This window comes from Aulonocara sp. 'chitande type north' Nkhata Bay, linkage group LG13 (assembly GCF_057382095.1).
Source record: "Aulonocara sp. 'chitande type north' Nkhata Bay isolate Kocher_YH1m ecotype deep benthic linkage group LG13, A_spYH_male_GT1.1, whole genome shotgun sequence".
Taxonomy (NCBI): domain Eukaryota; kingdom Metazoa; phylum Chordata; class Actinopteri; order Cichliformes; family Cichlidae; genus Aulonocara; species Aulonocara sp. 'chitande type north' Nkhata Bay.
In genome coordinates, this window is record NC_141356.1 from 12658305 (window position 1) to 12780200 (window position 121896).

The 121896-nt window shown below is 40.3% G+C and overlaps 7 protein-coding genes and 1 pseudogene across 9 annotated transcripts in view; 6 read left to right on the plus strand and 2 right to left on the minus strand.

The window, feature by feature from the left end:
• LOC147315800 (uncharacterized) overlaps positions 1-1095 on the minus strand; it is a 1519-nt gene extending 424 nt beyond the window's left edge. The window contains exons 1-2 of the mRNA XM_086258758.1: positions 802-1095; positions 1-678 (exon numbers count right to left, since the gene is read on the minus strand). The exon at positions 1-678 is cut by the window's left edge and continues 424 nt beyond it. Of these exons, the coding sequence (XP_086114884.1) occupies positions 168-678; positions 802-992 (702 nt within the window). The 5' untranslated portion in view covers positions 993-1095 and the 3' untranslated portion in view covers positions 1-167. The remainder of the gene's footprint in view (positions 679-801) is intronic.
• A 21228-nt stretch (positions 1096-22323) lies between these two features.
• LOC147315801 (inverted formin-2-like) lies at positions 22324-31037 on the plus strand. Its single transcript, XM_086260172.1, has 16 exons — positions 22324-22329; positions 23518-23658; positions 24733-24892; positions 25255-25288; positions 25376-25517; positions 27106-27238; positions 27479-27832; positions 27952-28022; positions 28815-28934; positions 29017-29087; positions 29204-29324; positions 29459-29623; positions 29860-29950; positions 30325-30447; positions 30519-30863; positions 30964-31037. The coding sequence occupies exons 1-16, from the start codon at positions 22324-22326 to the stop codon at positions 31035-31037; spliced, it is 2151 nt and encodes a 716-aa protein (XP_086116298.1).
• An 11551-nt stretch (positions 31038-42588) lies between these two features.
• On the minus strand, positions 42589-44254 carry LOC147315802 (uncharacterized; annotated as a pseudogene).
• A 28702-nt stretch (positions 44255-72956) lies between these two features.
• Positions 72957-75395, plus strand: LOC147315803 (uncharacterized). Its single transcript, XM_086258050.1, has 3 exons — positions 72957-73025; positions 74586-74761; positions 74885-75395. Exons 1-3 carry the CDS (start codon positions 72957-72959, stop codon positions 75393-75395), a joined length of 756 nt encoding a protein of 251 aa, XP_086114176.1.
• A 7953-nt stretch (positions 75396-83348) lies between these two features.
• Positions 83349-86433, plus strand: LOC147315804 (uncharacterized). Its single transcript, XM_086258051.1, has 3 exons — positions 83349-83576; positions 85522-85697; positions 85836-86433. Exons 1-3 carry the CDS (start codon positions 83496-83498, stop codon positions 86431-86433), a joined length of 855 nt encoding a protein of 284 aa, XP_086114177.1. The 5' UTR covers positions 83349-83495.
• A 6127-nt stretch (positions 86434-92560) lies between these two features.
• Positions 92561-98727, plus strand: LOC147315805 (uncharacterized). Of its 2 annotated transcripts, XM_086258054.1 has the most exons (4): positions 92561-92679; positions 94365-94495; positions 97392-97570; positions 97686-98727. In XM_086258054.1, the coding sequence occupies exons 2-4, from the start codon at positions 94409-94411 to the stop codon at positions 98302-98304; spliced, it is 885 nt and encodes a 294-aa protein (XP_086114180.1). In that variant the 5' UTR covers positions 92561-92679; positions 94365-94408; the 3' UTR covers positions 98305-98727. The 2 variants fall into 2 exon arrangements, with proteins under 2 accessions (XP_086114180.1, XP_086114179.1); XM_086258053.1 differs by lacking the exon at positions 92561-92679 and having other exon boundaries at positions 94278-94495.
• Positions 98728-105600: 6873 nt separating this feature from the next.
• LOC147315806 (uncharacterized) lies at positions 105601-109734 on the plus strand. Of its 2 annotated transcripts, XM_086258055.1 has the most exons (4): positions 105601-105639; positions 106684-106823; positions 108651-108826; positions 108960-109734. In XM_086258055.1, coding segments are annotated over exons 1-4 (750 nt in total). In that variant the 5' UTR covers positions 105601-105638; the 3' UTR covers positions 109393-109734. The 2 variants fall into 2 exon arrangements, with proteins under 2 accessions (XP_086114181.1, XP_086114182.1); XM_086258056.1 differs by lacking the exon at positions 105601-105639 and having other exon boundaries at positions 106437-106823.
• A 2994-nt stretch (positions 109735-112728) lies between these two features.
• On the plus strand, positions 112729-120266 carry LOC147315807 (uncharacterized). Its single transcript, XM_086258057.1, has 3 exons — positions 112729-112809; positions 119251-119429; positions 119570-120266. Exons 1-3 carry the CDS (start codon positions 112729-112731, stop codon positions 120162-120164), a joined length of 855 nt encoding a protein of 284 aa, XP_086114183.1. The 3' UTR covers positions 120165-120266.
• The last annotated feature ends 1630 nt before the right edge of the window (positions 120267-121896 follow it).

Here is a 121896-nt window from a genome sequence, read left to right on the forward strand (position 1 = left end):
CCAGAGCCACTTCAGCTGAGAGCAGTACTGCTCAGATTCTTGGTATTTATCTGTTGGTTGATGGCAACACTAAATAATATTTGTAAAGGATGCTGTTTGATTATTTTCTCTGTTCTATCTACATTTGACTCACTTTGACTGCATCAGCTGTCCTTTCCGTGTTACCATCAGTTACAGTGATAATCAGCTGCTACATCTGATACAGTGATGTTCATAATACAGCAGCACAGACAGACTAGCAGCTTGTCTATGCATCCTTTTTGCATGAAAAGGAACAAAATCAAGTCCACAAAAGGACAAAGCAGAAACAAGATTGAAACTGGAATGAAAAGACAGAATAAATTTATATCTGCTAAAAAATCTAAAATTGGAAAAATCAGTGTGGGAAGAATCATGACAAAGTAGTTAAAGAACAACAGAACCAAAGTTCCCAGACTTCTTCGTTTGTCTTCAGTGGGCACTGAGGTGGCAGCAGGCAGGGCTGTGAAAGTCCAGGCTAAGCAGAAGATGGACATAGGGGCAGGAAGGAGGGCATAAATAATTAAACGTACAAATTCTTTTAAGATTATGGCAAGAGGAACACTGACAATACAAAAAGCCCAGACCAGGACACAGACCAGCACAGAACTCCTAGTTTGTCTGAGGCAGTCCAACAGTGGGTAGGCAAAGAAGAAACATCTGTAACACAGGATGCGAACATATTATGATTATCACAGTACAGAATGGTATGTTTCTGACAATAATGATGCTTTCCAGTAGAAAACAACATTCATAGACATCCAAGTACACAGATGGAAGTACCTTTCCAAAGCGATGCACATCTTGAAGTAAAGACTGGCCATAGCACATGAGACGTGAATCATAACACAGATGCTTCGTTCCACTCTCGCCACCCAAGCAATCATTATACACATCTGGATTAGATGTGAGATGAGGAGGTTTGTGTAAGAGATGATGGGGACCTTAACTCTTTGCACCTGTAGGAAATACATGTTAAAATTAAATTTCCACTTTATTTCCTCTCCTTCACATACATATGTTATATCTTTCTTTTTACTTTCTTTTTTTAACTTTCTTTTTATTGTTTTTCTTTAAACATTGTACAGTGGGGGTAGAGGATAACAACAAACAGAAGATAAAAAGAAAGAATAAAATGATAAAATAAAAAGTAGGTAAATAAATAAATAAACCAGGTGAAAAAAAGAACGTGTTGGGTTACCATTTTTCTAGAATTTGATTATTTCTCATTATCAGTGTGATGGTCTTTTTCCTGTCGAGTTTGTACTCAGTCCATTTCTCCCACTTTCAATGGTATTGAAAGTGGGAGTAAGTCAATTGTTCCATGATTTGTATTTCATCTATAATTTTGATCTATTCATCCTGCGATGGTGGGTCTATCTTGTACATTTTCTTGTGATTGCCAATTTACAGGCTGCAAGCATAATTTTCAATATGTCTCTATCTTTGTTCAACACATTTCCCGTAATGACACCAAGACATAATAATGTACAAGACTGAGATACAGCATAACCCAGAATTTTAACCTATAACTAAATGAACATCTTCCTCAAATTTCCGGATCTTGGGAGAGAACCAAAATACATGGGAATGATTCACAATTACATCTCCACAGCTTTTCCAACACGGTTGTGGTAATGAAGTGTGTTTGTTCCTAATTCTGGGTGTCATAAAAAATCTAATTACATTTTTCCAGCAATGTAATCTTCAGGCACGTAATGATGATGTTGTTGACTGCTGTGTTTTCCAGATTTGTGACCATTCCTCATCAAATATGTTCAGTCCCAAGTCTCTCTGCCACTTCAGTTTTACATATGTTGTTGTTTAATCTCCTGGAAGTTCATAGAATTCCTATCTTTAATTAGTGTACATATCGCTGTTAATCCATTAGGAATCCACTGTTTAAATCTTTGGTCCATAGAACAAGGGAAAAAACCCTTATCATAAGCGATCCATTGAAGCAGTCCGAGCTCTTTTTCCAGTTTGTATTTTTGTACCAGATTAAACCATATTTTTAGCGTAAACCGAGTGACTAAATTCAGCTGTTTAATTACTCTCATTGCTTCTTCTCTGTGAATTTCTCTTCCTTGTACTGATTTTTCTAAATTCTTTCATTTGGGTGTAGCTAATTTTTTGGAAAAATGGTTTGCAGATTTTCTGGAGGAGGACAGACATTTGTTTAGAACTCTTAAAGATGTTGAAGAAGCAAGCTCCTTTAAGCAAATACTTTGGTGTCCCTCCACTTTCAAAGAAATGTCAGGAGTCCGAATCGCAAAACAAGCGCGTATTCTCGGAAAAGTGGTTGCAGGAGGTGAGCTGGCTTCAAACAAATGATGTGGTGCAGAATATGCCGTGAAAATCCCACTCTAGCGGACGAAAACAGTGCTTTTTATATGTACGCAAACGCGCGCACATGTACATATATATATACAAATGTGTATGTGTGTGTGTGTGTGTGTGTATACATATATATATATATATATATATATATATATATATATATATATATATATATATATATATATATATATATATATATATAAATTGGCCATTCTTGCTAGTATACATACTCATTCTCCTAATACTTAATACTTTTGAAGTAAGAAGAACCCATATGGTGTAACTCAAACACCTTTTAAATCATTCGGTAAGCTTGATTATGTGTGAGGATGGAGCTAATGATTTCATTTTCATGATGATGAATTCAAATAATTACAAATGCTACCAGTGTTTTTCTTTCTTTCTTCTAAATCTTAAAATCATTCAAATACTCACAGACTCATAAAAAAATGTATAAATATTAATTATTATTTACTTACTGCATAAAACACACAGTAGATGATCAGTATGGTCAAAGGAAGGCAGAGACACATGTTGATCCACATCATCACTTCAAGGACATAACGCTCTTCTTGATCATTTTCTATGATGGGGTTGTTGTATATGAATCTAAGAGGACCTCTTCCTCTGTAAAACACTTTATGGCATAGCAAGTAAAGGAAAACACAGCAGAGTATTAGTGTAATTATTTAGACATTAAATTATTGATGACATTAGTTAAGAAGAAGCAACTTCTGCTGAGCTGAAAGTAAAAACATGAAAGAGCCTCAACTTGTGCCGACAGGGACACGTCTGTAAAATAAAGCTGAGATGAAGAAAAACCGGCTTAAAACCAGTTTGATAGCACTTGATTGAAACTTAACTGATTTTGGTCAGATTTTGTTAGATGTACAGAACTGTCTATAAAAATTTTATTTGCACAAATTTAAACATGTTGTTATGTTATTAAATCTATGATTGTGAATAAAATTGATTCAGAAATTCCTCAAAAAATGTTCCAACACACCAAAATCAGTAAAAAAAAAATATAACAACAACTCTCTGCAGGTTTTTTTTAATTTTTGTAAACTCCTTAAAGGCTTAACTTTGAACATTCATTGGAGTCTAATATGTATGTGTACTGAATGAACTGGATGCATTCTATGGGTAACTATTTTGTTATTTTGTGTTCACCAGGATCACCTGTTGTATTTACTGCTATTTTATATAAAGATGTGAACACAAATGACTGATCTGTCATCAGGTCTCCATCAAATAATTTAATATAAACTTAATACATTACCAGCACACACATTTACATTAGCTACACTGAAACAGAAGTGCACGACAAGAACAAAGGAAAAGAAGTTAGTACCACAACTTCAGTAGTTATTCAGCTGTTCTAGTTATGAGTCAGTTTCTTCATAACTATCCTCGTTTTCATGTAGAGAAAATATGAATAAGTGTAAACTTTGGCCTTACTTGTCTCAGGGCTGCTTCCAGCTGAACCAGTGGGTAAAATCTGTAATGTGATGAGTTTGTCTTAAACAAGGAAGCTGTGGTGACCTACTTTACAAACCTCGTACTCACAGCAGCCCACGAACATGAAGCCAGCAGCAGTCAGCCAAACTAATAAACACAAATCATGATTTTGTTGTGAACATTCTCCAGTACTGCTGTTGCTAAAAGTAACACAGCCATTAGGAACCGAAAATAACATAAAGGAAAAATAACCTTTGTTACATAAAAGGTTTTTATCTCTGATGTTGATTATTTGGCATGTTTTCACAGGATTTTGAGTCATCCTTCATTTCTTGATATTTTTATTGGCAAATAGAAAAAGCTGGAGTGATTTCTTACAAACATGTAGAAAACATACATTAGCTACATACAAAAACAGCAAGCACAGGAAAGCAGTGAGTTTATTTACAGTGGACGTAGCTGTTTAACTAGTTACAAAAACTGTCTTCAGGTAGTGGGTCTGTTGGTGAATGCAAGTCTCTGGGGTTTAATCCACACAGACACAAAAATTTGCTCACTAATCTCTCTCACACATGAACACCACTGCAGGGAAGCATCCAGGCTTTTGCACAGTGAGATTAACAATTTTCTGAGATATAACAGACTGACCAGACAGAGAGGTGCACTAACACTGGCAGTGCACCACTCAGGCAAAGAATGAAGGTTTGCTTCCAGCTTAAGTAGGCTGCCAGCAGACTGGGTGATGACCACCAGGTGAGCTTGATTATCCCAGGTGTGCCAGGAGGTGGGCGGATATCCAGGAAGACCCCACCACTGAAAGGTGGTTATCCAGAGACACACACCATGAGCGACAGAAAGGAAGAGAAAGAGCCCAAGGATGGAGCGAGACAGAGAGTACTGGCAGAAACGCAGAGGAGTACTGGAGATCCATGAGAGTACATAAGGCAAAAACAGAGTCTGCACAATTCTAATAATTTTGAAAGGCTCTATTTAATGTCACCACCTTTATTCAGAATATTTCTGTACCAAAAATTTTCAATTTGGACTCATCACTCCATCTGACCACTGATTTTCAGTCTAGTTCTTGTGTAATTTGGAATAGCCCAGCCGTTTATCCCTGTTTGCCTTCTTTAAGAAAGGCTTCTTCACAGTCATTCTCCCACTGAGACTTCTCACGCAAAACTCGAAACTGTTACACAAACCTATCGTGGGAAAGATAGAAACAACTCCTTACAGGCGTTTGCTCTCTCAGGCTCAGCAGGAACAAATGAACAAAGAGTAGAAAAAACAACAGTTTAGCTTTAAGGCTGTTTTTAGTGGAAAAGAACTACGGCAAGTCTGCTGGTACAAAAAACACAGCCAAATTATCATACCTGCCTTAAAGGGGCAGCACAGTGCTATGTACAAATGCAGTTCATAGGGCAAACAGAGTTTCTAATGAGCTGGAAAGGCAACATTTGGTGTCACCACCTTTATTCTTAGGACTGTTGGAACTCTTTTGGGCAAAATCTTTTGCTGTTTCTTTAAGTAATCTTCAGAAGTTTTACTCCAGAGATCTTGGATTACATATCAAAGCCCTTTCTTGGTTGCTGTGTTTTTTTCCTATTTCTTTGTCACACTGCTTCAATAATATTGAGGTCTGGAGTCTGCAGAGGTCCGTCCATGACTGATACTGTTCCCCTGTGTGATTTTCTGTTCACGAATACTTTCATCTCATTGGCAGTGTGTTTGGGATCATTGTCATGCAAAAAAACAAACAAACAAACCCACTGATGACAGTTCAATCCCCAAAATTTTAATTCAGATTCAGAGCTGTTGCCACTGATATTCATAACAGTTCTTGTTTAACTGCAGAAGCCTAGCCTGTATCCCTAATAAAGAAAGGCTTCTTCACATCCATCCTCCCACTGAGACCATTTGTGATGAGGGATCAGTGAACAGGAGATGGATCGAGACAGATGCATGTGTAAAAGTTGTGTGTCAGGTCTTTGGTGTATTTTTCCTGTTTCTTAAGGACATGACAGATCTTTTTCATGACAAGGAGCTACTCCATCCTTCTTATACAGTTAATTATCATAATCTTCAGTGGTGTGAAGGTCCAGCTGATGGCTTATTCAAGAAGTCACAACCACAGACTTGTGTAGAAAATCAAAACAAGCATATAAGCAGGTATTCTAGTATCATTAGATAAATCTTCTACACAATAAGAATTAGGTTACTCATTAATTCTGCTGCAATACCCACACATGGAGTCTATTTATTTTGATTTTTAGTGAACACAAACTAAAACTATTTGGTTATATGAAAGCAAATGTGATTTCGTGAAATATTCAATGATTGTTATTTATTTTTTATATTTATTGCAGAAACTATCCATCTTTGTACAGTATAGGTGATAATTAGTGACAGCACATTTTCTTACCTTTCACTTGTGCTTACAGCACCAGACCAGACGGCTGATTCAGACAAGTACAGAATCTGCTAACAAAACTTGAAATACTGGTAGTTTCATAGATGTAATTATTAGCACTAAAACATTTTTATCTTCCACATCTCATATTTCCTTGTATACTGAACAGAGTTTGCTGCCAGGGTTGGAGGAAGAAAACATGGGACAGAGTGTCCTTTTTTCTCTCCGTTACATAGAAATACTCACTAGAGCAGCAGTTGTGAATTGATCCACAAATGGAAATAATCTGAAAAAAATGGAGCATATACAGATTTTGCCTAACTTTTTGAAGTCATGTTTGTAACTTCATGAGCTCCTTACAAACCTATTCTTCCTGTTTACACCACATTAAAACCCACAGACACAGCAGTAGCTGAAGTGGCAGCAAATGTCTGATTGATGACATAGTTTTTTTTTAAAGATTGTTATCTTCAGTAGGAAAGTGTGGCCTCTGAAATGTGAAACAGAGATAGGATATGAAAGCCTAAAAATTACACCAGTTTTCTCACGTCTAAGCAGACGACTGCTTCTCACCAGCAGTAGAAAAAAGTGATACAAAGCAGAAATCAAATCATGCAAAACATTAAAAAAAACAGGTTGTCTAGTTCCTAGGTCCCTTTGTTAAAATATATGAGACGTTTCATACACATTTCATACACAATCATTTTGTATTTTGGTTCAGAAAATTATGAAGAACTGTGATATTTCCTTGAAGTGATGCTGTGACTTTTTGTCAATAGTTAAAGAATTACACATTTTACAAAGAGCAGTATTAATGATTTATAGAACGTAATTTCCTAACACATTACTGACCTTAGTTTTTAGACCTAAATATTTCTTCACACGGGCACTTAACCTCCTAGGACCTGCCGTCCACATATGTGGACATCTCATTTTGGGATGTCTAGACCAAAATACAAAATTTTACTCTACAAGGGCCCGATAACCACTTATAAGGACAATATACTGCAAATGTTCTATTGAAATTTAAAACAAATGTCCTCATATATTGATCTTATTTTTGTCAGAGATAAAATCCGGTAAAAAAAAAAAATATATATATATGTAAATTCTTTGTTTTTATATTCATCAGGTCCCAAACAGCCCAAATAGCAAAGAGAATTTAAAAATGCTGCCATGAAAGAGTTTGGGTCTTAGGAGGTTAAACTGAAGGAAAAAACCCGATGATGCGAGGTGAGCGCTTCAGTTTGTCACAAAGTGGAATGAATGTGATTGGTTGAACAGGTGTTCTTGCTCTGTGTTCTGTTTGTTGCGTTTCCATCAGCGTCAGAGACTCAGCAGCAGATTAGAATCAAGTATCATAACATTTATACATTTAATAAATACACGCATGTTCTCGCGACAATGCGACGCACTGTTTGCTCTTCATTCAGTGATTTTAGTACAGCAGGCTTCACACGGTGCACATATAAAACATATTTCTCCTGAACAGAGCCGCTTGCTGTGAAAACGTGGATTTTAAACCTGAACGATCAAACCTGCTCCGACAGTTTGAGTTTTTCTTCTCTCAGCTGTCCTGCTGGAAAACTATCAGCACAGTTGATGAACGACCGTTTTTTAGTTTCAGAGATATGAGGGATATTTCCCAAAATCTGACCTGCATCGATCCTCCACTCAGTGTCCGTTGTTACCATGGTTACTGCACACGCTGTGTGAATTAAACAGCTGACACTGCGGTAACTCCCGGCGAGTGTTTACGTTTTCATTACAAAAGAATTATCTGACTTGACTTAAGTTAACTTGGATAACTTAAGTTAACTTGGATAACTTAAGTTAGGGAGTATCAGAACTAACGTCAACGTGAGCTGTTTCCTCGGAAATCTCGACTCGTGTTGACGTTCGAACGACAAACTGGTAAGAACTGCACATCACTACACTGAAATATACAGGCTATTACTGAAATACACGCGCTATGTTATAAACTCTAGTGGTACTATTAACATGTTTAGTTATAAAGGACACCTTCTTGCCTTTAGTCTTATTCATGAGCATTATTAATTGTCTTCTAACACCCAGAAGTCGGGCACGATGTGTTTCATAGTTTCTAACAAGCATTTTACTTCTCAACGTAACATGATCGAAACACCGACATCTGCTTATTGAACAAAAACAAAAGAACACAAATCAGATGTGAATTTGATTTTTTTTTCTAATTTTAATTAACTCCAAAAATTCTAATAGACAGCTGAGCTCAGAATAGAATAATCATCTCTGGACAGGCTGGAGGCTTTCAATATCCACCTACTGTACAACTATGCGCTGAAACTTTAATCTGAGCCAAACTGATTTTCTTAGGAGCAAATAAAATAGTGCTATTTAACGAAGCCACTGATGTCTCAGTGGACGCAGTATTTTAACCCAGCCACGCGTGACGGACACTCGCGCTCATACCAGGTCAGAGCACCGACGGAGCTGCGTTGCATAAGCTGCTGATCATATGAGTCTGATTACTGCTTTGGCAGGTCTCCTTTTAAAGTGGACATGAAAATCATTTATACCTTGCTGTCAAAATCTGACATATTACTGTGTTGTTTAATAAATAAGTGTTTACAACTTTTAGAACTTTTCTGCCATCGTGTGCCAGTCCAGAGTGTGACGTCACAGGGTGTTCCCTGGCTGTACTGCCTTCCTGCTGTAATATTCAGGGTTGTAAAGCACACGAGAAATGAGGACTGTGTGGAAGAGAGAGAGTGTTAAATCCATGTGAGAGCAGTGCTCCATAGCAAGGGTGTAGATTTGGTTTTGGTGTTGGTGGGGACCGAAGCCTGCCCTGTTTCTTTTTTTTTCCTTTTTGTTTTTGCTTCTTGATAAAAAGAGGAGAAACATACTTGCCTACATATGCTATTCTACGTGCTTTTAAACCATTTAAAATCACAATTCATAGTTTTATATGTGAATTATATAATGTTAAATTACTATTAAACAAATGACTGACTAAGTATTTTAGGCTTTAGTTTACTTCAGCCATATTCCATATAAATCAGGTATCATACAAAAATAAAAATAGCTTCAAATACAGTCATGACAATAAAAGAATATGACTTTAAGTACTTAACAACATTACTTCAGTTATAGCACACCAACATCTCTGACACATTAGCACTAAGGGAACACTGAATGACCTGCTGGTTTTTGTCCATAAAACTACTGATGTAAGATGACCACAAAGTAAAAGATCTCTCAGCAAAATTATGCAACATTTTAGGCACTATTGCCCCGATCAACTCAGTGAGCTGGGATTTTTTATTCTAAACATGGACTACTGTTACAGCAACAGACATGGACTACATGCCCCACACAACAAATCTACACCCTTGCTCCATAGCGTAAATTAGCCTTTAAACATGTAGTATTTCATGTCCAATTTAAGCTCTTGGTCCAACACCTCCTCTGAAATGTGTTCATTCACAATCATTTTAAACTTAACACTTGTAACTGTAGGATGTTGTGGTGTGAGGGGTTTTTGGTTTTTTTACAAAATCTTTTCTTTCACTGATATAACAGTAAAGGTTGTGAGAAAACTGAATTCACAGACACTTCAGTTTTTTTCCTGCAAACTTTATTAACCAAAACACACACACAAAAGAATTCAAAACTTGGCTGGGATCCACGAGGGCAGAAGATCTACTCTTGTGTTTGACTCACGTGTGCTCACTCAGTTATTTGACAATAATGGCTGATTGTAAGCAGTGTTGGTCAAGTTACTTGAAAAAAAGTAATCAGTAACTAATTACTGATTACTTCCCCCAAAAAGTAATCCCATTACTTTACTGATTACTTATTTTCAAAAGTAATTAATTACTTAGTTACTTTTTAAAAACACAATTTACAACCTGAAGAGGTGATAAAGCGATAGATCTCTCAGCCCAATTCTACTTTTTCTACATAATCCATCATACAAAATGTAATCAAATGGAAAAGTCCCTTTTTAAAACTTGTTTTATTAGTTTTAATCTTTTAACTTTATGCATCAAGCAAAAATTTAATTATATGCAACATTCTCTGACTGGAAGAAATTTGTTTAATATTAATATAGACTAGCGGTCCTTTTGCTCTATTTTCACCTGTAAAAGCAGGAGCAGGGTAGGCGGAGGTTTACCCTGGTGCAGGTGTGCCGCAGCGGTCAGTGGAAGGATATGGCAGTTTCTCTGTGAATTTCCCATTACGTGGTAGCGCACTCGGAGCTTGCTTGGAAGTTTAGGGGTTTTTTTCACTGTAAAAATAAGTTTTCTTCCCACGCACAACGGACACTAATGTTTTTGTCACTTTTTATGGAATCAAACTTAAAGTAAGGTCAGTACTTCCACGCTTTAAACGCTGCACGCTCATACTCTCTCCAGTACTCGTTATATTATCCATTGTTGATCTGCACACAGCTGTTGTCACAAACGTTCATGATGAGGCGAACTGAAGAGGTGAGAGATACTGTAGGTGCTGCTAGGATGAGACAAACATCATTCGCAGAGTCCTTTGGTGTTGCAGGCAGACACTATCCGGGTACAGAGAGACATGTAGCACTGCAGCTGAATTTTATAAAGGCTTAGGTTTTTGTGTTTATGTTTAAAAAGCGGGATTTCCCCGCATCATTAAAAGCCATTCGTTCAAATTAATGAATATAAAGAATGAAATACATGCTACAATAAAAAGCTTTATGAGTTTAGCTTGAAGTAATACGTGTGCTCCCTGAGATCACCTCACATCAGTTCAGTTGGCCTAGATTTGGTCAGCTAAGGTTGTAGAGTAGAGCTGTTATAGTGGATCATATAGGCTTCGTATCATTAAAATAAACAGTGTACTTGCAGTAAAACAGCCATTGTAGGCTTCAAAAAATAAAAATACAGCTCAAACATATTTCATACATGAAACAAATAATTCAATTCAATTTTATTTATATAGTGCCAAATCACAACAAAAGTCGCCTCAAGGCGCTTCATAGATACAGAGAAAAACCCAACAATCGTATGACCCCCTATGAGCAAGCACTTTGGCGACAGTGGGAAGGAAAAACTCCCTTTTAACAGGAAGAAACTGTCATGATCCGGAGTCTGCGACTCCGTGTTTATGTTATTATTATTCTGTGGTTTTGGTTATTTTGGGGTTCTTGTACATTCCCTGTTAACGTTTCATGTTCCTATGTTCTGTGTTCCCCAGTCTGTGTGAAGTCTGTGTGTTGTAGCATTGCGTGTATGTGTTTCCTGTTTTATTGTGAAGGTCTGCGTCTTATGTGAGTGTTTCAGTTTGCCTCCCTAGTATTGTCACGTTACTCACTCCCAGCTGTGTCCCCCACCTGTGTGTAATCTCCCTGTGTTCTCTGAGTGTATTTTAGTCGTGTCTTCTGTCTTAGTAGTTGCTGGTTCGTCTGTGTTATTCCCCTCCATTTTCCTGTGTATTCTGGCCGCATTACTCTCCCTGCATCTCCGTTTCATGTCTCAAGGTTTCAGGCTTGGTTTTGCCTAGCTTTTCCCAGTTTAGTTTACTCTTAGGTTTAGGTTTTTGTCCACCTCATCTCCGTTTGTGTCACCCTTTGGTTAATAAAGCTCACTCACCACTTAAGCAGTCTGCATCTTGGGTCCATTTATATTCACACATAGCCTGCCTCGGCACCCCCGTGACAGAAACCTCCGGCAGAACCAGGCTCAGGGAGGGGCGGGGCCATCTCCTGCGACCGGTTGGGGTGAGAGAAGGAAGACAGGATAAAGACATGCTGTGGAAGAGAGAAAGAGATTAATAACAGATATGATTCAATGCAGAGAGGTCTATTAATACATAGTGAGTGAGAAAGGAAAAACTCAATGCATCATGGGAATCCCCCGGCAGCCTACATCTATTGCAGCATAACTAAGGGAGGATAACATGTATAAATCTTACATCTATAAACCTTTATGCAGCTATAAAATGTGTCTCAACTGTATTATTTTTTTCAGTCACATTTGTTTTGAGCGATTGTTAATCGAATGTTTCAAATGCAGGTTTTTTATTTCTTGTATAATAATTCTTCATAATGAAACATGAAAGGTATCATTTGAAATACACTACTGCTTAGTTTAAATTTCCAAAACACATCCAGTTTTTGTACAAACAATCTGTGTCGGGTCAGCATCGTCCATATCAGCTTGAGTTTTATTTGGTATCAGATCAGAGAGGAAATTAGTATTAAGATAAGATAAGATAACCTTTATTAGTCCCACACGTGGGAAATTTGTTTTGCGCCAACAATAAAGCTTTAATTCCCAAACTTTTGAGATAAAGTATTTCTTATTCTTTATTGTATTTTCCTATTTAATACATTCTACAAATATCACAAAGCTTGTGAATGGTTTCTTATTCCTTGTCCTTAACGTGTTATTAACATGCAGAACGTTATAAATACTTTTATCCTGTAGAGAGAGACAAATATCTCTGTTACAGTGTGTTCATCTCCCTTCTTGACAGAGTAGCTGTCACAAAGTAAAGTTCCTTAGAAGGAAACGGGAGACTGAAAAGTTTTAAGTAGGCAGAGTATGGCTAACTGGCATTTTATGATGATATATTAATAAAGAAATTCAAACATGCAGCAAATCTGCCAAGAAGAAGAAGTGTCCACACACTTTAATAATAGCAGTCCATTTCTTTAAACCACTTTCTTATTCTGAGAGTATTGCAAACAAATACTCACTTAGTGCTCTGCATTAGGATGTCTCTCCTTACTTTGTACCTGTGACTGTTTTGGAATTATTCCTCTTATTGTTTCAGGTCAGTCATCCTGTGTTTTGCCTTGAGCTTTTAAATACCACAAATAGCAATAGGTAAATATTTGAAAAGTCGTCAATCTGACCTGGGTCCTGGAGAAAATTGCGACCCAGATAAGGGCTCTAGCATGAGTAGTGGTCAAAAGAAAGCAAAAAAGGTATACTGGGGACAAACTGAGCCAATTCTGCTAAGCCTGGTGCATAGAGCAAAACTATCAATATGCTATTTGTAACATTTTTGTGTGGTGGTGTGCCGTGTGATCTTTTGAATGTGAAATATGTGCCCTGGCTCCAAAAGCCAGGAAACATTGGTTTATGTCATGTGATCATGAGTGTGATGTCACAGTGTATTTTCTCGTTTAAAACAACTTTGAATATTTTAGTGATTTGTTCAAAAAAAGAAAAAGAAGAATGGCTACCGAAACCCCTCCTTGAATCGCTACCTTATCGTGGTGGAGGGGTTTGTGTGTCACAGGGATCCCAGGGGCTATGTTGTCTGGGGGCTTTTGCCCCCTGGTAGGGTCTCCCATGGCAAATTGGCCCTGCGTGAGGGACCAGACAAAGAGCGATTCATAAGACCCTTATGAAAAGGACACCGAGGGAACAGTTTACCCTGCCCGGGATAGGGTTACCGGGGCCCCGCCCTGGAGCCAGGCCTGGGGAGGGTGCCCGAGGGCGAGCGTCTGGTGGCCGGGCCTTAGTCCATGGGGCCCGGCCGGGCACAGCCCGAAGAGGCCCACCACCCACAGGAGGCGCCATAGGGGTCGGGTGCATTGTGTGTCGGGTGGCGGCCAGGAGCGGAGGCCCTGGCGGACTGATCCCCGGCTGCCAAGACTGGCAATAGGGACATGGAATGTCACCTCTCTGGTGGGGAAGGAGCCTGAGTTAGTGCGTGAGGTTGAGAGGTACCGGCTAGATATAGTCGGGCTCACCTCTACACATGGCTTGGGCTCTGGAACCAGTCTCCTGGAGAGGGGCTGGACTCTGTCTCAGTCTGGAGTTGCCCCTGGTGAGAGGCGGCGGGCTGGGGTGGGTATCCTAATATCCCCTCGGCTTGCTGCCGGTACGTTGGGGTTTTTCCCGGTGGACGAGAGGGTTTGTTCCCTGCGCCTTAGGGTCGGGGAACGGGTCCTGACTGTCATCTGCGCTTATGCGCCGAGTGGCAGTTCAGAGTACCCAGCCTTCTTAGAGTCCCTGGGGGGGGGGGGGGGTGCTGGAGGGTGCTCCACCTGGAGACTCTGTTGTCCTGCTGGGAGACTTCAATGCTCACGTGGGTAACGACAGCGAGACCTGGAGGGGCGTGATTGGGAGGAACGGCCTCCCTGATCTGAACCCGAGCGGTGCTCTGTTATTGGACTTCTGTGCTAATCACAGTTTGGCCATAACGAACACCCTGTTCGAACATAAGAGTGTCCATAAGTGCACGTGGCACCAGGACACTCTAGGCCGTAGGTCGATGATCGATTTTGTAATCGTATCAGCAGACCTGCGACCATATGTTCTGGACACTCGGGTAAAGAGAGGGGCTGAGCTGTCAACTGATCACCACCTGGTGGTGAGTTGGATCAGGTGGCGGGGGAGGACGCTGGACAGACCTGGTGCACCTAAACGCGTAGTGAGGGTGTGCTGGGAACGTCTAGCAGAGGCCCCAGTCCGCGAGATCTTCAACGCACACCTCCGGCAGAGCTTCAACAGCATTCCGAGGGAGACTGGGGACATTGAGTCCGAATGGACCATGTTCAGCGTCTCCATTGCCGAAGCTGCTGCATTGAGCTGCGGCCGCAAGGTGGTTGGTGCCTGCCGTGGTGGTAATCCCCGAACCAAATGGTGGACACCAGAGGTGAAGGGAGCCACTAGGCTGAAGAAGGAGTCCTATCGGGCTTGGTTAGCCTGTGGGACTCCGGAGGCAGCCGACAGGTATCGACAGGCCAAGCGGAATGCGGCTCGGGCAGTGGCTGAAGCAAAAACTCGGGTGTGGGAGGAGTTCGGAGAGGCCATGGAAAAAAACTTTCGGACTGCCTCGAAGAGATTCTGGCAAACCGTCAGACGTCTCAGGAGGGGAAAGCGGTGCTCTACCTGCACTGTGTATAGTGCTGGCGGAGCGCTGCTGACGTCGACTGAGAAAATTGTCAGGCGGTGGAAGGAATACTTCGAGGACCTCCTTAATCCCACTGACACGTCTTCCGAGGAGGAAGCAGAGTCTGGGGATGAGGGGAATGACCCGCCAATTTCCGGGGGCGAGGTCACTGAGGCAGTTAAACAACTCCTTGGTGGCAGAGCCCCTGGTGTTGATGAGATTCGCCCCGAGTTCCTGAAGGCTCTGGACGTTGTAGGGCTGTCCTGGTTGACACGCCTCTGCAATGTTGCGTGGAGATCAGGGGCAGTACCTGTGGACTGGCAGACCGGGGTGGTGGTCCCCATCTTTAAGAAAGGGGACCGGAGGGTGTGTTCCAACTACAGGGGGATCACACTCCTCAGCCTCCCTGGGAAAGTCTATGCCAGGGTGCTGGAAAGGAGAGTTCGTCCGTTAGTCGAACCTCGGATACAGGAGGAACAATGCGGTTTTCGTCCTGGTCGCGGAACACTGGACCAGCTCTTTATCCTCTCCAGGATACTTGAGGGTGCATGGGAGTTTGCCCAACCAGTCTACATGTGTTTTGTGGACTTGGAGAAGGCATTCGACCGTGTCCCTCGGGGTGTCCTGTGGGAGGTGTTGCGGGAATATGGGGTGTCTGGCCCATTGCTACGGGCCATTCGATCCCTATACAACCGTTGCAAGAGCTTGGTTCGCATTGCCGGCAATAAGTCGGACTCGTTCCCGGTGGGTGATGGGCTCCGCCAGGGCTGCCCTTTGTCTCCGGTTCTGTTCATAATTTTTATGGACAGGATTTCTAGGCGCAGCCAAGTGGCGGAGGGCTTTCGCTTTGGTGGCCTCAGAATCTCATCTCTGATTTTTGCAGATGATGTGGTTCTGTTGGCTTCATCGGGTGAGGGCCTCCAGCTCGCACTGGAACGGTTCGCAGCCGAGTGTGAAGCAGCGGGAATGAGGATCAGCACCTCCAAATCTGAGGCCATGGTTCTCAGCTGGAAAAGGGTGGAGTGCCCACTCCGGGTCGGGGAGGAGTTCCTGCCCCAAGTGGAGGAGTTCAAGTATCTCGGGGTCTTGTTCGCGAGTGATGGGAGAAGGGAGCCGGAGATCGACAGACGGATTGGGGCTGCAGCTGCAGTAATGCAGACGCTGCACCGGTCCGTCGTGGTGAAGAGGGAGCTGAGTGTAAAAGCGAAGCTCTCAATTTACCGGTCGATCTACGTCCCTACCCTCACCTATGGCCACGAGCTGTGGGTAGTGACCGAAAGAACGAGATCGCGGATACAAGCGGCAGAAATGAGCTTCCTCCGAAGGGTGGCTGGCCTCTCCCTTAGAGATAGGGTGAGAAGTTCGTCCATCCGGGAGGGGCTCAGAGTAGAGCAGCTGCTGCTCCACATCGAAAGGAGCCAGCTGAGGTGGTTCGGGCATCTGACAAGGATGCCCCCTGGGCGCCTCCTGGGTGAGGTGTTCCAGGCATGTCCCACCGGGAGGAGGCCCCGGGGCAGACCCAGGACACGCTGGAGAGATTATATCTCTCGGCTGGCCTGGGAACGCCTTGGTATTCCCCCGGATAAGCTGGAGGAGGTGGCTGGGGAGAGGGAGGTCTGGGCCTCTTTGCTTAGGCTGCTGCCCCCGCGACCCGGCCCCGGACAAAGCGGATGAGGATGGATGGATGGATGGCTACCGAAAAACAAACCCAATACAAGAACATGTATCACAGGATCGAAGCCATTAAAGAACAGTTATATGCTGCGCAACTCCAAATTTACGAGGTCAGCACTGAGCTCCACAGCCCTGATTATATGGAGGACAAATATTTCGTAATGAGGGCGGAGGAAGTGAATGCAAGAGCAAAATGTGTTTCTCTTCGAAAGGAATTAAACAAACTCTTGGACGTAGCCCAAAATCATAAATCTAACGCTGAAATAAGAAGGAAGAAAAGAAAAGCTGTTGAAGTGTCTCAGAAAACGGTCAAAGACAACAGCGGGCCAGAAGTTAATGTGACCATTAAAGAAGAGAATGAAAGTGTCACACAAGAGCATGTGGCCCTCAAGAAGGAACTTCAAGATTTGCAGGCATCGGTTATAAATAAAGCAGCCTTAGAGAAGAACTGTGAGGCGCTAAAAAAATGTACAGAAGAGATGAAGGCGCAAAACAGTGCACTGCAACAGCAAATCCGGAGATTGAAAAAGGAACGCGAGCACATAAGCAATTTGGTTCAGGTCTACGAGTCTGAAAAACAACAACATGTCGCTGTTAAAAGGGAAAATCAGAAGTTGATGAAAGACATCGAGAAGATACTTACAGACGTTCTACAGGCCAGATCATCCCTCAAAGAAACTTACAAAAATAACCATGATCTCAGGAAACTGTTCTCTGAAAATGGAGAAAAACTGGCACAAATGAGCAAACTGAAAAAAGAAAACAAGGAATTAAAAGCTCAAATAAGTGGGCTAAATGATCGTGTAGAAATGAGAAAAGCTTTAAAAAAAAACTAGAAAAGGAAGAAAAAGCTCTCCAGGGGCACAAAAAAGTCTTTTTAAAAGGCGTGCTGATGTCTCCAAACAGGTGTTTACTGAAGAAGACTGGAGTAAAAAATATAGCATACTAAAGGAACAGGTAGAAGTCTTGAAGAAAGAAAATAACGAAATAACTACAGAAATTGAAAGACTGAATGGAGAAATAGACAGTCGAAAGGCTATTAAGGCAAATTATAAGGCTCTGGAAGCAGAGAAAAAAATCTCTTACCAGCCAAGGTACCACTCTGCAGAAAGAGCTTGAGGGGCTGCGGCCAAAGCTGGTTAAGGAACAGGCTTTGCGTCAGCAGAATAGTGAACTTAGAGCAGAAAATGAGAAAGGAAAAGGCTCTGCAAGAGAAAGTCGCAGCAATGAGAGCGAAAAAAGAGAATGTATGCAGACAACAAGACGCTCTAAAAACAGAACTCAGCGATTTCACAGATTCAACAAGGTCAGACTTTGAAAGCTCAGTCACAGAAAGCACCAGATTGTCAGTTAGGAGAAGATGGTTTAAATTTTAAACTTCATACAAGAAGGTTAGAATGTGAGTCCACCACTGTGTGAAGTCTGACTTTATGGTGTTGAACTGGCTTTACTCCAGGGGCCTTATTTCAGCTCTAATCTCAAAAATAATATTAAACTGGCACTTTATCCAAATTACAGTTAAACAAAACCCAACCAGTCCTGGCGGATGGCTGCCCCAAGAGGAGCCTGGTTCTGCCGGAGGTTTCTTCCTGCTAAAAGGGAGTTTTTCCTCCCCACTGTTGCCAAGTGCTTGCTCACAGGGGATCATTTGATTGTTGGGTTTTGTTTTTTTCTTTTTTGTTTTGTCTTTGTTTCTCTTTTTTGTTTCAATTTTTTTCTGTTTTTTGTTTTATTTGTCTTTGTTTCAGTTTTTTTGTTTTGTTTGTCTTTGTTTCAGTTTTTTTGTTTTGTTTGTCTTTGTTTCAGTTTTTTTTCTTTTATGTTTTGTTTTTTGCCTTTTATTAATATTGCCGGTTTGATCCAATTAATCCAAATACATAGGTTTAACTAATAAAAACCAAAATCAATAATCAATGAACAAACTGTCTCTTGTAAATGTGTTTTTAGTTTTCCATTTCAAAATGCTTCCTGTTAGACGTGCTGTCTTTGGTACCTATTGTATTAGGGGGAAAAGTAGGCATATTTCCATAAATTAGGTATTGAAAAAATAACAATGTTAATGCAGTGGGCCCCAGTCCCAATAACTCTTAAAGTTTCTTTGTTGACTCTGTTATGTGGTTAAAATCAAGAGAGAGTTGAGGATTAGAATTCCCAAAGACACAAGTAACATTAGAAATAAAGATCAGACGTCCCCTGTAGTTAGATTGTGTTTCATACAAAATTAAGTGGGTTTTTTTTCTTGCACAGACACCATCACAGATATCATTGCTGTGAGCTTGCGGGATAAGGTCCATGTGGTATTTTACAAAGGCTTATGCCCACATGTGCTTAGTAAAGCCAGGTGCTGAAAGACATCCATTGTTTTCTTACTGCTTTATAATACTAAACATTTTATATATGTAATCGTGAGAACTGAAGCTTCTATTGAATTTGAAGTTGAACATTGTGGCTTTTTGTCATGGTCCCGTATCTTCAAAACAGTTTTTGAGTTTGTTATGGACGTGTTATTTGTTCTTTTTCTTTGGAAATTTGAGATAACTTGTGTTCTAGTTGTGTATTTTCCACATGAGTTAATCTTGAACTCAGTTTTTGTTAGTGTCTCTCTGTGTTTCGTCCCTTTTTCTACCCTTTCTGTCATGTCTCAATGTCTGTTTATCCCAAGTTGCAGTTGGAAATTTACATGTCTTAGCCTCTGGGCTACCTGGAGCCATTTTTCATCCACAGCGTTTTTTAATTTCAAGCCATTTTCACTGTGTTGAATAGAATATAGCCAAACTTTCCAAACATTTTTTTTTAACTTTAGAATTCCAGTCTGAGTTCATTAGATTAGCTTAAAGTGGCTAAGCTACAAGCTTCCATCCACCTGAGATCCTAGAGCCAAAAAACGCCCCATTGAAACCCATTATAAACGCTATTTTTCACTGCCCAATCATTACCATCAAATTAAATGTCATCTTTCCACTTTCAAATGTCTTTGAAGTAGGGGCCTTAGAATTGTAATTTTTTTATTTGTCCACCAGGTGGCGCCCTTGTTTCATATTTCACCATTGAACGAACTCCAGCCAAAAAAAGTTAGATTTTGAGCGTCTCTTTCTGCTTTAGAAAGTGAAAAAAGAATTGTGTTCTGTGTCACTATCAATGACCTTTATATTTAAAAAAAAAAAAAAAAAGGTCCTTTTGCCTAAAAGAAGAGAAAAAGATGTGTCTGTGTCTGCTTCTAACTTTAGATAAAAGTATGTTTATGTCTAAAATCAGAAGCCTTCCCTCTTTGAAGTCCACCCCGCAATGCAAACAAATCTAACATGAAAACGAGAACAAAAAACAAATTATACTTTATTTTGTCTTCAAGCTTAGCTTGTTTATGCAGGTGCACTGCAGCAGAGGTTATAAGAATAAGCCGTAGCGCGGGAGTAGGCATTTTCACGATGGCACGGTATTACAGGACCGAGGAAGTAGTGGACATCCTGATGTGCTCCGACAGCGAGGATCTTTCCTCTTCACCTGCCCAGAGTGACTCTGATTCCGGGGATGACACGGAGGAGTCATCTCTCCACACCGATCAGCAGGAGTCGTCTTCTGATTTTTCTATTGGAGATGAGAACGAGGGGGAGACGCACGAGGAAGCAGCGGCATGGACTGCCAAAAATGGAAAGAAATGGTCCCTGACAAACACCGAGACGCTGCGCTACGTCGCAGCACCCACGGGGCTTATTCCGGGACCGACCCACTACGCCGTCGCCCGAATTTCAGACCCACTCTCCAGCTTCAGGTTGTTCCTAACCGATGAGATTATACAGCATATCGTTTCAATGACAAACCTTCATGGCAGACGGGCAATCTCAGAATGGAGAGATTTGGACAGCCACGAAATGCTGTCTTATGTGGGGCTGCTCATTTTGGCCGGTGTATACCGGTCAAAACACGAGTAAATCAAAAGCCTTTGGAGTGACAAAACGGGAAGGAGGATGTTCCGGGCCGCGATGTCCCAGAAAAGATTTTCGCACATTTGCAGGGCCCTCAGATTTGACGACAAGCTCTCCCGACCTGGACGCCGTACCGACAAATTGGCTCCCTTTCGGCAGGTATGGGACATGTGGGCACACCGCCTGCTGTTTATGAGATACAATAAATAACATAAGTAAGTATCGCCGATGTTGTTTAGTCCAGACCGGGACCTTACGGTGGATGAGCAGCTGGTACCGTTCAAAGGAAGGTGTGGTTTCCGCCAGTACATCCCCAAAAAGCCTGCTAAACACGGCATAAAGATCTGGGCAGCCTGCGACGTCAAGACATCTTACGCCTGGCGGCTGCAGGTTTACGCCGGGAGAGCAGCGGGCGAACCAGCCGAAGTAAATCAGGGGATGAGGGTCGTCCTGCAGATGACCGACGGGCTCCAGGGACACGTCGTGACATGCGACAACTTTTTTACCTCATTTGAACTGGCAGAGGAACTCCTCAAGAATAAAATGGCTCTGGTCGGCACAATTCGCCGGAACAAAACAGAAATTCCACCCATTTTGCGCCAGACGAGAGGGAGAGCCGTCTATGCCTCCACCTTTGCCTTTTCATTGAAACACACCCTAGTGTCCTACATTCCCTGATGGGGCAGGAATGTGCTTTTGTTGAGCACCAAACATCGCAGGCCGGAGGTCAGCGATGGACAAAGAAAAAAGCCGGTGATCATTGACGACTACAATCGATGCAAAGGAGGTGTCGAAAACCTTGATAAGGTGGGTGTCATTACGCATCAGTTACGCACACCTTTATTCATTTTTGCTCATATATTCTTGTGTAAAATATACAGAGGTTTTATGTTGGTTTTTTTGTTGTTGTTGTTTTGTTAGGTTGTCTGCACCTACTCCTGCAGGAGATGGACCAATCGATGGCCAATGGCCCTCTTTCATAACGTCATAGACTCCCTCTACAACGCCTTCGTGCTGTGGACCTCTGTAGATCAGGCCTGGCATCAGCAGAAGTCACACAGGAGGAGGCTGTTCATAGAAGAGGTGGGAGAAAGCCTGATCAAGCCTCATTTGTCAAAAAGAGAGCGCCTTCCCCGCTCATCAGCCGCTGCTGAATTAGTCAGAGATGCGCAGGATGGTGCTGCTGCAGGCCCCTCTGGAGTGACAGATCCCAAGGGCAGGAAGTCCTGTGAGCTCTGTTTTGAGAAAAGGAGGCGAGTCGGAAACACCTGCAGCAAATGTGGAAAGTTCACCTGCTGAGCCCACAGCAAATTTGTCTGCAGCAACTGCTCTACCTGAGCAAGACATTTACCCCCCGGCCACACACAGCCCCTCCACCCTCTCACTAGCTCTCTCTTTCTCACACTTTCACTAGCTCTCTCTTTCTCTCTCATACATTTCCCCATTCCCAACAACAATATACATGTTCTTGTTCATCGTTGAAAAATAAATGTTTATTTGGTTCAAACTGATCTTGTATTTTTATTTACATAATGCTTTTTATTTTATTTTAGAAGGCAACAAGGTAATATGCATTTAACAGGGCAAGAGTGAAAAACCGTTCTCCTGCAGAAAAACTAACGGCCGATCAAAATGAATGTCAGTGGTAATTTTTAGACCATCCAAAGGCCTAATTATAATTACAATAAAATATAACTTTCAAATGTATTTTATGGAAAATATTTAATTTTTTCGTTTTTTTCGCCAAAAAAAGCCGTGCGCTCATGTGACAAAACCGGGATAAAAAGGGTTAAAATCCGCGAAATGTAATTAAAACTTTACATGAATATTTCAAGGAGAAGTAGGTCTAAAAGATTGGCTAATTTAAAGTGGAAAAAAATATTAATATATAATATTTTTATAGCACTTTTTATGGCGTGGTCGATTTTTGGCTCTAGGGCGTCGAAAGGGAGTCTTTTTCTAAGGCGCTCCAAGTTAAGTCATACAGAATAGATATCAGAGCCTTAAACAGGCTGACTTCTGCTATATGGGTCAAATTGGGCAGAAAGTATACAAACACATAACCAGTGTTGGGTAAGTTACTTTAAAAAAGTAATTAATTACTAATTACTTAGTCAATACTAGTGATGGGTCGTTCGCGAACGAAATGGCTCTTAGAGCCGGCTCTTTGACGTGAACGACGCAGCCGGCTCCTTATCGTGAGCCGTCACGTGGGTTTTTTTTTTTTCTCTCACCCTCTCTCTCTCTCTCTCTCGCACTTCACTTCGCACCTGAGCCTTGTGCTTTATGCTGGGCAGAGGGGGGAGGGGCGGTAGTTACACTCAGTAGCACAGGAACCGACAGATGGAGAGAGAGAGAAAGAGAGCCAGGGACAACAACATCACATTAGAAAGGTATAGTAATCATCCACAACTATTTTCGGTTGCAGATGATAAAGGATTCAGATAGTTTATTCATGCAGGCCCATATGACAGAGAATATGCATCTTCTTTTTGTTTTCATATTATAATTTATATTTAATTGTGTTGTGGTTTGCAGTGTTTTGTGTTGTTTTCACTTTAAATTTGTAAAAGGAAAAAGCTGAAAATTTAAATAGTTAAAAGTTGAAATGTGAATAGTTGATTTTTGTATTATATGATTTATTTATTACATTTTATGTGGAGTGAAAAAAATAAAAGTATATTTACAGTGGCCCCTACAGACAAAGCACATACAAACTTCAAATCACGTACAAACTCCAAAACGCGTAAAAACTCCAAAACACGTACAAAAGACAACAGAAGTGCTCTAGGATGCAGGGCGCAGTGTTGAGCTTCTGTTGCCTAGTGGCTACACAAGCCAGCAAGTACCAACGACCGGATTTGGTGTGTGGTAGTAACAGGTAAGCTGTTCCAGCTGCTGGCTGCTCTTGCCGTCTTCGACCCTCGGGGACACCACCTCGTCTTCGATGCACTCGACAACTACAAGGTATGCTCATGTCCTCGTCCACTTCCTCCTCTCTCCTTATTTCCTTCCTGTCCTTCCTTTTTTCCTTTTTTCCCTTCCTTCTCGGTCTCCTCTGAGGTGATTTGTGATTTCATGAGATCAGTTTAAGTAATCTGAACTCTGCCTCACGATGGCAGTCAGGACAGTTGGCGCTCAGTCATATAAACAGTTAAATGTTGCTGTAGGTCCAGGTCACTTTCAGAGGCTCTCTTGGCTGATTTCATTTGTTTAGAGGGGCATGTTTACCTGCTTGATGGACGAACCAACAGATGTCGCATGAGCTGGATGGGGAGACATGAGCAGGCCATTTGGGTCGGTTTGAAAAGCTTTATCGGCAGGACGTTAGCAAAAGGAAGTGCGAGTCAGTTTCACTTAGTTTCAAGGCTAACATGACAAGCAGAACAGCTCAAACTGAAAGCCACTGGCTGATTACCTAAGTCAGCAGAGAGCTCACAAAGCTCCACCACAGCTCCTCGCTGCCAGGTGAGAGCAACGACGACGTGGTCTGTGTACCATCAGGGCGTAACTGCAGATACACCATAACAAACAGCTGAACCTCAGACGCTGCAGATCTTATCGTCCCCGCCCAGCCTGTTCTCACAGGCTCTGAACTTACAGCATGGAATCATGGGATACCACACGTGTGTGCACACACACACTCGTTTTATTATCTTAGTGAGGACATCTCATTGACATAACCCTTTCCCTAGCTGCTTACCCTAACCATCAAAAATGAATGCCTAACCCTAACCATAACCTAACTGTAACCCTGACACTAAAACCACATTTTGAGCCTCAGACACGTCTTCAAACTTGTGGGGATGGGCACTTTGTCCCCATAAGGGCTGTTGGTCCCCACAAGTATAGTGGCATGCCAATTTTCTGTCCTCACAAAGATGTCTAAACATAACATGTACACACACACGCACAGACACAGTTATTAGGAGTGTTTAATCATCACACTTCAGTCAGACTGAAGCAGGAAGTTGTGTTTAATGAAGGTGTAAACGAACCGTGTCCGTCCTCTGACCTGTCACTTCCTGCGTCTGTATTCAGAGCCTGAAGAAGCAGCAGTATCGCTTCAGCGTGATCATGAATGAGCTTCACGCCACCGACAACATCCTCTACATGGTGACGCTGCTAAGTATGGTCAACGTCCTCGTGCTGCAGGAGGAGGAGCTGAGGAGAAGGCACCGGGTGCGGCAGGAGTTCATCGGTAAAACGAACTGTTTATCACCAATCTGACATCACCCCTGACATCATCATCATGATGTCATTGCTGACATCACTGCTTTCATCATGTTGTAGGGTCTTTACCTCACAACAGAAAGACCTTGATGTGACTGTTGTTGTGATTTGGCGATGTATAAATAAAGTTGAATTAAACTGTTATCAGAGTTATGTGTAGGAGGAGCTTGATATCTGTCACAGTGTGACATCACATCCCTGTACGGAGGCTTTCCTGGAGTCAGGTCTCGCTGAGGGCTCGAGTGTCAGACCCTCAGAGGTCGTCATGGTGTGAGTGTGTCCTGCTGCTTGACCAAAATAAGAAGTGATATATATGTCTGTGATTTTTAGGTCTGCAGCTGCTGAACCTGCTCCCCAGGCTCAGGTACTGGCTTCATTCTCACTTTGCTTACATCAGTTATTAATCAATAATCAGTCGTGTTTCCAATCAGTTTCCTGCCTGTGTGTGCAGGGAGACGCAGGACAAGGACCTGAACATCCAGTGTGACGTGTTTGAAGACTCTCTGTCGGAGGACATGGAGGAGATGGAGAGGCTGTACGGAGGGATTGATATGAGCAGCCACCAGCAGGTCTTCACAATGCTCTACACCATGGTAACCACAGTTTAAAGAGTGATGCGACTCAAGCTGGAACGTTTAAACCAATGTTTCCCAACCACTGTGCCGCGGCACAAAGGTGTGCCGTGGAAGATTATCTTATTCCACCCAATTGGTACTCTAAGCCCAGCGGTCCCCAACCCCCAGGCCTCGGACCGGTACCGGTCCGTGAGTCGTTTGGTACCGGGCCGCGAGAGTAGAGGCTCAGGCGTGAAATGTTTAGTTTTCAGGGTTTTTATCGGTTGTCAGAGTTATTTTGTTATCGTTTTTATCGTTAACTCGGTTTTCCTGGGTCTTTTCACGTGTGTTATGAATAAATCTTCTTTTTTTCGGTACCGGTACTAGTTTTATTTTGTTGTATTTATCCGCGACACCTTAAAGGCCGGTCCGTGAAAATATTGTCGGGCATAAACCGGTCCGTGGCGCAAAAAAGGTTGGAGACCGCTGGTCTAAGCAATCGGCTTGAGTAATGGGCAGAACAATTACATTATCTTCCACTAGAGGGGAGTACAACTACCTGCTCTAATTAAATTGGTTGCCGACAGATACATCTAAACAAACTGAACCAATTCTGCTATACATGGTGCGCGGGGAAAAATTATCAATATGCTTTTTGTGACATTTTTGTTTGGTAGTATGTTGTGTTATTTTTCTAACGTGAAATATGTACCGTGGCTCCAAAAGATTGGGAAACACTGGTTTAAACTACAGAACCCAACACTGCCACCTTCAGAGCGATTGGCGCAGCATCTGTGAAAGTGACACTGCTGGTAGTTCTCTTTTCAATGATAGAAATGTAAGGAGACAGACGCTATGTTCACACTGCAGTCGAAAGCGCATCAAATCCGATTTTTTTTTTTTTTTTTTTTGACCCTATGCGACCCATCTATCCGACCATGGTGTGACAGTGTGAACGGAACAAATCCGATATTTTCAAATCTGATCTGGGTCACTTTCGTATGTGGTGCTGAATCCAATACATATCCGATGTTTTAGAATGCGACTGCTGTTTGATGGTCACGTCGCATTAAATCCGTCTTGTACGTCACTGACACAAGACGGACGCCAATTATCAGCGCCGCAGAAGCGCCAGAGAAGACATCGCGAACGCTTCCGGCCATCCAGTGTAGATGTTAGTGAAACTGTTGGGAAGACAACGTGAACATTTTATTTGTACTGTATAATCTGCAGATTTTGACAGAAATCTGCAACTATCCTTTGAAGCAGTGCTCCTCTAAAACAGCAATAAGGATCATTATTAGGTTATCTACATTATTATGTAAATAACAAAATAACTTAAAGCAAAATTGGGAAACGTAAAGTCCGAAGTCTTTATATTAAGGGCCATCAGTCAAACAATATTATTTGCTCTGGGTCTAAACAGAGCGCGTTGTGGGTGACGTCTTCTTTTGCGCATGCGGCCGCTTCGAGGGTTCACACTAGAGCGCGTTTGCTGTCCCATTTTATTTGTAGTGTGAACGAGCAGACAAAAAAATCGGATTTGATCAAAAAATTGGAATTGAGCATTAAGACCTGCAGTGTGAACGTAGCCAAAATAACCTGTCCTGACCCTCTCTGCGTTCAGGTGTCCAGCCATCCATCCTCCGTGCAGCTGCTGTCCATCCTTCAGGCCTTGTTGCTGGTGGGTCCGGACAGAGCTGAGGTCTGGTGTGCTCTGGAGCTGCTGATGGATCGAGCCACCCTGCTGGCTCAGGATGGTAAGTATGAGGGTGCATCCAACAGCAGATCACTGGGTCCAGCTCTGATTCCGCCTCTTTGTAGAAGTGTCCTCTCTATATAAACGATGACCCCTGTAAAGAGTCCCTTAAGGTTCAGATGCAGGCCCTGTTTTATGTCAGTTTGTATAAATGACAGCAGGCAGAGTATGATCAAAGCTGAGGGCATTTCACAGGATCAGGCGAAGGTGAATTCATCGGCTCTGTTTTTCTTGATCGCAGCTGAGGTAGACTCTGCAGATCACCTGCTGGAGAAGCTCCTCCCCCGAAAGACTTACTCAGCCAATCTTACCATCGACAGGGCGGTCCAGACTAGACTACCAGACAGTCCTCCCAGCCAATCAGAGGCACTCACCAAAGATGCTCCGACAGCCCCCACTGCAGCAGCACTGCCTCCGGCTCTTCCCACTTCCTATGCCCCCCCTCTTCCTCCTCCCTTACCCGGTGCTATGACTCTTCCCCGTCCACCCCCTCCACTGCCGCCCACACCCTTGCCTGGTGCTATGGCAGGCAAGGGCAGCTGTGTGTTGGAGACTATGAGGCTCAGAGCTGAGCTGCTGGACCGCGCCTGCCAGAGTGTGTATATACATGACAAACACACAGCAGCTACACAACAAACACACTGGCTGCACACGCACGTTTGGCTGCTGTGGTGGTGATCTTGTTTCTGTTTGTGTGTGTTGTTTTGTGTGCAGGTGTGAAGGAGAGCGCTTGGCTGCCAGTCTTCTGTAAACTAATCCTGAGTGTCGGAAACTTTCTCAACTATGTGAGAATCTTTTTTTTACTCCTTGTAATCTGATTACTTTGTGTGGCATGCTCAGTGACGGTCCTAAAGCAGTTCTCTTCCCGAAGACTCAAACCACACAAACAAACTCTTCCATCTATATGACTGAGCGATATTTTTGTTTTATTAAAAATTTGAACATAATTCAACACAAACTCTTGTGAAGGACACAAAGTCAAAGACTTCCAAGCAGAGCGCATCGGCCAGCACAACACAGAGTTTGGGTCCTTTACGCTAAGCGAGACAGGTGGAGAACAAGCTAGCGGTCAGTGTGCCGCATCCTATGCGAAAGGGCCTTAAGTTCTTGGCTAGTTTAGCATCAACATGCTGTCTGTGCAGATGTTAGCAGTATAATGCAGCTGTTTATGTCCTGGATGCTGGTTCCACTGCACCATGATGCTTGTCCTTTCGTGCAAGAAAAATAAGTCATGTCCGTGTCTCTGCTGTGGAGTGGGCCTCTAGCAACTGCTGGACTTCACCTCAGCTAACTGGAGCCTCTGATGAAGTTTTTATGAAGTTATCTAAGCAGTAATATCACAGCTGTGAGGTTGATTGCACTAACAGTTCGTCCGAGGAGTGTTTTGTTTGTTTTTTTTGTTTTTATTTGTTTGCACATTCAGGCAGGTGTGACTCAGCACCAACTATTAGCTCAGCACAAATCTACCAACAGACTGTCTACCAAGACAGTTCATTTAGTTGCCAAATCATAAATCAGTCTGTTATTTAGCTGAAATAAAATGTAAAGGCTGGTAGTCTGATTTAGTCATGTGATGTATGGTCCATCAGGGAACTCACACGGGGAATGCTGAAGGCTTTAAGATCAGCACTCTGCTCAAACTGACCGAAACCAAAGCCAACAAGTCGAGAGTCACGCTGCTGCACCACATCCTGCAGGTAATGCTGGGAATACTACGAATACTGGGGAATACTGCAGTATTCTCATAATAATTCAGTTGCTGCTGTTTGTGACCCTTAGGAGGCTGAAGAGAATCACCCCGACCTGCTCAACCTGCCCGATGACCTGGAGATCTGTGCAAAGGCTGCTGGGTAAACACATATAGGAGTTCAGTCACGTACAGACTGCTGGGTGGAGTCTGTGACGTGGTAGCTCAGGTGTTTCGCCTGCAGCGGTGTTAAATGTTGCCCTCTGACTCCACCTGCAGGCTCAGCTTGGACTCTATTCAGTCTGAAACAAAGACTCTAAACAAACGGCTGAAAAACTCAGAGAGGAGCGTTTCCTCCTCATCTGACGACATGAAGGAGCAGTACCTGTCCACCATACAGGTGAGTCACTCAGGATGAGGCTGTCACCTTTACGGGCAGATAAATCCAGTCTGTACACTCACTGACACCGTTTTAGTGGGACAGACCTGCTGTTCCAGGTGAACTTACCTGTTGTTCTTATGTGGTGTTACCAGGAGAGCCTGCAGGCTGTTGAGCAGCTGCAACTCCTGCTGTCATCTGTGGAGGAGCAGAGGAAGCACCTGTCCGCCTACCTCTGTGAGGACAGCAGCAGCTTCTCCCTCGAAGAGCTCTTCAGCACCATCAAGGCATTCAGAGACCTCTTCCTTCGAACCCTCAAGGTCAGCGCCAATCGCAGTGCGGCTCAGTCTGCAGGACTCATACCCTGCCGCACGTTTGCATGTGTCATTTAAACTATGTCTCAGCCAGCCAATCGGCTCTGACTTGAACCGTGACAAAGTGTGGTAGCTGCCACACATTAGTCCTGTTTCCCTGTAAATGTTAAGCTCTGCCCTCTCTGGGGGGCCGGTTAGCCTGCTGAAGTTTGAACTGTGTGTTCCTTTTATTCTTCGATCAGGAGAACGAAGGTCACAGGGAGCAGGAGAAGAGGAGGAAGAGGTTGGAGGAAGGGAGGAAACTGAGAGAAGAAGCCCCCACCAGAAAGATCAGTAAGTCAGACACCATTATTTCACCTTAAATCCTCCCTCCTTAAATGGAGAGACAGGTGTCCCTCACCTGTCTCTCCAGGTGTGGCAGGTGAAGGACAGGTCAAGTGCAAGTGGAGAACAGGTGAGACATGTGAAGGGCCGGTGACGGACAGGTCGAGAATCAATAGCTGACATCAGCAACATTTTTCTGCAACAGTTTATCAGCAGCTGAATATTTAAAGGAAATGATGTGACAGCATCAGGACGAGAAGAAAGTTTGTAAAGATTAAATGCTGCTGTACCTGTGAGGCTGTCAGGTGATGCAGTGACAGCTTTCACCTGTTGTTTGTGACACGTGCGCTAAGCTCACAGGGGAACGTGTGTCTGTGCTGCAGTTAGGACAGACATGGCCAATTGGGACGAAGGATGCACCGTCGACAACCTGCTGGCCGAGATCAGGAAGGGCTGCAGGCTGAGGAAGACAAGCCCACGGGCAGAGCCGGACGGTGGGGTCGAAGGTGAGAGCCCGGCAGGACTTCTGCAGACTTTCTTGTCACTACTGCTCGTTTGATCAAGTTCTCCTTTTCAGGTCACCCCGGGGTCACGCAGATGTCACCGGCCCAAGATAAGCCAGATTTTCCCGAGAAGCCTCGGGAAGAGGTCCGGACTCCCACACATCCACCTGCTGGAACCAGACCAGAACCGGAGCCAGCAGAGCCAGACAGAGCTGCCTCAGAGCTCCAGGCCCTCTGTGAACGCCCCGCAGCTGAGGTCCAGGGTCCGGAGTCTGAAGTGGACACCAGACCGGCGCAGCAGGAAGTCCAGCACACAGCTAGTCAGCAGGATGTGACCCAGGTCAACAGGAGCAAAGATCCTAACCCGGAAGATTCTGCTCCCCGGAACGCATCAAACACCTTAGACACCAGCCCAGCAGGTAGAGTGAGGCGCTGTGCTCTCTGCTTCAGGCTTTGAGCACGCTCAGTGCTGCTGTTTGTTTCTGAAACATGGAAATTTTAATGCTTCCTGTCCCACAGCCCACCCACACAGATCAAGTTGTGTTCAGTGTTTGCAGCAGAGTGACGGAGACTCGGCCGCAGATTACAGTTGAGTGGAGTCGAGATTGCCATACCATGGTGATGTAGCCGGGTCAGTCTGGCTGTTGTGATGTAGCTCTGAGTCTATGAGGTCACTTCCTGTTCCTGAACATTAGTGTTTCCTGTGACATGGTGAGCTGAGGCTCAGGCTGTAAGGTCTCATCAAGACGATGATAGAACATCCTTTAGTGTTGATGATGAAATAAGCTTTATATCTAGAAACCGACCAATCGTATCCTCTCTTTGATCTCCAGAAGGCCACACAGGAAGAAAGCGTTTGAAGAAAAAGAAAAAATGCATCCTTCAGTGAGGTGAGCTCACCTGCAGCTGTGCATAAATCCACGTCAGCGGCGATTCACTGCTGTCCTTCACTCTAAAGCATTTCATTGGTCGAAATGTTTTTATGTTGTGGGATTTAAGGTCTTTTTTTAAATATCATTTATTATTTTATTCTTCTTCTATGGTTCCAGGTACATGGGTCAGGACTTGTTTCTGTGGCGACAGGACTGGACCTGCAGGAGAACAAAGTGTTTAACCCTCTGTAGAACCTGGGACCATTTCGTGGCCTTTGCGTTTTTTAATTCCACACCATTTCCACTGTGTTTTACGGAAGAGGATTAGGGCCACTGGAAAAAAAAAAGGAAAGAATTCTGACTTTAATCTCAGAATTCTGAAAAAAAGAAGTCAGAATTCTGAGATTAAAGTCAGAATTCTGACTTTTTTCAGAATTCTGAGAAAAAAGTCAGAATTCTGAGATTAAAGTCAGAATTCTGAGAAAAAAGTCAGAATTCTGAGATTAAAGTCAGAATTCTGACTTTAATCTCAGAATTCTGAAAAAAAGAAGTCAGAATTCTGACTTTTTTCAGAATTCTGAGAAAAAAGTCAGAATTCTGAGATTAAAGTCAGAATTCTGACTTTAATCTCACAAAAAAAAAAAGTCAGAATTCTGAGATTAAAGTCAGAATTGTTTTTTTTTTTTCCAGTGGCCCTAAACCTCTTCCGTAGTGTTTAATGGAGTATAGCCAAATTTTCAAACATGTATTTTTTTTCCCATTTTATTTTAAAATTTCAGTCTGAGTTTTTTAAATGAGCTTAAATGGCTGAATAAAAGGCATACATCCACTATCGAACCTCGTGGCCGATTTCTGCCCCTTGAAACCCATTATAAACGCTATTTTTCACTGCAAATTAATTACGGTCAAAGGGATCGTCGATGTTTAAGTTTCATTTTCATTTTGGAGGAGGCCTTAGAGTTGTAATTTTTTTATTTGTCCACCGGGTGGCGCCCTTGCTTCACATTTGACCCCTGCTGGAAAACAGCGGGCTGCTTAAACAGACCTGCGGGAAAGGAAGCCTGATTCCCGGCGTGCAGCAGCGGCTTCGCCCGCTGATCGGGCGGGACCATTTTCGGTCCCTAGGACCGTGAGAGGGTGCATTTTTTTTTTTTTTTTTTTTTTTTTTTTAGTCAACAGGAAATGACGTATTTGTTGTCACGTGTGTGCTGGAAAAAGGAGTCCCCGGTGATCGTACCCCGGGAAGATGCACTTTTTTCGGCCTAGAGGAGCAGCATTTGCCGCCTGGAGAGCAGGAGCATGTGCAGAAGACCAACCGGAGAGTTGGTGAACAGGTTGGCAAACCATGAAAGCCATATGTGTGGTGCTTCAACAAACACTCGTCCAGAGTGATCAACATAACAGTGTGTCGGGTTGACTTTTATACAAACAAACCAAAAAAAACAAAAACATGTCATTGTGAAGCTTTGGCAAATACTAGATTGGTCAACTGATGTGCCGTAAGCATCTGTCAGGCTCTCTGACAGTTAGTTAGTGTTGCCTACAGTTAAAATATATAATTGTGGTGAAGAGTTAGTATGATTTTACATAAATGGAATCCACATTTAGGAGCCCTTCAGTAAATCCAGGCCAAGCTAAGAAGATGAGCAATGGGAGAAAGACCAAGGACAGAACACATGGAGATGACTGACCAGCGAGCTTTTAATGCTTAAATCTCGTCAAAGTAACTTTTTGTTGTGACTAAATTGTAAAGAGGGATGTGTGTGTATAGAAAGATGGCTGTTAGAGTAGCAGATGTTTAATTTTGTCTAAATTCACTATTAATTTACCTAATCAATTCAAATCAGAGGGAGAGGACAAAGAGATTGTACAAGATCAGGAAGAACAAGGTGAGCCAAAGAGTGAAGGGAGATGGAAAAAACAATAATTATTTTTCACAAAATAATTTTACATACAATTCATGAATATTTTGTGTGCTTTCCAGTAGCTTGCTTAAAAAAGGCAGTGGACATTGTAAACATAACATACTAACATGAACTAGAAAATTATTTGCGAGCAAAAATGCAATGTGAATGAGACTAAAAGTGAAGAAGTCACTTGGATGAATGACGTAGCGTTTCTCCCACTGAAAACACAACGTCCAGATGAACACAATCAACCTTATTGCATACTCTGAAGTAGTTAAGTTTCAGAGTAGGGTAGGTTTGAAGAGATTTGAAGATTTTGCCATTCATTTGAATGGGAAGAGAAATTTTAAAAAGTTTAAAAGTTACAACAAAGAAAAGCAATAGCAGCGTAGTCCTGAATGTAAACTGTCAATGTAAAATCAGCCCTCTTACCAGTTTGCTTCTTGTCCAGGTGTATCGAGTTGCAGTGTGATTTTCCTTCTGTCTTTAATGAGTAATGGTACTTTAAGTGCTTGATGATTTGGTGGACTGACTGTGCTGCATGTAGCTATGAGACTGAAGCAATGTTGTGCATGTTTCTCTGCTTGTCTGCATTGCCACAAATTGTTCTATTTGGTGATGTATCATAGAACTGTACTATATAGTGTATGTAAGTTTGTATGTTTGCTAGTAACTACCATCAACCTAAGGTCTCAGCTAATTTATCTTTGCAGAGATGTTCATTTGATTGTAACAGCAGTAGGAAAGAGCAGTAACAAGAGTAGGACAGCTAAGCTAATTATGGCTAAACATTTGGAATTTAGTGAAAGCAAAAATGGACCTTGCAAAGATGGATAGGTTTATTTAGAAAGTCAGCTATTTACATTTAGTGTTCGTCCCAAGTAGGAGATTTTGAATTGAGTCTAAATTGACCGCAAATTTACTTAACTTGTTAAAATCAACCAGGCTGTTACTGAAGCAGTCGAGGAATTACCTTTGAGGTCTCAGTCATAGGTATTAATGCAAAATCTAACATTACACTAACCTTATATTTTTGTAAAAGGCAAAATGGACTTTTTTCCAGGGTGGGGGAGTGTTTCATGTCTGTAAGTTAAAATTGTTATTTTTGTTGTTTCCTGATTTCTAAGAATTGGGAGAACAATTACATGCTAACAAAATGATGCATTTTGGTTGCCCATGTTTGGTGTTGCTTTGGGCTTAGGGTAATCACTGACGATGACTTACACCTAAAAGAGCTCAAAATCAGAAAACGTTGCTCTAAAACATGTTGACATGGTAAATGAAAATGAACAATAATCAAAATTGATCATGCAAACTGAAAGACTACTTACTATGTTTCTCTTGTTACTTCATTAGCCTCAGTGTTCTCAGATCATTCTTTACATAAAAGCACCCAGTTGTCTTGCAAAGAATGTGTAGGATTAGTGAAATCACACACATTCGAAGATACTGGTAGTTATTGTTTCAAATGCCTATTTCATGACAACCAGGCTAAATTCATCTAAGGGAGTATGAAAGAGATTATCTGGATGCTGAAATGATTGGTAAAATACATTAGGCCAATAATAGTAGACCTGTGCTACATTTGTCCAGCTAGGCAACACATATTTCTGCATAAGAGATACATGAGACACCCTTTAAATAAGCAAATTTCATGTTTAAAACATGGAAATGCAGCCAAAATGGACCATACAATGGCCTCAGTGAACACATCGGCACATAAGTAGAGATGAGGAAACTCAGTCACATTAGATATTAATATTACTATGAGTAAATTATATATATTATATATTCTGTTACATGGTTTAAAGAATACAATGTGATAATCACACATGAGAACGCTGTTTCCAGTTATACAAATATATTTTATTTCACTATTAAAGAAACCAATTATGTGAATAAAAGCTCACCACAAGAACATCTCCCAACCCAGTCTTACAAAGTTGCAGTCACAATAAAAACTGGGTATGGAACATGAACTGTTGGTGAGCTAAAAAAACAATCCTGGTGCTGATGCTTGTCACTGAACGTTTTGGACAGAGCTCTTGATTGAAATGCCTACCGTTGTGTGTAGGCATTTCGGTCCAGATGTTATGGAGTTCAGTTCAGCTAAGATGTATTTCTAAAGCACCGGATCGCAAAAATAGCCGCTTCTCGGCTGTTTATATTGTAAGGTAAAGACCATACAATATAAGAGAGAAAACCCCCCAACAATCAGATGATCCCCTGTGAGCAAACCCTTGATGACAGTGTCTGTGAAGGTTATCAGTCATCAAGGCCATTGGTGACGGTGGGAAAGAAAAACTCCCTTTTAACAGGAAGAAACTTTCGGCAGAACCAGGCTCAGTGAGGGGCAGCCATCTGCCTCGACCGGTTGGGGGGGGGGCACAGCTGTTATAACCCCTGACGCAGCATAGCTTCTAATTCTGAAAGATACGTAGATACCTTAAACCTGCACTCTATGCAGGACACCAAGCGATGACACAACTTGCAGTACTATAGGAGTCTATGCAGAAACAGTTTTCTCTCTTGAATCTCTGTAATTCTTTTGCTACTGAGTGTCTGGGTGCAGTCACTCATTTTGGGCCAATTAAATCAAATGAACTTCCATTGTCTGAGTTATAGCCCTATTGAACCTGCGTTAACCAGGTTTAATAGGGAGGGCCAAAGTCCTAGTTGTGCTAAATTTCCTCGAATTCTCCTCGGAGATTTTCGAGTAGCTTCCTTTGTTCTTGAAAGTTCTTTTCCATTTGTCTCATCGCTTCCCGTCCATTCCACATCTTTTTGGTAAGGTCGCTAACCGTATTTTCTAAGGCCTTATTTTGTTGTTTGAGTATGTCAACTTGGACATCGTAGTTGTTTATCAGATTGTTATGTGCTTCCTGTGAAACTTTGCAAACCCAAGCTCAGACTCCCAACGCCATGTCTTGTTTTCAAGGCTTCCTGTACATTACACAGATTTTTCTTGACAAGCTCTCTTTTCAGTGCCTCACATTCATGGCACAACAACTCCTTTTCTCTGTTGGTCTTGTTAAAATCATGTTGGTTGTCCTTTTCCATGTCTCCCACTTTTATAACCGAGCCTGTCTTGCTGCTTTGCATCTCTCCGATTTCTGCCTCCATTTCCTGCATCACCTCTTTCTGTTGCAGGTCTCTTTTCCTCTTGTTTTTAGAGAACCCACGTCGTTTGAAGAGAACTTCAGCGTTTCTTTGGAGAATTTTGTTCTCAATTAGGAGCTCTCTTTTCACTGCCTCAAATTGATGGTACAAAAACTCCTTTTCTCTGTTGGTCACGTTAAAATCATGTTGGGAGTCTTTCTCAGTGGCTTTGGAGATCCGTGATTCTCCTTTCACACCCTCATCGTGTGGTTTCAGTTCTTTTTGAGAATCACCACTCCTTTTGGAAAGCTCCTGGAGGTCCTGTTCAAGAAGTTCGTTATGCCTCAATATGTCAATTTCATGTGCAAAGCATTGGAGTTCCAGGGTCTGTCTGAGCTGTTCACTGTCCGTTGTTTTGTTTTCCTCATTCATGATCCTTTTTCTTTTTTCACTCTCTTGTAACTCTTTAAAGGCTGTGTTTGCCTGATGGAGCTCAGTTTTAACAGCCTGTATTTCCTGTTGCATGTCATCTTTTTCCTTTTCAAAGTCCCTTTTCAGCTCACACATGCGTTTTACCGTCACATCATTTTCCTCTCTTAAAGACGGGTTGTCTCCCACTTTTATAACCAAGCCTGTCTTGCTGCTTTGCAACTCTCTGATTTCTGCCTCCATTTCCTGCATCACCTCTTTCTGTTGCTGGATCTCTTTGGTTTTGGAGCTGTTTAAATCCTTTAGAATTTGGTTACAATATTCCAGCTCTTGAATTTTGAAGTGAATTGTTTCATTCTCTAGTTGCAGGTCTCTTTTCCTCTTGTTTTTAGAGAACCCACTTCGTTTGAAGAGAACTTCAATGTTTTTTTGGAGAATCTTGTTCTCATTTATGAGCTCTCTTTTTTGCTCCTTAAGGTCGGCGTTCTCGACTTTAAGGTCACGTATGGTAGAGTTTTGTTGTTTGAGAGTTTTATTCTCATTTTTCAGCTCTTTGATTTGCTGTTGAAGTTTTTCGTTCTCGGCTCTCATGTTGCATACAACAGGATTTGACAGACTCATATTTCAAATTGAAGTTGATGCTAAATCTCTGTACTAACTAAAAGATTTTTTAAAAAGACGGTCAACTGTGTCAGAAACGGAAGTTTCGAGTAGTTTAAGTGTTTTCCTGCCTAGTGAATTCTTCCACTCTCTTTGAAAGACTGACAAGAGTGAGAACCTCTCCCCTATTTATAGGTTTTCGGGTGCTGATGTCATAAAGAAGATCAGAGATCAAAGGGATTCTGGTGAAACGTCACTGTGTCTGGTCTGGGCAGTTCTGAATTGAATAATAACAAAATGACGGGGGGCGTGTCTGGTAGCCATGTGAAGACGTGTTGTACAGGGCTCCTCAATGGACTAACTTTTTTCATAATTCCATTGCTCCAAAACTAACGAACTTTTAACAACAGTACGATAACACGCCCGTGTGCTGCTCTGAGGCACTTTTTACATCTTCAAGGCTACGGTGTACGAAATATGAGCAAAACTAGATCGGGGAAAGAGCAGGCCGCAAAAGCCTCGGACCATGCTGAGGACAGACCGGAGGCACCGCCCCATGACATGAGTGAGATTATGAGAGCTATTGCTAGCTCTGAAAAGAGGATATTGGACCGTATCGATTCAAGCACGAAAGATTTAAATGATAAAATAGACACAATCAAAGAAGATCTGGAGAAGCAAGAGACCCGTTTGGAAAGTGTTGAGTTTGCTTTGAATGTTGTATATTGTATAGCTTTTTTTTTTGTTATACGTAAAATTGTATTGTATTTATTTAAATTTTTACTTTTTAATTATTTTATTTGCATTTTTTAATCACTAGGGTTTGAGAGTAACGAAATTTCTATTCTCTGTATGTCCTGTACATGTGGCAGAATTGACAAATAAAGTTGACTTGACTTGACTTGAATACTTCTTCAGACCGGACAGTGGAGTTGGATTTTGGAGTTGGATAAGCATTTTTCCTGATTTTACAGCAATGGTGGCAAAGAAACGAGCTGCTTTTATGGAGGCTAAACGTTTGCTCCGAGGCTGGCGTTAAGTTTGGACTTTTGTTTCCAGCTGTTCTCCGCATCACTTCACCGACGGGACAGGACAATCGTTTCACCGACCCAGCGGCTGCAATAGACTTTATCAAAAAAGACTTACGACGGCCGTGAGAGGTACAGCCGTGTGAGAAAAGATAAGTTGGACTCCACATGTGTGATTGCTTGAACTCAAGGGACATAGTTATACGTCGGTGCTGGGGAGATGTCAAGTAAATAATTGGGCCATAGTCATAAAAGGCCGGAAGGTAGAATGATTTTTGATTTAATTGATTATGAATACTGTGCCTTCCTTCTTCGTTCCGATTTTTGATATGTTCGAGATATTGCTGTTATTCTGGGGCATTTGATTAGAATAAACACGGGGAAAGTGGAAAATATAAGTTTTGGAGTTTTGTTTAGTTATTAAATGTTATATATTTGCCCAGTTGAGGGGCTGTTTGAGGGTTAACAGTACGTTTAGTCACTGTGCTATCCTAGCCTGGAGGGTTGCGATCTCAGAGATAATAGTAGATCAGCATGGGGTTTTGAGGCTCGTTTTATTTATTTATTTTTTTCCCTTTTTTTTTTTCCTTCTCCCCCTCTTTCTTTTGGGGGGGTTCCAGAGGTTGGGACATATTTTTTCTGCACCTGCATTTTGGTACCTGAATGGCAAGCTCGCAAAGTCATCTGCCTCTTCGTTTTATAACATGGAATGTTAAAGGTATAAATAATCCGGTTAAACGCACAGGGGTTTTTACTCATTTAAAATCATTGAGATCCGATGTTGTATATCTGCAGGAAACACACCTCCGATCAAGTGAACAAATTAAACTAAAAAAAACATGGGTAAGCCAAATATTTAGCTCAAAATTTGAGGATAGATCACGGGGTGTGGCTATTCTAATTAGGAAGGGGATTCCATTTATTCCACTATCAACTGTGGCGGATACCAGAGGGAGATATATTATTATACAGGGCAGGTTGTATGGGAAACAAGTCATTCTTGCTAATGTATATGGACCAAACTGGGACGACCCAAATTTTTATTGTACCTTTTTAAAACACCTGCCAGATTTAACAGAGTCCCATTTGATACTGGGTGGTGACTTTAACTGCGTACTTAATCCTCAACTTGACAGATCAAACCCAAAACCTGATAGCAAAATTTCAAAAGCGGGTAATGTTCTTAAATCCTTTATGCAATCTTATGCTTTTTTTGACCCCTGGAGGGACAAAAATCCTACATCTAAACAATTCTCATTTTTCTCACCAGTGCACCGGTCATACTCACGGATCGATTTTTTTTGTTGTAGATAGTAGAATTCTTCCCAAGGTTTTAGATTGCCAATACAACTCTATTGTTATCTCAGACCACAGTCCAGTACAATTAGATGTAAATTTTTATGAACGCTTAAGTCAAAAACCGGCCTGGCGACTTGATCCTTTACTCCTAACTAAAGACTCATTAAAAAAAAAAAGGTCTCTGAGCAAATACAGTTTTTCTTAGAGACAAATCAAACCCAAGGGATGAAAATGACTGTTGTATGGGAGGCATTAAAGGCCTATCTTAGAGGCCAGATAATTTCATATGTATCATTTCAAAAAAAGAAATACTTACAACAAATGAACAACCTAGCCAACAGTATAAAAGAGATTGACTGCTTATATGCAGAAAATCCAACACCAGACCTATATAAGAGAAAATTATTACTAAATTCAAAATACAAAATTCGGTCCATTCAGCAAACAGAACGTTTATTTTTCAAATCAAGGCAAAAGTTCTATGAACATGGGGAAAGAGCCGGAAAACTTTTGGCACATCAAATTAAGCAATCCATATCAGCTAACACGATTTCTGAAATCTGTAAAACCTCTGGAGAAAAGACGTCTGATCCGAAAACCATTAATGACCAGTTTAAAATGTTCTATTCCAATCTTTATACCTCAGATCCGGTTGATGAAAAAAAGATTGCTGAAACGCTTGATAGATTACCGATTCCACAAATATCGGTAAATGACAGAACAGAAATTGATAGAGAGATAACTATTAGTGAAATTGTCGAAGTAATTAAATCAATGCAAAGTAATAAGGCACCATTTTCTGGTCCTGAAAAAAAATAAAAGGCGATCGAAATGACTGTTGGTGCCAATCTTTAGTCCATCTAAAGGCCTAATTATAATAACAATTGAATATTACCTCAAATGTTTTTTTTGGAAAATATTCAAGTTTTATGTTTTTTGGGGCAAAAAAAGCAGTGCGCTCATGTGACGAAACCGGGATATAAAGGGTTAAAATCCGCGAAATGTAATTAAAACTTGACATGAATATTTCAAGGAGAAGTAGGTCTAAAAGATTGGCTAATTTAAAGTGGAATAAAATATTAATATATAAATTTTTTATAGCACTTTTTTGGGCGTGGTCGATTAGGACCGATAGTGTGTGCATTTTATGAAATGCGCTCCTGCAAAAAAAATAAAAGTGGATCGAAATGAATGTTGGTGCCAATCTTTGGTCCATCTAAAGGCCTAATTATAATAACAAACAAATATTACTTCAAATGGTTTTTTTTGGAAAATATTTAGTTCTTTTGTTTTTTGGGGCTAAAAAAACAGGGCGCTCATGTAATAAAACTGGGATTTAAAGGGTTAAAACAACGAAAATATAATAAAAACTTGACATGGATATTTTAAGCAGAAGTAGTTTTAAAAGATTGACTAATTTAAAGTAGAAAAAAATATTGATATATAACATTTTTAGAGCACTTTTGGGGCGGGACAATTTTTGGTCCCGAGGTTCACGAAAGGATGGGATTTTGAGGTTCTACCAAGGGTTAACTCTGAAGCATGTACAAACCCTGAAGCACGTAAAAACTCCAAAACACGTAAAAACTCCATAGGACGTACAAACTCCGAAGCACGTACAAACTCCAAAACACGTACAAAACACAACAGAAGTGCTCCAGAATGCTAGGCGCAGTGTTCAGCTTTTGTTACCTAGTGGCTACACAAGCCAGCAAGTACCAACGACCGGATTTGGTGTCTGGTAGTAACAAGTAAATGAACTTTTTTTTTTTAATTATTTGAATATATATGAGCGCTTGTGTATAAATACACAAACAATACACATATGCTTTCAATTGTGTAATTTAAGTGATCTAGGTAGCTCTGTTTTGGAAGTTCAGTTCATGCTAGAAATGTGTTTTGGAGTTTGTACGCATTTTGTCTCTAGGGGCCACCGCATATATTTATATATAAACATATATAAATAAAACCCCTTTTTTTTACATTAGTAATTCCTTTTGTGCATAATTTTATATTGTTGTTAATAATAAATTAATTAAAGCAACAAAACAACCGTAAAAGCCGAAAGAGCCGGCTCTTTTTAGTGATCCGAGCCGAAAGAGCCAGTTCTCTAAAAAAGAGCCGGAAATCCCATCACTTCTCCATACTTTGCTCGGACATAAGCGCTCTTTCAGACTCATTGAGTCTACCTGCGAGAACAAAAATCACTCAAGAAATCTCATCCTCGTCACCAAGATTGTTGTGGAAAAATACACTGAGCATCGACCCAAACTGACTTTCTCAGGTTTATCGAAAGAAGCTTCAAACCTTTGCAAAGGGATCAACACAGCACCAACGGGGTTTATACCAGCACTGACAAACAGGCAAAATAATAACAGCTCCTCTATAGCCATACAGATACAGTGAAAATGAAAGTGTTTTTGAATTTTATTTTCTGTAAATCATTTGATTTATTTAATACATTAAATATTATATTTTAGAGGCTGTTCTAATCTGATATTCCATTCTAGGCAAATTGACAGCAAATAAAACTAAGAACCCTTTTAAAACTTTTTTTTAAATTAATTTTTATTTGAATTCAATTCAGTTTTATTTATATAGTGCCTAATCACAACAACAGTTGCCTCAAGGCGCTTTCTATTGTAAGGTAGACCCTACAATAATACATAACCCAACAATCATATGACCCCCTATGAGCAAGCACTTTGGTGACAGTGGGAAGGAAAAACTCCCTTTTAACAGGAAGAAACCTCCGGCAGAACCAGGCTCAGGGAGGGGCGGCCATCTGCTGCGACCGGTTGGGGTGGGAGAAGGAAGACGGGATAAAGGACAGAAAAACGTTATAATGTAATGTGGTGAAATTATTATCAACCAGGTGGTTCATGAGACAGTTATTTTAAAGTAGTCTGGTTTTAACATTTACAATGAAGAATTGTAATAAAAAATGTAATGCATTTAAGCTATGTCCACATGTACCCAGGTATTTTTGAAAACGCCGCTTTTTTGATGTAGGTGTCAGGTAAACTTTAACGTGCTCATAAGAAAACCCTAGAGAAGAAATTAGGTCTCTTCAATGGGGCATTTCTTTTGAAACTTTTGACAATCACGTTGTCAATATTGTCTTGGCCATTAAACATTAACTCCAGCACAGTGTTTGGATTTTTCCACTTTTCTCGGAGTTCATTGTATACTTTCACACTGACTTCTTCAGTGTTCTCTAAGGACATTTTAAGGTTTTGGGACAAAATTTTAGCCCAAATCCTGTTGGTAAACCTGTTCATAATGGCTTTATCTGCCCCTGGAGCCAATTCCCTTTGCCTCTTGCATTGCTTATAGCGTGCAGAACCAAATCTTTAGTGAAGCTTTCAACAACTTTTATGTACTCTTCTCGGTTTTCAGATACAGTGAGTACTCTTTTTGGTAAAGCCAACAGGGGTTCTGTAAACGTTGGGACAGTAATATCATCAAGCCGTTCGCTCAGATATAAAATCAAATATTTCTCCTTGCAGTTATGTGCTTTACAAAGATTGGTGAAAATGTCCCTGTTGATATTGGTCAGCCTTTTTGGAGATAGATCCAAATTTTTCTCGTCAATTTGAGGCCAGAGTTTTTCAAGCAGGCGATCGCTGATAGAGTCGGGATTGTGCCGCTGTGTGAAGTCCTTGTATTTAGACGAGGCTTTGCTTGTGGCCTCTGAAACTACCAACTGAATAACTTTGTAAACACACATCTTTTCTTCAGACAGATAATCAGATGCCAGAGTGATGTCATAAGAACCAAAATCTGAATCAGACTTACGGACTGACCTATGTAGTTTTTTCTTCACAGGCTTTTCCAGGGGGCAAGCTTCTATGTTGTCCAAGTCTTTTGTATCAGCTGAGTAGTTTTTCTTCGGTTCTACTGTGGCTGTGGTTTGGGTTTGAGGAGGAAACATCTGGGATGACACAGACGCTTCGTCCTCAGATGAATCACTTAAACCAATAAAAACATTTAGATATATGTTGGGTGGTGTAGGTGCACGATGCAGTGTTACAATTTCGCTATTTTCACTGTCACCTGTGGATGTTTTATCAAGACTGCTCTCCTCTGCAGTCAAATGCAGCTTGAGGTTTTTTGAGTCGGAAGAGTCCTCCAGTCCTGGAGTTTCTGTTTCTTCTTTATCACCGTGGTCATCTACAGAACTTTCTTTCAGGATGCTGTCCTTTGCTCGGGTTTCTTCTGTTTTCTCAGGGGACTCTGTGTCCACTGAGTGAAGACAGGCCTCATCAGTCTGCGTGGACACTGGATCTCCCTTCTCCACAGTTGTGTCCATTGCGTCCACTAACATGGAACAAAGTTTCAACATGTCTTTCAGCAAAGTGGAAGGCAGCTTAGTGTTGCAGTACTCTGGGTTGAACTGCAGAGATTGCCACTGTGGTACAATTGTACCAAAAAAGTGGTCACTTAAGGACTTCCATGTTTCCACTGAGGTGTAACTGTGTGCAGTTGTCATGTTTAAGTTTGTATTAATATTTCTCTGACTCTGAAATGTAGAAGTGGAAATAAATTGTTGGGTGGTTGGAGTTGTGGTTGGCATGTGTGCTCTTTGTAAACTAAATGCTTGGGATTCTGGACGGCCCCTGTGGGTTAAAGCCCCGCCCACGTTTGGCTGCAGCCACTATGATGTCACCCACTTTTCTTTGAAGTTGAACCTTCAATGGCTTGGGGGTGGGGTTTAAGATAATCTCTGACAAAGCTGCATGACATTTAAATGGCATAAACTATTAATTTAAATTACGAACTGTAAATTTTGTTCTTAAACCAGACTAGTTAATAATAATTTCACCACATAATATTGTCAAATTATTTTTTGTTTTCTTAAATAAATACATAATTCAAAGACAAGTTAGGTGATTTTTCATTGTATATCTGTTAGGATGCCTGGGTCGTTGACCCGGGTTTTGAGTTTATATATTATTTATCATTTCTATTCTTTGGTTTCTTTGTTAGAGTTCTGTTTTATGTCTCTGTGCATCCTTAGTTGCTGTCTCCCCTGTCTGCGATATCCCCGTGTCCAGTCAGTGTCTGTGTCTGTCCTGGTCCCACGTCTCTGTTCTCTCTGTTGCAGTGCCTGCGTGTGAGTCTGTGTCTTTAGTTCAGTATGTGTTATGTTTCCTGTTTTATTTTGAAGGTCCATGTCTGATGTTAATGTATCTGGTTTCGCTTCCCCTTGTCTCGTTAGGCCTGATTTGCCCCAGCTGTGTTTCCCTCCTGTTACCCATTCCCTGATTGCTCCCTCTGTGTATTTAAGGCCTGTGTTTCTCTGTGTCTGTGTTGTGATCTCATTTATGCTGTGTGGTCTGTCTACCTGCTTATCGTTAGCTTGATAGCATAATTGCCTAAGTCATTTTTTTGTGTTTTCGGAAAACAAGAAAAAACTAATTTTCTAAATATCACATGCATATTTTTAATTGATATTTTCACAGAACATTTAAGTATATGTGAGGAAAAGTATGGAAAAAGAACAAAACCCAACATCATTTCTTTTGTCTAATAAAAGTGACTTAGGCAGATTATGCCTATGACTTAGGCAGTTTTTCTTCAAACTATAAAATGAACATGACATACTATAATGTAACCATAACACACTGTAACTTTTCAATTTTAATCACAAAATGGCAGCTAGAGTAAGGAGACTTACTCACTTCACCTCACCCACCCATTAATTTGCAGAGGAGGCCTGTAGGCTCATAAAAGAGGTGTGCGTGTGTCTATGTGTGTTTGTATCTGTCTGTGTGTGTTTGTCTCTCTCTTCTCTCTCTTTCTCTTCGTGTGCGGGTGTGTGCGTGTGTGTGTGTGTGTGTGTGTGTGTGTGTGTGTGTGTGTGTGTGTGTGCGTGCGTGTGTGTGTGTGTGTGTGTGTACTATTTGGTAGGCTATGTATACTACTGATGAGGAAGATCATCATAGTACTTGTGGGCCACTCTTGGTAGTACATTTTTCATTGACTGTAAGTCACTGTATTTCCTCAGGGTGATGGGCAACTGAGCAGGAAAGAGTGGGATCCACTTGAATGGCTTGTTGTCGGGTATGCTGATGCGCCGAGGCAGGTCTTCCCAGTCAGATTCAAAATCCAGCTTGTACCTGATCCGTCCATCAGTCAAGTACTGCAAAGCCCGGAGGTCATGGACTGTGGGGTCCCCAACTTTTTTGCCGGGTCGAATATTAGTGACATAGGTGCCAGATAACTTCATGAAGTCATTGTGGTATAGTTGAGTCACCCTGTATGGGGATGGATTAATGCGTGCAGCCTCAAAGATGACAACGTAATCTCATGGAGTGTAAACGTCTTGCACAATGCGCCGTTCAATTAGACTGTGCATGGAGTCACACTCCATCTGTGTGTGGCCTGCAACTAGAAATTTCTGCTCAATGCTGACACCATGCTTCATGGCCAGGTAAAGGTAGGCGTTGCTGATGGTAGCACACCGGTTCTGATACCCGCAGCCATCACTCCAGACAATGACTTTCTCAATGTTTCTGTTGGCCTGTAGGACAGACTCAAAGTGGTTGGACTGCAGATGTGCAAAAACCTCACTGCTGAGGGAGCCTTCATGTTCTTCCCAAGCATAACAGTACCCATCTCTGTTGTTCATGTTGAAGCAGGTAAAGTTGTGCATCTGTAATTTAGTTTTGTAGTACATTGTACTTGCTTTTGTCTGGGGGCAAAGAAGAACGCGTTGAAGGTCCATTGTCCACACTGAAAGTGTGTCACTGGATTCATTTTTGTCTGCAGCCTTTTCAGCTTGAGCCTGACTCTTCAATCTCAAGTGTGTAGCAAGAGCATCCTCATCTGTATTTCCTACCTTGGCGCTTACACAGATGTCACATTGGTCTTTTTTTGGAATGAACACAGAGTAATCCTGCTCTCCAAAAACCTTCCGAAAGTATGTCTCACTCACAGTACGCTTTCCATTCTCATTGGCAGCATTCTGGTATTCCTTGTGAAGCTCTCTCAAAACTGTTCCTGGCTCCAGGAACTTCTTGTTCTGATAAGAGGGAACCTGGCGGCAGTAATGGGATGGGACTGTAGGTATTCCAGAGAGCCACTCTTTCAGGAAGGCCTGGTCTCCATCTGATATTGGCATATGAGGACCAGTCTTGTTGATCTTGGGGTTGGGCTGGGTATGAGTGTTGGGTTTCATGCCTGCAGTTAACCATGATCCAATGGTTCTCAGGGCAATACCAAGTGTGGAACAGAAAAGATTTTTGCACACAGGTATTTTGCATCTATCTGAGAGTTGCAGGTGGTATAGCAGAGATGTTGTTCTCCTTGAATCAACACCACCTTTCTTCTGTTTTATGGGCACATTTTCAACAACAGTCTGGATATACACCTTGCGTGTCTCCCAGGAAGGCATGGACCAGAAATTGTTGAAGATTCCTCTTCTCTCAACTTCAGTCAGTAGCTCACAACTTCTTTTCGTTGACTTGAAGCAGTGCTGTGATGTGCATGGTGGGCCCATGGCCTTTGGTGGTCTCTCCTGTCCCATTGTATTCTTGTAATTCTCTCCCTTCAGACGCTTTTCTTTGATGACATTTTTCTTCCACGTATGGGGCAGTGGACGCTTGTGACGAACAGCAGAAGTGCTGGGGGTTGGACTGGCTTCCTCTTCCTCTGCTTCCACCTCCCCTCCTTCCTCTTCCTCCCCTTCATCTTCGTCTCCTTCCCCTTTCTTTTCCTCTCCTTCTCCTTCCTTTTCCTCTCCTTCCCCTTCCTTTTCTTCTCCTTCATCTTCGTCTCCTTCCCCTTTCTTTTCCTCTCCTTCATCTTCCTCTCCTTCTCCTTCATCTTCCTCTCCTTCCCCTTTCTTTTCCTCTCCTTCATCTTCCTCTCCTTCCTCTGGCTGCTTATCAGTCTGTTGCCCCATATCAACATAATTTCCTCCTTCTCCCTCATCTATATCCACCAACTCCTCTAAGTTCACATCAACTTCCTTTCCTGATGATACAACAGAAAATAAAATGCTGTTGGAGTATCTTAAAATGGTAAATCAAGATGACATCTAAATCTACTTGTGTAGTCAAAATGTCTGCTATGTAAAAAAAAAAAAAAAATCAATTTGTACTATTAATATCAAATCAAATCAATTTATTTTTGTATAGCCCAAAATCACAACAACAGTCGCCTCAAAGGGCTACATGAATATTACTGGCAATAGAGTTCAACCAGTATCAGTCATTTGAACACAGTCAATATAAAGTCCAATTTAACAATTAACAATGAACCCAGGGCGTCCCCCGTCCTTAGACTCTCCTCCTAATAAAAAGCAAATGTTTGAAACATAATATAATTTGCAAACTTGCTGAAAATGCTCAAATTGCCTTTGAAATTGCCAAAGATTTACTCTGGTAGCATGCTGCTGTTAGCTAGCTGCTAGCTTGTACTACATTACTATGCTAATGCTACACTACTAACGCTAATGTTAGCTAGCCATCATACTTTGTTTGCAACAAAAAAGTAATCTTTTAACATGGTCATAACCTCTTTGATTGAATGAAAATACATTTAGTGACCAAAAAACTAAAAAAATATTAACTTTTACCAGATGTAAATGAATCAAAAAGAAGAGCAAGGGCTTCACTTGCGGTCAACCTCTTCTTCTTATCAGCCATTTTGCATACATCAAAACTGCCTAAGTCAAATTTATTGTAGCAAAACTGCCTAAGTCCAATGGTAAAACTGCCTAAGTCAAATGAATGACTTAGGCAAGTATGTTTTTTGACTCTTATGAGTGTTGTGATTGGCCAATGACATAGGCAGACGGACAGGATGATGCAGCAGTGGTAGGGGAGTAAAGTTAGGCAAAAATCTCAATTTGACCAAAAAATGACTTAGGCACTTATGCTATGAAGCTAACGTTATGTAAGTTTATTTGGATTTCTGCTACATTTTGTAATCCAGCAATAAAACGGAGTTTTGAAGTACACTTTTGCCTCTGAGCATCTGCACTTTGGGTCCTCCTTACCACCACTCCTGCCTGCACACAGCCTGCACCTGACAATATCAAGTTACAGTTGGACATTTTAGGTGTTCCCTACATTTTAATGTAGGCATCAGGAAATAGATATCTTTTATTTTTCTTCTTTTTATTCAGATTCAAGCTGAGTATGATTAAAAAGTTGTTGTTTTTTTTTTTTTTACTTAAGACTGAAGTTTGTATTCCTATCTACTGATATTAATTCATTGTTATCTTAATATAGCTCAAGGTGGGGTGCATGCATACCCATATGGAAACGATATATATAAATCTTATAAAGTTTGTACCTCTCTTGTGTGAAACTTGTATGAAAAGTATACAAGAGTGAAAGCAGATATAAGATCCCTTGAAAAATGATATACATGAAACTTGTATATTTTGGATACTTACTAAAACACTATATGAAAGTAATGAGAAAGTGGCCACCTTCATGAGTGAATCATATAAGCCTTATATGATTCACTATATGAAGTAGACCACATCTTAGGCAAGTATTTTCTAAGTTTTTTCTATTTCTTTTCTATATGGGTATACTTGAGCTTGTATGTATACTTTTTACCCTGTGTGGATAAGAGAAAATCTAAAACTAGTGATGTGCGGATCGATCCTGAAATATCGATTCCTCCGATACCAGTCATTTATGTTCTAGAATCGATTCTCACATTAAAATATCGATATTTTAGTAATTTAGGGTAAATTTGTAGTTTATAATTAACAGGAACACAGTGGAAAGAAACTATAACATTCAGATTGTCTACATTCAAAGGAACTACTTCCTCTTCCGCCTTTCATAGTCATGTGCGAAATACAGCTGTCTGTCTCGCAGCCCCTTGGCGTGCGCACTCACAACAATGGCTGAGCGTAATTGGAGTAATGTGCGAACGTATTTTACCTCCATAAAAGCTGAAACGTGGTTTGCGATACATGTGGCAAAAACGTGAGGTGTTGTGGCCACACTCGAGAGATATTCAAAAGGGCTGCTGGGGGGATAAATACATTTTACAGTGTTTATTTATCGGATAAAATACGTTAAATGTCTGGAAACAGCGGGGTTGTCCAAATTCAGAGGCTGCTTCCACCTGAGGACCTGGCCTTCGCGGTCTAAAGAAAGCCGGGTAGTACGTCACGAGCTCCCTCGGTGGAGTGAAACACTGCCGCCTGCTCCTTGCTATCTAAAATATAACAGTGCACTGGCGTAAACTCTCGACCGTCTCACACTTCTGTTTAATCAGTTTTCTGTTTGACGTTTATTCAGCTGTGTGAAAACCCAGAGGAACCCTCCCGAGGGATTAATAAAGTTAAATTTAATTTGATCTAATCTAATAACTTTAATTTCAGCTAAACTGATTTACAAATAAAACACTGAAAACGCCAAACAATAACATTTTGAAGTTATCAAAGTGACTTATATATCATGTTTAACCCGAGTAGCGAAAGACCGCGGGGATTTGAAGACGATGCGTCGGTCGGCTCAGATATTTGAAGTTTACACAGCTACATTCTCACCTGAAAATATGTTACGTTTTTTTGCGACCCAAAAAGAGAAATAAGAGTAATATTAAAACTAAGTTGCTGCCAACATTGTTGGAAACTGGAATTGGCTGGACCAGTCTGGGATATGGTTTTTCAATTTTGTTGTCCGGGTGGAAAATCAGGAGAAATTTGGGAGAATGGTGGCTCAGGGAGATTTTCTGGAGGGGCACTGAAATTTGGGATTCTCCCGGAAAAATCTAGAGGGTTGGCATGTATGGTTGTGGCAACATCACTAACCTTGTCAAACACCTCAGAGCAAATCATATCGCAGAATATGACGAGTGTATGTTGAGGTGAACTGAAGAGGAGGACAGGGACAGGTGCTGCTAAGGCGAGACAGACGTCTCTCACGGAGTCCTTTAGTGCTGCAGGCAGGCAACGTGTTCACGTAGTGCACAACTTCAGTTTTTTTCTTTCTATGTGATGAACTCTGCATTATTAAGTGATAAGAACAAGTAATCTGATGTCCTGTAATCATTATGACGCTATAATTTGAGATACAATAAATAACATAAGTAAGTATCGGATCAGTATCGTCGATACCACCCTGAATATTAATTGGTATCGGATCGGAAAGGAAATCAGTGGTACCGCACATCACTATCTAAAACTAAATTCAAACTTCTGCACCCAATTCTTCCTTTTTAAAGGCATTAAAATGTATACTGTAAAGTTAGAGAAATCATTAAAAGCCCCAAATTACAATATAATATTCATATTCATTATAAGAGCCTCTAAACTTCTCACCATATCTGTATGAAACTCCTGGCACCATTTTTGGTGATCCCAGCATCTGTTGACAAATTTGGGGCGGACGTCATAGTAATTTAACCTTAGTTATGGTTCATACTAGGTTTTACAATATTATTTTACAATTTTACACATTTGACTTTCTTATATATTTCATTATTTTACTATCACTTACCACACTTTATAATTTTATCAAAACATTTCTTTCTTATAGCATTTTGAGAGGTGATTTTGGTCCAACTGTAATTATTACAAAAGGACATCTTAACTGTATAAACAACACACTGAACAACCGACAATGAAAAGAATAAAACTTCTGAACCTCTCAAGGCGCACCCTTGAAGTTTGATCAGGCTCTCGTCAGTTTACAGAACTTTTCTCTGAATGGCTGACACCCTTACCAAACACAGAGTAAGTTTACATTTCTTAAATCATACTTGCCTCTTAAAAACCCTCTCATCCGCTCTCCACTCTGGATTCTTTAATAATTGAGATTTAAGTGGTGACTCTGTCTGATCTCAGTTGCCACGCACTCGCCTTCTCCATTAGTGATGGGATTTCCGGCTCTTTTTAGAGATCCGGCTCTTTCGGCTCGGATCACTAAAAAGAGCCGGCTCTTTCGGCTCCGAACCGACTCTTCAGGTTGTTTTGTTGCTTTAATTAATTTATTATTCACAATAATATAAAATTTTGCACAAAAGGAATTACTAACGTAAAAAAAGTGGTTTTATTTATATATGTTTATATATAAATATATGCGGTGGCCCCTAGAGACAAAACATGTACAAACTCCAAAACACATTTCTAGCATGAACTGAACTTCCAAAGCAGAGATACTAGATCACTTAAATTACACAATTGAAAGCATGTGTGTATTGTTTGTGTATTTATACACAGGCACTCAAATATATTCAAATAATTTTAAAAAAAGTTCATTTACCTGTTATTACCACACACCAAATCCGGTCGTTGGTACTTGCTGGCTTGTGTAGCCACTAGGCAACAAAAGCTCAACACTGCGCCCAGCATCCTAGAGCACTTCTGTTGTCTTTTGTACGTGTTTTGGAGTTTTTACGCGTTTTGGAGTTTGTACGTGATTTGAAGTTTGTATGTGCTTTGTCTGTAGGGGCCACTGTAAATATACTTTTATTTTTTTCACTCCACATAAAATGTAATAAATAAATCATATAATACAAAAATCAACTATTCACATTTCAACTTTTAACTATTTAAATTTTCAGCTTTTTCCTTTTACAAATTTAAAGTGAAAACAACACAAAACACTGCAAACCACAACACAATTAAATATAAATTATAATATGAAAACAAAAAGAAGATGCATATTCTCTGTCATATGGGCCTGCATGAATAAACTTTCTGAATCCTTTATCATCTGCCACCGAAAATAGTTGTGGATGATTACTATACTTTTCTAATGTGACGTTGTTGTCCTGGCTCTCTTTCTCTCTCTCTCCATCTGTCGGTTCCTGTGCTACTGAGTGTAACTACCGCCCCTCCCCCCTCTGCCCAGCATAAAGCACAAGGCTCAGGTGCGAAGTGAAGCGGAAAAAAAGTGCGAGAGAGAGGGTGAGAGAAAAAAAAAAAACCCACGTGACGGCTCGCGATAAGGAGCCGGCTGCGTCGTTCACGTCAAAGAGCCGGCTCTAAGAGCCATTTCGTTCGCGAACGACCCATCACTAATATTGACTAAGTAATTAGTAATTAATTACTTTTTTAAAGTAACTTACCCAACACTGGTTATGTGTTTGTATACTTTCTGCCCAATTTGACCCATATAGCAGAAGTCAGCCTGTTTAAGGCTCTGATATCTATTCTGTATGACTTAACTTGGAGCGCCTTAGAAAAAGACTCCCTTTCGACGCCCTAGAGCCAAAAATCGACCACGCCATAAAAAGTGCTATAAAAATATTATATATTAATATTTTTTTCCACTTTAAATTAGCCAATCTTTTAGACCTACTTCTCCTTGAAATATTCATGTAAAGTTTTAATTACATTTCGCGGATTTTAACCCTTTTTATCCCGGTTTTGTCACATGAGCGCACGGCTTTTTTTGGCGAAAAAAACGAAAAAATTAAATATTTTCCATAAAATACATTTGAAAGTTATATTTTATTGTAATTATAATTAGGCCTTTGGATGGTCTAAAAATTACCACTGACATTCATTTTGATCGGCCGTTAGTTTTTCTGCAGGAGAACGGTTTTTCACTCTTGCCCTGTTAAATGCATATTACCTTGTTGCCTTCTAAAATAAAATAAAAAGCATTATGTAAATAAAAATACAAGATCAGTTTGAACCAAATAAACATTTATTTTTCAACGATGAACAAGAACATGTATATTGTTGTTGGGAATGGGGAAATGTATGAGAGAGAAAGAGAGAGCAAGTGAAAGTGTGAGAAAGAGAGAGCTAGTGAGAGGGTGGAGGGGCTGTGTGTGGCCGGGGGGTAAATGTCTTGCTCAGGTAGAGCAGTTGCTGCAGACAAATTTGCTGTGGGCTCGGCAGGTGAACTTTCCACATTTGCTGCAGGTGTTTCCGACTCGCCTCCTTTTCTCAAAACAGAGCTCACAGGACTTCCTGCCCTTGGGATCTGTCACTCCAGAGGGGCCTGCAGCAGCACCATCCTGCGCATCTCTGACTAATTCAGCAGCGGCTGATGAGCGGGGAAGGCGCTCTCTTTTTGACAAATGAGGCTTGATCAGGCTTTCTCCCACCTCTTCTATGAACAGCCTCCTCCTGTGTGACTTCTGCTGATGCCAGGCCTGATCTACAGAGGTCCACAGCACGAAGGCGTTGTAGAGGGAGTCTATGACGTTATGAAAGAGGGCCATTGGCCATCGATTGGTCCATCTCCTGCAGGAGTAGGTGCAGACAACCTAACAAAACAACAACAACAACAAAAAAAAAACCAACATAAAACCTCTGTATATTTTACACAAGAATATATGAGCAAAAATGAATAAAGGTGTGCGTAACTGATGCGTAATGACACCCACCTTATCAAGGTTTTCGACACCTCCTTTGCATCGATTGTAGTCGTCAATGATCACCGGCTTTTTTCTTTGTCCATCGCTGACCTCCGGCCTGCGATGTTTGGTGCTCAACAAAAGCACATTCCTGCCCCGTCAGGGAATGTAGGACACTAGGGTGTGTTTCAATGAAAAGGCAAAGGTGGAGGCATAGACGGCTCTCCCTCTCGTCTGGCGCAAAACGGGTGGAATTTCTGTTTTGTTCCGGCGAATTGTGCCGACCAGAGCCATTTTATTCTTGAGGAGTTCCTCTGCCAGTTCAAATGAGGTAAAAAAGTTGTCGCATGTCACGACGTGTCCCTGGAGCCCGTCGGTCATCTGCAGGACGACCCTCATCCCCTGATTTACTTCGGCTGGTTCGCCCGCTGCTCTCCCGGCGTAAACCTGCAGCCGCCAGGCGTAAGATGTCTTGACGTCGCAGGCTGCCCAGATCTTTATGCCGTGTTTAGCAGGCTTTTTGGGGATGTACTGGCGGAAACCACACCTTCCTTTGAACGGTACCAGCTGCTCATCCACCGTAAGGTCCCAGTCTGGACTAAACAACATCGGCGATACTTACTTATGTTATTTATTGTATCTCATAAACAGCAGGCGGTGTGCCCACATGTCCCATACCTGCCGAAAGGGAGCCAATTTGTCGGTACGGCGTCCAGGTCGGGAGAGCTTGTCGTCAAATCTGAGGGCCCTGCAAATGTGCGAAAATCTTTTCTGGGACATCGCGGCCCGGAACATCCTCCTTCCCGTTTTGTCACTCCAAAGGCTTTTGATTTACTCGTGTTTTGACCGGTATACACCGGCCAAAATGAGCAGCCCCACATAAGACAGCATTTCGTGGCTGTCCAAATCTCTCCATTCTGAGATTGCCCGTCTGCCATGAAGGTTTGTCATTGAAACGATATGCTGTATAATCTCATCGGTTAGGAACAACCTGAAGCTGGAGAGTGGGTCTGAAATTCGGGCGACGGCGTAGTGGGTCGGTCCCGGAATAAGCCCCGTGGGTGCTGCGACGTAGCGCAGCGTCTCGGTGTTTGTCAGGGACCATTTCTTTCCATTTTTGGCAGTCCATGCCGCTGCTTCCTCGTGCGTCTCCCCCTCGTTCTCATCTCCAGTAGAAAAATCAGAAGACGACTCCTGCTGATCGGTGTGGAGAGATGACTCCTCCGTGTCATCCCCGGAATCAGAGTCACTCTGGGCAGGTGAAGAGGAAAGATCCTCGCTGTCGGAGCACATCAGGATGTCCACTACTTCCTCGGTCCTGTAATACCGTGCCATCGTGAAAATGCCTACTCCCGCGCTACGGCTTATTCTTATAACCTCTGCTGCAGTGCACCTGCATAAACAAGCTAAGCTTGAAGACAAAATAAAGTATAATTTGTTTTTTGTTCTCGTTTTCATGTTAGATTTGTTTGCATTGCGGGGTGGACTTCAAAGAGGGAAGGCTTCTGATTTTAGACATAAACATACTTTTATCTAAAGTTAGAAGCAGACACAGACACATCTTTTTCTCTTCTTTTAGGCAAAAGGACCTTTTTTTTTTTTTTTTTAAATATAAAGGTCATTGATAGTGACACAGAACACAATTCTTTTTTCACTTTCTAAAGCAGAAAGAGACGCTCAAAATCTAACTTTTTTTGGCTGGAGTTCGTTCAATGGTGAAATATGAAACAAGGGCGCCACCTGGTGGACAAATAAAAAAAAATTACAATTCTAAGGCCCCTACTTCAAAGACATTTGAAAGTGGAAAGATGACATTTAATTTGATGGTAATGATTGGGCAGTGAAAAATAGCGTTTATAATGGGTTTCAATGGGGCGTTTTTTGGCTCTAGGATCTCAGGTGGATGGAAGCTTGTAGCTTAGCCACTTTAAGCTAATCTAATGAACTCAGACTGGAATTCTAAAGTTAAAAAAAAAATGTTTGGAAAGTTTGGCTATATTCTATTCAACACAGTGAAAATGGCTTGAAATTAAAAAACGCTGTGGATGAAAAATGGCTCCAGGTAGCCCAGAGGCTAAGACATGTAAATTTCCAACTGCAACAGACATTGAGACATGACAGAAAGGGTAGAAAAAGGGACGAAACACAGAGAGACACTAACAAAAACTGAGTTCAAGATTAACTCATGTGGAAAATACACAACTAGAACACAAGTTATCTCAAATTTCCAAAGAAAAAGAACAAATAACGCGTCCATAACAAACTCAAAAACTGTTTTGAAGATACGGGACCATGACAAAAAGCCACAATGTTCAACTTCAAATTCAATAGAAGCTTCAGTTCTCACGATTACATATATAAAATGTTTAGTATTATAAAGCAGTAAGAAAACAATGGATGTCTTTCAGCACCTGGCTTTACTAAGCACATGTGGGCATAAGCCTTTGTAAAATACCACATGGACCTTATCCCGCAAGCTCACAGCAATGATATCTGTGATGGTGTCTGTGCAAGAAAAAAACCCACTTAATTTTGTATGAAACACAATCTAACTACAGGGGACGTCTGATCTTTATTTCTAATGTTACTTGTGTCTTTGGGAATTCTAATCCTCAACTCTCTCTTGATTTTAACCACATAACAGAGTCAACAAAGAAACTTTAAGAGTTATTGGGACTGGGGCCCACTGCATTAACATTGTTATTTTTTCAATACCTAATTTATGGAAATATGCCTACTTTTTCCCCTAATACAATAGGTACCAAAGACAGCATGTCTAACAGGAAGCATTTTGAAATGGAAAACTAAAAACACATTTACAAGAGACAGTTTGTTCATTGATTATTGATTTTGGTTTTTATTAGTTAAACCTATGTATTTGGATTAATTGGATCAAACCGGCAATATTAATAAAAGGCAAAAAACAAAACATAAAAGAAAAAAAACTGAAACAAAGACAAACAAAACAAAAAAACTGAAACAAAGACAAACAAAACAAAAAAACTGAAACAAAGACAAATAAAACAAAAAACAGAAAAAAATTGAAACAAAAAAGAGAAACAAAGACAAAACAAAAAAGAAAAAAACAAAACCCAACAATCAAATGATCCCCTGTGAGCAAGCACTTGGCAACAGTGGGGAGGAAAAACTCCCTTTTAGCAGGAAGAAACCTCCGGCAGAACCAGGCTCCTCTTGGGGCAGCCATCCGCCAGGACTGGTTGGGTTTTGTTTAACTGTAATTTGGATAAAGTGCCAGTTTAATATTATTTTTGAGATTAGAGCTGAAATAAGGCCCCTGGAGTAAAGCCAGTTCAACACCATAAAGTCAGACTTCACACAGTGGTGGACTCACATTCTAACCTTCTTGTATGAAGTTTAAAATTTAAACCATCTTCTCCTAACTGACAATCTGGTGCTTTCTGTGACTGAGCTTTCAAAGTCTGACCTTGTTGAATCTGTGAAATCGCTGAGTTCTGTTTTTAGAGCGTCTTGTTGTCTGCATACATTCTCTTTTTTCGCTCTCATTGCTGCGACTTTCTCTTGCAGAGCCTTTTCCTTTCTCATTTTCTGCTCTAAGTTCACTATTCTGCTGACGCAAAGCCTGTTCCTTAACCAGCTTTGGCCGCAGCCCCTCAAGCTCTTTCTGCAGAGTGGTACCTTGGCTGGTAAGAGATTTTTTCTCTGCTTCCAGAGCCTTATAATTTGCCTTAATAGCCTTTCAACTGTCTATTTCTCCATTCAGTCTTTCAATTTCTGTAGTTATTTCGTTATTTTCTTTCTTCAAGACTTCTACCTGTTCCTTTAGTATGCTATATTTTTTACTCCAGTCTTCTTCAGTAAACACCTGTTTGGAGACATCAGCACGCCTTTTAAAAATACTTTTTTGTGCCCCTGGAGAGCTTTTCCTTCCTTTTCTAGTTTTTTTTTAAAGCTTTTCTCATTTCTACACGATCATTTAGCCCACTTATTTGAGCTTTTAATTCCTTGTTTTCTTTTTTCAGTTTGCTCATTTGTGCCAGTTTTTCTCCATTTTCAGAGAACAGTTTCCTGAGATCATGGTTATTTTTGTAAGTTTCTTTAAGGGATGATCTGGCCTGTAGAACGTCTGTAAGTATCTTCTCGATGTCTTTCATCAACTTCTGATTTTCCCTTTTAACAGCGACATGTTGTTTTTCAGACTCGTAGACCTGAACCAAATTGCTTATGTGCTCGCGTTCCTTTTTCAATCTCCGGATTTGCTGTTGCAGTGCACTGTTTTGCGCCTTCATCTCTTCTGTACATTTTTTTAGCGCCTCACAGTTCTTCTCTAAGGCTGCTTTATTTATAACCGATGCCTGCAAATCTTGAAGTTCCTTCTTGAGGGCCACATGCTCTTGTGTGACACTTTCATTCTCTTCTTTAATGGTCACATTAACTTCTGGCCCGCTGTTGTCTTTGACCGTTTTCTGAGACGCTTCAACAGCTTTTCTTTTCTTCCTTCTTATTTCAGCGTTAGATTTATGATTTTGGGCTACGTCCAAGAGTTTGTTTAATTCCTTTCGAAGAGAAACACATTTTGCTCTTGCATTCACTTCCTCCGCCCTCATTACGAAATATTTGTCCTCCATATAATCAGGGCTGTGGAGCTCAGTGCTGACCTCGTAAATTTGGAGTTGCGCAGCATATAACTGTTCTTTAATGGCTTCGATCCTGTGATACATGTTCTTGTATTGGGTTTGTTTTTCGGTAGCCATCCATCCATCCTCAACCGCTTTGTCCGGGGCCGGGTCGCGGGGGCAGCAGCCTAAGCAAAGAGGCCCAGACCTCCCTCTCCCCAGCCACCTCCTCCAGCTTATCCGGGGGAATACCAAGGCGTTCCCAGGCCAGCCGAGAGATATAATCTCTCCAGCGTGTCCTGGGTCTGCCCCGGGGCCTCCTCCCGGTGGGACATGCCTGGAACACCTCACCCAGGAGGCGCCCAGGGGGCATCCTTGTCAGATGCCCGAACCACCTCAGCTGGCTCCTTTCGATGTGGAGCAGCAGCTGCTCTACTCTGAGCCCCTCCCGGATGGCCGAACTTCTCACCCTATCTCTAAGGGAGAGGCCAGCCACCCTTCGGAGGAAGCTCATTTCTGCCGCTTGTATCCGCGATCTCGTTCTTTCGGTCACTACCCACAGCTCCTGGCCATAGGTGAGGGTAGGGACGTAGATCGACCGGTAAATTGAGAACTTCGCTTTTACACTCAGCTCCCTCTTCACCACGACGGACCGGTGCAGCGTCCGCATTACTGCAGCTGCAGCCCCAATCCGTCTGTCGATCTCCGGCTCCCTTCTCCCATCACTCGCGAACAAGACCCCGAGATACTTGAACTCCTCCACTTGGGGCAGGAACTCCTCCCCGACCCGGAGTGGGCACTCCACCCTTTTCCAGCCTGTCGATACCTGTCGGCTGCCTCCGGAGTCCCACAGGCTAACCAAGCCCGATAGGACTCCTTCTTCAGCCTAGTGGCTCCCTTCACCTCTGGTGTCCACCATTTGGTACGGGGATTACCACCACGGCAGGCACCAACCACCTTGCGGCCGCAGCTCAATGCAGCAGCTTCGGCAATGGAGACGCTGAACATGGTCCATTCGGACTCAATGTCCCCAGTCTCCCTCGGAATGCTGTTGAAGCTCTGCCGGAGGTGTGCGTTGAAGATCTCGCGGACTGGGGCCTCTGCTAGACGTTCCCAGCACACCCTCACTACGCGTTTAGGTGCACCAGGTCTGTCCAGCGTCCTCCCCCGCCACCTGATCCAACTCACCACCAGGTGGTGATCAGTTGACAGCTCAGCCCCTCTCTTTACCCGAGTGTCCAGAACATATGGTCGCAGGTCTGCTGATACGATTACAAAATCGATCATCGACCTACGGCCTAGAGTGTCCTGGTGCCACGTGCACTTATGGACACTCTTATGTTCGAACAGGGTGTTCGTTATGGCCAAGCTGTGATTAGCACAGAAGTCCAATAACAGAGCACCGCTCGGGTTCAGATCAGGGAGGCCGTTCCTCCCAATCACGCCCCTCCAGGTCTCGCTGTTGTTACCCACGTGAGCATTGAAGTCTCCCAGCAGGACAACAGAGTCTCCAGGTGGAGCACCCTCCAGCACCCCCCCCAGGGACTCTAAGAAGGCTGGGTACTCTGAACTGCCACTCGGCGCATAAGCGCAGATGACAGTCAGGACCCGTTCCCCGACCCTAAGGCGCAGGGAACAAACCCTCTCGTCCACCGGGAAAAACCCCAACGTACCGGCAGCAAGCCGAGGGGATATTAGGATACCCACCCCAGCCCGCCGCCTCTCACCAGGGGCAACTCCAGACTGAGACAGAGTCCAGCCCCTCTCCAGGAGACTGGTTCCAGAGCCCAAGCCATGTGTAGAGGTGAGCCCGACTATATCTAGCCGGTACCTCTCAACCTCACGCACTAACTCAGGCTCCTTCCCCACCAGAGAGGTGACATTCCATGTCCCTATTGCCAGTCTTGGCAGCCGGGGATCAGTCCGCCAGGGCCTCCGCTCCTGGCCGCCACCCGACACACAATGCACCCGACCCCTATGGCGCCTCCTGTGGGTGGTGGGCCTCTTCGGGCTGTGCCCGGCCGGGCCCCATGGACTAAGGCCCGGCCACCAGACGCTCGCCCTCGGGCACCCTCCCCAGGCCTGGCTCCAGGGCGGGGCCCCGGTAACCCTATCCCGGGCAGGGTAAACTGTTCCCTCGGTGTCCTTTTCATAAGGGTCTTATGAATCGCTCTTTGTCTGGTCCCTCACGCAGGGCCAATTTGCCATGGGAGACCCTACCAGGGGCCAAAAGCCCCCAGACAACATAGCCCCTGGGATCCCTGTGACACACAAACCCCTCCACCACGATAAGGTAGCGATTCAAGGAGGGGTTTCGGTAGCCATTCTTCTTTTTCTTTTTTTGAACAAATCACTAAAATATTCAAAGTTGTTTTAAACGAGAAAATACACTGTGACATCACACTCATGATCACATGACATAAACCAATGTTTCCTGGCTTTTGGAGCCAGGGCACATATTTCACATTCAAAAGATCACACGGCACACCACCACACAAAAATGTTACAAATAGCATATTGATAGTTTTGCTCTATGCACCAGGCTTAGCAGAATTGGCTCAGTTTGTCCCCAGTATACCTTTTTTGCTTTCTTTTGACCACTACTCATGCTAGAGCCCTTATCTGGGTCGCAATTTTCTCCAGGACCCAGGTCAGATTGACGACTTTTCAAATATTTACCTATTGCTATTTGTGGTATTTAAAAGCTCAAGGCAAAACACAGGATGACTGACCTGAAACAATAAGAGGAATAATTCCAAAACAGTCACAGGTACAAAGTAAGGAGAGACATCCTAATGCAGAGCACTAAGTGAGTATTTGTTTGCAATACTCTCAGAATAAGAAAGTGGTTTAAAGAAATGGACTGCTATTATTAAAGTGTGTGGACACTTCTTCTTCTTGGCAGATTTGCTGCATGTTTGAATTTCTTTATTAATATATCATCATAAAATGCCAGTTAGCCATACTCTGCCTACTTAAAACTTTTCAGTCTCCCGTTTCCTTCTAAGGAACTTTACTTTGTGACAGCTACTCTGTCAAGAAGGGAGATGAACACACTGTAACAGAGATATTTGTCTCTCTCTACAGGATAAAAGTATTTATAACGTTCTGCATGTTAATAACACGTTAAGGACAAGGAATAAGAAACCATTCACAAGCTTTGTGATATTTGTAGAATGTATTAAATAGGAAAATACAATAAAGAATAAGAAATACTTTATCTCAAAAGTTTGGGAATTAAAGCTTTATTGTTGGCGCAATACTAATTTCCTCTCTGATCTGATACCAAATAAAACTCAAGCTGATATGGACGATGATGACCCGACACAGATTGTTTGTACAAAAACTGGATGTGTTTTGGAAATTTAAACTAAGCAGTAGTGTATTTCAAATGATACCTTTCATGTTTCATTATGAAGAATTATTATACAAGAAATAAAAAACCTGCATTTGAAACATTCGATTAACAATCGCTCAAAACAAATGTGACTGAAAAAAATAATACAGTTGAGACACATTTTATAGCTGCATAAAGGTTTATAGATGTAAGATTTATACGTTATCCTCCCTTAGTTATGCTGCAATAGATGTAGGCTGCCGGGGGATTCCCATGATGCATTGAGTTTTTCCTTTCTCACTCACTATGTATTAATAGACCTCTCTGCATTGAATCATATCTGTTATTAATCTCTTTCTCTCTTCCACAGCATGTCTTTATCCTGTCTTCCTTCTCTCACCCCAACCGGTCGCAGGAGATGGCCCCGCCCCTCCCTGAGCCTGGTTCTGCCGGAGGTTTCTGTCACGGGGTGCCGAGGCAGGCTATGTGTGAATATAAATGGACCCAAGATGCAGACTGCTTAAGTGGTGAGTGAGCTTTATTAACCAAAGGGTGACACAAACGGAGATGAGGTGGACAAAAACCTAAACCTAAGAGTAAACTAAACTGGGAAAAGCTAGGCAAAACCAAGCCTGAAACCTTGAGACATGAAACGGAGATGCAGGGAGAGTAATGCGGCCAGAATACACAGGAAAATGGAGGGGAATAACACAGACGAACCAGCAACTACTAAGACAGAAGACACGACTAAAATACACTCAGAGAACACAGGGAGATCACACACAGGTGGGGGACACAGCTGGGAGTGAGTAACGTGACAAGACTAGGGAGGCAAACTGAAACACTCACATAAGACGCAGACCTTCACAATAAAACAGGAAACACATACACGCAATGCTACAACACACAGACTTCACACAGACTGGGGAACACAGAACATAGGAACATGAAACGTTAACAGGGAATGTACAAGAACCCCAAAATAACCAAAACCACAGAATAATAATAACATAAACACGGAGTCGCAGACTCCGGATCATGACAGTTTCTTCCTGTTAAAAGGGAGTTTTTCCTTCCCACTGTCGCCAAAGTGCTTGCTCATAGGGGGTCATACGATTGTTGGGTTTTTCTCTGTATCTATGAAGCGCCTTGAGGCGACTTTTGTTGTGATTTGGCACTATATAAATAAAATTGAATTGAATTATTTGTTTCATGTATGAAATATGTTTGAGCTGTATTTTTATTTTTTGAAGCCTACAATGGCTGTTTTACTGCAAGTACACTGTTTATTTTAATGATACGAAGCCTATATGATCCACTATAACAGCTCTACTCTACAACCTTAGCTGACCAAATCTAGGCCAACTGAACTGATGTGAGGTGATCTCAGGGAGCACACGTATTACTTCAAGCTAAACTCATAAAGCTTTTTATTGTAGCATGTATTTCATTCTTTATATTCATTAATTTGAACGAATGGCTTTTAATGATGCGGGGAAATCCCGCTTTTTAAACATAAACACAAAAACCTAAGCCTTTATAAAATTCAGCTGCAGTGCTACATGTCTCTCTGTACCCGGATAGTGTCTGCCTGCAACACCAAAGGACTCTGCGAATGATGTTTGTCTCATCCTAGCAGCACCTACAGTATCTCTCACCTCTTCAGTTCGCCTCATCATGAACGTTTGTGACAACAGCTGTGTGCAGATCAACAATGGATAATATAACGAGTACTGGAGAGAGTATGAGCGTGCAGCGTTTAAAGCGTGGAAGTACTGACCTTACTTTAAGTTTGATTCCATAAAAAGTGACAAAAACATTAGTGTCCGTTGTGCGTGGGAAGAAAACTTATTTTTACAGCGAAAAAAAACCCTAAACTTCCAAGCAAGCTCCGAGTGCGCTACCACGTAATGGGAAATTCACAGAGAAACTGCCATATCCTTCCACTGACCGCTGCGGCACACCTGCACCAGGGTAAACCTCCGCCTACCCTGCTCCTGCTTTTACAGGTGAAAATAGAGCAAAAGGACCGCTAGTCTATATTAATATTAAACAAATTTCTTCCAGTCAGAGAATGTTGCATATAATTAAATTTTTGCTTGATGCATAAAGTTAAAAGATTAAAACTAATAAAACAAGTTAAAAAAAAGGGACTTTTCCATTTGATTACATTTTGTATGATGGATTATGTAGAAAAAGTAGAATTGGGCTGAGAGATCTATCGCTTTATCACCTCTTCAGGTTGTAAATTGTGTTTTTAAAAAGTAACTAAGTAATTAATTACTTTTGAAAATAAGTAATCAGTAAAGTAATGGGATTACTTTTTGGGGGAAGTAATCAGTAATTAGTTACTGATTACTTTTTTCAAGTAACTTGACCAACACTGCTTACAATCAGCCATTATTGTCAAATAACTGAGTGAGCACACGTGAGTCAAACACAAGAGTAGATCTTCTGCCCTCGTGGATCCCAGCCAAGTTTTGAATTCTTTTGTGTGTGTGTTTTGGTTAATAAAGTTTGTAGGAAAAAAACTGAAGTGTCTGTGAATTCAGTTTTCTCACAACCTTTACTGTTATATCAGTGAAAGAAAAGATTTTGTAAAAAAAACAAAAACCCCTCACACCACAACATCCTACAGTTACAAGTGTTAAGTTTAAAATGATTGTGAATGAACACATTTCAGAGGAGGTGTTGGACCAAGAGCTTAAATTGGACATGAAATACTACATGTTTAAAGGCTAATTTACACTATGGAGCAAGGGTGTAGATTTGTTGTGTGGGGCATGTAGTCCATGTCTGTTGCTGTAACAGTAGTCCATGTTTAGAATAAAAAATCCCAGCTCACTGAGTTGATCGGGGCAATAGTGCCTAAAATGTTGCATAATTTTGCTGAGAGATCTTTTACTTTGTGGTCATCTTACATCAGTAGTTTTATGGACAAAAACCAGCAGGTCATTCAGTGTTCCCTTAGTGCTAATGTGTCAGAGATGTTGGTGTGCTATAACTGAAGTAATGTTGTTAAGTACTTAAAGTCATATTCTTTTATTGTCATGACTGTATTTGAAGCTATTTTTATTTTTGTATGATACCTGATTTATATGGAATATGGCTGAAGTAAACTAAAGCCTAAAATACTTAGTCAGTCATTTGTTTAATAGTAATTTAACATTATATAATTCACATATAAAACTATGAATTGTGATTTTAAATGGTTTAAAAGCACGTAGAATAGCATATGTAGGCAAGTATGTTTCTCCTCTTTTTATCAAGAAGCAAAAACAAAAAGGAAAAAAAAAAGAAACAGGGCAGGCTTCGGTCCCCACCAACACCGAAACCAAATCTACACCCTTGCTATGGAGCACTGCTCTCACATGGATTTAACACTCTCTCTCTTCCACACAGTCCTCATTTCTCGTGTGCTTTACAATCCTGAATATTACAGCAGGAAGGCAGTACAGCCAGGGAACACCCTGTGACGTCACACTCTGGACTGGCACACGATGGCAGAAAAGTTCTAAAAGTTGTAAACACTTACAGTGGGGCAAAAAAGTATTTAGTCAGCCACCGATTGTGCAAGTTCCCCCACTTAAAATGATGACAGAGGTCAGTAATTTGCACCAGAGGTACACTTCAACTGTGAGAGACAGAATGTGAAAAAAAAATCCATGAATTCACATGGTAGGATTTGTAAAGAATTTATTCGTAAATCAGGGTGGAAAATAAGTATTTGGTCAATAACAAAAATACAACTCAATACTTTGTAACATAACCTTTGTTGGCAATAACAGAGGTCAAACGTTTACTATAGGTCTTTACCAGGTTTGCACACACAGTAGCTGGTATTTTGGCCCATTCCTCCATGCAGATCTTCTCGAGAGCAGTGATGTTTTGGGGCTGTCGCCGAGCAACACGGACTTTCAACTCCCGCCACAGATTTTCTATGGGGTTGAGGTCTGGAGACTGGCTAGGCCACTCCAGGACTTTCAAATGCTTCTTACGAAGCCACTCCTTTGTTGCCCGGGCGGTGTGTTTTGGATCATTGTCATGTTGGAAGACCCAGCCTCGTTTCATCGTCAAAGTTCTCACTGATGGAAGGAGGTTTTGGCTCAAAATCTCACGATACATGGCCCCATTCATTCTGTCCTTAACACGGATCAGTCGTCCTGTCCCCTTGGCAGAAAAACAGCCCCATAGCATGATGTTTCCATCCCCATGCTTCACAGTAGGTATGGTGTTCTTGGGATGCAACTCAGTATTCTTCTTCCTCCAAACACGACGAGTTGAGTTTATACCAAAAAGTTCTACTTTGGTTTCATCTGACCACATGACATTCTCCCAATCCTCTGCTGTATCATCCATGTGCTCTCTGGCAAACTTCAGACGGGCCTGGACATGCACTGGCTTCAGCAGCGGAACACGTCTGGCACTGCGGGATTTGATTCCCTGCCGTTGTAGTGTGTTACTGATGGTGACCTTTGTTACTTTGGTCCCAGCTCTCTGCAGGTCATGCACCAGGTGCCCCCGTGTGGTTCTGGGATCTTTGCTCACCGTTCTCATGATCATTTTGACCCCACGGGATGAGATCTTGCGTGGAGCCCCAGATCGAGGGAGATTATCAGTGGTCTTGTATGTCTTCCATTTTCTGATGATTGCTCCCACAGTTGATTTTTTCACACCAAGCTGCTTGCCTATTGTAGATTCACTCTTCCCAGTCTGGTGCAGGTCTACAATACTTTTCCTGGTGTCCTTCGAAAGCTCTTTGGTCTTGGCCATGGCGGAGTTTGGAGTCTGACTGTTTGAGGCTGTGGACAGGTGTCTTTTATACAGATGATGAGTTCAAACAGGTGCCATTCATACAGGTAACGAGTGGGGGACAGAAAAGCTTCTTACAGAAGACGTTACAGGTCTGTGGGAGCCAGAGATTTTCCTTGTTTGAGGTGACCAAATACTTATTTTCCACCCTAATTTACGAATAAATTCTTTACAAATCCTACCATGTGAATTCATGGATTTTTTTTTCAAATTCTGTCTCTCACAGTTGAAGTGTACCTCTGGTGCAAATTACTGACCTCTGTCATCATTTTAAGTGGGGGAACTTGCACAATCGGTGGCTGACTAAATACTTTTTTGCCCCACTGTATTTATTAAACAACACAGTAATATGTCAGATTTTGACAGCAAGGTATAAATGATTTTCATGTCCACTTTAAAAGGAGACCTGCCAAAGCAGTAATCAGACTCATATGATCAGCAGCTTATGCAACGCAGCTCCGTCGGTGCTCTGACCTGGTATGAGCGCGAGTGTCCGTCACACGTGGCTGGGTTAAAATACTGCGTCCGCTGAGACATCAGTGGCTTCGTTAAATAGCACTATTTTATTTACTCCTAAGAAAATCAGTTTGGCTCAGATTAAAGTTTCAGCGCATAGTTGTACAGTAGGTGGATATTGAAAGCCTCCAGCCTGTCCAGAGATGATTATTCTATTCTGAGCTCAGCTGTCTATTAGAATTTTTGGAGTTAATTAAAATTAGAAAAAAAAAATCTAATTCACATCTGATTTGTGTTCTTTTGTTTTTGTTCAATAAGCAGATGTCGGTGTTTCGATCATGTTACGTTGAGAAGTAAAATGCTTGTTAGAAACTATGAAACACATCGTGCTGACTTCTGGGTGTTAGAAGACAATTAATAATGCTCATGAATAAGACTAAAGGCAAGAAGGTGTCCTTTATAACTAAACATGTTAATAGTACCACTAGAGTTTATAACATAGCGCGTGTATTTCAGTAATAGCCTGTATATTTCAGTGTAGTGATGTGCAGTTCTTACCAGTTTGTCGTTCGAACGTCAACACGAGTCGAGATTTCCGAGGAAACAGCTCACGTTGACGTTAGTTCTGATACTCCCTAACTTAAGTTATCCAAGTTAACTTAAGTTATCCAAGTTAACTTAAGTCAAGTCAGATAATTCTTTTGTAATGAAAACGTAAACACTCGCCGGGAGTTACCGCAGTGTCAGCTGTTTAATTCACACAGCGTGTGCAGTAACCATGGTAACAACGGACACTGAGTGGAGGATCGATGCAGGTCAGATTTTGGGAAATATCCCTCATATCTCTGAAACTAAAAAACGGTCGTTCATCAACTGTGCTGATAGTTTTCCAGCAGGACAGCTGAGAGAAGAAAAACTCAAACTGTCGGAGCAGGTTTGATCGTTCAGGTTTAAAATCCACGTTTTCACAGCAAGCGGCTCTGTTCAGGAGAAATATGTTTTATATGTGCACCGTGTGAAGCCTGCTGTACTAAAATCACTGAATGAAGAGCAAACAGTGCGTCGCATTGTCGCGAGAACATGCGTGTATTTATTAAATGTATAAATGTTATGATACTTGATTCTAATCTGCTGCTGAGTCTCTGACGCTGATGGAAACGCAACAAACAGAACACAGAGCAAGAACACCTGTTCAACCAATCACATTCATTCCACTTTGTGACAAACTGAAGCGCTCACCTCGCATCATCGGGTTTTTTCCTTCAGTTTAACCTCCTAAGACCCAAACTCTTTCATGGCAGCATTTTTAAATTCTCTTTGCTATTTGGGCTGTTTGGGACCTGATGAATATAAAAACAAAGAATTTACATATATATATATATATATTTTTTACCGGATTTTATCTCTGACAAAAATAAGATCAATATATGAGGACATTTGTTTTAAATTTCAATAGAACATTTGCAGTATATTGTCCTTATAAGTGGTTATCAGGCCCTTGTAGAGTAAAATTTTGTATTTTGGTCTAGACATCCCAAAATGAGATGTCCACATATGTGGACGGCAGGTCCTAGGAGGTTAAGTGCCCGTGTGAAGAAATATTTAGGTCTAAAAACTAAGGTCAGTAATGTGTTAGGAAATTACGTTCTATAAATCATTAATACTGCTCTTTGTAAAATGTGTAATTCTTTAACTATTGACAAAAAGTCACAGCATCACTTCAAGGAAATATCACAGTTCTTCATAATTTTCTGAACCAAAATACAAAATGATTGTGTATGAAATGTGTATGAAACGTCTCATATATTTTAACAAAGGGACCTAGGAACTAGACAACCTGTTTTTTTTAATGTTTTGCATGATTTGATTTCTGCTTTGTATCACTTTTTTCTACTGCTGGTGAGAAGCAGTCGTCTGCTTAGACGTGAGAAAACTGGTGTAATTTTTAGGCTTTCATATCCTATCTCTGTTTCACATTTCAGAGGCCACACTTTCCTACTGAAGATAACAATCTTTAAAAAAAAACTATGTCATCAATCAGACATTTGCTGCCACTTCAGCTACTGCTGTGTCTGTGGGTTTTAATGTGGTGTAAACAGGAAGAATAGGTTTGTAAGGAGCTCATGAAGTTACAAACATGACTTCAAAAAGTTAGGCAAAATCTGTATATGCTCCATTTTTTTCAGATTATTTCCATTTGTGGATCAATTCACAACTGCTGCTCTAGTGAGTATTTCTATGTAACGGAGAGAAAAAAGGACACTCTGTCCCATGTTTTCTTCCTCCAACCCTGGCAGCAAACTCTGTTCAGTATACAAGGAAATATGAGATGTGGAAGATAAAAATGTTTTAGTGCTAATAATTACATCTATGAAACTACCAGTATTTCAAGTTTTGTTAGCAGATTCTGTACTTGTCTGAATCAGCCGTCTGGTCTGGTGCTGTAAGCACAAGTGAAAGGTAAGAAAATGTGCTGTCACTAATTATCACCTATACTGTACAAAGATGGATAGTTTCTGCAATAAATATAAAAAATAAATAACAATCATTGAATATTTCACGAAATCACATTTGCTTTCATATAACCAAATAGTTTTAGTTTGTGTTCACTAAAAATCAAAATAAATAGACTCCATGTGTGGGTATTGCAGCAGAATTAATGAGTAACCTAATTCTTATTGTGTAGAAGATTTATCTAATGATACTAGAATACCTGCTTATATGCTTGTTTTGATTTTCTACACAAGTCTGTGGTTGTGACTTCTTGAATAAGCCATCAGCTGGACCTTCACACCACTGAAGATTATGATAATTAACTGTATAAGAAGGATGGAGTAGCTCCTTGTCATGAAAAAGATCTGTCATGTCCTTAAGAAACAGGAAAAATACACCAAAGACCTGACACACAACTTTTACACATGCATCTGTCTCGATCCATCTCCTGTTCACTGATCCCTCATCACAAATGGTCTCAGTGGGAGGATGGATGTGAAGAAGCCTTTCTTTATTAGGGATACAGGCTAGGCTTCTGCAGTTAAACAAGAACTGTTATGAATATCAGTGGCAACAGCTCTGAATCTGAATTAAAATTTTGGGGATTGAACTGTCATCAGTGGGTTTGTTTGTTTGTTTTTTTGCATGACAATGATCCCAAACACACTGCCAATGAGATGAAAGTATTCGTGAACAGAAAATCACACAGGGGAACAGTATCAGTCATGGACGGACGTCTGCAGACTCCAGACCTCAATATTATTGAAGCAGTGTGACAAAGAAATAGGAAAAAAACACAGCAACCAAGAAAGGGCTTTGATATGTAATCCAAGATCTCTGGAGTAAAACTTCTGAAGATTACTTAAAGAAACAGCAAAAGATTTTGCCCAAAAGAGTTCCAACAGTCCTAAGAATAAAGGTGGTGACACCAAATGTTGCCTTTCCAGCTCATTAGAAACTCTGTTTGCCCTATGAACTGCATTGTACATAGCACTGTGCTGCCCCTTTAAGGCAGGTATGATAATTTGGCTGTGTTTTTTGTACCAGCAGACTTGCCGTAGTTCTTTTCCACTAAAAACAGCCTTAAAGCTAAACTGTTGTTTTTTCTACTCTTTGTTCATTTGTTCCTGCTGAGCCTGAGAGAGCAAACGCCTGTAAGGAGTTGTTTCTATCTTTCCCACGATAGGTTTGTGTAACAGTTTCGAGTTTTGCGTGAGAAGTCTCAGTGGGAGAATGACTGTGAAGAAGCCTTTCTTAAAGAAGGCAAACAGGGATAAACGGCTGGGCTATTCCAAATTACACAAGAACTAGACTGAAAATCAGTGGTCAGATGGAGTGATGAGTCCAAATTGAAAATTTTTGGTACAGAAATATTCTGAATAAAGGTGGTGACATTAAATAGAGCCTTTCAAAATTATTAGAATTGTGCAGACTCTGTTTTTGCCTTATGTACTCTCATGGATCTCCAGTACTCCTCTGCGTTTCTGCCAGTACTCTCTGTCTCGCTCCATCCTTGGGCTCTTTCTCTTCCTTTCTGTCGCTCATGGTGTGTGTCTCTGGATAACCACCTTTCAGTGGTGGGGTCTTCCTGGATATCCGCCCACCTCCTGGCACACCTGGGATAATCAAGCTCACCTGGTGGTCATCACCCAGTCTGCTGGCAGCCTACTTAAGCTGGAAGCAAACCTTCATTCTTTGCCTGAGTGGTGCACTGCCAGTGTTAGTGCACCTCTCTGTCTGGTCAGTCTGTTATATCTCAGAAAATTGTTAATCTCACTGTGCAAAAGCCTGGATGCTTCCCTGCAGTGGTGTTCATGTGTGAGAGAGATTAGTGAGCAAATTTTTGTGTCTGTGTGGATTAAACCCCAGAGACTTGCATTCACCAACAGACCCACTACCTGAAGACAGTTTTTGTAACTAGTTAAACAGCTACGTCCACTGTAAATAAACTCACTGCTTTCCTGTGCTTGCTGTTTTTGTATGTAGCTAATGTATGTTTTCTATATGTTTGTAATAAATCACTCCAGCTTTTTCTATTTGCCAATAAAAATATCAAGAAATGAAGGATGACTCAAAATCCTGTGAAAACATGCCAAATAATCAACATCAGAGATAAAAACCTTTTATGTAACAAAGGTTATTTTTCCTTTATGTTATTTTCGGTTCCTAATGGCTGTGTTACTTTTAGCAACAGCAGTACTGGAGAATGTTCACAACAAAATCATGATTTGTGTTTATTAGTCTGGCTGACTGCTGCTGGCTTCATGTTCGTGGGCTGCTGTGAGTACGAGGTTTGTAAAGTAGGTCACCACAGCTTCCTTGTTTAAGACAAACTCATCACATTACAGATTTTACCCACTGGTTCAGCTGGAAGCAGCCCTGAGACAAGTAAGGCCAAAGTTTACACTTATTCATATTTTCTCTACATGAAAACGAGGATAGTTATGAAGAAACTGACTCATAACTAGAACAGCTGAATAACTACTGAAGTTGTGGTACTAACTTCTTTTCCTTTGTTCTTGTCGTGCACTTCTGTTTCAGTGTAGCTAATGTAAATGTGTGTGCTGGTAATGTATTAAGTTTATATTAAATTATTTGATGGAGACCTGATGACAGATCAGTCATTTGTGTTCACATCTTTATATAAAATAGCAGTAAATACAACAGGTGATCCTGGTGAACACAAAATAACAAAATAGTTACCCATAGAATGCATCCAGTTCATTCAGTACACATACATATTAGACTCCAATGAATGTTCAAAGTTAAGCCTTTAAGGAGTTTACAAAAATTAAAAAAAACCTGCAGAGAGTTGTTGTTATTTTTTTTTTTTTACTGTGTTGGAACATTTTTTGAGGAATTTCTGAATCAATTTTATTCACAATCATTGATTTAATAACATAACAACATGTTTAAATTTGTGCAAATAAAATTTTTATAGACAGTTCTGTACATCTAACAAAATCTGACCAAAATCAGTTAAGTTTCAATCAAGTGCTATCAAACTGGTTTTAAGCCGGTTTTTCTTCATCTCAGCTTTATTTTACAGACGTGTCCCTGTCGGCACAAGTTGAGGCTCTTTCATGTTTTTACTTTCAGCTCAGCAGAAGTTGCTTCTTCTTAACTAATGTCATCAATAATTTAATGTCTAAATAATTACACTAATACTCTGCTGTGTTTTCCTTTACTTGCTATGCCATAAAGTGTTTTACAGAGGAAGAGGTCCTCTTAGATTCATATACAACAACCCCATCATAGAAAATGATCAAGAAGAGCGTTATGTCCTTGAAGTGATGATGTGGATCAACATGTGTGTCTGCCTTCCTTTGACCATACTGATCACCTACTGTGTGTTTTATGCAGTAAGTAAATAATAATTAATATTTATATATTTTTTTATGAGTCTGTGAGTATTTGAATGATTTTAAGATTTAGAAGAAAGAAAGAAAAACACTGGTAGCGTTTCTAATTATTTGAATTCATCATCATGAAAATGAAATCATTAGCTCCATCCTCACACATATTCTGCACCACATCATTTGTTTGAAGCCAGCTCACCTCCTGCAACCACTTTTCCGAGAATACGCGCTTGTTTTGCGGTTCGGACTCCTTCTGACATTTCTTTGAAAGTGGAGGGACACCAAAGTATTTGCTTAAAGGAGCTTGCTTCTTCAACATCTTTAAGAGTTCTAAACAAATGTCTGTCCTCCTCCAGAAAATCTGTAAACCATTTTTCCAAAAAATTAGCTACAGCCAAATGAAAGAATTTAGAAAAATCAGTACAAGGAAGAGAAATTCACAGCCTTATAGGAGACAGAGAAGAAGCAATGAGAGTAATTAAACAGCTGAATTTAGTCACTCAGTTTACGCTAAAAATATGGTTTAATCTGGTACAAAAATACAAACTGGAAAAAGAGCTCGGACTGCTTCAATGGATCGCTTATAATAAGGGTTTTTTCCCTTGTTCTATGGACCAAAGATTTAAACAGTGGATTCCTAATGGATTAACAGCGATATGTACACTAATTAAAGATAGGAATTCTATGAACTTCCAGGAGATTAAACAACAACATATGTAAAACTGAAGTGGCAGAGAGACTTGGGACTGAACATATTTGATGAGGAATGGTCACAAATCTGGAAAACACGTGCCTGAAGATTACATTGCTGGAAAAATGTATTTAGATATTTTATGACACCCAGAATTAGGAACAATAACACTTCATTACCACAACCGTGTTGGAAAAGCTGTGGAGATGTAATTGTGAATCATTCCCATGTATTTTGGTTCTCTCCCAAAATCCAGAAATTTGAGGAAGATGTTCATTTAGTTATAGGTTAAAATTCTGGGTTATGCTGTATTGTCTGTATTGTCTTGTACATTATTATGTCTTGGTGTCATTACGGGAAATGTGTTCAACAAAGATAGAGACATATTGAAAATTATGCTTGCAGCCTGTAAATTGGCAATCACAAGAAAATGTACAAGATAGACCCACCATCGCAGGATGAATAGATCAAAATTATAGATGAAATACAAATCATGGAACAATTGACTTAGAGAATAAGGACTCAGGAAGATCAATACCATTGAAAGTGGGAGAAATGGACTGAGTACAAACTCGACAGGAAAAAGACCATCACACTGATAATGAGAAATAATCAAATTGTAGAAAAATGGTGACCCAACACGTTCTTTTTTTCACCTGGTTTATTTATTTATTTACCTACTTTTTATTTTATCATTTTTTTCTTTCTTTTTATCTTCTGTTTGTTGTTAACCTCTACCCCCACTGTACAATGTTTAAAGAAAAACAATAAAAAGAAAGTTAAAAAAAGAAAGTAAAAAGAAAGATATAACATATGTGTGTGAAGGAGAGGAAATAAAGTGGAAATTTAATTTTAACATGTATTTCCTACAGGTGCAAAGAGTTAAGGTCCCCATCATCTCTTACACAAACCTCCTCATCTCCAATCTAATCCAGATGTGTATAATGATTGCTTGGGTGGCGAGAGTGGAACGAAGCATCTGTGTCATGATTCACGTCTCATGTGCTATGGCCAGTCTTTACTTCAAGATGTGCATCGCTTTGGAAAGGTACTTCCATCTGTGTACTTGGATGTCTATGAATGTTGTTTTCTACTGGAAAGCATCATTATTGTCAGAAACATACCATTCTGTACTGTGATAATCATAATATGTTCGCATCCTGTGTTACAGATGTTTCTTCTTTGCCTACCCACTGTTGGACTGCCTCAGACAAACTAGGAGTTCTGTGCTGGTCTGTATCCTGGTCTGGGCTTTTTGTATTGTCAGTGTTCCTCTTGCCATAATCTTAAAAGAATTTGTACGTTTAATTATTTATGCCCTCCTTCCTGCCCCTATGTCCATCTTCTGCTTAGCCTGGACTTTCACAGCCCTGCCTGCTGCCACCTCAGTGCCCACTGAAGACAAACGAAGAAGTCTGGGAACTTTGGTTCTGTTGTTCTTTAACTACTTTGTCATGATTCTTCCCACACTGATTTTTCCAATTTTAGATTTTTTAGCAGATATAAATTTATTCTGTCATTTCATTCCAGTTTCAATCTTGTTTCTGCTTTGTCCTTTTGTGGACTTGATTTTGTTCCTTTTCATGCAAAAAGGATGCATAGACAAACTGCTAGTCTGTCTGTGCTGCTGTAGTATGAACATCACTGTATCAGATGTAGCAGCTGATTATCACTGTGACTGATGGTAACACGGAAAGGACAGCTGATGCAGTCAAAGTGAGTCAAATGTAGAGAGAACAGAGAAAATAATCAAACAGCATCCTTTACAAATATTATTTAATGTTGCCATCAAACAACAGATAAATACCAAGAATCTGAGCAGTACTACTCTCAGCTGAAGTGGCTCTGGTTTTAGATTTCCAATTAATGTTGTATTTAATATATATACATATATATATATATATACATATATATATATATATATATATATATATATACACATATATATATATATACATATATATATATATATATATACATATATATATATATATATACACACATATATATATATATATACATATATATATATATATATATATATACATATATATATATATATACACATATATATATATATACATATATATATATATATATATATATGTATACATATATATATATACACATATATATATATATATATATACATATATATATACATATATATATATATATATATATATATATATATATATATATATATATATATATATATATATATATATATATATATTATAAGGATAGCATAATATTGTATCTTAGCTCAACAGATCAAAGGAAGAATATAACTATATATATGTATACACACACACACACACACACACACACACACACACATATATATATATGTTTTGTATAAAATTGTATATTGCAATACAATAACCATTTTAGTACTGAGGTTGTGCTTGCTGGCTGATTACAGTTAATTTAGTAATGAAGTTTCTACACCACCACTATATTCGAATATTATTGTAAATAACTGGACTGAACAAACACACCAGCTGGTCATGTGGATAGAGGTTTTGTACAGATGAATTACATACATTTCAAGGGAAACATTATTATTAAATGCTTAAGGATTTAATAAAGGTACAAAGAATTGTTGTTGCTCTTTTTGCTGCTGTGCAGTGCATTGTTTTCTTTAATATTTTAAAGGTTTTCTGTATAATTATCTGGGTTTATAGTCAACTGGATTTTTCACTTTTTGTTAAACTTACCATCATTATTGTATTATATATCTTGCAATAATATTACTAATATTAATAACAACTTTACTGATAAGTTTGCAGTCTCATCAAGTCTCTAAGATAAGATAAGATAAGATAAGATACGACTTCATTGATCACACGTTGGGGAAATTTGTGTGTACAGATAGCAGAAGAAAAATACAGACAAATAAAAAAGAAAGAAGATAATACACTATATACAATGGTAGCATACACAATATGTGATTATGGATATAAATTTAATTATTCTAAAGATTGCTCATCTCTGGGGTTATCAGCCACCTAAAGCAACCTCTAAGATATATATAATAATTTACTTGTACTACGAAATGAACATGCAGAAATATGTATAGAAAGACCTTAAACAGATTGCTTATTGGATATTGAAATTATACATGGTAGCACTTTCTATTACAGCTTGGTAATAAAGGTGAATAGTAGGATAACAAGGGGGAAACAACAGGGTAATAATGCGGTAATTTCTAAGTTATTACTATGCAACTACCAAAGTAATAACCATGTAATATCAAAATTCTCCTGACCATTTATCAATGGTCATGAGAATGAAGATTGGGGAAACCTGCAGTCAGCTGAGACTGAAGAAGTCACTTGGATAAGTGACAAAACGTTTCTCCCACTGAAAACGCTACGTCCAGATGAACAGAATCAACTTTTGTAGGTCCCAGATAGGTACATTTTTCTCCAAAGCCTAATGAAGGGGGTTAACCTTGCAACTGCTCTAGGTAGGATATTTTATAGCACTTTAGTTTTAATCTTGCAGGCCTGCTAAAAAGGACAGATTATTAAATTTGCGTATCCAAAAATGTTGATCTCTCCATAGGGATTAAACCTGACAAGTTTTCTTTAAGTGCACTGTAAAAAATCTTAGGGACTGGTTTAGGCCATGGATGAGTATAATTTTTTGCCTGGAAAGAGAAAGCAACCCAAAGCTAACTGCCAGGATTACACTTTTTTTTACTGAAAAATACATTAGCCAGATCAAACATGTTGCAATATTCTGACCCTTTCTCAACCTCCACACCAAGTCAGTCGGCCTCAGTTTTTTCCTGGTTTTCCTTAACCTGATTTTCACGTGTCCCCACACTAAAAACAGTCTTCATTGTTCCTCCATGTTCTCTTCTCCCTCCTTGTTATCTTCTTCCTCCTTCTGTCTGCTGCTGTCTTTCTCTCCCACATCCCGCAGCAGTTCATGGCTGTGACATCCCATATGAAAAAGATATATTTAAATCTTATAAAGTTTGTATCTGTCTTGTGTGAAACATGTATGAAAAGCATACAAGAGTGAAAACAGATACAAGATCCCTTGAAAAATTACATAAATGAAACTTGTATGTTTTGGATACTTCCTAAAACAATATATCGTTAGCTTCATAGCATAATTGCCTAAGTCATTTGACTAAGTCAATGACTTAGGCACTTATGCTATGAAGCTAACGATATGAAAGTAATGAGAAAGTGGCCGCTTTCATGAGTAAATCATATAAGCCTTCTATGATTCACTATATGAAGTTTGTTCTATTTCTTTTCCACATGGGATGTGCATTCTCAGTGATCCTTTGGGCAATTTTTCTTCAGCCTTGTCTTGTTTTTCAGTCTCTTCTGTTGAAACTTTACTCCATCTGTGGCAAATTTCAAACTCAGACAGTCTTTCTGAGTCCACTCAGACACAGTGATATTGCAGGTGAACTTCCCAGCTTGTGATTCTCCATCCACCAAACTGTTTAATGTGCAACTGCTCCCTTTAACGTTTAGGGCATTTTTCAAGAATTATCTTTCATAATTCTCAGAATGCATTCAGTTTTATTAATTGTTACTTATTTATTCTTATTCTTTATTTATACCTTTATTATTGTTTATCTATAAAGAGTGTTTGGTTTCTCTTTTTTTTTCAAAAACAGGAAACTGGACTTTTTCTGTTTTAGGGTCTTTTAAGGTCTGGCCCGCCAAAAAAAATGTAATAATACTAAAAGGGTTTTTAGTATTATTTCATATTTTTTCATTCTACTTTATTTATTTTGTGTCCCCTAGGGGCAGCTGGTGACCTGCAGTATCACCCTCTGCTATCCAGTTTACTGTCTGCACCCTTGTCAGTCTGTCTGGCTGTTACCCCTGCTTCACTTCCTATTCCTTTTCTTACTCATGTCTCACTTTATGCCTCTGACACTTGCAAAATACTTCACTCAGAACATTCAAAATCACTCTTTCCACAGTTTGCAATACTTCACTCAGGACAGTCACAATCATGTTCTCACACAATTTACAATAGCACTATTCTATTTGTTGCACTGCCTTATGCGTTAGGGCAAACTCCTCGGCCAGGACAGCTGCCTCTTGTAACGTGGCCACCTTCTGCATGTTCAGGTACATCACTGTCTGCTCAGGAAAACAGTTCTTAAACTCCTCCAGCAATATTAACTCGCACAGCGACTTAAAGTCTACAACACCACTCGCCTGACTCCAACTATCAAACAATATACCCTTTTCCCTTGCAAACTCAAGAAAGGTTTGCGTGGGGGGCTTTCGGAGGGACCCAAAACACTGTCTGTAAGCCTCTGAGAATGGCACTCCATACCTTATCATACACCAAACTGTCCTCAAGGGTGAGAGCTGCACACACCTGCACCTTACCGACCAGTTTACACTGCAGCGGCAAAGGCCAAACCTCTTTGGGCCAGTGCAGGGCCAGGGCAATACGTTCAAACGCATTAAGGGCATCGCTAGATGGGTTGGAGAGTGACCAACCCCCCAACCACAAGAGCTTTCATATCTTCTTTTTTCAGCGACCTGGCCACCACAATACCGTAATGGGGCGGCAACAGCACAGAGATCATCCTTTCAACACCTCCCTAGATCCTCCACTGAAGGCTGCACATTAAAATCCTCTAACCTGAACTGCGCCATAACCGCCACACACCACGAGAATAATCTCGGACAAGTTCCCACTTATGTTACGCCCGCTCCCTTGCGCTGCTCTGACCGGTGGCCACCCCGGGCTTAAGGGAGGGGGCGTAACATATGGCCATTCACTGAAGCGAGGCCTTTCATGCATGTTAGTCTATGGTAGTACTAACAAGTTTCACTCTGGTATAATCCCACACCAACTGGAGATCAGCCACACTCTTAAATAGTGTGCTCCTAACGAGGCCATCAGCTGCAGCTAGTGATGGGCAGCAGGTGTGGCAGCCTCCAGTGCAGAAACACTTCAGGTGTTGCAATCCTTCCAGTGACCCAAAACATCCGGGAACAAACATAAACATAGGCAGGGAGACGGAAGAAGAGGGAGAGAACACAACCAACACTATATACAGAAAGCAATACATTATCAAGAGGATCCCCAGCCCGAGGAAAAACAACAAGACACTTACCTCTCCCCAGAGAGGCAAGTGACGGAAGTGAGTTTGTTTCTACAGCATGTCCAAATAATATATTCAGTTCTCTGTAACTTGAATTTATGTGATTTTTTTTTCTTATGGGATCATTTAAGGGTAAAATATAGATTATATATATATTTATATAGATTATAATCCGATATATATAATTATAATCAGATTATAAATATATAGTATATTTGTGTTCGTTCACAATAACATTTCCATTTCCTCTGATCTACTGAGTTTTAGAAATAATATTGTACTATTTATTATGTATATGATATTTATACGTAGCCAAGACAATCCTGCAAATGTAGCTGATTACAGTGATTTTAATAACGAAGCTGCTTTACCACAGGTTCAGATACTGCAGCAGGACAACAACTTCATGTCATCATCTCTCCTTTATTGTTAATAACTGGACTGAAGAGGCAGCAAGAATACTTGTGATGTGGATACGAGTTTTGTACAATGTTGAAATACATAAAGTTTTTGTATCTTCAATGTTTTTAAAGATGTAAAAGAAGACTTTCCTGTAAATAATATATAAGTAATAAAAGTCTATGAGAAAAGTACTTGTTGTTGCTGTTATCTATGATCACAGTAAACCCGTCACCAACACATTTATGTTGTTAGTTGATAGTTTGAACCTTATGCAGATCTACCTTATCTCAATATGGTATCTCAATCATCTGTCATCTATGCAGGTAGAAATATTTCTATTTCTACCTAGCATCACCACAAATTATGACATCATAAAGACTGCTGATCACTGGATTTACAAACAACATAGACAGTCACTGAGCATTAAAAGTATTTGTAAGAAGAATACATGGGAACACAGATTATATGAAAAAGACGACTGAAATTTTATATTTTGGGTAGTTTAACAATGACAGATATCAATAAATAACTGTTAACAATTTAGATTTTTTTAAAAGCAAAAAATCAAAAAGTATCATAGATAAAAGCTTTACTTTTCCTTTACTTTGTATTATTAGTTTCATGTAGCCACTATGTTGGGTATAGAAAACAGCACAGATCAACTGATTAGTGTATATGAAACTTGAATGTGGTAATCTTGGGAAAGAAAGTGTTTCTATGCTGAAGAAAAACCCCATCTGCACTTTGAGTGTGACCACATGTCAGTGGGGGTGGGGTGTAAATTAGGCCACCACAACTTGCATGTTCAAGACAAACTCATCATATTAAAGATTTTACAACTGAAAGCAGTCCTCAGGTAAGTAAAGACAATGTTTACAATTATTGTTATTATTTATACGTGAAGAGGAGCATAATTCAATTTATTTTAGATGTATGCATAATTATGAAGAAAAACTTTATAAATAGTGCAATTAAGTACACTGAGATTGTCTGCAGTGAGTTGCTCTTAATGTGAGTGGATATAAATGTGATCACTGGTAATGGACTATTTAATTTTGTTTTGACTAAATGATGATTTGATCAATGTGTTTAGCTGCTGACATTATCAGTTACTAGTTTGTTGGGTATGCATTACTAGTCTAATGAATTACTTCTAAAGTTAAACTTCCCTTTATGAAGGCTACCTTAAATTAGGCTAGTTTTAATTTCTTGGGTAAACAGAATGACAAATATAACAGTTGCTGAAATTTAAAAAGTGAAAAGTGGTTGTTTTTTAAATTTTTTAACAGAGCTTAAATTAATTTTTTTAGCCCCAAATTTATCAGGGATCTTAAACACCATAAAAAACATGAAAGAAGTTGCAGTTTTTAAAAGTTCCAAATGTACATTGGTGGCTTGAAACTCTGAGAAGTTTCACACAAAGTAAAATTTTACATGTCTTTAATTTAAATGCTATACTATATATACTACTTAAAAAAATAGAAGAACACTTTTAAATGTTTTTAATCAGCGTAAGGTGAGTGCCATGGGGTGTTATTAATCAATGTTAATGAAATTAACAACAGGTGCATTAGAGGGACAACAAGGAGACAACCCCAAAACAAAAATGGTTTTGTATGTTGAAGTCACCTGCATTTTATCCGTCCTCATCTTTTCAGCGGATTGGTGCAGTGGCTGCAGTGATGCGGATGCTGTACCGGTCTGTTGTGGTGAAGAGAGAGCGTAAAAGCGAAGCTTTCAATTTACCGGTCAATCTACGTCCCTACCCTCACCTATTGTCACGAGCTGTGGGTAGTGACCGAAAGTACGAGATCTCGAATACAAGCGGCAGAAATGGGCTTCCTCCAAAGGGTGGCTGGCCTCTCCCTTAGAGATAGGGTGAGAAGTTCGGCCATTCGGGAGGGGCTCAGAGTAGAACCGCTGCTCCACCACATCGAAAGGAGCCAGTTGAGGTGGTTCAGGCATCTGACAAGGATGCCTCCTGAGCACCTCCTGGGAGAGTTTTTCTGGGCAAGTCCCACCGGGAGGAGGCCCCGGGGCAGACCCAGGACACGCTGGAGAGATTATATCTCTTGGCTGGCCTGGGAACGCCTTGGTGTTCCCCCGGATAAGCTGGAGGAGGTGGCTGGGGAGAGGGAGGTCTGGGCTTCTCTGCTTGGGCAGCTGCCCCCGCGACCCGGCCCCGGATAAGGCGGAAGAAAATGGATGGATGGATGGATGGATCTTTTCAGTATTTTTTTCAGTTTTGCATTTGGGTTGGGTCCGTGTCACTACTGGTTTCATGAGGAAATATCTGGACCCTACAGAGGTTACACAGTTACAATGGCACGTGTATTGATGTGCCATGCTAAAGTAGTTAGAGGGTTTCCTGGGTCTCCCAAGACAGTATCAGGAGAAAGACAGTTACTCTAGGAAAGCTGGGCAGGGCTGTAGAAGGTCCTTAACCTATCAGCATGACCGGTTTCAGTAAAGAACCGGGTGAGCACTGCCAGAGACCTACAAAATGAACTCCATCACTCTTCTGGTGTGAATGTCTCTGAAAAAACAATCAAAACAAACTTCATGAAGGTAGCATGAGAGCCCAATATACACTAGTGGGCCCTGTGGTCACTGCCCGACACCATGGAGCCCAAGTGGCATTTGCTAAGTGGGGTTTGTGGCAGAGCCACCACTGTTATCCTGTGCTTTTCACAGATGAAAGCAAGTTTACTTTGAGCACACATGACAGGTGTCAAAATGTCTGAAGCCATGGATAACATAATGCTGCCCATAACATAATTCAGCATGACCGTTTTGGTGGTGGGTCAGTGATGGTCTGGAGAGGCAATGAAGGGACACACAGTCCTCTATGGGTTAGGCAACGGCACCCTGACTGTGATTTAGTATCAGGATAAAATCTCAGACCCTTGCACTGGTGCAGAGGGTTCTGGGTTCCTCCTGGTGCAACACAATACTCATCCTTATGTAGTGAGAGCAGGCAGCTCCTGGAGGATGAAGGAATTAATTCCACTGACTGGACCCCAAACTCACCTAAAGCCAATGGAAAACCTCTGGGTCACTTTCCACCTCAGTGATGCCCTTGTACCCACATCATCCTAGATGTGGGATGAGATTCCCCAGGACACAAGCCATCATCCTATTGTCAGGCATGCATACAAGCATGTGGCAGTATTTTGAGTTGCTATTATTATTGTTACTATTATTATTATTATTTTTTTTTTAAAGAGAGTAGAAAATTCTTCTACAGCAACTCCACCACACAGAAAGTCAGCTGGAGATGTGGGGAGTCCTGATATGGATCGAGGTCTGCTTCTTCTTTCCAGTGACCATACTGTTCTTCTGCTGTGCATGTGGTGTGGTACGTAAATACGTCCAATCTTTTTATGTCTATATAAGTTTGTGAACAATTAAAAAAACTTAGCAAAAAACAAAAACAAAACACTAAATTAAAATTAAAAACAAAAAGAAAAGAATAACATATAAAAATGAAAAAAATTAAAAATTAGCCCAGCGATAGACTGCCAGATGTCAGATACGATCCAGCACCCATGTGACCCTGAATTAGATAAGCTGTTGACTCAAAGGAGAAAGAAAATAAACATGGAGTGTTGAGTCATAATTAAAGTTAAGTAGTTACTTTAATCTTTACAAATAAAATCAAAAGTCTGACAATCAAACACTTTCCAGTTACGCTCTGTAGATTCATCTTACTATAAAAGTAGCCCATTGATAGTGTAGGAATAGTAGAATAAAATAATAAAGTCTTACCATATTATATTTTATTGGTGCAGCAAAAGTAAAGGGCAATAATGTCAACTTCACTGAACCAGATACAGTCATGTCATAAAATTAGCACATCCCATGTTAACTGTTGGGCTTTTGACATACAGATTCATGAATAAATGAAACTCCTTAAAGCCACTCATGTGCTGACAGCTTCACTACTATTTAGAAATTATTCTCTAAGTTCCCAAAAGTTGATTCTGTTCATCTGGACGTAGCGTTTTGTGGGAGAAACATTTCGTCACTCATCCAGGTGACTTCTTCAGTCTCAGCTGACTCCAGGTTTCCCCAATCTTATAAACAGTACATTTGCATAATGACTGAAACTAGCACCATCAAAGCCATTGATCAGTGGTTGTTGATCAATGGTCATGAGAATTTGCATATTAATGATCAAGGAACTGACCTCCAAGCCCATTGTTCATTCAGTGGTGCTAGTTTAAGTTATTGTGCAAATGTTCTCTAAGGATGAGAGGTTCAAGCAACTTAAAGAAGTCCAGACGCTTTTCTTTCCAAGCTCCTTAGACTACGATGACCTGGATGACTGAGGACCTTCACAGACACATGCAAATGTTCTGTTTATAAAGTCAGCTGAGAGTGAAGAAGTCACTTGGATGAGTGACAAAATGTTTCTCCCACTGAAATCGCTACGTCCAGATGAACAGAATCAACTTTTGGGTATTTACTTACTTGCTAAATTGTGCATGCATCAAGATATTCTCTAAATTCCTAGGATTAATAGGGGGCTATATTGTTATTCTACAGCAAAACAGTCAACACTATCTATCTATCTATCTATCTATCTATCTATCTATCTATCTATCTATCTATCTATCTATCTATCTATCTATCTATCTATCTATCTATAGTGTTGACTGTTCTATATATATCTATATACCTATATCTATCTATATCTATCTATCTATATAGATAGATAGATATATATATAGTGTTTTTGGGACATAACATTTTTTGGTTTCTTATTTTGTTACTCATCTGTGTTGCTGTTATAGTCAAAGTAAGCAGGTTGACAGAGTGTGACACCTGCTGTTCACTTTTTGTAACTGCTTCTGTTATTCTTCCTGTTTGTTCTGCATCTGGAGAAATAAGTAGGCTACTGGAGAATAAATTTTACTTACTAATTGGCGTTAAATAAAAAAAATATTAAGTGTATGTCATGTACATTGGCTTCACTGTGGTGAAGCAAGAAGGTGCAGTGCTCAAATATTCATTTTATTTCTGTTGGACATACATGTGAAATTAATTTGATCTTCAATGTGCAGATGTAAGTGTTTGAAATTTGTGTTTATTTTGAGGTGTATGAATAATACACAATATATAAAAATATATATTATAGGAGAAATTGATTTTCATGTTTTCCAACATAAAAGTAAAATATTTATCTTGCTTTATAAGACATAAAATAAATATATTTATTTATTCATACACATTAATCTACACTTATGACTATATAATCTTTATTACTGCATTAATGTGGTTTCAATTAATATTTCTGGCAGGGGCGAAAATATCAGGTCCCTGTCATCTATTACACAAACCTCCTCATCTCCGTTCTAATCCATCGCAGCATGACGTTCCTTTGGTGGAGGACACTGTATGACAACAGTGCATCTTTCTTTTACAATTTTGCTGTGACGGCCAGTCTTTACTTCAGGTTGTGCATTGCTCTGGAAAGGTACCAGTGTGTGTGTGTGTGTGTGTGTGTGTGTACTTGCATCTCTCTGATTATTATTATGTACTCTGAAGGATCACTGTGGTCAAAAACAAACTATTCTGTGTGATAATATGATCATCTTTCTGTTTTGTGTTGCAGGTATTGTTTCATCGCCTGCCCACTGTTGGACTGTTTCAGACAAACTGAGGGTTCTGTGCTGGTCTGTGTTCTGGTCTGGGCCTTTTGTATTGTTAGTGTTGCTCTTGCTGTATTTTTATATGAATTTGTACGTTTAATTATTTATGCCGCCCTCCCTGCCCCCCTGTTCATCTTCTGTCTCGCTGGGACACTTAAAGCTCTGCCTGCTGCCACCTCAGTGCCCACTGAAGAAAAACGAAGAATTGTAGGAACCTTGGTTCTGTTGCTGCTTAATTACTTTCTCATAAACCTTCCTGCAGTCATTCTATTACCTGTCAGCTTGCGTCCACGTCGCCCTGAGACAGCTACTGATTTTATCATTATGATCTTTTTTCTGTTTAGTTCATTGTTGGACTTCATTCTGTTTGCCTTCATGTGTAAAGGGCCCATTGACAGGCTGCTGGCACGTCTGTGCTGCTGCAGTATGGAGAGCAACAACACAGGAGATGTGACTGATGTTGGCACAGACAGGTCAGATCATGTAGTCAGAGATGAAGGGAAAGAGGAAACAGGGTCACATGATAGGGAAGATGAAGAGGAATTAGAAAGTGTGAGATAAGTAAACACCATCCAAAGTCTTTCTTCAGCTGAAGCCTCAGGCTGTAAGAATTGTTTTGTTGAGTAGTTGGATGATGTCAGTTTAAAAGTAGAAATTGTTTCATAATTTCTTCTAAAGGCCCCGTGGTGGTGAGGTAGCCAGAAGGACCCGGGTTCATATCCAGTTTGGGGCCTTTCAGTTTGGAGTTTGCATGTTCTCCTCAGGTCTGTGAGCGCCCTCGTCAGGTACTTTTAATTCCTGCAGTCCAAAACATTAGGGTTAGTTTAACTGGTGGTCCTAAACTTCCTGTAGGTGTGAAGGGTTTCCTGTGTTAGCTTTGTCTTTAACTCCTATAAGGAGGATGAAAAGAGACTGATGAAATTTCTTCTGAAGGCTTCTTATATTCAAATATTAATCACAGAAGGTTATTATTATGTTATTGCTTTTTATAAGACATTTAATGATCATATCCAGCTTACATTGTTTTTTTTTTAATATCATACTTAATTATATTGTTGTTTAATTTCTTGGATAACTTTTGTTTTCCCTCACAGTAACAATTTATTTCCCTCTGATCTTTTGAGTTATGACACAATGTAGTGTAATATTAATATTATTGTTGTAAGATGCTTTCTTGGTTGCAGGTTTTTTATGTTCAAAAATTATTATTATTATTTTTCTGAAGTTTGAACTGAAATACCTGATATTTTCCTCATTTGTTAAACTCCTCTTCTTTGAGATATCAAAAATAAATAACTAAATAAAAATTGTCCATGGAAGTTATGATCCTCTATGCGCATTTAAATGAGCATTTAATTTCTTCTTACAGTGACTCACAGATGTCATCAAAACTTCAGAGCGAGAATGCTGAAACTATTGAATCTACTGAACAAAAACCTAAAGCAACTACTAAGGCTAAATTTATTTGTGGTACAAAACATAGATGGGAACAAACTTTTTTGTGATTCAACAGAACTGGGTGGTTTGAGGTAATACTTATTTAGTTTAGTTTACTGCACTGGTGATATGAGACACTGTATTTTTCTTCAGAGCTGTATTTGTGAAATAAAATACAATCTAGCTTGGAAAAAATAGCTTTGTCTAATTTTTTGCAGTTACAAATTGTTCATCCATTATGGGTCCTACATTTAATCAAAAGGCCAGCAGGTGGCAGTTCTCTGGTTTTATAAAGATGTAAAATTAAAGTCTATGAGAAAATTGCTTGTTGTTGCTGTCATCTATGGCCACAGTAAACTCCTCACAGATACATTTATGTTGTCAGTTGATAGTTTGAATCTTAAACAGGCCTACCATTTAAAAGTATCTCAATTTGTCAGTCATCTATGCAGGACCGTGTTCATGTAGAAATATTTCTATTTCTGCCTGGCAACACCACAAACTGCTGATCACTGGGTTTATAAACAACCTAAAGCAGTCGCCAAGCATTGAAAGTACTTGTACAATGCAAACTTGTGAACACAGATTGCATGAAAAAGTGTACAGAAAATTTATATTTTAGGGGGAAATAAATCAATACATAAGTGATAACAATTTAGATTTTAAAAAAAAAGCAATAAATGAAAAAGTATCATAGATAAAAGGTTTAGTTTTCTTTTATTTTGTATTATTAGTTTCATGTAGCCACTATGTTAGGTTTATAAAACAGCACAGATCAACTGATTAGTGTATACGAAACTTGAATGTGGGCTACATCTTGGAAAAAAAAAGTTGCTTCTATGCTGAAAATAAACCATCTGCACTTTGAGTGTGACCACATGTCTGTGGGGGTGGGGTGTAAATTAGGCCACCACAACTTCCACGTTCAAGACAAACTCATCATATTACACATTTTACCCACAGTTTCAACTGAAGGCAGACCTCAGGTAAGTAAAGACAATGTTTACAATTATTGTGATCATTTATAAGGAGCATAATTCAATTTATTTTAGATTGATGTTTCTTAAATTAGTTGTCTGATCCTGGTGAATATAAAATAAGTACTGTATTTAGCTGCTGACATGATCAGTTACCAGTTGATTGGGTACACATTCCTAGTCTAAATTAAACTTGCCTTCATGAAAATGACCTTAAATTAGACTGTCTTGATGCATGGTCAATCATCCAGGTAAGTAAATCTCCAAAAGTTTATTCTGTTCTTCTGGATGTAGCACTTTCTGTGGGAGAAACAGTGGACACTCTTTCAATGATGAGGATGTACACATCCTGGACAGGGAGGAATGCTGGTTTGAGCACGGAGTCAAGGAGGCCATTTACGTGAAAAGGGAAAGACCATCTCTGAATCGAGGAGGGGGCCTAAGGGTACATCTGTCACCATCTCACAATGCTGTGATTGCAGCCATTCCCCAACTCACTGTGAATGGTACTCATGGCCATTGATCAGTGTTTTGTAATTAATCGTTATGAGAATTTGCATAATTATGATGAAGAAACTGACCTCTCAGCCCATCGTTCCTTTGGTGGGCTGGTTTCAGTCATTGTGCAATGGACTGTTTATAAGATTTGGGGAAACCTGCCTTCAGTTGAGACTGAAGAAGTCACTTGGATGAGTGACAAAACATTTCACGGAAAATGCTACGTCCAGATGAACAGAGTCAACCTTTGGAGATGAAATTAGACTGGTTTTAACTTCTTGGGTAAATATAATGTCAAATTTAGCAGTTGCTCAAAGTTAAAACGTAACAATATAAAAAAAAAAAAAACTTTAATATGGGAGAAACACAACTGGACAATCACTTTGGTAACAACATTTAAGTAAAAATCATATGTTAAAAATCACAGATGTTAAAGTTTTTCGATATTTTCTTTTGTTATTAAAACTTGATGCTTAGTCGGTTAGAGAAAAAAAAAAAGCCAATATGAAAAACACATTTTCTGACTGTGGCACTTAGAGTTCATGTAAAACTGATGGTTTTAACAGAGTTTAAACATATTGTTTAGCTCTGAAATTTATATACCTAGTTCCTCTACCTAAGAAGTTATCGCAGATCCAAAATACTAAAGAAATTACAGTTTTAAAAAGTTTCAAATACACATTGGGGGTCAGTAACTGTCACGGCGGGTGAGGAGAGCCGTGTAGAAAAGGAAAAAGGAGGATCCAAGTGCAGGCAGTCGTGAAGGTGTAAAGGTGGTTTATTGAACATGAAAGTAAACACAAACGGCAAATGGCGCTGGAACTAAACTATACTGGGATCAACTAAACTACAGAGCACAAACCTTAACGAGAACGACCAGAAGAAACTAACGGCGGACAGCAGGGAGAACACGCAGATGAGGGAGGGTGGAAACACAGACGGACCAGCAACTACAATGACGGAGGACATGACTTAAATACACCTAGAGAAACACAGGGGAATTACACACAGCTGGGAATGATCAACAAGACGAGACAGAGGTAAAACTGAACACACTCACATGAGACCCAGACCTTCACAATAAAACAGGAAATGAGAACACCACACCAAGACGCAGACCTGACACTGAGAGACAGACAGAATGACACATGGAACCTGAACTAAACTAAACGTGAGATACAACCGAGAACAAATCCTTAAACATGAAACTCAAATAATAAACATCATAATCATCATCATCATCATCATCATCATCAAAACGGCCAGCAGAGGCGAGGCGGAACGGGTCGAGCTGGCTCTGACGGCGGTGTGGCAACCGCAGGACCAGGCGAGGCAGGACCAGACGAAGCTGAAGCTGAAGCCGAAGCCGAAGCGGAGGCTGGACCAGACGAAGACGATGCTGGACCAGGCGACGGCGTGGGCGGAGCTGAAGCTGAAGCGGAGGCTGGACCAGACGAGGCTGATGAAGACACGGAGGCTGGACCAGACGAGGCTGATGAAGACACGGAGGCCGGACCAGGCGTGGATGACGGCAGCGGGACGGCTGCGGAACCTGACGGCAGCGGGACGGCTGCGGAACCGGACGGCAGCGGGACGGCTGCGGAACCGGACGGCAGCGGGACGGCTGCGGAACCGGACGGCTGCGGAACCTGACGGCAGCGGGACGGCTGCGGAACCTGACGGCAGCGACGCTGCAGGCAGTGATGCGAATGGCGATGATGTGAAGGCTGTAGGCGGTGGCGTGAATGCAGCAGGCGGTGGCGTGAATGCTGCAGGTGATGATGTAGAGATGTGCTGGCTGGGTCCTCTGGGACCGTCAGCAGGTGTGAGGACGTGCTGGCTGGGTCCTCCAGGACCCTCAGCTAACGAGGCGTGGTGCTGGGTGGGCTCCTCGGGCCCTCCAGCAGACGTGGCTTGAGGCTGGACGGGCTCCTCAGGCCCTCCAGCTGACGTGGCTTGAGGCTAGACGGGCTCCTCGGGCCCTCCAGCTGACGTGGCTTGAGGCTGGACGGGCTCCTCGGGCCCTCCAGCTGACGTGGCTTGAGGCTGGACGGGCTCCTCGGGCCCTCCAGCTGACGTGGCTTGAGGCTGGACGGGCTCCTCGGGCCCTCCAGCTGACGTGGCTTGAGGCTGGACGGGCTCCTCGGGCCCTCCAGCTGACGTGGCTTGAGGCTGGCTGGGTTCTCCAGAACCCCCAGCAGACGAAACATGGTGCTGGCCGGGCTCCTCGGGCCCTCCAGCTAGAGCAGACACTGAAGCAGCAGGTACGGAGACCTCTGCCAGTGAGGACACTGGCTGGGACTGAGCAGCACAGTGGCTAGACTCAGGCAGCAACAGTGGAATGCAGTCCTCAGAGGGCTGAAAGCGTTCCCCAATACACTCAGAGGACGGAGGCGGACGGATGAACTCACTTGAACTCTCAGGGGGTGCTGAGAGCTGAGACTGTTCTGGTGAGCTCTCCGGTGAGGCTGCTGGCGCTGGTGTCTTGACCTCTAGGGGTCCAGAGTTGGCTGGTGACTGACACCCAGCCTTTGGGGAGGCCCTAGAGGGAGCAACTGTCTCTGACATGGCCAGCTTAATAAGAGAACCAACAGATGTTGTGGTGAAGTGTGTTCCCTGCTTAGAATGAGACAGTGAGGATGGTGGCTGAATGACTGAGTGGGTAGGCTGCTGAACTGGTGGCAACTGAGCTACAGGTAGCGAAGTAGTAACAGGTGGTGGAGTGGCTGGCTGAACTGAGGGCAGCTGGGCAGCTGGCTGAGGTGAAAGTGAGGATGGGACAATATGGCCAGAAAAACCAGTTTCAGAAAGTTTTATTACTTTCCCTGAAGGAACTGACGGAGACAAGAAAGCTTCCCTGACACTTAAATTCCCTATGTTCGTAGTGCTAGGCTCAGCTACTCCGGGCATGGGAACAACAGCATGAACATAGTCATTAGCACAAAAAGTCTGCTCAACAAAGGTAGTCTTAGGAGCAATGGCCATGGGCGAGACAGGGAAATCCTTATGATTTTTAGAGGAGACACAAAAAAATAGCTCCAGAAGAAATAGACCTAGTATCTGGGTCAGAAGGAACAGAAAGAGTGTCTGTTTCACCCACCACAGCCGACTGTTTTGTCATCCTGAAGTCCGGCTGTGGGGTGCCGCGCCGGTGACGCGAACGTCGCTTCCTCCCTGCCGACTGCTCCGGCGGGCCGGACAAAACCTTCGCCGGCGGGCCGGGCAAAACCTTCGCCGGCAGGCCGGGCAAAACCTTCGCCGGCGGGCCGGGCAAAACCTTCGCCGGCGGGCTGGGTTGGGAAGCGGTAGCAGCTGGAGGGTGGAGGTGAAGTTCGTGGAGAATGAAGTTTTGTACCAGAGGGTGTAGTGAGTCCAATAGCCAGGGATAATCCGTGAGCAGCTGTTGCAGTCTGGCTTCCAGAACGTGGAGGAATGCTTCTCCCTCGTGCTCTAGCCACAGGTTGATTATTTGTGAAGCGGAGTTCGTGATGAGGTCCCGAAGCTCCGTGGGTGGGGTGAATGCCGCTGGATCCATATCTGGCTGGTCCGTACTGTCACGGCGGGTGAGGAGAGCCGTGTAGAAAAGGAAAAAGGAGGATCCAAGTGCAGGCAGTCGTGAAGGTGTAAAGGTGGTTTATTGAACATGAAAGTAAACACAAACGGCAAATGGCGCTGGAACTAAACTATACTGGGATCAACTAAACTACAGAGCACAAACCTTAACGAGAACGACCAGAAGAAACTAACGGCGGACAGCAGGGAGAACACGCAGATGAGGGAGGGTGGAAACACAGACGGACCAGCAACTACAATGACGGAGGACATGACTAAATACACCTAGAGAAACACAGGGGAATTACACACAGCTGGGAATGATCAACAAGACGAGACAGAGGTAAAACTGAACACACTCACATGAGACCCAGACCTTCACAATAAAACAGGAAATGAGAACACCACACCAAGACGCAGACCTGACACTGAGAGACAGACAGAATGACACATGGAACCTGAACTAAACTAAACGTGAGATACAACCGAGAACAAATCCTTAAACATGAAACTCAAATAATAAACATCATAATCATCATCATCATCATCAACACAACAAGAGAACAAGAAAACAATCCCTGATGCAAACTAAAACCAAAACATAATAACCTCAAACATGGAATAACAAAAACATGAAACTCCACATACTGGGTCCAACGGACCCAGACCCGTGACAGTAACTCTGAGAAGTTTCTCACAAAGTAAAAGTTTGCATCTCTTTACTATATATTCAGTTCAGTCCAGTTCAGTTCTTTTTTATTTCAAACATATACATTCACCAACGTTTCATAAAATCATTCCATACAGTTGTTTGAAAGGGAGTAGGCAGAAGTATATACTTATTTAGCCCTACCCCCTCAGGTTTACATCCTCATCATCTAAATTTGAACAACAAAAACGTATACAATGCCTTCAACTTAGAACATAACATCTCAAAAAAATATTTTCACATGTTCAACTAAAACTATATTTAGATTTGCTAATTTGCAGAAGAAAATAAACATGAGTTTGACTGCTGTCTTGGGTTAATTGCATTTTCTTCATTCTTATACTTATTTAATATTTCTTTTTTGAATTTTATTTTAAACTGGTTTATATCACTACTGACCTTTATTTCTTCTTTTAACTCATTCCAGAATTTAACTCCAGCTATTGAAATAGACATCCTTTTCAATGTTGTTCTTACTCTTTGTAATTTTAAATTCCACTTCCCTCTAAAATGATACCTCCCTTCTCTTTCTAAGAATTATATATTACATATACGAGTTTAAAAAATGTAAAGAACACTTTTAAAAAGTCTTCATCGGAATATATCATCAGAGAAGCTAACTACAACATTGATCTGGTAAGTTGAGTGGCGTGGGTGTTATTAATCAGTTTCGGCTGCTTTGGTCTTAATGAAATTAGCAAAATGTGCATCAGAGGGGCAACAATGAGACAACCACCCCAAAAAATGGTTCTGCTGAAACTGCAATGAAGGGACACACAGTCCTCTATGGGTTAGGCAACGGCACCCTGACTGTGATTTAATATCAGGATAATATCCTTGGAACCCAGCCCTTGCACTGGTGTAGTGGGTTCTGGGTTCCTCCTGGTGCAACACAATACTCGGTCTTATGTGGTGAGAGCAGGCAGCTCCTGGAAGATGAAGGAATTAATTCCTCTGACTGGACCCCAAACTCACCTAAAGCCAATGGAAAACCTCTGGGTCACTTTCCAGGAGCTCAGTGATGCCCTTGTACCCACATCATCCTAGATGTAGGAATAGATCCCCCAGGACACAAGCCATGCATACAAGCATGTGGGAGCATTAATAATTATTAATAATAATTTTTGGTGTTTTGTTGTCTCTCTCCTGTTTCTCCGTCTAACTGTGTGTGACTTTTCCCACACATGTATTTTAAGTCAAACGGGAAAAAAATATGAGTTTGAGGAGGGTCATTTGGAGGAACTCAATGTTTTTCCAGCATTTAGAGCAAACCAGTGAATCACTTTCACCACTTGCTGTTTCACTTTTTTTTTTTTCAGAGTAGAAAATTCTTCTACAGCAACTCCACCACACAGAAAGTCAGATGGAGATGTGGGGAGTCCTGATATGGATCGAGGTCTGCTTCTTCCTTCCCGTGACCATACTGTTCTTCTGCTGTGTGTGTTGTGCGGTACGTAAGTATGTCACATCTTTTTATGTCTGTGAGTGTGTGAACAATGAAAAAACAAAATTAAAATTAAAATTAACAATAGAATAAAATATATTAAAAAAGAAAAGAAATAAAAATTAGCCCAGCAACAGACTGCCGACCTGCCTACCTTTGGCCCAGTGACAGCTGGGATACGATCCAGCACCCACATGACCCTGAGCAAGATAAACAGTTGGGTAAAAGGAAAAACTGAAATAATAAATAAATAAACATGGACTGTTGAGTCATCATTAAAATTAAGTGATTGCTTAAATACTCACAAATAAAATAGTCTGACAATCAAACACTTTCCACACTGTAAAATATAAGTTGTTGTTTCAACTTAAAAATATGATGTAAAGGGCTGCCTTAAAATTTTAAGTTAAGTCTACACAGTCTCTTCAAGGTAACGTTCAAGGTAACTTTATTTCCAGGGTCCAGGACACTTCACCAAAGTATTGCCCCCCACAGCTGTAGCAGCCACTGCAAACCCTTAAATAGTCTAATATCTCTGCCATTACAATATACAATGTGAAAAATCAAACGTAAAGCTGAAGTGAACAGTACAGCAGCGAAATGTCAAAGACCCTGGTGAAGACATGAATAAACACAAGACACTAATAATATCAATGCTAGCTTGCCAGTTAATTTCTCTAAAACCCAGACCATCTCCAGTGTCAAAGATCTTGTAATAATACATTTGGTGTAGAAAAAGTACACATGTTATCATGTGGCATCTACAGGGAGGAGGGAGTTAACCCTTTGAGTTAAAGCTGAAAGTCTGCACTTCAATCACCACTTGATTGTTTCATTTAAAATCCACTGTGGTGCTGTAATTATTAAATTTACTAAAAGAAACAATGCTAACCTTCACAGTCTTGAGAGTCTGTGAGGGATCTTCCTTTAGAAAATGATTATTGGAAATATTGCCAAAATGAACTTCCACCAAAATACAACAGCCTGTGAACTTGAAAGAAATTTACAAGTACAGAGACAATATGAAATAAGCTTTATTAATTAGCTGAGTTAGCTTGCTAATATTGCAACAGTGTTTGAGTGCACAACCTTAAAGCTAGCGGCACAATACTTGTGATTTGGTAAGTGCCACATTAAACCCATAAAAAAGGTCCTATGTCAGTATTAGGTTAAGTTTGGTCATGACGCACAAGCTGGACCTTGTCGGCTAAAGTTACATTAGCTAAAGCAAACATTTCGGTAAAAGAGAAAAACCCGCGTCATGCCATAAATTCAAAACATGTTCCAACTTTTGTAGCTCTCTTTCCTTATAGTTATAATCAGAATCAGAATCAGAATCAGAATGGGGTTTATTGCCAGATGTTGAGGTTTACAACATTAGGAAATTGCTGCGGTGCTTCAGTGCAAACAATAAGAATTAAAGTGCTATGTAGAAAGAAAGATAACCAATGTTACTCACCTTGAAAGCAGATTCCAATGAAGACGATTGGAAAACGTCCAAGTAATGTGAGCATGTGTGTTTTGTGCATTTTATGTTCAATATAGGTATTTGTTGTGCCTGAAAATGAACAAATAAATGAATGAAATGAATGAATGAATGTCGTTAACCGCCAATTCCCCATGATGCACCTCGATAGCAGTCACGTGGAATCCTGCTGTGCTCAACTTCCCCACATTGTCAAGTTCACATAAGTTGCTGATTTAGCTGGACACGAGTTTTTAAGTTAGCTTTTTTTGGTGTAATTGGGACGTTTTTATTTTGTAATTCTATGTTATAACAACAACTTCAGTCATCTATTGTCAAACTGATATAGAATAATATGTTACAATAACAAGCATCTAGAATTACATTTTACAGTGCAGTTACACTCTGTAGATTCATCTTACTACAAAAGTAGCCCATTAATAGTGTAGGAATAGAGAATAAAATAATAAATTCTTAACATATTATTTTATTGGTGCAGCAAAAGTAAAGTAAAAATTTAAATCATTCAACTTCACTGAACCAGATACAGTCATGTCATAAATTAGCACATCCCATGTTAACTGTTGGGCTTTTGACATACAGATGAGTGAATAAATGAAACTCCTTAAAGCCAAAATCTCATGTAGACGTTCAACATGTTTGCAGTTTGGCTGAAGAAAAAAACACATGTTGGGTCTAAATTTTAGCCTCACATTTTTAGACCATTCAGTGACCTCTGCACCGGACTATATTGTTATTCTACAGCAAAACAGTCAACACTTAATTTTTTTTAGATATGTCTTAAGGTAGCTGTGATCATTCTCTGTAATATTCTCAGTAACTGCAATATATAATTCTATATACATTGTTTTTTGAGAGATACCAGGTTTTTTTGGTTCTGGTTGTCACTCATCTGTGTTGCTGTTATAGTCAAAGAAAGCAGGTTGACACAGTGGGACGCCTGCTGTTCACTTTTTGTAACTGCTTCTGTTAATCTTCCTGTATGCTCTGCATCTGACCTTTCTAAATCCTGGAGACCAAATTTTACTTTCTTATTGAAAAATTAAATTAAATTAAAAAATATTTAGTATATCTCCCGCACTTTCGCTTCACTGTGATCAGGCAGGAAGGTGCTGTGTTTAAATATTCGTTTTGTTTCTGCTGGACATGCATGTCAGATTAATTTGATATTCTAGGTGCCGATGTGAGTGTTTGAAATTTGTGATTATTTTGAGGTGTATGAATAATTAATTCAAAACAATACATTGTAATTATTATTATTTTTCATCTTTTCCAACATACAAGTAACTTACTTTTTAAGAAGTAAACTAAATATATTTTATTTATTTATTTACTCTTCATACACATTAATCTACACTTATGACTATATAATCTTTATTACTGTATTAATGTGGTTTCAATTAATATTTCCTGCAGGGTCAAAGATATCAGGTTCCTGTCATCTATTACACAAACCTCATCATCTCCGTTCTAATCTATCGCAACATGATGTTCTTTTGGGAGGAAATACTGCATTACAACAACATTGCACGTTTCATTTACTATTTTGCTGTGACGGCCAGTCTTTACTTCAGGTTGTGCATTGCTTTGGAAAGGTACCAGTGCGTGTGTGTGTGCATGTCTCTGAATATTATACTGAACTATGAGGCATCGTTCAGAAACAAACTATTCTGTGTGATAATCTGATCATCTGTCTGTTTTGTGTTGCAGGTATTGTTTCATCGCCTGCCCACTGTTGGACTGCCTCAGACAAACTGAGGGTTCTCTGCTGGTCTGTGCTCTGGTCTGGGTCCTTTGTAGTGTTAGTGTTGCTGTTGCCATAGTCTTACATGACCTTGTACGTTTAATCATTTATGCCGCCCTCCCTGCCCCCCTGTTCATCTTCTGTCTCGCTGGGACACTTAAAGCTCTGCCTGCTGCCACCTCAGTGCCCACTGAAGAAAAACGAAGAACTGTAGGAACCTTGGTTCTGTTTCTGCTTAATTACTTTCTTATAAACCTTCCTGCAGTCATTCTATTAACTCTTAACTTGCGTCTACTAAATTTGACTTTTTATTCACCTCACTCTGTCACAACTACTGATTTTATCACTATGATCCTATTTCTTTTAAGTTCATTGTTGGACTTCATTTCGTTTGCTTTCATATGTAAAGGACCCATTGACAGGCTGCTGGCACATCTGTGCTGCTGCAGTATGGAGAGCAACAACACAGAAGATGTTACTGATGTTAGCACAGACAGGTCAGATCATGTAGTCAGAGATGAAGGGAAAGAGGAAACAGGGTCACATGATAGGGAAGATGAAGAGGAATTAGAAAGTGTGAGATAAGTAAACACCATCTAAAGTCTTTCTTCAGCTGAAGCCTCAGGCTGTAAAAAATTTTTTGTTGAGTAGTTGGATGATGTCAGTTTAAAAGTAGAAATTGTTTCATAATTTCTTCTAAAGGCCCCGTGGTGGTGAGGTAGCCAGAAGGACCCGGGTTCATATCCAGTTTGGGGCCTTTCAGTTTGGAGTTTGCATGTTCTCCTCAGGTCTGTGAGCACCCTCGTCAGGTACTTTTAATACCTGCAGTCCAAAACCTGCATTAGGGTTAGTTTAACTGGTGATCCTAAACTTCCTGTAGGTGTGAAGGGTTTCCTGTGTTAGCTTTGTATTCAACTCCTCCAATTGTTATTGTTGGAAGATGTTTTATGGTTGCAGGTTTTTATGTGCAAAAATTACCTTTTTTTTCCCCAACATTTGAAGTAAAATACCTGAATTCCTCATTTGTTAAAATCTTCTTTGAATTATCAAAAATAAATAAATGAATAAATATTGTCCTTGGAAGTTGCATTCCTTCTTATTATCTTTATTATTATTATTTTATTATTATTTATAAACAACACAGAACTGAAAATACATTGTGTTTATTCACAGTATTTTACATTCAAAGATTCAAGATTCAAAGTGTTTACTGTCATGTGTCCATAGAAAAAAAGGCATTTCTCTGTGCAATGAAATTCTTTCTTTGCTGTCCACACACAGATGCCGATTAATATATACAATAGAAACAGAACAGATAAAAATACAAATAGCACAAATAAATAAATGAAGACAACAAATAAGACAAAATATTGAAGTGTGAAACAGAGATGTGTGCAAAAGAGCTATGAGCTTAATATTCATTGAGCCAGTTAAACAAAAACACAACTAAGGTTTACTTAATATAACCGGCCAGACAATTAACAAACAGGGGTATCTGCTGAGAGATATGTGACGTCATGTGCACATCGCTGCATGAAATGAATAGTAGTATCAGTTATATGAAGTTCTAATCAGTATCTGTTTCAAACAATATTTTTGTTTTCTCTTGCCTCCTCTACTCCACCACTACTCTCTTCTCCTCATCTCCATCTCCTCCTGTTCCTCCTCACCTGAAGTGTTCGAACATAAGAAATCAGGACCATGTTTATTTATTCTTGATATTGTCGCAGCTGGTTATCATCAGCAGATATCAGACCCAGCCATCTCTGGACAGCTGACAGGAGTCGGCTAAACAATAATATAACATTGTAAGCTAACATTATGCCAGCTAATATTAGACTTTAGCCTTCTAAAACTCTTTGAGTACTGAAAACCAGTGTGATTAAATATTATATATATATCAGTATGGAGCTGGATAGGTTAGTGGTAAGACTACACGCCTTTGGAGCAGACTGAGGAATAGAGGAACTGACCTGAAAGATAGGATTATGGTGAAGCTTGAAACCTGAATCCCCCGTAGCTGGTTACCAAGACTACGTGAAGTACCCTCAGAAGGACCAAAGGTCTGCTAGATGATTCACATCATCTAGCAGACCTTTGGTCCTTTTTCTTGGTGTTGCTGTCATTCGGAACCGCTACGTTTATCACTACAGTCGTCTTCTTCTGTGTGCCTACCACCACTATGACCAGTTGGGTAGCCACCACCATTTGACCGTCTGTATCTGGAAGTCCAACAGGTAGTTCGATCCCCTCAGTTCTGACTACCTTCCCTCTCTTTGATATCAAATGACTACATTTCTCCAGTCCGAACAACATTCCAATGTCATTGCTGTATATCCTGGTGGTGTGGATCAGTTAATCAATGTCACTCTTGGCATACAGCTTGATGTCATCCATGTACAGGAGGTGGCTGACAACTGATACACTCCGTAGTCAGTATCCATAGCCAGTGTTGTCAGTGATTTCACTGAGAGGGTTCAGGCCTGCCTACCCTGCCACTGAGAGTACAAATTGGCTGGTTCTGTGGAGAACGGCTGGTTTATTCTCCTGCCTTCTATCTCTCTGGTGTACCTCATCAAGCAGCTGGCCAAGGCTGTGAGCCATGGCTTAGCAGTTTCCAAGGCTTCAGGTATGGACAGCCTTGGAAACTGCGCCTTGTTTTTTTGGGGGGGGTTTTTTTCTGTTTTTTTTTTTTCAAAATACTGTTCAAATATATATAGTGCTGCAGAAACTGTGCACCTCACCCCCCTTTCTTCTCCCACATGTTTACACTGAGTAGGAGATGCTCTGTATCTCATTGTACATTGGTATAGTGACAATAAAGGCATTCTATTCTATTCTATTCAACTCTTTCTATTAAAGTAAATAAACAAAATATTGCCGGTAAGTTAGTTTGCATTAAAAGCTTAATAACCTCTACAGATGTGTCAGAACTTTCACACCCTGTCTCTGTTCACACCTCTGAGGTCACAGGTTCTGACTGAAGATAGCGATCTTTAAAAATCATCAACAAGGTGTTTGTTGCCACTTCAGCTACTCTCATCTGGTGGGTCTGTGGGTTTTAATATGGTGGAAACAGGAAGATTAAGCTTGTTAGAGGTTCATACAGTCACAAATATGGGTTCATAAAGCAGCTGCCAACTGCAGGTTTTAATAAAGTTAAGAAAAACACATGTATATACTACATTTGTTTGGGAGTATTTCCAGCTTTAATTCACAAGTGATGTTCTAATAATTATTCCCATAAAAAGGAAAGTGTTTTTATCAAAAAGCAGCTCTGTGCTCATTATACAAGAAAATATAATTGTTAGACATAAATTTTTGAGTGTTAAATAAGAGATTATAGATTCACCAAAACTGCAGAAATTATTTAGTTTGAAACTGAAATACAGATTTAATTTTAGCTGTAATTCATTTATATGGTTATTGAAATGAATACTGCCAGAATTTTTTTATTTTTCAAAGAGCAGCAGATTCTGTTCTTCTTTAATCAGTTTACTGTTATCCACTCGATGATTGTAGTAAAGATACGACTACTTTTGCCTCCCTCTATAACCTGTTATAAAGATACTATTCAACAATGTGTACTAGCTTGTGTAAAAACACTGTCACATGTATAAAGAGACATTAGAGCTTTTTGGTTGTCTACTTCATGGGGATCAGGCCATCAGCTGCCCCGTGGCTTTAAACTGCTACTGCTGATAATGTGCCATGGAAACACCTTTGAGACCAGATTTCTACCTGAATAAAAACTTTTACTAACAGTCACAGGAGCTGATGTCATGTTTGCTGTCACAACGTTTTTAAACGGCAACCTCAACATCGAAGTTTACCGGAAGCCCACACATACGGACCAGTACCTCCTCTTTGACTCCCATCACCCTCTAGAACACAAACTTGGAGTAATCAGGACCCTACACCACCGGGCAGAACATGTTCCCTCTAAGCCTGAAGGAAAAAAGAAGGAACACACACATCTAAAGGAAGCACTCAAAACGTGCGGCTATCCTAAATGGGCGTTTTTAAAGTCAGCAAAGAGGCACAGAAAAGAAGACCAGACACCAGCGAGGGAGGATAAGAAGGACAGATGCAACAACATTGTCATCCCCTATGTAGCCGGTGTATCAGAAAAACTCAGGAGAGTTTTCTCCAAGCATGACATCCCAGTGTATTTCAGACCCAGCAACACGCTCAGACAAAAACTGGTTCACCCGAAAGACAAAACGCCAAAACACAGACTTAACAATGTGGTGTATGCTGTACAGTGCAGCGAGGAATGCCCAGACCTCTACATTGGAGAGACCAAACAGCCACTTCACAAGCGCATGGCACAACACAGAAGAGCCACCTCCACAGGACAAGACTCAGCAGTCCATCTGCATCTAAAGTCTTTCTTCAGCTGAAGCCTCAGGCTGTAAAATTTTTTTTGTTGAGTAGTTGGATGATGTCAGTTTAAAAGTAGAAATTGTTTCATAATTTCTTCTAAAGGCCCCGTGGTGGTGAGGTAGCCAGAAGGACCCGGGTTCATATCCAGTTTGGGGCCTTTCAGTTTGGAGTTTGCATGTTCTCCTCAGGTCTGTGAGCACCCTCGTCAGGTACTTTTAATACCTGCAGTCCAAAACCTGCATTAGGGTTAGTTTAACTGGTGATCCTAAACTTCCTGTAGGTGTGAAGGGTTTCCTGTGTTAGCTTTGTCTTTAACTCCTCCAATTGTTATTGTTGGAAGATGTTTTATGGTTGCAGGTTTTTATGTGCAAAAATTACCTTTTTTTCCCAACATTTGAAGTAAAATACCTGAATTCCTCATTTGTTAAAATCTTCTTTGAATTATCAAAAATAAATAAATGAATAAATATTGTCCTTGGAAGTTGCATTCCTTCTTATTATCTTTATTATTATTATTTTATTATTATTTATAAACAACACAGAACTGAAAATACATTGTGTTTATTCACAGTATTTTACATTCAAAGATTCAAGATTCAAAGTGTTTACTGTCATGTGTCCATAGAAAAAAAGGCATTTCTCTGTGCAATGAAATTCTTTCTTTGCTGTCCACACACAGATGCCGATTAATATATACAATAGAAACAGAACAGATAAAAATACAAATAGCACAAATAAATAAATGAAGACAACAAATAAGACAAAATATTGAAGTGTGAAACAGAGATGTGTGCAAAAGAGCTATGAGCTTAATATTCATTGAGCCAGTTAAACAAAAACACAACTAAGGTTTACTTAATATAACCGGCCAGACAATTAACAAACAGGGGTATCTGCTGAGAGATATGTGACGTCATGTGCACATCGCTGCATGAAATGAATAGTAGTATCAGTTATATGAAGTTCTAATCAGTATCTGTTTCAAACAATATTTTTGTTTTCTCTTGCCTCCTCTACTCCACCACTACTCTCTTCTCCTCATCTCCATCTCCTCCTGTTCCTCCTCACCTGAAGTGTTCGAACATAAGAAATCAGGACCATGTTTATTTATTCTTGATATTGTCGCAGCTGGTTATCATCAGCAGATATCAGACCCAGCCATCTCTGGACAGCTGACAGGAGTCGGCTAAACAATAATATAACATTGTAAGCTAACATTATGCCAGCTAATATTAGACTTTAGCCTTCTAAAACTCTTTGAGTACTGAAAACCAGTGTGATTAAATATTATATATATATCAGTATGGAGCTGGATAGGTTAGTGGTAAGACTACACGCCTTTGGAGCAGACTGAGGAATAGAGGAACTGACCTGAAAGATAGGATTATGGTGAAGCTTGAAACCTGAATCCCCTGTAGCTGGTTACCAAGACTACGTGAAGTACCCTCAGAAGGTCAGCTAGATGATTCACATCATCTAGCAGACCTTTGGTCCTTTTTCTTGGTGTTGCTGTCATTCGGAACCGCTACGTTTATCACTACAGTCGTCTTCTTCTGTGTGCCTACCACCACTATGACCAGTTGGGTAGCCACCACCATTTGACCGTCTGTATCTGGAAGTCCAACAGGTAGTTCGATCCCCTCAGTTCTGACTACCTTCCCTCTCTTTGATATCAAATGACTACATTTCTCCAGTCCGAACAACATTCCAATGTCATTGCTGTATATCCTGGTGGTGTGGATCAGTTAATCAATGTCACTCTTGGCATACAGCTTGATGTCATCCATGTACAGGAGGTGGCTGACAACTCATACACTCCGTAGTCAGTATCCATAGCCAGTGTTGTCAGTGATTTCACTGAGAGGGTTCAGGCCTGCCTACCCTGCCACTGAGAGTACAAATTGGCTGGTTCTGTGGAGAACGGCTGGTTTATTCTCCTGCCTTCTATCTCTCTGGTGTACCTCATCAAGCAGCTGGCCAAGGCTGTGAGCCATGGCTTAGCAGTTTCCAAGGCTTCAGGTATGGACAGCCTTGGAAACTGCGCCTTGTTTTTTTTGGGGGTTTTTTTTTCTGTTTTTTTTTTTTCAAAATACTGTTCAAATATATATAGTGCTGCAGAAACTGTGCACCTCACCCCCCTTTCTTCTCCCACATGTTTACACTGAGTAGGAGATGCTCTGTATCTCATTGTACATTGGTATAGTGACAATAAAGGCATTCTATTCTATTCTATTCAACTCTTTCTATTAAAGTAAATAAACAAAATATTGCCGGTAAGTTAGTTTGCATTAAAAGCTTAATAACCTCTACAGATGTGTCAAAACTGTCACACCCTGTCTCTGTTCACACCTCTGAGGTCACAGGTTCTGACTGAAGATAGCGATCTTTAAAAATCATCAACAAGGTGTTTGTTGCCACTTCAGCCACTCTCATCTGGTGGGTCTGTGGGTTTTAATATGGTGGAAACAGGAAGATTAAGCTTGTTAGAGGTTCATACAGTCACAAATATGGGTTCATAAAGCAGCTGCCAACTGCAGGTTTTAATAAAGTTAAGAAAAACACATGTATATACTACATTTGTTTGGGAGTATTTCCAGCTTTAATTCACAAGTGATGTTCTAATAATTATTCCCATAAAAAGGAAAGTGTTTTTATCAAAAAGCAGCTCTGTGCTCATTATACAAGAAAATATAATTGTTAGACATAAATTTTTGAGTGTTAAATAAGAGATTGTAGAGTCACCAAAACTGCAGAAATTATTTAGTTTGAAACTGAAATACAGATTTAATTTTAGCTGTAATTCATTTATATGGTTATTGAAATGAATACTGCCAGAATTTATTTATTTTTCAAAGAGCAGCAGATTCTGTTCTTCTTTAATCAGTTTACTGTTATCCACTCGATGATTGTAGTAAAGATACGACTACTTTCGCCTCCCTCTATAACCTGTTATAAAGATACTATTCAACAATGTGTACTAGCTTGTGTAAAAATACTGTCACATGTATTAAGAGTCATTAGAGCTTTTTGGTTGTCTACTTCATGGGGATCAGGCCATCAGCTGCCCCGTGGCTTTAAACTGCTACTGCTGATAATGTGCCATGGAAACACCTTTGAGACCAGATTTCTACCTGAATAAAAACTTTTACTAACAGTCACAGGAGCTGATGTCATGTTTGCTGTCACAACGTTTTTAATCCCTGATATTTTAAGTTTGCTGGATCTGAGTTTTGGTTTAGGCAACAGTTGGACTGAGTAAAAATCTTGATTAAAATGCATGTGCTTTTGTGACTGTAAAGCAAAATAAAACCATCAGCAGAACAGAAACGATGCAGCTGAGTAGCTGTACAGATCATTTAAGTTAAAATATATCTTGACTCTCGCTGGCTTCATGTTTGGGCATCTGTGAGTTTGAACATCAGTGAGTACGGGGTGGAGATTATAAAGTTTGTTACCACAACTTCCTCGTTCAAGACAAAATTGTCATATTGCAGATTTTACCCAACGGTTCAGCTGGAAACAGTCCTGAGACAAGTAAGGGCGACACTTATTTTATACATGTTCATATTATTTCTACCTGAAGAGAGGAATAGTTATAAAAAACATAGAAACTGACTGAATTAGAACATCTGGAGATAGTTTATTAAAGTCACTACCTTCTTTTCTTTTGTGCTTGGAGTGAGCAGCTTTTTGTGAATGTGTGTGTTGGTAATGCACTAACTGTACCTCCTCGATCTATTTGACTAATTAATATAAATAACTTCTCCCACAGAATGTCAGCGTAACTGTCGCCTGCATAGCAACACAATGTGCAATGTGAACCATGCAGCCTAATCACACATGTTGATTTAAAACAGAGCCTGCAGCAGTAGATGTATTCATATGTATTACTGCTATGGTTAGTGCACTGATAGCTTTGACAGAACTGAATTAGATTTATTTCAGTACATTTGTGTTGGTTCATCACAACATGTTCTTACTGAGTGCTGAAAATTCCTGGTCCAGCCAATTTCATCGCTCTGAAAATTTGCATCGAGGTGTTTTTGTTTTCATTGTTGCTGTGCGGGGATATTTTATGAGCAATTTGTGAATCGTTTTTAAACATTGGCATGTAAAGTTTTCAAGATCAGAAATGCAAAGTAAATTTTTACTTTAGAGTTATTTTAATTGAAATTTATGGTTAATCAAATAGCTGTTAACTTCTCTGTGATCTCACAAAAAAAAGTGTAATCCAGTTGAGTTTTAATCAAGTTCAAGTTCAAATTTTATTCGCCACATGCGGGTTGCCCTGCAGTGGAATGGACCCGCCCCCCGACCTTACATACACGACACAGACATCAAGTGTTAGCAATCGACTTTAAAGTGTTATTTTTATACTTTCATACTCCCTCCCTTCACCACCAATGTTTGTTATTCTGTGCCAACATTCTCCAGCACAATTCGGGCTACTCCATGTTATTATTATTGCGTTGCTGCTTGTTTACCTACAATCAGTAATTTCATGACTGAACAATGTTAACAATGTTTTTTTTTTTTTATTTATTTATTTATTTTTTTTGCTTTGCCACACAAACAAAGTGCATTGGTATAGATTCCAACACAACCCTATCACAGTATCTTTGCCCGAGTTTCGGAAAGTCCTTGAAGTGATTATGTGGATCGACACATGTGTCTGCCTTCCTTTGACCATACTGATGATCTACTGTGTGTGTTATGTGGTAAGTAAATAATAACTTTTTTCTTTGTGAATAATTTGAAGCAGAGATGAAAGCAGATTTTGCAGATTATGTGGTTCTGTTGGCTTCATCGGGCGATGGCCTCCAGTTCGGTTTGGAACGGTTCGCAGCTGAGTGTGAAGTGGTGGGAATGAGAATCAGCACCACCAAATCTGAGGCCATGGTCCTCAGCCGGAAAAAGGTGGAGTGCCCACTCCGGGTCAGGGACGAGTTCTTGCCCCAAATGGAAGAGTTTAAGTATCTCGGGGTCTTGTTCATGAGTGACGGGAGAAGGGAGATCGACAGACGGATTGGTGCTGCGGCTGCAGTGATGCAGACGCTGCTCCGGTCTGTTGTGAAGAGAGAGCAGACAGTTAATCTACGTCCCTACCCACACCTCACGAGCTGTGGGTAGGGACGTAGATCGACCGGTAAATTGAGAGGGTAGTGACCGAAATAACAAGATCGCGGATACAAACAGCAGAAAAGGGCGTCCTCTCTCTTAGAGATAGGGTGAAGATTTCGGCCATCCGGGAGGAGGCTCAGAGCCGCTGCTCCTCCACATCGAAAGGAGCCGATTGAGGTGGTTCGAGCTTCTGACAAGGATGCCTCCTGGGCACCTCCTGGGTGAGGTGTTGCCCCCGCGACCCATCCCCAGATAAGCAGAAAAAGATGGATCAGAATCAAAAAGGGTTTTATTGCCAAATGTTGAGCAGGTTTACAAAATTAGGAAATTGCTGCGGCAAACATACTGTCAGACAACGCTTAAATAAACATAAAAAATGGGATAAATTGTAGATTTAGTGAAATAAATACATAAATAACAAGGAAGGGCTGCAATGACCTTTATTAAGGATCATTAAAATTAAATAGTTCCTCACACCTGAGTTCAAGCTTAGTGCGATTTAGCTCACGGGTCGAGAAAATGCCCACATCCCACAAATAAGCTAAATGAGCAGCAGAGTTTGATTCTGACCCAAGGCCCTCTGCTGGGTGTCTTCTATTTCTTCTCCCCAGCCTGTCTCCTCATAATAATAATAATAATAATAATAATAATAATAATAATAATAATAATAATAATAATACATTAACAATGATCAAAATGATGATATAAACATATATTTTATTTATATTTTCTTGTGTGATTCTCTGTTGTTTCAATCCAAATAGTTGAAAAGTTAAAAGCTTATAAATATTATACATACTATCAGAGACTGGACCTTTTATTAATTATTTGTTTTTGTATTTTATTTTATTTTTTTTTGTAGCACTCTATCTTTTGCATACTAATAATTTAGTTTACAAATAATTTGACTTTAAATTAATTTAAGAAACAAAAGCTTTGATCAGCCGATTTGGAGCCAAACAAACTTTCTTCTTTTTAGTGAACGAGCCATAAGAACCTCCATCAGCTGCACCTCGGCAGTACAGATACCATCCTAGTGACAAACTGTTCCTCTAAATGTGCAGTAATTTATTTTTTCACAGTGTTACAGAGAAACCCTGTGGGCAGAAAACATGGAAGCATGTAGTGTTGTGAAGTAACCCGACTGAGTATTTTGTCCTCTGTTGCTTTACATGCACCAGCAGTTTCAACCATAAGAACGTTTAAAAAAGAGAAGTTTTGACATCAGATAAAAGTCTGAAAAGCAAGGAAGTCAAGAGACACTTTGATTTTAAAAAGTTTTCAACAACCTAAAAGAAAAGTTGATTGTTTTGTAAATTAGTCTCCTTCTGGTGCCTGAGAGCATAATAACATAATAAACAATGTCATGTTTATTCCTGCATTTATTTATTGTTATTTTAAATATTAATTTATATTTCCTGCAGGTGCAAAGGAGTCCAGTCCCTGTCATCTATTACACAAACCTCCTCACTTCTAATGTAATCCAGATCTGCATAATGATTGTTTGGTTATTAAGAATAGGAAGTAGCATACCTGCTGTTATTCACCTCTCGTGTGTGATGGCCAGTCTGTACTTCAGGATGTGCATTGCTCTGGAAAGGTACCTGTTTGTCTTTTAGTGTGTGTACCTGCATGTCTCTGAACATTATATTTTACTGTGAAGCATCCTTACAGTCAGAATCATATTATTCTACACTGTGATGATACAAATTAGTGTCTCTCCTCTGTTGCAGGTGTTTTCACATCGCATATCCACTGTTGGACTGCCTCAAAGAAACAAGGAGTTCTGTGCTGGTCTGTGTCCTTGTCTGGGCTTTTTGTATAGTCAGTGTCCCTCTTGCCATAGTCTTAGATGAATTAGAACGTTTAATTATTTATGCTGCCCTCCCAGGCCCCCTGTTCATCTTCTGCTTAGCTCGGACCTTCAGAGCCCTGCCTGCTGCCACCTCAGTGCCCACTGAGGAGAAACGTCGAAGTCTAGGAATTTTAACTCTGTTGTTCTTTTACTACTTTCTATTAATCGTTCCCACAATCATCTCTCGTTACGTCTTTATCATCTTTTTTTTGCTCAGTCCTTTTGTGGACCTGATTCTGTTTCTTTTCATGCGAAAAGGATGCATTGACAAGCTGCTGGCATGTCTGTGCTCAGCTGATGGAAGAGTGTGACTGACAGCACAGACAGGTGGGCTGATGTGGACTTGATTCTGTTTCTTTTATGCAGAACGGATGCATTGACAGGCTGCTGGAGTGTCTGTCTAAATAGTTTTAAAACTGATTTTATAAACTGCTTTGGACACTTTTTATATCCCAGGATTAAAGATGTTCAAATCTTTTTTTTTTTTTTAATTAGTTTCCCACATTAGGTTTTAATGTTTTTACCTTTTTCTTGCTTGTAATTTTGTTTGCCACATCATCTTTCTTTGTTTCTACAACATGTCCAAATAATGTTTTCAGTTCTCTGTAACGTTTTAAGAATTGAATTGGATTTTTTAATTTACATTTTTTTATGGAATCATTTATTCCATAAAAAATGGTAAAATAGAGCTCTATTTTACTATTTTACTATCAATATATTATATTTTTTTGGTCCTTCACATTACCAATTCAATTTCCTCTGGTATACCGAGTATTAGAAATAATATTGTACTATTTGTTATGTAGATTATATATGTATATGCAGCCAAGACAATCCTGCGATTGTAGCTGATGACAGTGAGTTCAGTGATGAAGCTGCTTCCCCACAAGTTCATATATTGTAGCAAGAGCCAGCGACTTAATGTCATCATCTCTCCTTTGTTGTTAATAACTGGACTGAACAAACAGCAAGATTACTTGTGATGTGTGACGTGGATAAGAGTTTTGTACAATTGTTAAAATTCATAAAGAAGTCTTTGTATGTTCAGTGTTTTTAAAGATGTAATGAAAAAGATTTACATTCCTGTAAATAATATTTATTTAGTTCAGTTAACTGCAACTGGTGATATGAGACACTGTATTTTTTTTATTATTGATGAAATAAAACAAATCTAGGTTGAAAAAATAGCTTTGTCTAATTTTTTGCAGTTACAAATTGTTCATCCATTATGGGTCCTACATTTAATAAAGGCCAGCAGGTGGCAGTTCTCTGGTTTCATAAAGATGTAAAATTAAAGTCTATGAGAAAATTGCTTGTTGTTGCTGTCATCTATGACCACAGTAAACTCCTCACAGATACATTTATGTTGTCAGTTGATAGTTTGAATCCCAAACAGGCCTACCATATAAAAGTATCTCAATATGTCAGTCATCAATGCAGGACCGTGTTCATGTTGAAATATTTCTATTTCTGCCTGGCAACACCACAAACTGCTGATCACTGGGTTTATAAACAACCTAAAGCAATCACTAAGGGTTAATACACATGGGAACACAGATCATATGAAAAAGTGGATTGAAAATTAATCTTTTAGGTGTTTTAACAATGAGAGATATCAATAAATAACTGATAACTATTTAGATTTTTAACAAAGCAAAAAATGAAAAAGTATCATAAATAAAATGTTTACTTTTCCTTACTTTGCATTATTAGTTTCATGTAGCCACTATGTTAGGTTTATAAAACAGCACAAATCAACTGATTGGTGCATACTAAACTTGAATGTGGGCTACATCTTGGAGAGAAAAAAAAGTTGTTTCTATGCTGAAAATAAACCATCTGCATGTTGAGTGTGACCACATGTCTGTGGGGGTGGGGTGTTAATTAGGCCACCACAACTTCCATGTTCAAGACAAACTCATCATATTACACATTTTACCCACAGTTTCATCTGAAAGCAGTCCTCAGGTAAGTAGAGACAATGTTTACAATTATTTTTATTATCATTATACTTGAAGTTAGAGAGATAGATAGAATTTTATTTCGAACATGCAAATATAATTGAAATAACAGGAGAAAAAAACAAACAAACAAAAATTAATAATCATCAAGTTCTCTTGTATATATCCATGTCTACAGAATGTGTGTGCTCGAAAAGGAGTAGGATGAAGTTTACACTTTTCCTGTTCCTGCCCCCTTATTCACTTCACTTATTCACTTAAATACTACAGGTCGTCTTCATGTTACATAATGTTCAACAAAGTCTAAGAGTCTGGTTAAAATACAAAGTGAATTGATCTACAACTACCATCCGGGTTGCAGGGGTGCTGGGGCATAACCCTGAAGTGATAGGGTAAGAGGCAGGGTACACCCTGGACAGCTCACCAGTCAATCACATGGAGACAAACACTGCATGACTTTTAACTGTGGAAGGAAACCAGAATACCCAGAGAGAAACAACTGTAAACTAGCCAGACAGTGAATTTGAACCCTGGACTTTCTTGCTGTGAGACAACAGCACTAATCACCATGCCACCAATCCAGGGTTAACAAAAGTAGGAAAGCTATGATTTCAAGGCTTGATGCAGAATTTTCTGTACATTTTTGTCCTCGACAGGTTAAACCACAATAAATAGCAAAAGCATACACGTGGTGTGTGTGTGTGTAGTTGTCTGCCTCTTATAACTCCAGTGATTTTCCTGCAGTTTGTTAATTTCATGAGTCCAGCAACTAACCACAAAATTTCTTTAGCCAAGCCAGAACCAGAAAAAAATAACTAAAACCATTTGCAATTTGTTTTATGTCATTAGTCCTTGTATTTTGTACTTGAAAGTTATTTAGATATTCCAATCCTTTAGTTCCTTTATTTACAATATTATTTAGTACTGTCCAGTCTTGGTTGTTGAGCAAATTCCTTCTTGAGTTTTAAGTCTAATTAATTTCTTATTAGGTTCACATCTGTTAATCCTGGCGTAGCCCTGTACTGTTGCAAAAACCAGTAGATGGTCATTTAATTAATTTATTATTAATCCACTTAGAACATTCCTGTCAACAACATTAGTGAAAATATTATCGCCAAGTGTAGCACTATGTGAGGTTATTCTTGTTGGACAGCGGATTAAGGTATAAAGACTAATGCTGTACATTGTGTGGATGAAATCAGTGATGGCACTGTTCACAGTTGGATTCAACAAATCTATATTGAAATCACCACATAAAATGTCATTTTCATGTTGTTAATGGGATTGTATATCTTCAGCACTTCCTCTGAACGTTTTTATCCACGGGTCCTGTAGATACAGCTGATTTGCAGATTCTTTGACTTTTCAGCTTCTATTTCAATAGTTATGCACTCCATTATGTTATCCAGTGCTAGAGACAGTTCACTGATGATTCTACATTTGTAATTATTATCAGTGTACAAGGCAACACCCCCTCCCCTTTTTTTATTTCTATTGATGCAATACATGTCATAGCCATCAATTTTTGAATGATTTGAACTGAGGCTTCTACTATTATACAATACATGTATTTTAGAAAAAAAAAACGAGTTTGATGAGTTTCTTTTACATATTTTTTTCTTTCAGTTTAAAAGAGAGTAGAAAATTCTTCTGCATCAACTCCATCACACAGAAAGTCAGACAGAGATGTGGGGAGTCGTGATATGGGTGAATATCTGCTTCTTCCTTCCCGTGACCATACTGTTCTTCTGCTGTGTGTGTTGTGCGGTACGTAAATATGTATCATCTTTTTATGTGAGTGTGTGAACAATTAAAAAACTCAGCAAAAAGCAAAAATAAAATATATAAAAAAGAAAAGAAATAAAAACCCAGCAATAGAGTGCTGAGCTGCCTGGAATATACCCGACCTTTGACAGCTGACATAAACTTGAATGTCAATTGATAGTCGACAGTGTAGGAATAGTAGAATAAAATAAATTCTTAACATATTGTATTTTATCGGTGCAGCAAAAGTAAAGTGTAATAATGGGAAGTTCACTGAACCAGATACAGTCATGTCATAAAATTAGCTCATCCCATGTTAACTGTTGGGCTTTTGAGATACAGATGAGTGAATATATGAGACTCATTAAAACCAATCATGTGCCAACAGCTTCACTACTAATCAGAAATTATTCTCTAAATTCCTGGGATTGATGGGATTAATAGTTGTCTTTTGGTGCTTTGATAATATGTAAGAGTATTGTTCGACTAAATCTCCCGTAGACGTTCAACATGTTTGCAGTTTGACTAAAGAAGAAAAACACATGATGTGTCTAAATTTAAGCCTCAGATTTTCAGACCATTCAGTGACCTCTGCACCTGACTATGTTGTTATTATACAGCAAAACAGTCAACACTTAATATAGATACAGTGGGGCAAAAAAGTATTTAGTCAGCCACTGATTGTGCAAGTTCCCCCACCTAACATGATGACAGAGGTCAGTAATTTGCACCAGAGGTACACTTCAACTGTGAGAGACAGAATGTGAAAAAAAAAAATCCATGAATCCACATGGTAGGATTTGTAAAGAATTTATTCGTAAATCAGGGTGGAAAATAAGTATTTGGTCAATAACAAAAATACAACTCAATACTTTGTAACATAACCTTTGTTGGCAATAACAGAGGTCAAACGTTTACTATAGGTCTTTACCAGGTTTGCACACACAGTAGCTGGTATTTTGGCCCATTCCTCCATGCAGATCTTCTCGAGAGCAGTGATGTTTTGGGGCTGTCGCCGAGCAACACGGACTTTCAACTCCCGCCACAGATTTTCTATGGGGTTGAGGTCTGGAGACTGGCTAGGCCACTCCAGGACTTTCAAATGCTTCTTACGGAGCCACTCCTTTGTTGCCCGGGCGGTGTGTTTTGGATCATTGTCATGTTGGAAGACCCAGCCTCGTTTCATCTTCAAAGTTCTCACTGATGGAAGGAGGTTTTGGCTCAAAATCTCACGATACATGGCCCCATTCATTCTGTCCTTAACACGGATCAGTCGTCCTGTCCCCTTGGCAGAAAAAGAGCCCCATAGCATGATGTTTCCACCCCCATGCTTCACAGTAGGTATGGTGTTCTTGGGATGCAACTCAGTATTCTTCGTCCTCCAAACACGACGAGTTGAGTTTATACCAAAAGGTTCTACTTTGGTTTCATCTGACCACATGACATTCTCCCAATCCTCTGCTGTATCATCCATGTGCTCTCTGGCAAACTTCAGACGGGCCTGGACATGCACTGGCTTCAGCAGCGGAACACGTCTGGCACTGCGGGATTTGATTCCCTGCCGTTGTAGTGTGTTACTGATGGTGACCTTTGTTACTTTGGTCCCAGCTCTCTGCAGGTCATTCACCAGGTCCCCCCGTGTGGTTCTGGGATCTTTACTCACCGTTCTCATGATCATTTTGACCCCATGGGATGAGATCTTGCGTGGAGCCCCAGATCGAGGGAGATTATCAGTGGTCTTGTACAAACAGTACTCCAAGAACAGACAAAGCCCAGCAGAAACCTTGAGGAGGAGCTCCATTTGCCCCCACCCGGGAAGAGCCTCAGAAAGGAGAGACATCTAAGGCAAGAAGAGGGGTCCCTATTTGCCTCCAACTCTCTCAACAACACCAACGACCAGGACAAGGGACCACGACCTTCCCCAGTCCCCCAAACCCCTGACAGGCCATCACCCTCCTCCCCCTCCCTTTCTCCCTCCTCCCCACACCTGAAATTCACTGAGGAGATGATGGAGCGGGTCAATGCTGGGCTCAGATCTACCCCCCGTCCCAATCCCTTTTTGTCCCCCATAAACCCCCCACCAGAGCGGCCAAAGGTTCACCATCGAGCCCCACCCTCAACAGAGCAATCGAAGTCACATTGCCCAGCCTCGCCCCCCTTAGTTCCTCTTCATGCCCTGTCTCCGCAGTCTGATGCGTGATGTGTGAAGGGTCCGGGCTGTGAGGATTATGGCAGTGATGACTTTTCCCAGGAGAAGCTGGGACCCTGTTTACTAGAAGGTTTTAAAATTTCTGTACTTTTAGGTGACAGGAGACATGTGGCCTGGTCAAAACACAGAGAGCTGCACTCTAAAAGATCTTTAAACATAGTAAACATACCTTGTGTGCCACAGACTGCTCCCAAACACGAGGGGACAAGTAATACCTCTAAAACACTTAAGTTGGCTTTATTAAACATTAGATCTCTAGCTGGGAAAACATTTTTAATTAATGATTTAATCACTGAGCACAGCCTTGATTTTATGTTTTTAACTGAAACTTGGTTGGACCAAAGTAACAGTGGAGCTGTTCTCATCGAGACGACCCCTCCTAACTACAGTTTTATCAGTGAGGTCAGGGCGAGCAGGAGAGGAGGAGGGGTTGCTGTCTTATTTAATGAATCATTTCAATGTAAGCAGCTATCTCCTGGAAGTTTTCAGTCTTTTGAATATGTGGCTTTACAGCTGAAGGCCCCATCCAAAGTTGTGTTTCTTAATGTTTACAGGCCTCCCAAATACTGCACAGACTTTTTTAATGACCTTAGTGAACTGCTGTCTGTGATCTGTGTTGATTTTGACTGTGTAATTATTGCTGGGGATTTTAACATTCATGTGGACAACCCTCAGGACAAAGGGACTAAAGACCTGAGTAACACTCTGGGCAACTTTGGGCTGACTCAGCATGTAACAGAGGCCACACATAATAGAGGACACACTCTTGACCTACTGATCTCCAAAGGCCTGAGCATTTCAAAGGTTACTGTGTCTGATGTGGGCCTGTCTGATCATTACTGTGTTTTCTTTGAAAGTAAAATCTCAGCCCACACAAATATATCAACAACAGTGATCACAAAACGGTGTATAACTGAACACAGTAGTGCAATTTTTAACCAGGTCTTCCCATTAACACCTGACCTGCCCAGAGGGTCAGTCAATGAGCTCGTCAATAGCTTCAATGCTAACATGTTAAATGTAATGGACACTATTGCTCCCATTAAGGTGAAGGTTATCTCTGGAAGGAAAAAGTCTCCATGGAGAAACTCCACACTGGTGAAAAATGAAAAAAAGAGTGTAGGAAAGCTGAGCGCAGATGGAGAAAAACAAACCTCCAGGTTCATTATGACATTTATAAAGAGAAACTTCACAATTATAATTTACAACTGAGGAATGCAAGGAGGTCCTACTTCTCTGACATCATCACTAAAAACAGCCATAATGCTCGGGTCTTATTTTCTACAGTTGACAGGCTAACAAACCCTCCTGTGTCAGTGGCAGCTGAACTTCATTCGACCATGGCCTGCAATGACTTTGCCAAATTCTTCACTGAAAAAATCCAAAAAATTAGACAAGCAATTGGTACATCAACAGCAGATCCAGGATATGTACTGTGTCCACCAAAAAACTGTTTAAACACCATGAAACAGTTTCAACCTATTAACAGCAAAGACCTGGAGGACATCTTAGGTCAACTGAACTCCTCCTCCTGCTGTTTAGATGTCCTGCCAACAAGTTTTTTCAAAAAGGTCTCAAAGACTTTAGAGTCAGACCTGTTACAGATCGTCAACTTTTCTTTATTATCAGGTGTGTTTCCAGAATCACTAAAAACTGCTGTAATCAAACCTATACTGAAAAAGGACAATCTTGACAAGACACAAATGAACAACTACAGGCCGATCTCAAATCTCCCGTTTTTAAGTAAGATCATTGAAAAAGCAGTTTCTCAACAGCTCAGTTACTTCTTAAAACAGAATAATTGCTACGATGCCTTCCAGTCAGGTTTTAGACAGAACCACAGCACTGAAACCGCTCTGACAAAAGTGTTTAATGACATATGTCTGAATACAGACAGTGGAAAAATGTCAGTCCTAGTTTTACTGGATCTCAGTGCAGCATTTGATACAGTTGACCACAACATATTACTCAAACGACTGGAGAACTGGACAGGTCTTTCAGGAACTGTACTAAACTGGTTCAAAACATACGTAGAAAACAGGAAATACTTTGTATCAATAGGTAACTTCACATCTGAACAGACAAGTATCACATGTGGAGTTCCCCAAGGTTCCATCTTGGGACCCCTTCTGTTTAACATCTACATGCTCCCACTGGCACAGATTATAAACAACAACAAAATAAACTATCACAGCTATGCAGATGACACACAAATATATATCACAATGTCACCAGGAGACCGAGGCCCTGTACAGGCTCTTGGTAAATGCATTGAGGAAATCAATGACTGGTTGTGCCACAATTTTCTCCAGCTAAACAAAAACAAAACTGAGGTAATAGTCTTTGGCGCCAAAGAAAAACGATTACAGGTCACCAGAGAACTTCAATCTATACATCTAAAAACCACAAACCAGGCGAGAAATTTGGGTGTAGTGATGGATGCAGACCTAAACTTAGAAAAACACATTAAGACAATAACAAAGTCAGCTTACTATCACCTCAAGAATATATCAAGGATAAAAGATCTGATGTCTCAACAGGACCTGGAAAAACTAGTCCATGCATTCATCTTTAGTAGGCTTGATTACTGTAACAGCATCTTTACAGGTCTACCTAAAAAAACAGTCAGACAACTACAGCTCATTCAGAACTCTGCTGCTCGAGTCCTCACTAAGACCAAAAAAGTGGACCACATCAGTCCAGCTCTGAGGTCCTTACACTGGCTGCCTGTCCGTCAGAGGATAGACTTTAAAGTTCTGATGCTGGCCTATAAAGCTCTGAATGGTTTAGGACCAAAATACATCAATGACCTCCTGACCCAGTATGAACCATCCAGATCCCTCAGGTCATCTGGATCCGGTCTTTTATCAGTTCCCAGAGTCAGAACCAGACACGGAGAAGCTGCATTCAGCTTTTATGCTCCTTATATCTGGAACAAACTCCCAGAAAGCCTCAGATCAGCTGAAACACTCAGTTTATTTAAATCCAGGTTGAAGACTCACCTGTTCTCAGCTGCATTTGAATAAAGCACCAAATCCACACTTTAAGCTTAAATTTCAAAACTTACATTTAACTGTTTGGTTGGTTGGTTGGTTGGTTGGTTGGTCGGTCGGTCGGTCGGTCGGTCTCTGTAAAGCACTTTGAATCACCTTGTTGTTGAATTGTGCTATACAAATAAACTTGCCTTGCCTTGCCTTGTATGTCTTCCATTTTCTGATGATTGCTCCCACAGTTGATTTTTTCACACCAAGCTGCTTGCCTATTGTAGATTCACTCTTCCCAGTCTGGTGCAGGTCTACAATATTTTTCCTGGTGTCCTTCGAAAGCTCTTTGGTCTTGGCCATGGCGGAGTTTGGAGTCTGACTGTTTGAGGCTGTGGACAGGTGTCTTTTATACAGATGATGAGTTCAAACAGGTGCCATTCATACAGGTAACGAGTGGGGGACAGAAAAGCTTCTTACAGAAGACGTTACAGGTCTGTGAGAGCCAGAGATTTTCCTTGTTTGAGGGGACCAAATACTTATTTTCCACCCTGATTTACGAATTAATTCTTTACAAATCCTACCATGTCGATTCATGGATTTTTTTTTCATATTCTGTCTCTCACAGTTGAAGTGTACCTCTGGTGCAAATTACTGACCTCTGTCATCTTTTTAAGTGGGGGAACTTGCACAATCGGTGGCTGACTAAATACTTTTTTGCCCCACTGTATATCTTAAGATAAGTGTGATAATTCTCTGTAATATTCTTATTAACAGCAATACATAATTATATATACAGTGTTTTGGGGTTGTAATAGTTTTTTTTTGCTTGTCTGTTCTGGAACTGACTTTTATAAATATTACAGAATTAATTTTACTTACTGAGTTAAAAGTTAAATAACAAATATTTAGTACATGTCTTGTATTTTGGTTGTATTGTGATGAAGCAAGAAAGTGCTGTGCTCAAATATTGTTTTTGTTTCTGTTGGGAATCCATTTCACTATAACAGCCTGAAATTTGTGTTTATTTTGAGGTGTGTGAATAATTAATTACAAAAAATATATATTATAAGATAAATCATTACTTGTACGTTTTCTGACGTACTAGTAAAATATTTCACTTGCTTTATATTTTACCTCTTTATAATAGGTAAAATAAATATTCATTCATTTATATGCATTAATCTACACTTTCATTTTATTTATTCATTTTAAACATTGTATTAATGTGGTTTCAATTAATATTTCCTGCAGGGGCGAAGATATCAGGTTCCTGTCATCTATTACACAAACCTTATCATCTCCCTTCTGATCCATCACAGCATGATTTTCTTTTGGGAGGAAATAATGCATTACAGCAACATTGCACGTTTCATTTACTATTTTGCTGTGACGGCCAGTCTTTACTTCAGGTTGTTGATTGCTTTGGAAAGGTACCAGTGTGTGTGTGTGTGTGTGTGTGTGTGTGTGTGTGTGTGTGTGTGTGTGTGTGTGTGTACTTACATGTCTCTGAATATTATACTGAAGCATTGTTATGTTCTGTACTCTGATAATCTTTCTGTTTGTGTTGCAGGTATTGTTTCATCGCCTGCCCACTGTTGGACTGCTTCAGACAAACTGAGGGTTCTGTGCTGGTCTGTGTTCTGGTCTGGGCCTTTTGTAGTGTTAGTGTTGCTCTTGCTGTATTTTTATATGAATTTGTACGTTTAATTATTTATGCCGCCCTCCCTGCCCCCCTGTTCATCTTCTGTCTCGCTGGGACACTTAAAGCTCTGCCTGCTGCCACCTCAGTGCCCACTGAAGAAAAACGAAGAACTGTAGGAACCTTGGTTCTGTTGCTGCTTAATTACTTTCTCATAAACCTTCCTGCAGTCATTATGTTAACTTTGAATTCATATCGACATCCTTACGCACTAATTAATTTTATCATTGTAATCTTATTTCTGTTTAGTTCATTGTTGGACTTCATTCTGTTTGCCTTCATGTGTAATGGGCCCATTGACAGGCTGCTGGCACGTCTGTGCTGTTGCAGTATGGAGAGCAACAACACAGGAGATGTGACTGATGTTAGCACAGACAGGTCAGATCATGTAGTCAGAGATGAAGGAAACGAGGAAACAGGGTCACATGATAGGGAAGATGAAGAGGAATTAGAAAGTGTGAAATAAGTAAAAACAATCCAAAATATTTCTTCAGCTGAAGCCTCAGGCTGTAAGAATTGTTCTGTTGAGTATTTTGATGATTATCAGTTTAAAAGTCATTTAATTATCATATCCACCTTACTTTGTTTTTTTGTGAAAATATCATGCTCACTTATATTGTTGTTTAATTGTCTGGATAACTTTGGTTTCCCTCACAGTGACATTTTAATTTCCTCTGATCTGTTGAGTTATGACACAGTGTAATGTAATATTAATGTTATTGTTGTAAGATGTTTTCTTGGTTGCAGTTTTTTTATGTGTAAATTTTTTTTATTTAAGTTTCAACTGAATCTGAAATACCTGATATTTTCCTCATTTGTTATACTCTTCTTTGAATTATCAAAAATAAATACTGTCCTTGGAAGCTATGATCCTTTATGAGCATTTAAATTAACATTTAATTAACTTAACTAAACTGGGATATCACAGGGAACCACACAGAGAAACACAGCCATGACGGACGACACAACACTAACACAGAGGAACACAGGGCTTAAATACACTGGGGAATAATGAGGGGAATGAGACACAGAAGGGGAGCACAGCTAGGAGAAATCAGACATGACAAGACCCGAGGGAAGGGAAACTCAACAGATTCACGTAGGACACAGTCCTTGGCTATTTAAGATTTACTATTTGCACACTGTTCACATTACGTGCAAGACCAGGCCATAAACCACAAGATCCAAGATGCAATATTTTTTAATAGAATTTTAAGTGGGAAAAAAAAAGATGTAACAATTGTGATAAAATTGTGATTGTGATTTTTAAAATAAAAAATAATCTCAAATAGTGGTTACTAAACAGGACCCAACCATTGAGCCAGTTAAACAAAAACACAAGTAAGGTTTACTTAATATAACCGGCCAGACAATTAACAAACAGGGGTATCTGCTGAGGTCTTGTGACAACATGTGCACATCGCTGCATGAAACCCATACGAAAAATATATATAAATGTTATAAAGTTTGTATCTGTCATGTGTGAAACTTGTATGAAAAGCATACAAGAGTGAAAACAGATATAAGATCCCTAGAAAAATTATATAAATAAAACTTGTACGTTTTGGATACTTCATAAAACAATATATGAAAGTGGCCACTTTCATGAGTAAATCATATAAGTCTTTTATGATTCACTATATGAAGTAGGCCACATCTGATGCAAGTATTTTATAAGTTTTTACTATTTCTTTTCCATTTGGGAAGCCAAACCTATATAGGCTTGGCAACACTGTACCAAGTCTATATACGTTTAGATATTCAGCATGACTTTTCCCACACATGTATGTTAGGTCAAACAGAAAAAAGCACGAGTTTGAGGAGGGTCATTTGGAGGAACTCAGTGTTTTTCCAGCATTTAGAGCAAACCAGTGAATCATTTTCACCACCTGCTGTTTCACATTGTTTTTTTTTTTTTTCAGGTGAAAAGAGAGTAGAAAATTCATCTACAGCAACTCCACCACACAGAAAGTCAGACAGAGATGTTGGGAGTCCTGATATGGATCAATATCTGCTTCTTCCTTCCCGTGACCACACTGTTCTTCTGCTGTGTGTGTTGTGCGGTATGTAAGTATGTCACATCTTTTTATGTCTGTGAGTGTGTGAACAATTAAAAGATTTGGCAAAAAGCAAAAAACTAAATTAAAATAAAATTATAAATTTAAAAAAATGTATAAAAAAAGAAGAGAAATAAAAAT

Coding starts and splice junctions, on each gene's coding strand:
- LOC147315805 (XM_086258054.1), top strand. CDS start 94,409: ATGGAGATGTGGGGAGTCCTGATATGGATCGAGGTCTGCTTCTTCCTT. Junction 94,496..97,391: donor TCTGCTGTGTGTGTTGTGCG/GTACGTAAGTAT, acceptor TATTTCCTGCAG/GGTCAAAGATATCAGGTTCC. Junction 97,571..97,685: donor TTGTGCATTGCTTTGGAAAG/GTACCAGTGCGT, acceptor TTTGTGTTGCAG/GTATTGTTTCATCGCCTGCC.
- LOC147315801 (XM_086260172.1), top strand. Junction 28,935..29,016: donor TGCTGCACCACATCCTGCAG/GTAATGCTGGGA, acceptor TGTGACCCTTAG/GAGGCTGAAGAGAATCACCC. Junction 30,448..30,518: donor GCCGGACGGTGGGGTCGAAG/GTGAGAGCCCGG, acceptor TCTCCTTTTCAG/GTCACCCCGGGGTCACGCAG.
- LOC147315806 (XM_086258055.1), top strand. Junction 106,824..108,650: donor TCTACTGTGTGTGTTATGTG/GTAAGTAAATAA, acceptor TATTTCCTGCAG/GTGCAAAGGAGTCCAGTCCC. Junction 108,827..108,959: donor ATGTGCATTGCTCTGGAAAG/GTACCTGTTTGT, acceptor CCTCTGTTGCAG/GTGTTTTCACATCGCATATC.
- LOC147315803 (XM_086258050.1), top strand. CDS start 72,957: ATGATGTGGATCAACATGTGTGTCTGCCTTCCTTTGACCATACTGATC. Junction 73,026..74,585: donor CCTACTGTGTGTTTTATGCA/GTAAGTAAATAA, acceptor TATTTCCTACAG/GTGCAAAGAGTTAAGGTCCC. Junction 74,762..74,884: donor ATGTGCATCGCTTTGGAAAG/GTACTTCCATCT, acceptor CCTGTGTTACAG/ATGTTTCTTCTTTGCCTACC.
- LOC147315807 (XM_086258057.1), top strand. CDS start 112,729: ATGTGGGGAGTCGTGATATGGGTGAATATCTGCTTCTTCCTTCCCGTG. Junction 112,810..119,250: donor TCTGCTGTGTGTGTTGTGCG/GTACGTAAATAT, acceptor TATTTCCTGCAG/GGGCGAAGATATCAGGTTCC. Junction 119,430..119,569: donor TTGTTGATTGCTTTGGAAAG/GTACCAGTGTGT, acceptor TTTGTGTTGCAG/GTATTGTTTCATCGCCTGCC.
- LOC147315804 (XM_086258051.1), top strand. CDS start 83,496: ATGTGGGGAGTCCTGATATGGATCGAGGTCTGCTTCTTCTTTCCAGTG. Junction 83,577..85,521: donor TCTGCTGTGCATGTGGTGTG/GTACGTAAATAC, acceptor TATTTCTGGCAG/GGGCGAAAATATCAGGTCCC. Junction 85,698..85,835: donor TTGTGCATTGCTCTGGAAAG/GTACCAGTGTGT, acceptor TTTGTGTTGCAG/GTATTGTTTCATCGCCTGCC.